A 105532-nucleotide genomic window follows, 5' to 3' on the forward strand; every position below is an offset into this window, starting at 1 on the left:
ACTTTTTTACCAATAAAGACATTCCACTAACTGACAATTGCATATCCCCTCTCAACATTGTCAACACACGTTAGTCTCTTTCTTTGTTTCTCTTTTGTTTCAACATCAACTATTCTTACATTCTAGCTAATGAAAAGACTACATTAAAGTTATGATATTCTCCAAAGGAGATTTAAGTAATTATACTATTAGAGTACTTGTATATTTCCACCTTAGATAGATAGGCTCATGGCATATCCACCTTAGTGATGTGTGCATAGTTATATATATAATTTTTTTTTTGCTGATAAAGTAGTAATTTGTAATCTGTAGTTAGATTGAAACTTGAAAGGGTTTTATATATCTTTCTGTGACATCGTCTCCAACTCTCCACGAGGAAAAGGAATCATTTTCAACAAAAAATATACTGCAACGATTTGATGTATATAGGGTAAAAAGTAATTAAAAAAAATGTTCATGAAAAATGTAAACATTTTTAAGAAAAATAGCTTTTCGAACATGGCCATGAAAAAAACTATTATTTGCCTAGTCTTGGCAATTGGTGGGTGGATAGGTTGATTGTTAAGGGGGTTATTTTGCAGGTTGGAAAGAATTTGGGGGCCATGTAGTAGTTTTTAGTCCAAATCCAAAACAATCTCGGGGCTAAATGTAATTAATACTTACAATTAAAGGGCAAAAAAAAAAGCCCCCAAAAGGGAAAAAAAAAAGGAAAAGAATTTAAAAATAAAATTTTTGCTGATTGGGTGGTTTTAATGACCTTGAATTCAAAGGACGGCGGGACTGCAGGCGTCTCTCTCGTTCACCTGACAGCAATCTCTGTCTCTGGGCAATTCGATGCTTAGACCTTTAAAGACCTCCTCCGTGTGATACTTTCTTAGTCTGGAGAAGGTTGCCGAAGGAAGTGTCATATGTCCTCTCTTCTCCGAAATGCACGTGAACTGTTCGTGAAAATTCCCAAAAGGATTTCTCTTTTCCGAACCTCAACACGCGCCTTACTTCACAACTCGTCATGGCAAAACCACTCTTCTCTTCAAGAACTAGATGTTTCTGTGGAAGACGAAAATGTGGTGTCGTGGACGGCGCAAATATCCCATTTGGAGAGGGAAAACCAGCCAGAGCAAGCAATTGGGCTCTTCAAAACAATGCTTATGAGGGATCAAAAACCAAATTTTGTCACGGTTTTGAGCGTTATACGAGCAATTGGTCAATTGGGTTCCAAAAACATGGCTAGTATGATTCATGGTTTCGCCATAAAATTGGGATGTGATTCAGAACTACCCTTAGTAACGGGACTCCTCGGGGCTTACTCTTCTGGTTGGGATATTGGAGCTGTTAGGATACTGTTTGCTCTGACCCCAAACAAAGATGTAATTTTATGGAGTGCAATGGTTTCGGCGTGTGTAAAGAATGAGGAGTATGTGGAGGCCTTGAATATTTTTAGAAAAATGCAAAGTTGCGGTGTGCAACCAAACCGTGTGAGCATTGTTACTGTGCTTCCCGCATGCGCTAATCTTGGTACTTTGTGGTTAGGGAAAGAAATTCATGGTTTTTCTATTAAAAGAGACTTCTATTCTCATATTAATCTGCAGAATTCACTTGTCGATATGTACGCAAAGTGCAGACTTTGGAGTTACTCAGTGCAAGTTTCCAGCAGCATGCAAACAAAGGATGTTGTTTCTTGGAGGAGTATGATATGCGGATCTATCACGAATGAAAGTCCAGCAAGGACTTTGATTTTGTTCTCGCAGATGCGATCTTCTTGTGTTGAAGTTGATGTCAATACTGTTCGTGTAATAATAGTAGCATCTTCACAGTTGGAGGAGATTAAAGTTGGACTTGGACTACATGGACTTGCTCTGAAGATGGGATACGTGGAAGACATATCGCTCATGACTGCAATTCTTCAAATGTATGCTAACTTTGGGGAAATTGGGTCAGCAAAGACCTTGTTTGATTACCTAGACAATAAAGATCTTATTGCTTGGAGTGCGATGATCGCAGCTTATGTCCAAAATGAACAACCTTTTGATGCTTTCAAAGTGTATAGACAGATGCAATCAGCTGGTGAGAAGCCTAATGAGGTCACTTTTCTTAGTTTACTGCAATCTTGCTCCTCCATGACAGCTCAGGAAATTGGAGAAAGTATACATGCATATCTCTTAAAGGCTGGATATATGTTGAATGCATTTGTGACATCTGCATTAATCGACATGTATTGTAAGTTTGGAAGAACAAGGCAAGGAGTGGCTCTTTTTGATGAAAATCATAGCAGAGATCTTGTATGTTGGAGCTCGATGATCAATGGATATGGGATTAATGGATTGGGAGAGGAGGCTCTTCATTGCTTTTCAAACATGTTGCATTGTGGAGTAAAGCCCAATGATGTGGTTTTCATTTCTCTTCTGGCTGCTTGTAGCCATTGTGGCCTTGAATATGAGGGTTGGAGCTGGTTTTATGCAATGGGAGAGAAATTTGGCATAACTCCAAAACTTGCACATTATGCCTGCATGGTGGATATGCTTAGTCGTCAAGGGAACGTTGAAGAAGCTTTTGAATTCGTGAAGAAGATGCCCATCAATCCTGATAAACGGATATGGGGAGCAATTCTTGCTGGCTGTAGAGAAACTTGTGGATCTTCTGAAGTATCAGAAATAGCAGCCAGGCAACTTCTTAGTTTGGACCCGGAGAATGCCAGTTATCATGTATTTCTATCGAACTTATATGCAGAACAAGGCAGGTGGAAAGAGGCAGCAAAGTTGAGAGAATTGGTGGATTCAAGGGGATTGAAGAAAGAGATCGGTCATAGTATGATTTAATGCACATACATACTGATGGAGGTGATCAAGTCCAGACCTCTGAATTGCACAGGATACATATACATTATAGGTTATTAGCTGGCAATAAAAACTTTTAACATATCGTCTTATCCTTAGTAACTGGCAATAATAATCTTTAACAAATTATCTTATCCTTAGTTAATCTTGAATGTCCCTTAGTTTATTCATTTCGGTTTCCAAAATGCTTCATAACTTATAAGCCCTCCACCATTATGATTTCCAACAGCTAGCTCCTCTGACAATTTTATCACACACACTGTGCATCAATGGAGCAAAGTAACTGACCAACAAATTTATTTGCTCATTAAAGCTTGATTCAACATGAAATGTGACTCATCTAGTAATTAATACTACAATATGTCATAAATTCATCTATTCTCTGCATGAGATAGAGAGAGGGAGAACGTTAATTTTAGCCTCGAAACGTGAATTAAGTTTCAACATCCCAGCATAAATTGTCATAATGCATGCAACAGAAACTGATGTCCAGCCTCCTTTGCATAAGAAGCAGGGATGGCAGAACAATTCTTTTTTCTCTTCTGTAATGGGAGGAACACTTGAAGTACTTCTTGTTAGTGCTGAAGGCATTAGGCACACTAACATAGTAGGTAATCTTTTTTAGGAGACATGAACATAAAAGTTTAATAGTTCTGATTAACTTTTTTTCTTGATAATATTGAGCTTTACAACAATAGTGGAGTTTTGAACCTTTTGAGCTTATGATTCTTGGACAGGGAAACCAACCTACTATGTAATTCTTGAGTGCAGAGATCAAGTTCACCAAAGTAAAACATCTAGAGGTACAATTTTCTGGTAGGTTTTTCCAGATTTTTAGCCTTCCATTCCACAGAGACGATGTTTCTTGATTTGTCCTGATGTAGAAGTTCAGTGCTGCAGGTCACGAAGAAGTTTTCTGGAACGAAAAATTTACATTTGACTTGCCAGAGCGGGGAACGGACGACGAGATCTACCTCAAACTTAAAATCATGGATGAAGAATTTTTCTCACGTGGTGCATTTGTAGGCCAAACAACGTACAGAAAATTCAACTGCCTGGAAAACAATTTCCTAAAATTTTGCACTCTACCCCATGATTCTCATTAGTTCTTCTTTTTAAGCTTCTCTTGTTTCAACAATGACCAAGTTAAATCAATATAACTTTCCAAGTCTATGTTATATTGCACCATGAGGAAAAAATGATTATACCATCAGAAACTACTAAATTATATGTATTACTAAGTCATCCTATTTTGCATACCACATGTAGTGACCTGTTAATTATATGTGCTAATTTGCTGTTCTTTAGTATCTTCCTCAAAGGTATAATCGTGGAGGGGAAAGACAAAGGAATCATAGAAGTGAAACCAGCTCCATACAATGTTGTTCTTGATGATGACACTTTTAAAGGGCAGATAAGTATCGGACTCAAATACTCTGCAAATGCTGCAAATGTAAGTAATAAATACATGCATGCACTCGTATTATATGTATATGTATCTATCTTCATTTGCATGAAAATCTACCTAGTGAATTCAGCATTTACACTACCTGAATCACCTGGGATTCACTCTAAGTACTGCTATTACTGGTACATTTTTCAGCCTAAAATACAACAAATAGAGAGAAGGCAAGGTGAAGCGGATGAGAATGGAGAGAAGGGATCAGTTGGCCTCTCCATATGCAGTTCTATAGCAACTTTCTGGCGAAATCCCTGGTGGAGGTTCTTGTTTCGCTCTAAGAAGTCAAAATCCAGAGAGAAACAGAAGCGAAACTAATTAGGGCGTTGCCATGCTTTGGAATCCAGCTTAATCATGTGATGCACCAAGTCAAGGAGAAAATTATACACGCTAAACTCCTAAAGGATCTGATTTTGTGTCCATGTTTTAGATCCATTAACAATCAGATCAGCTAATGCTTTCCTCAGGAGGGGAAAAAATTTGCTAAGGCTTTAAATGTCTGTTTATTATTCCGAAAAGGGAAAATAACCTGTTTCATCCTTCACATTTCGCAAAAATATTCTTTTCGTCCCTCACTTTTAAAATGAAGCAAATTCGTCCCTGACATTTAAAAATTAAAGCTATTACACCGCAACGGATCTTCTGTACCACACCCTGTCTCACATCCTGTCCCACTCCTTAAAATCTCACCAAGTGTCCCTTAATAAACCAAACCCTCAAACAACTCAACTCAGACCATATTAAGTTAATTAATCGATTAACCGGACAAAGAAATTTAATCTCTTTAACCAATATAACCAAAACCAAGAAAAATAAAAACTCTTTAACCAAAATCACAATTTTTCAACGGAAAAAAACCCTAAAATATTAAAAAACCTCTGTCCGAGTTCATCATCTTCACCATTCAGCTTTGACGAAATATTCACGGATAAAACTTCGAAGCTCTTCCCAGAGGTGAGAAACAAGTTATTTCTTAAAAACCTTGGTGGGGTTCTTCGAAGCTCTTCGCAGGCCAATTTGATGTGACTTGCTAAGCTTAGGCACTTGATCTAGTTTTCAGCTTCAAATTGGTCTGTTGATACACACCTTTGAATTAGTTTTGCTATATCCTCAATTGCAGGGAAGAAGTAAGAAATTGGTTATATTCTCTAGTGTCTCTGTTTTAGTGTTTTGGAACTTAGGTGTAGATGATTTTGGGAGGGTAACAAGTTTGCGTTTATCTTTTGCTGATTGAGGGAATTTTTCTTCTAATTTGCAGCTTCCAGTCTGAATGTTTCATCTGTTAAATTGTCTGAAAATTCGGTATCCAAGTAAGGAAAACCTTGATTAATTATTTAATCTTATATATATTAGTTTGATAATTTACAATTATAATTCAATATATTTGCTAACTTTGGGTCTGTTTTTGTAGGCGCAAGAACTTGAAAATAATGATGATTCTGATCAACAAGTTGTTGAAAATGGGAAAATTGAATGAAGATGCTTATGAAGAAATGGAGGACAAGACTGTGGGATTGCGCTCATGGATTAATTAGACCTTTAAGTGGAATAATACTTTGTGCTTATACTTATTGATTTTGATATTTTTGTTCAAATATCTGTTAATAAACGTTCTTCTGACGAAACTGTAGAACATGAGATATATTAGTTGAGCTGCCCTGGATTCTTGATGCATACAAGAAATCGTCTTTTGAATGTTCCTCAGCTTTGCATTTGTTTAACCATACAATAAGAAAACCCAGATTTTTGTTTGGCTTTTAGATTAATTTTGTAACTTGAGTAGACAGAAATTAGAGAAAACCAGCAAAATAAAGCTGCATTTTCGTTCCTTTTTTTTTTCTTCTTCTTTAATGTTTGAGCTACCACGCTATTTTTTCAATGTCAGTAAGATTTTGCATCGGACTTTATTCTGCAGGAGAGAGGCTTGTCTTAAGATTGATCCTTAGACTCACAAGTCAAACAACTAAAGCTTATAACCTTACCAAGGTACTCCGAAAACTTGTTCTCTGATTCTAAACAACTCGGGACCAATCTCGTATTTGACTGTTGACACCAAATTGTATATATAATCCGTATAACAATGCTGAAATTCCCGAAACATGTCCATAAACCAGGCCCTGTACACCTTTGCACCCTTCTCTTTAGCACATTGAGCCATCCAACTCACAGACTGGCTCTCATGGTCAAACATATTCAACAGCCTCTTGTTCGAATGGGAAGGATAAGATTCAGCAACAATTTAAATGCAGATCCTCTACTAATAGTAAAAACAAGTACAAACTCATTCTCAAGAATGTTCAAGTAATCCATAATTTTGGTTTTAATATCATGCTCCACAGTACCTTCCTCTGCACCCCAATGAAGTACATGATTGCTCAAATTTGCAGTAATTTCCTTTAAGCTAAATATAGATGAATCCCAATACTGTAGCGTTTGAAAACAAGAAAACAACCCGTACAAAGTCAATTCTCAAATGGTCAATTGTTTCTCAACATTGGAACTTTGGGTACAAAGTCAAGAACCAACAAGAAGGCTTCATTAAAGCCAGGAATGGATTCTTCAATGCAAAATGTCCTTTCAGACAAAAGAGTAGTTGCCCTCAAGAATTCCTTCTGGGCATTAAGCCTTGCAAGAGATATTGACCTTCCCAAGCAGCCATCTTGATTCAAAGACTCAGAGTGAATTTCATGTGTTTTTACGAAGTGACCCATCTTCAGAAGCCTCCTCGAGAGCCTCCCTTAGTTTGTTCTCCGGCGAATTCTTGAGAGTTGATGGCTCTGCCTTACCCCACTCCTCCTCCTCCTCCACGCAAGAACCTTTTCCTCTCCTGCTCTTCTTGTCCATCATCAAGGTTGCACAGAATGATATAGGCTTCCATAGTCTCAGATGCAGTAACACGAATCAGTTCCAGTTGACTGCAAAAACCTATCATCATATCAGATACCCCTGCAGTATTAGGGAAAAAGTTACAAGCTTTACATGATTGAAGCTTCATTATGCATAACATTCTGCAAATAAGAGATTACAATTATCTAAGTTACATAATTTTCATAAACATTGAACTTTGTAAACAGTAACAATGAAGTGAATGAATACATAAACCCTGTAACTAGTCACACTAATGCATGTCAAGATGGCACCTCTATCCATATAGACCAAAACCAGAAAACCATTTGAGAAAACAGTGATCACACATGTTTCTTGGCTTTAATTCATAGTTACAGAATAAAAAAAAGGGCTTTTTTTTTAATCAAGATTATGAATCAAAGACCATCCATTCATTGTTGACCAATAATAACTTGTTTCTCACCTCTGGGAAGAGCTTCGAAGTTTTATCCGTGAATATTTCGTCAAAGCTGAATGGTGAAGATGATGAACTCGGACAGAGGTTTTTTAATATTTTAGGGTTTTTTTCCGTTGAAAAATTGTGATTTTGGTTAAAGAGTTTTTATTTTTCTTGGTTTTGGTTATATTGGTTAAAGAGATTAAATTTCTTTGTCCGGTTAATCGATTAATTAACTTAATATGGTCTGAGTTGAGTTGTTTGAGGGTTTGGTTTATTAAGGGACACTTGGCGAGATTTTAAGGAGTGGGACAGGATGTGAGACAGGGTGTGGTACAGAAGATCCGTTGCGCTATTACACCCCTGAACCTAATTTTCAATCTGAATCAAACCATTCAATAACCCAGTAATAAATTTCGAAAATAGAATTGATAGATAACTCGATCAATTTCATCATATTCACAGGACATTTATTAAATCAAAAAAAATAAAAATTATAACATGAAAGACCATTCTTTGTCTTGGAATAGTAGAGTTTTTTTTTGGGTAAATCTTTTCATACACTGTTAGTATATCGACTTGCGAATCTAGATGTGTATCATAAATACAAAATTTGATATTTAAATTTAAATTGAAATGATATGCGATACATAAGACCGTCAGTGTATACAATGATAATATAGGAAAGATTAATCTTTCTTTTTTATGTTATAATTTTTACTTTTTATTTTTGGGTTCACTAAATTTTACATGAATATCAAGTTGAGTTAACTAAGTAATTTATCAATTAGACCCCTAAATTTTGTAATCAGGTTGATTGGTGGTTTGATTCAGATTGAAATTTGGGGATGTAAGAACTTCAGTTTTTAAATGTCAAGGACGAAATTGCTTCCTTTTAAAAGTGAAGGATGAAAAAAATATTTTTGTGAAATGTGAAGGATGAAACCGATCATTTTCCCTTCCGAAAAATAGTGTCATAATTACTTGGACAAGTTCTTCTTGCTTTCGGTCAACTGTGTTGCAGCATATTCAATCTAGTAGTGAATAGAAGTTTCTAATGCTCCCTCTTTTTGGTCTACTCCTTTCTCTTTTTTTTTTTTTTTTTTTTTTTTTTTTTTTTTAATTTTTGGTTAGAAGTTCACAATCGATAATATCTTAAATTGAGGCCTTGTTGGATAACTCTAATTAATGCTGAAAATTAACTCTTTGAATTCAGCATGTCTGTTGTCTCACCACTTAATGTGTTAAATGCTGCTTAATTTGTGTACAACTTTTCAATCGAAAATTTTTCACTGAATTTTCTAAATTGACTACATATATTACTATAACTCTCGCACATATAGCACGCTCTCATGCATGCTCTTGCACAAAAAAACACATTTGTATTCTTTCTATTTAACACACGCGCTCGCGCAGACAAATATGCATTCTCACGCACAAGTATGCATCACTTCTGAATTGTTTTATTATTTTTTCTCTTTTTCACATACACGCATTTTTCTTCCTCTCTAAACACACAAATAAAGGCAATTTTTTTAAAAGATAAAATATAATAATATTTTTGCAATACTTTAATTCAGTATTATAATTCTTATTAAACTTAATCAATGGGGATTTAGCAAGTCAGAAATCTGGTAACTGGTAAGATTCCAGATGAGATTGCAAGATTAGCAACATAGTAATGGGCCTAAAAGGCCACTGGCCCATCATATGGTTGTTCAGGGAAAGCATGGGCTTCCTTCCCCAAGAAATGGAAACGCACCTAAACCGAATGGGAGACCCCCACATCGTCGTCAGGACTTTATAGCAGTCTTGATGAAGCTAGAGTTTCAGAACTGTTCCCGCTTTCTTTAGAACCTAAATCAAGAAATTCAGAGGAAAAAATTACTGAAAAAAGAAATATGAGCGTTATAGAATATCTAACAGAACATATTTGTAAAATAAAATGAGTGACTCTGAAGATAACTTCACCTGTCTCTCAGATTTTGAAATAGAAAAAATAAGTAATAAACTTGACTAAATGTGTCAAATTTCTGAATCGTTAAAAGCTTTAATTATGATTAGCCCTTTGTTCATCTCCTTAACTACGTCCATTGAGATCAAATTATTTATTTAAATTCATTAACTATTTGTTCTATATTTAGATTTTGTTAAATTCATCCGATCAAGGATAAACTCTATGAGTATTTTATACCTTACATTGAGAATTAAAACCCGAAAGAACCCAAATATTATTTTCCTTCGTGGCAACCCCTGTCAAACGAAAGGAGGGGGGAAAAAAAACCCCAGTAAACAGCAATGGGTAGTTGACTTGATCTCAATAATCAAAATGAGTTTTCTTGTTAAATTTCCTTCTTCTTCTTCTTGTTCTTGCCTTCCTCTTTTCATATGGTTTCCCCATTTCCTTTCTCCAGCCCCTGTCTTGCTTTGATTTGCAGTCCATGAGAAGATGCATGCATTTGCTTCTAAAGAACCATTATTCATTTGACCTCAATGATTTGGATGTATAAAAATAATTAAGCATCATATAATTCACACGTTCACGAATTTGTTGAAGTGCCATGCACGTCTACTATCATGACGGACCAGTTTGACACTTTTTTTTTTTCTTCTTCTTTTTGGTAGGTAAACATCATTATTGCCTAATGGGTGTTTACTATTACTATTACTGATTTTACTCAGCCAGGTGACAGTGTTTAACCACCACAGGCACAGTACTAGGGATTCATCATTCATGGGCTAAACTTCTAACAACTCTCAGCTTCTTTTCTTTTTTTTTTTTGGTTTCTGTTTCTTTTCTTGGTTATAGTATTCAGTATAGGATTTTCTGGTTAATGCATTAACAATTTACTTGAGGCTTGTTAAGATGCATCTTCTAAGTGAGACTCACAAATGGTTTGAAAAGGGACTAAATCAATGCAAGAATCGACCAATTTGCAACATGCATGCACCTACTCTACTCTTAGGAGTGCGTTTGATAAAATTGAAATATGAAATCTGAATCTATTAAGTTATTAAATTGTAAATACTGTAATTCTAACATTTGAATGCATTCACTTATCACTTATTTTTTGGAATAAGTTTTGCCTACGCAATTCAGACGTGTTTAATCAATGTACATAATTAATTAAGATGTTCTATTTTTTATTATTATCAGATACGTTCGAACATGTTAAGATCTGAATTTCATTAAGTGTTAAATTGGGTTGGTTATCAACCAGTATCTAACAAATGTGATGAACAATTTATAAAGGTCTAACAAATTCGACGAATAAATGATTAGTAAAAGTTAGAAGTCTTGACGTGAAAAAAAAAAAGGTTAGAAGTCTTGTTGGTTTAGTTACTGCTCTGCACTTCGATGTAGCACAAATGTGAAAGTATAGTTGGCTTTTGTATACATTATTCTACAATAAGTTTGCAGATTAGTCCAAGTATTTTGATGTTTCTCGAGTACATGATAACAGCAGAATATGTGGTTTCCACTTATATATAACACAGTTCAGTGAGAATAGTTACATTTTAAACATTCTCTTGAAATGTTTAACAGTAGAAGCACAAGGCATAGGAGTCTAGCCAGTGGGCCTAATCACGGTCGATAAAAACTTTAAAAGATGCACAGTACTGCTCCACAACTCCTTGTTGATTGTTCCTTAATCATTACCTAATTATGGGCGGCCAACCGCAAAGGGTCCCTGACAGGCCGCCTTTATGTATTATGCCCGTCAAAATTTGGATTATCATAATCCACATTCTTCTATCTAAGGTGATAAAATAATGTGATATTCTCTATTTTAAGTCTATTTCAATCTACCATATAACTATATCCCAACATCCCTTGATTAGTGATGTAGTCCTGAGCTCTTGGTTCAGGTCCTAATCCTGATGAGTACTACATTTTTAAACTCCGGATGAGTCCTTATCGAGTCATCTATGTTATAACTAGAGGTAACTCTATAGAAACAGCAATCTTCTGGGCTGTTTGAGACAGCTTTGATTTATTCCTCAACTTCACATATCTTCATCAATGACCCAGATATATGTATATATATCTGGTTTTTCTCATGAATGAAGTTGATGAAATTGGCCTTTTTGCTTGAGGTAAATGAGATGTTTCTTTTCTTTTTCTTTTTTTGTTTGTGGGGTGGGGGGGAAGAAATAAAGGTTGGGACTTTGGACTTGGGAGGGAACTGTTTCAAAACGGCATTCACTCAGCAAAGCCAACAGCTATAGCCATCGTTTTCAAAGCAGCATCAATTCTTCAAATTCAAATCATCAGCCAAACCATTAAAGGTAGCATAAAAGAATGGTTTTACCGTTGCTTTTTTCTCTTCCAGCCGTTATCTTCAAAATTTTTAAACCACCAGTATGTTGGCTTCTGTTTCTCCCAAGTCATGCTTGGTCTCCTTGGATGACTTGCTACTTTGTCAAGAAAGTTGCTGCATGTTCAGTGTGATCAGTGAATAATTTCAAAGTTAAGCTAAGAAAAAGACACAGCAGATTCTTTTTTTTTTTCCTTTTTCTTTTTCTGGAAAGCAATATATGAAATGCTTTTGTCTTGGAACTCAAGAATTCTAACATTTTGAAGTCAGTTCCCGGTAGATTTAGTTTCATAAAAAATGCATCCTCTCTTCAAGTACTTTTGCCTGAAATTGAGTTTACAACCTTGACATCTGCAGCAGCAGTCTAGATAAAGGGGGAAGACAAGGGATCAAATGGATAGCGCGGGTAATTCGGATGAAACTTGTGATCTGGGATATCAACCTTCACAATCTTCTTTAGATCAGAATGATCAATCATCGTCAACCGAAGCCACCAGCTTTTCGTTGCAGAGTGGCTATTCTTTCTGCAGAACTAACTCAGACGTCTCAGCCTTCTCTGAACCTACAGATGACAACAGCAGCACCTTTTCGGAGACCCCCTCTCCCTTATGTTGGCCAGGAATGAAATCTCCCAAAACTCCTGTGCTTTCAAAACTAGTAATGCAGCAACAAAACCCTGCTGCAGATGATGAGACAGAGACTGAAGATTTAGGTGGGTTCTGCAAGATTGATTCTTTTCCGTCCCTTTTCTTTTTGGTTTCCCTAGTTTCCTAACGGTGTTCGAAATACTTGTAGAGCTTGACATGATGAAGGAAAGATTTTCGAAGCTGCTATTAGGCCAAGACATGTCCGGAAGTGGGAAAGGTGTCAGCACTGCTGTGGCAGTATCAAATTCCATAACAAATCTTTATGGTACTGCTATGTTAAACGCTCCTGTAGTTGGGCCAGATTGTACTTCTATTACTTCAATTCTGATGCATGTTTTATTTTTCTGATTTAGTATCTCAATTTTGTTTACACCGTGCAGCTTCTATATTTGGTCACCATCTACGATTAGAACCATTACATCCTGATAAGAAATTGATGTGGAAGAGAGAAATGAATTGCTTTTTATCCATCTGTGACCACATAGTAGAATTTGTTCCAGCATTACATGATTTACAAGATGGGACTGCTGTTGAGGTGACGTCTCTGTTCTTTTAGTTTTTATTTTTTGTTTCATTTATTTATTTATTTATTTTTGGTATTGGTTACTGGGCAAAGGTTAGGCAGAACAGGGGCTGATGATCTTTGTTCCTCCAGGCTAGTATAGGCATTGAAGGTTGGCACTACCATTACCATTAGGCCAAGACCTTTGGCCTCAATAATGTCATCTATGGATTCCCCTCTTTTACGCTAACCAATCTGGTTCTTTGCATGTTTAATTAATTAACATGATGGGTATATGATCAACTTTCAGGTGATGACTAGTAGACCGAGGTCAGACATCAGCGTCAACCTTCCTGCACTGAGAAAACTTGATGCATTGCTCCTGGTAAAGACTGCTACTGTCTGTCTGCTGTTATAATCAACATTGATCTTTGAAAAATGACCCAAATTTTCTGTTTTGTGTCAAATCTGATAGCTGAATTGATGTTGCGTGACAGGAAGTATTGGACAGCTTTGAGGAAACTGAATTTTGGTATGCTGAACAGGGAAGCATGTCAGGAAAGTCGCGGTCTGGGTCATTTAGGAGGATTCCTGCTCCTCAGCGCAAAGAAGAAAAATGGTGGCTACCAGTCCCATGTGTTCCTTCTGGAGGCCTCTCTGAGAAGTCAAGGAAGCACCTGCGCCACAAGCGTGATTGTGCCAACCAAATACACAAAGCTGCCAAGGCTCTTAATAATAGCATTCTTGCTGAAATGGAGATCCCTGATTCCTACATGGCATCACTTCCTAAGGTAGTCATATTATAAATCAGATGAAGCTACTGCAATTCTTTAACGGTAATATGACAATAATAGTCAGCTGTCTAACTGTATTTTCTGTGTATCAATGCTCTACTCAGAGTGGAAAAGCAATTGTTGGAGATGCAGTTTACCGCTATATGTGCAATGGGGAGAAATTTACACCTGACTTGCTTCTGAACTGCCTTAATCTGGGCTCTGAACATGAAGCACTCGAGTTCGCAGATAAGATTGAAGCTTCAATGTACACATGGAGGCGTAAAGCATGCAGCATGACACACTCGAAATCATCATGGGACCTGGTTAAAGACTTCATGTCTGATATCGATCGGACGGACAAGAATCATATCCTAGCAGAACGAGCTGAGAGTCTGTTGTTCTGCTTAAAGCAAAGATATCCTGAGCTTTCCCAAACATCATTGGACGCAAGCAAGATTCAGCACAACAGAGTATGTATCTCCAAAATCCACATTTGTCCTTCCCAAAACATTATACCAGTTTCTTGTTTTTTATAATGATCTTGTTTACATTCAGGATGTAGGGAAAGCTATCCTGGAGAGTTACTCTAGAGTATTGGAAGGTTTGGCCTTCAACGTTGTTGCTTGGATTGAGGATGTCCTATTTGTGGACAAAACCACACGAAACCAAGATCAGTAGGATCATATTGACGGGGTGTTATCAAAAGCCGAACTCAGTTTCTGTCAAGCTGCACATTTGCGAACAGCAAGAAAGGATCTTTTTGACTGACAGCTACAATAGGAGAAAATCAGTTCATTATATCAATAACTAGCTAGTAATGCTAAGATGTCAATCACTCTTAAATGCAGTCTCGATTCTGATTTATGACCCAAGATTTATTACCAATCCCAGCAGTCTATGATTTGTGCTCTTCAGAATTTACTTTCATTTTGTGATTATACTGCTACGACTTTAGGGAATGGAACTCGCTAGCTAATTAGATATCCTCTAAAATGAGGATGGCAGAAAGAAGCAAAATCCATTTGGTTAAGACCATGAAAATGTTCATTGCCATTTTTTAGATACTTGGACCAATTGGAACAATGCTTATTTCTGTAGAGGCCATAAGGCAGTTCCTCTCTTTGATTCGACATTCGAGGAGAAAAATTTACAGCAAAAGCATTCAAGTTGCTCTTACGTATCACCCTCCAACCCAGCAGATTGAGCAGTTGAGCTGCTTCTTCCCTTGTCCTCTTTACCCAGAAGAAAAAATGATTTTGTTCCATAATCCACAGTAAAACGGTGGATCAACTATGTTACTGACACCAATCTACAGCCCTCACAACTGGCCCTATAAGAAAAATAAAGAATGGAGAGTATTTGCCTCTCAATTAAGTATCATTTGAAGTCCTGTCTTAGCCTAAACCTGTATTACCAGACCAAAAACATACCTCAAGTCTCCTGAGTACAGTGCTGGACTGCCGGGAGGACGAAACAATTCTCTATTAATTTCCTTAAGTGAAAATCAGTACATACTAAAGGTCAACGGCAATGTCTATGCATATCACCAAATCCAGCACAAACTGACCAGTCCTAGACAAAAGATAATGAGACATTTCTCCTCTGGTACATGCATCAGACAATTAGGCACTTTAGAAAATAATAACTGGCCAACAAGGCACAGGACAAGCGTGTGTAAGAAATACATGATGCGTTCATTTGAGGTGCCCAAAAGGGGCTTTGGATGGTAGCAAAGGATGGATATTTGCTCTTGGTGGTGACAGCCCGTCACTGCATTTTGCTCCACTGCTGCATACATTATTTTTGCAGGCATTGTTCACATAGAAGCTTCTACTAAGATTAGATTATAAGCATCTTGACAGACTTTTGTGTCTTTCTTTGGAATTCGAACAAAACAAGTAGTCACACTCTTCATAAATATAATGACCAAGACCATACACATCTTTGCATTTCATTAAAAATATGAAAGTCTCTGGTGTTATTTTTGAAGAATTTTATGCCTTTTTGTGCTTGGTGAAGTATGGACAAGCCATGACAAGCACAATAGCGGAAGTCTGGCAGAGTTGAAAGTACCACAGTTTATACTATAGGCCACTGCTGTACAAGTCCGATAATGCTCTAGGCAGTTAATTGGAAGTTATTAATGACAAATGTGGACAAATAATAACTGAGTATCATCTCAGATATGAAAGCTTCAAGCACGAGAGTAAGATACCAGTAAAGTTCTTAATATAAATTGAAGATCTCAAACTCAAGACCTATTACCTAATATTCTCTCTTCCGTACCACCTAACCCATCCCTTTCCCCATTGAGCTTTTCAGTTGTTATACTTCCTCTTTAACTCAAATCAGATGCATTTGCTTTTGTCCCTTTGGGGTCATCAAAAAAATTGGAATGATATTAGAGAAGATTAGCGTGGCCCCTGCACAAGGATGACTCGCACAGAAGCATTCGTTTGCTCTAATATTAAGTTTTTCGACAGCTGGGGGGTGTTGCCACGCCTGAGGGAATACATAAGCCCTTTTATAATCTGTACGTTGTTGCATGGATTTCTCAAATCTTAGGCTTATCTATGTAACTAATTACATTGTAAGAGCTGAGACAACTTCACAACTGAAACGTGAAATTGCCAAATTATAGCAAATCCATGCTACTTAAGGGTACATATCCGCATACAGCAGATCTTGCAACAAGACAGAGTAGCACAACCATATGCATAAAGAGAAGACCAAAACTAAAGCAGCCATAATGTTGAGGCCTGTTTAAGGGTATCTAAGAATCAAAGGAGCAAAGACAAAAGGAAAGAAAACAAGAGATCCCAAAACAACTAGGTTTTGATTCACCATGTACGAATGAAAATTTTCAAAAATATGTTTGTATTAGCCTGTTTGGACAGAAGAACATACTGAAAATTTCAAATCCCCCCTTTTCTCCTCCTTGTAAGATCAGTCTCTCTTGAACCACAAAAAAATTATAATCCAAGAGAAAAAGTTAGAGCTGGAGAGCTGGTCAAAGATGTACCGTTCATTTAGGATGGAGAAGCCTAAAACCACAACTTAAAAAGTAATACAGATGATGGCGAATAAAGTCGTTCCACCAATCAGAGTCCCTTCTGCTCCAAAGTAAACAGGACATAAACGCAAGTAAACAGCAATAGAGAGGAACCAGCACATTTGACCTGGCTTGAGCAGCCAGTCGGAGAATAGACCTTAAGAAAAACTAGCCAAAATTGTTAAGACAATTGTATCAATACGTCTAGTTTGTGATGCCAGGCTGTTACAAATCCTAAACTAAAGAAGTCTTTGTTACAAATATGCGCTAATACTGTTCGCACGTAAAAACTAGGAAATCGGAAAGTAAACCCGAAACTTTTGTTACTTGGCCAGGCTTCATGCAAAATCTGCAAAATCAGAAACAAGTAACATTTTTACCAAAAATGACAGGCAAAGCATGAGAGAGAGAGAGAGAAAATAGAAAAGCTACAACATTCTTAAGATACTTTACTCAATTTGCAAGATGTAACAACAAGCGCTGAGCATGAAAGAGCAGAAAATCATTTCTGAGACATTCTACTCATCCCAAAAGGGGGAAGTAGTTATCCCTATATGTACAACAAGTTCTGAACTGCGCCAAGAATTGTGCTGTCCAGAAGGGAGTGATCAAAGGGTTAGTTGTCAATCAGGGCTGCGAGGTAAAATGAACAGGCCGCCAAAGAATGTCGTCCATGACTCCACGTGACCCAGTCAGAACCCCGTGCACCCAAAAAGAATGTGCCTTTAAGCAGATGCCTTTGCTGCCAAAGGCAATTAGAGCAACCCCGATGGCCACTTTCCCGTCACGGATGAGCGAGGACGCTTTCCTGCTGGGTGCTCCCTTTGTATATAAATTCAAAATTGAAGTACTACTCATATCAGCTGTCCTCGTCTATTGCACCAATGTAGGTGAGGTCAGTCCTCCTCACCCTAATGGCCCCCTTGAGCCAGTTTGATGCTCTCAAATTAGCATGGTCACTACCACCAATAGCAGCAGAGTTACTCGAAGATTGCACACCCGTTCCATCCTCCAATAGGGTCCAAGGGTCAATTTCCAAGTCCAGATCTTGCAGTGGCAGTTGCTTAGCCTTCCCTGCCATATTAGCGACAGTTCGAACCAAAGAAACTGGATTTCTCTGGGATAGGATTGAATTGTGAGGCTGTAAAACTGATATCTGATTGCTGGACTGGAGAGCAGCAATCGAAGCCGGTGATATAGATGGAGGTTGACAAGAGATTGAGCACCGAACAGATGGAAGAAGAATTGGCATTGCAGTTTGAATGCGCCACCGGATATGGTCCGGCATATGCATGCGGTTCAGATCATTCTGCATTGATTAAAATTGTCAGAAAGAAAAAATATAAGTATCCTTGATAATTCTCCACTTACTATCACATTTTTCGAAGTCCATACCCTAGAGTCAATTTAGCCTTCAAAAATAAAAGAAATTGACGTGTCAACCATGGAGCAGAAGTCCACGAGAATATGATGTTCAAACCAAAAAATTTGAAACTTCAACACATTAATCGCAAGGACTTTTATTCTTTATATGAAGGAGAACTTTCCATTTTTTGGAAGAAAAGCATAAGCATTCGTGGTGTAAATGTAGTCCTCATAAACTGCGTGCATCGATGATGCAGCTTATAAAAATGGAATAGTACTGAATGAACTAAAGAACTCCTCAATAAAAAGCTAATCACAACTCATATAGCATGCCAAAGCAATTTGAAAAGGAGGTCCTTTGACATGCATTCCCTCAGGTCATGTTATAACATTTTGAACATGAAGCAAAACGCAAATCTGATAATGGATTGCTTATCTTGTACAAGTACTCCATCAGATAAATCTTCTGGTTTTCTGTGTTTATCTAATATATGTGTTTTTGGGACTAATACTTTTGCAATAAAAGGTAAATACAAAAGAAAATCAAATAATAAGCTGCGTCCAGTAAATGAATTTCAGATTGTATGCAGTCAACCAAACCTGCAGATTCTCCGCCACCTCACGACCAAAAACACTAAAGTCCTTGCCGCACTCGGAGGCGGACTTGGAGTTAGATTTCAACTTCAGCCAGCTAGGTCGATAGCTGCTCAGCAGTCCATGTAGCAGCAATAACAAACAATCGAAAAGACTTTCCCCAGATAAAAGTACAGATGTAGCAGAAGCCTCTGTAAGCGACTCGACATCTCTCTTGGATAAATTCAAAGTTGAACTTGTGGTATGGCCTGCAGCTTCATGGACAACTCTACATCCTAGAAGGCGTAATATAACAGCAGCAAGCATCTGTCTCATACTCTTTCCTGGCTCCCTGACAAGTCCAAAATGAAGCTTATATTAACAATAAGCAATATAGCTAGAGATGATTAGTTTCATCACAGACATGGATGCATTCAGCATAACCAAGATATATGGTAAATCAACGCGCTCAACATTAAAGAATGGGGGACATAGTACATGCACAAGTTATTGGCAGAAAAAATCCTTCCTAGAGTTAGAAAACTTGCACAATACCTTCTACCATTGACCAGTAATTGAAATTTCCCTTCCGTAAACTGTCCTTTATCCATGTGACATATTAACTTCATCATCAATCAAAACTATTTTTAACCTTAAAGTTTCAAATAAATAACGCCCTGGCATTTGCTTCATATTAGTAAAATCTGGATAGGAGAACATGCATGGAAAGATTCCGTCTTAAACAAAATTCAGCTGGAGCATGCAAAAGCAATTCAGGACTTTTATATTGAGAATGGTCTCCAAGAAGGGGTAATATGCCCTCATGAACAAATTGTGTAATCAGTTTACAGAATTACCCATCAGTGCACATAGTAGGAAGTAGTCTTAGGAGAAACTGCAAGCGCAATGACATGGAAGCTCGCAACCCCGCAGGGGAAGATGGTACTCCATCAGCTGGTCCCGCAGGTCGTCTGGAATTGGATAATCCAGGACTCCCACCTCTCATACCTTTTCGGCTATTGCCCTTGCTTGCTGGGCTTTCTGCTCCAGATGCAACTGATCCAACAGATTTAGCTGCTCCATGAGAAAGTACATTTATCTGCTGCTCAATGTTATTCATCTGTTTGATCATGTCGTTTGCAAAGGTGTTTCTTGAGGCATCAGAGCCTTGATCCACACAAGGGAGAACTAATTCAATAAATGCTCTCTCTGTCACATGCTGCTGACTCACCAAGAAACCTTCAACATCCACAACTTGAGTGGATCCTCTTCCAGGAAATCTCACATCTGAACCTTCATCAACCACCTCACCTTCTTCAAGAGAGGCGACTTCAAACTTCCTCTTGCTTCCCCTTGTTTTCCGCGAATCAGAGTTTGAATCACACCACCCCCATGGCTTCCAGAACTGCAGTTTAGTTGATAGATGTTCTTTTTCAGCATTAATGATAAGCCGTTGCCGAATTGATTTCCTTCCATAAAGAACATCAGTGCCCCCAAGAAGCCATTTAGTTTGCATTAGCATTTGGTCCTCAAGTGACCTTCCAAAAAGGTGCACAACCTCAGAAAAGAGTGAAGCAGCATCTGGTCTGGCAAGTAACCTCATTACAACGAGTTCAACAAAGCTGCTCTCTTTCTCAGAAACTGCAACCTTGTCAGCATTCGGTGAAACTGATTTAATAGCCTCAGCCAAAGGGGCTTCATTTTTCAGTTTATCAATGACTGTTTGTTCATTCAAAAGAAGCCTAAGCTCAACCCACTGCCAGTGAAATTTTGCAGGTTGTAATGTATCCAAAACATGCACAAGCTTATCTCTGAAATTTGCATCCTTCTCCTGATAATAGTTCTTTTGGCCACCTTGCCCTTGCATCCTATTACCGTCCTCTGGTTTAAGCAATGACTGTGGCATTCTACAGTCAATAAGGGCATTTAAGAAAAGCCGTGCCCTGAGAGGAACAAAGGCCATGGATTTGTAAAGAACGTCTGCACTATGTGATTCCAGTAAGGCTGCAAACTCAGAATCAATGGCATCTGCAGCTATGAGATCATAAAGGCCATGAGTGTCTCGCAGACACACATCACGGAACGGAAGGTGCTTTAATGCATCACCTATCGCCAATGCTAAGGACTGATACAATTGTTGGAGGTCATCACGCAAGCCAACACCAGTATTAAAAATTAATCCTTTCCATATGACAAATGCAAATATAGAATAGGCAGGCGGAAAGACCAAGTTCAGAGGAAGTGCTCTCTGCATTCTAGAGAGACCTACAACTGACGCTTCACCCAAGAGCTCCACAATAAATCCATCAGAAACAGTTCTGCAATTACCTACAAGCACTCGAAACCAGTGGGTGGAAACTTCAACCAAATTATCCAGCTTCGGAGCCCCAATGGAACGAGCACTCCCGTTTGAGTTGGATTTCAAACTCCTGAAAAAGTGAATTGGATCAAGCCCTTCCCTTAATCTGAAGAGAGTAACCATTCTCTCAAGGCTAGTAACTCCCTGAAGAAGTGCCCCAACAAGAAGCGCAGAAATAGCTCCAGCAATTTTTGCCCCTCGTCCAAGTACACTTTTAACAGAACTATTCAAGGTTTCATAGGAGTTTGAACTAGAATCATGGGATTCAGGAGATGGATGAAATTGAGTGCGAGGAGCCTTTCCTGGCACAAACACTTGAGCAAGGGCAGTAGAAGCTTCAACTGCAAGAGCAACCTCAAAGACACGACTCTGACGCTCACCAAGTGCATCCTTCAGCAGGCACAAGCAAGTTGTATGGATGCGTAAAATGCGTCGAGCAAAATGCATTGAACTGGATGTGGACTGGAAATTTAGGTGATTGCCAGCAGTTAAGTCAGGAATTTTAGCAATAACCAGTCCAACATTACTGACAATTGCAGAAATAGCAGAGGATACCAAAGTAGGATCACCTTCCTGAGCAGCACCACCAGTTTGCCTCATGCACTCCATTAATCCCATTACTATTTGTTGAGCTATTTGATAACCATCATCCAAGTTTTCCAAGACAGGGCTTTTTACTGTACCAGGCCCAAAAAGCTTTCTTTCTTTGCCACAAAAGTATTGAAAAACTTCAACAACTTGCCTTTGTACTATATCTCTCATTGTCAAAGCAACTCTGGACACCCGTACACCACTTATCTTGTGACGGAAAAAATCATCAAGATCTTCAACTCCTGCAGGAACTCCAAGTGGGAAGCCAAACTCCGCATCAGGCAATCTTCCAGATTCAAGCTCAGAAATGAGTCTTTTATCATAAGATGATTTAAGGTTTTTCTCCCAATCAACAACACTAGCCACGTTTCCGTACTTCTTCACCAAATTTCTTGCATAAACCAAAGCTGAAGAACCTGAAACCCTTCCGGTAGAGGCCATTGTGGCTGCAACTCGATGCATTGCAGCTTTCAAGGTTTCAGGAACAAGATCTGCGGCTACGATTATATTTTCATACCTAAAACAGAACAGTATAAATAGTTCACTTCATCACCCTCACGCATTATATATCTTCATTGAAAGATGTATACCAACCAGAAACTCAAGTTTTATCATAGTTTTGAGAAAGGATGGACTTTATTATCTATAAATCAGAACTATGAAATTTGGTATTGGAAGCAGACAATGCAACAGGGAGTACAATGCTTGAGCTTATATTCAATGGCTTCAAATGTCAAATGCTTCCACAAAATAAAAAGAATAAAAATCACCAAAGTTTTAAGAAAAAATACTACTACCCAGGTCTTAAGAATTATTTATCACATGAAGATGTCCTGATATATTTTAACACCAAATGAAGCCACAGTTAAAACTTTTCGCAAGAGCAAACTTAGACATCACAATCTCCAACAACTTTCTCATTCCCTAAAATCAACTTCAAAGTTTTCATATGCTTTCTAAACCACTAAATCCAAAAATCAAGATGAAAATGGAAAAATGTAGGGCCCAATAACACAAACTGTCTCAGGGAATCTAATATATATGTTCAATATGAAAACAAAAGTTTTTCAAATTTTGTCACAAATAGAGAGATCCTGCCAAAACATGATTCAAAAGAGAGGCGTGTTGGAAAATGCATGGATAGTTGTTTGTACATAAGTAGAAGCTGCAGTAGTCCAGAAGGAGAAGCAGAAAAGCACAAAGCATAGACAACAACTCGTCAAAGAAATGCAATTCAAAATCAATATCAACTAACAATCTACAGTAACAAAACCTTCATAACCCAAATTCTGTTTGAAAATACTTGAATGGCTAGTTTGAGAGTTTATGATATAAAAAAGGAGTTTGGGGGGGACCTAATGTATCAGAGAAAAGAAAAGAAGAGAAGAGATCATAATGTTGTTTGGGGATTTAAGAAAGAAATGGAATGATTTTGGATACACATGTCATTAAAATTTTGTTTAGTAGTCATCCAAGGACAGAACTGATCCTTTAAAAGATTTACAAGGCTTTCCCCAACTTTCCATCCAAATCAGCCCATAAATGGGTGGAAAAATTTTTAAACTGTACCAAAAAAATTCATCCGTCTCAATCCAGCTAAATCCGTTCTTTTCTGTCTTTGAAGAAACTGGCAAGTGAATGAAAAGTTTCCATTTCTCTCACTTTCTTTTCTTCTCTCATCCAATCCTACCTCACAAAACAAACTGTAAACGAGAGGCCCATTTGGATTGGGTGTTCTTTGGGGTGTTACTATAAACCTTTACTGTTAATAACGTTACTTAAAAACATACTGGAATAGGTGTTGTTAGGGAGTTTTTTAAGGTGTTTTATGCACCGCCAGATCCCATCTCCACAACCCTGCCACCTCCCCCTTCTCCGCTTCCTCCTCCCTCCTCCCTACCTGCAAAACTCGTCCTCCCCCTGGCCCTCCCCTCCCCCTTCCCCCACCCCAACAAAACAAAAACTGCCTCCTGCCCCTCCCCGTTCTCACCTCCCCTCCCCAGCAACCACTACCAGACCAGATCTGGTCATTAAAGAAGCAGGCCTGAAGGAAGGGGATACCCCCCCCCGGGGTGGGGTGGGGGTGGAAGAAAGGGGAAGGGTAGCAGTGGGTGGCAGGGGTTGGTGGCAGACAGATAATGGGTGATGAGTGTGTGCAAGTGTCACTCTTTGGGTTATTTTTTGTGCATTTTTTAGTTTTTTTTTTAAGTGTCTTTTGGGGGTATTACTGTTGGTTCTTTTTTTTCTTTTAATCTTGTTTGGGGGTATTCTGAAATATGCTAATGTAAAAGGTTAGTTAATCACATTATCCAAATCCCTTCAGAAATGGTAACTCATAAGTAGTTTATCTATCTAGGACCAGAAAGAAAATTTTGTGAAAAAGTCAAATTATTAGATGGTGCAAAGTGGTCAATGTCACAACGTTGTCCAAGACCTTCACTACTATAGGTCAATAAAGAAGAATCAAGCTAACAATAAAGCCTACTAGGAAACAGCCCTAACAACTTGAGAGACCTTGATAAATTTTAATAGAAACAAAGACCGATGTCTAATTTTAACTTTATTTGGGAAAATGAAAAGTTCAAGTGGTGCCTCTGTAGTTGGATTTTCAACCTTTGAACCATCCTTGAGTAATAGATTGAAGATAATTTTATCAGAAGTGAGTATACCCAAGGATACTGGATAGTTAAGAACCAGGGGCTTCACAAATTAGGTAGGAACCTGTTAGGTTATTTACACAATCACAAAAACCACACAGGGTCACTTGACTAGTATAAACACTGCAAACCATTTTCTAGAAGGTAAGGATAGGGAAATCTAATGATATTCAAACATAAAACACTAATGCAGGAGGCAATATAGCAAGCAATGCACACAAAAAATCACAACAGTCAGCAAAATAATTCAAAGCCAAGCTGACAAAATGACTTGAGAAAACCAAGAGCACACCTCCTAATAGATGATACAAGAAATGCCTCCCCGACTTCACAAACAACATTCTCCGTATTTCTTGGAAGCATTAAGATGTTCCGACCAGCGTGGATGGAAGCAGCAGGGCTGCTAAGAGCTTTTGGCAGCAACCAGAGAAGAAACCTGGCAGCAGATACTAATTCATTAGAAACATCCATCAGATACAAAATCATAGATAATTCATCTTCACCAAGCTTCCATCGCACAGAGTTTGCATCATCAACAGCAGAATATGGTCTGCCATATTGACCAACTTTTGCTGCAGTCTTTTCAGCTTCTTCAACAAGATGCTTTACAACACTTATCAACCATAACATCACAGTTCTCTTCTCCACAAGTCGCATCTTTTTCAGAACTTTTCCAATTGAAACAATGTCACTACCATATGCCATTCTGATCCCATCCCCAGATTTTGGAGCATCACCTTCAACACCAGTTCTATGGTGTGGGCAGTTCACCCTATTATCACAAACATGACTTGTGGAAGCCCCTTGGCTACCTTCAATTCTAGCAGCTGCTAACTGTGCAAGGCTTTGTGTTTTACGAACACCCTTTTGCCTCCCCCTTCCAGATTGCTTGGCTTGCTTAGGAGGTGGATCCATTTTGTCGAGAGACTTCGGGCCCCTCCTCAGCCACCATATATCTTCATCATCCAATGCATTGGATAAAAATCCCTGTGGGTATGAGCTCCTATCTTCACTCAACTTTTGTCTCTTCACCCTTCTACACTCTTCACATCCAGGTGTTCCTTCACCAATATCGATCTTGGTAATAGAAGATCCCGTAGATCTCTTAAAACCCCCAACAAAATTTTCTAGTCCACTGTCACTTGACAGTGATGAACTAGGAAGCTGCAGCAACATTACTATTGAAGCCTTTAGATCTTCAAGCTCAACAACTTGATCAACATTTTTGGTAGTTAAACTGGATATCCCCTGAAGAGATCTCCACTGATCAACAGAAGAAGGAGATGCACTGCCACCTCCTGAGTTATAATAATGCTTTTGTTTCTGCCAAGAGCTGCCAGAACTCTTATGGCAATCAAGCAGGCCACGAAGTACCAAGCGACGCTCATTTGCATATGTATTAATCACCTCCAAAAGCATTGCTCCTTCAAGAACCTGTGCTTCTTCGAGAGCATCATGTACATAGGAACTAGGAAGCTGCTTCAAAATTCTATGATGTCTCTTCCGTCTCTCCAGGTCAACTGAAATCCCATTCCCATCCATGATTCCACTAACAATTAATTGCCTCACATATGCCTGGGGATAGAAGATACCAGCCCTCACAAGTTCCATTATGAGTAGTTGAAGCCGCTTGACGCCTTCTCCACTGTGTACTTCATGTTGATCAATCCAGCAGACAATAATGTCATGTAAAGGGCTCGGGCTTTCAAAAATATTTGACAAATTTCTAGTTTTCCCACTCTTTAAACTGTATTTATTTTGTTCACAAGCATTGCCAACAGGAAACCTGCCTGGATAATTATTCTGCAAATCAGGATCTTTGGCTAGAGTATCAGGAGCAAGGCTACTCTCGTTCTTGCCCTGAGACAAGCTTTGCATCTCTCTCCTCTTGAGCTGCAAAATCCGTATAGCAATATATATCTGAGAGAGGTCTTTTTTCCCAGTGAACTTCTGGCCTGATGGTGGGCCAGTGCGAAAATCCCTAAAATCACAAGTTGCCCACTCACAAATGAAAAAGATAGAGGAAATAAATGACAAGGTCACTGCTCCAATATACTTGAGCGATGACCGTAGACACAAACTCACTTCAGCAATCCAACGTTCATCAACAGCTCCATCACAAAGATTTTCAAAAAGAAGTTTATATGCCACTGACACATCTCCGTGAATAAGAGATTTATCTAATGCCAGTAAAGCTTTAGCTACATTTTGACTTGGATGTCCCGGTCTGGCAGCCTTTGCAAGGTTTTCTGCACGTTTCTGAATAGATGAAACAATACAGTTTATGGTCAAAGAGTCAGGGTGAACCTCAACACCCTTGTCTCTCTGCAAGCAGGCTACTTCAAGGGGACCAGTTTTCATGTTGCTTTCATCTTCAGCTATCTTCAACAAAAAACTCCCATCATTGACCACATTAGTTACCAAACACAATGGTAAGGGAAAGCAATCCAAAGCAACAAAAGTATCAGGAACAGCAATTATCAAATAATGAAGCATCTCAACAAGAGCAGACATGGTATAAGCCCTTCGGGAATTATCTACAAGATCAGACCCACCAGGAGAAGGTTCTTGAATAAAACGCATAGCTATGCCAACCAGAGTTCGCACGTAGGTCTGACATAATACGACGGCTTCGATTACACCATATATTACAGGCAGTAACAACTGCAAAATCCCAAGACGCTCTTTTTCCTGGGAAGGCAAAAAAATGAAATTACCAACAAAAGTATTACCAGTTGATGAATTTAATCAAAGTACAAAATATTCAAAATCATATGTAGAATACCTGCAGTTGATTAAAAACCCAATCAATAATGAGAGATGGAACAATCAGTCCTTCTGCATGGTGCCATTGTAAGAGCCTAACCACATACCACCACTTAAAATGCAAAGAAGGCTCATCAGCATCAGTAGAAGTAGAAGCAGCATCATTTCGATGTTGTAGGGTCCCAGGATAAACCATTTGTGGTGATCGATCCCTAATATGCAGAGTGGAATGAAAATTATTTTTCGAAACAAACTCATCCAAGAGCGCCTGGAGGTAATCTATGATATCTTTTGTCCACTGCTCTGATCGGGAAAACTGCGTTTTGTCAGGCACACCACCAGACAAATTGGAAGAGCCAGGCCGTACCTGCAAGGTTAAACCATAATCTGCTAAGTTCAACAGTATATAATAAAAAAATAATAATTCCATAACAATATTGCATGGAGGGATACTCAATACCTGATTAAGATAAGTCACTTTCACAAACCAAGTAGCTCTGAGTAGTGGAACATTATTCCTAATGAGAACTTCAAGAAGAGATTTCCTCCGGTAACCATGAGGAACATGATCAGCCAAAGAACACAATCTTTTATGCGGTTGAGATAATCCCTGGGAAAATGTTCAAATAATGAGCTAGCAGACACTAGGGTTACAAAAGAAAAGAGCTTTAACACAAGAAACTCATGCATCTGCATAGGATATACAGTTGCTCAAGTTAGAGTTTTAACCTCAAAAACATGCCAATGAATAGCGTATTTTGTTTACTAGTCAAGTAAATCCCTTCCCCTTCTGTATAACCCTACAGGTCACCCCAAAGCTTCATTATGCATTTCATCTTCTCCATAGGGAATGAAATATGGAGGAAGCATTTAACAGTGGCAACAGATGTATCAAAGCAGGTCTCCAGGACCGTTCAAATATGGACCTAAGTACACTAGAAAGGCCTAAACATGGCTTTTGGACACAAGACTCTACATATCCTTTACAGTCAGTTTCAATGTTGCCCTTGCAAATGCATATCCAATTTTTCAATGTAAAAAATACTACAATCATATATTTTCCAAATGTATATCATATTTTACTCATGTAACACTACCTTTTTTTAGTGTGCATCTGTGTGTGTTTTATAGTTTATAAACAACATGTCCACCATCTACTTTTACAACAGACACAGGAGGATAATTAAAGACAACAATGGGAATGAATCTTTTGTCACTGTGGTATCATCCACATAAGGAACTAACATTCAACCAAAATGTTAGTAGCTAAGCTCTTTTCAAAAGTTTTAAAATTGTCTGTGCCTCCTTCAGTCCTTGATTGATTTATTAAGCTCATTTTCAATAAATTCCCAGTGGTTCTGCTTATAACAATGGGATAGCCATCATGAATTAAAACTTTAAACTTGGAGGGTTTGCACCCAATATTCTTTTCATTCAATATACAAAAATTCAGGTTATTCAATCCCCTAAAATAGCAAGCCAATGAGCAACACTGATTTTGTGGTACGGCCATATACCCTATAGGATCTGAGTGACAGGCATAAATAGAAGAACTTCCAACATGTTTCAGGTTTGCATAGAATAAAAACACAAGTGTCGGCCCTGTTTACATCCATATAAACAACTAACATGCATAGGTAATGACTGACAGAATAAATTGTTAGAGTATAAGCAATATTAATTCCAGCTAACTAGGACACTGCACGTCAAATTTAATTCCAGCTAACTAGCACACTTTAACATGCATAGGGCATAAATGTTTGTTCATAATCTATGACAATTCAGACTCAAATGATTGAAATATATCAACGTCAACTAGAATTACACTTTTATTAGTTCTACAGGAGCCATATGCACAATAGTCATCTTCAACAATATTTTCTGTTACTTATTCTTAAGAATAAACTCCTACTAACTGTCATAAACCACAATGTAAAACTACGAATGTCTAGAACATGATAACACCAATCCAACACCCAGCTCATCCTGTAGACTTCAGTACTAAAAGGAAATAAACACATTCTCGCACTAGCATATGCAAGAAAGCCATATCCATGAACACACAAACCCAGATGCAGAAAAATACTTAGTGGAGACTAACCTCAATCCATTTCTTTCGAAACTCTTCACCACATGGTTTTTGCTCAGGAAAGGGGCCAGGTTTACTTAAAAGTGAACCTGAAAGAGGCACACCATAAACTTGGCCCGCCTGCAAAAATAGGAGCATTTATCCATTTTATGCTTTCAAAATACTTTATTACAACAATCACAACAATTTCCATAATCGTCCTGATAAGTAATAAGTAGACAGGCTAAACCACCAACAAGTAAACATTAATTCAAAAAAGATAGAGATGGACAATTTTCCCACATTTCAGGAGACATGCAGGACAGGTTTTTATTTTAGCCAAGATCAATATAATCAGCTCATCCATCAAAAAGTCAGGAGGAAAAACAGCATCACCTTTCGTTTTTGTGCACGGGACTCATTAATAGCCCTGTGACATTTTCTTATTGACTGCAAAAGAGCACAGAAACAAAGAGAGACGGTATCAGGCAAGCATTACTTCCAAGTCTAATGAATACCAAGCCTACAAATGTGTAGCTCGTTGAAAATAAAAGGGGAGACCGGTGACACCATTAAACACAGAACAATTACCTCCTTGCACTTGAGGATGACTGGCTTTGTAAAAGTCTGAATTTGTGATAATGAAGTCTCTCTATTTTCCTGGAAACATTAGTGAAGACATATCCCTACTGAGGTACCAACTCCAATAAAAGAAAAAATAAAGATTGCAATAATCATATCCATACAACCATAAAATTCTAAATAGAAGACACCCAAAAAGTTACCTCAATCCCTTCAACCGTCTCCCTATAACCAGACTGCACATAGTCCCTGGTCAACGTCTCCTCAGGACAAGTAGGAGTCTGGAGGTGAAAGTCAGGCAGCCCGAGTCTGTCAAATGGTACCCAATTAATAAATTAACACTGGTTGTCATTGATGATGATGGTACATATAGAAACAATCTCAGATGAAAGGACAAAAGATCTACAGTGGGCAATCATAATTTCAACAGAAATTACCTGGAATTCAATGGTTCTTTATCACACCTCAGTTTATATGGAGTTAAAGGTAACGGTCGCCTGAAGGAGCAATATTAAAATCATTAAGCATGTCAGCAGTATTTTAATTGGAAAAACTAACCCATTTATCTCTTAGGAGCAAAATAAATAGGGGAAACTAAAAACCCTAATTCAGTTACAGTATAATTGAAATAGCAGAATGAAGCTAAACAATTAGAGAATAAAATATATTATCTTGAAATCTGTTTTAACATTGAGAGAGATGGGTTCTCTAGATATGTGCCAAATGCAACCACTTGAAAAAAGTTAATCAGACACATTACCCCAAGTCAATGACTACAGAAGAGTAAGTCAGCAAGACTAATCTGGAAATTATACAGGATTTTGCACACTAACATCCAACTAAAGGCATTTCCCATACAAGAAAGCGAGCTGCTAACTTATATAGAGAATTATTAATATGCTATGACTATGAAGCCAATTTCTGCAGATATGAAAGAACCATAGGACAAGATGCCTCGAGTTAAGAAGACAAAAGAGCAAGGGAGCAAGATTTTTAAAGAAATAGTCGTGGACCAAAATAATTCCAACTAGAGGCTACTTGCCATACCCGCAACCATCATCAAAATTTTATACACTTCTTTTAAAGGAATCAAAAAGAAAGAAAACATCACCACGATAACAGTAACATGATTAAGATATTTGAACAGCTCAATCACAAGCAATAATGAGTTCCAAAGCACTACAAACTGAAACTTCTTATCATCACGTTACCAGCAGACAACAATGTTGATTCATCAGGACTCCGAGATAACAACGTTGATTCATCAGTTCTTTACAAATCATAGTAGCAATCTATTCAAATCGGTGCAATTTTAATTTTAAACCAAGCCTAAAATTTTTTTAATTACCCCATTTTAAAAAAAGGCTAAGTACAGTAAATATCCTTAAACCAGGTGTATGTGATATAATTAGTTTTCACTTATGTGACTGCTTCTACCTCTCCTTTGCTTTAATCACCATACAATTAAATAAAGAAATTTCAAGCACCCTTACAAGATACATTTTTCTAAGCGAAACCCTTTCCTTTTGTTTCTCATCCCTCTTGAAACAGAACATTAGACTTTCATTTCCATTCTAAGTCAAAACACAACGAGTGAGTATTACAATCTTCTCTTTTCCATTGCTTTCTTTCCAGTGAGTGGAATTTTGTCCTCTCCTTTCTTTTTTCTTAAACCCAGACATACCCCAAAGGAAATCCCATAAAATATGACTACATTAAAATTCCAATTGCAGATTTAACATGAATAACCACTGCAACAGCTGGATACTCATAATCGTTTTCACTTTAATTAATCCTCCAAAAGTACATTTTGATCAGATCTGAACTAGTGAATTGAATACCCAAAGTCATGCCTCAAATAGGATAAATTATAGCATTTCTTAACCATCCAAGTTAACATGAACTATTGATTCAGAAATCTTTGGTCGTAAATATCTTTCCAGTTCCAGCTTCTCATTGTTTCCATCTAAAAATCACTAAAGCTCAAAATCATCCTAACCAGAAGATGATAGAAAACCATTATTGATCAAACAGCAACAAATTCTTTACTGAGAATGAAATGATAAACTGGATATCAGAACATTTCGACATAGTAGCATGCACTACTGCATGTTGGACATAACTACATGATAATATAATATGTAATGATCCCAAAAGTTTTAAAAGAAAAGAAAAATTATCATTGGTTAAGCTTCTATATGCTTTGTGTGTATCAAGCATTTGCAATGAAGCAAGTATAAACAAGCATGAATTGCATTTAACATGCTTGAGCAAAAAATTAAGAGCCCGTTTGGATTGCTATTTGTTGGAATTTTTGTTAAAAAAATATATCGTACCGATTTGATGCATGTGAGGTAAAAAGGTGATTGAAAACTGTGTTCACAAAAAATGTAAAAATCTTTCAGGAAAAAATGGCAATCCAAACAAGACATAAGATTCTTGTACCTAGAATTCAAAGAAAAGTTTGACGGAATGGAAGATGACTCAGCTCGGGAAACATCCCTAGCAGATCCTCCAATGGCAGTGTTATTGACTGCACTAGTGCAGCTGGCAGCATGATACCTTTGCATGTCTCCCAGCTATCATCTGCATGCTGCCTTCAGCATTGAACCTCAGCAGGGTTTATGCTGGTCAAACTGCAATAAAGAGCATGAAGGATAAAAAAAAATTATAAACAATCATAATTATATTAGCCATAGAATTTAGCATTAAAGAGCAGTTATAAATGACACAAAATGTATTTTAGGGCACAGAAGTCAGAAGAACAGCCAGACCGAAAAGACAATTCAACAGAAGTTCCATCTCAACAATTTAAACAACATAGGGTCAAATTTGTCGGTTGCGATAAGTATTAGCACTTTAGACATTAAATAGTGCAATACAGAATTGATTTTTCTAAGACTGAAGAATTTGATTTCCCATGGTAAGAGGTCATCAAAGAAAGGAAAAAAGGAATTGCAAATAACTGATTAAGAGAAAATTAGAGGCTAAACAATTAGAAATTGTCATTAATTGCTTAGACGGACATGACAACAATTTGTAACTACGCGACAATTTAAAACTAATGCAAATTTCTCCAGAACCTTAAAGCCACTATTCTTCGTTGCAAAAAGTATGGTAAAGCTTGAACACAATATAGGAGGATAAATACAACAGTGTTCAAGATTAAAAGCCGGATTTGAAACCCTAGAGAACCTCGCACAAGTGACAGAATAACTTTGGACACTGAGAATGATAGGTCAATCACACAATGAAGCTACTCCAATTAATCTTTGGGTGTCATTGACATATGACACCCAAAGAAATGTACGAATTGATTCTTTACCCACACTCAGAAGTTGAGCGCTTTAACATTTAAATGACATTACTACTATTGTGTCTCAGAGTCATTTATTGATCCTAGCAACTGAGCCACTATAAAATTGCATTGTACCATCACAAAACGTTCAAGTTTTAATCACGTAATGAATCCAACAAGACCTTTGCAAGAAGTGAGCCCACAACATTTCATAACCATCTAAAACAAAAAAGAACAGCCCCACCCTCGACCCCACCCACGAGGAAGTAGAACAACTCACGAACCTGACCTTCCTTTAGCATAAAAATCAAGGCTTCCTTTCACTTTTAAAGAGAAGACCACGTGGAGTTCAAGCTAACTAGGGCATACAAAAGTCCTCTACTTAAAAATCACACAGATTCATCGGATGAGTGAGTGCCATAGTCCAGCTTTCCACCCTATAATAAACTCTTAAACGCACCCAAAACTAGCTAGAAAAACAAATTCACCCTTCTTCACAGTCGAAGACAACGTATCGAAAACTCCAATGCAGGTCCAATCGCTTCCACTGGCAAAGCAAAACACACATTTTTCTATAAAGACTCTCCATCTGTTTAGTTGGCACAAAGTTCCAAAACTAAATCCCATCTACGGCTAAACAGCTACACTACCACATATACTACTCAAAAGCATTCTGATCCAAGAAAATTCAAGAAAAGAAAAAAGACCCAAAAAAAAGAATTCCGGGCAACCACAGCTGAAATGTGTAAGAACCAATCTAAACCCCCCCCCCCAAATCAAATCAACCACATTCAATTTTGCAAATTTCCAAATCCCACTGAATCCAATTATACACAACTGCATAAACTGAAAGGAACAGACGGAAAAGCAGAAAACGTAAGAACAACTTAACCTAAATTTCTTAGATTACCTCAGAAAGTACATTAAGAAAAAAATAGAAACTACCGAATATCTCAAGCCGAATGGTTGTTTCGATTGTAAAGTTGAAACGAGCTGAAACAAATTCCAATCACTAGGGTTCAAGAGGAGGTTTTTCAAGATTAGGGTTTTCACTAATTGAAGAAAGAAAGAGAAAGAAACTGGTAGAATGGGAGAGGAGAGAGAAAATAAGTAGAAATTCAATGGAAATCAGAAGGCGATTGGGAGATTTACTGAATTAGGATTGAAATATCGAGCGATGGGCACGTACATACAAGTGCCTGTATCTATATATGAAAATGTATATTTAGCCTATTTTTTTGACTGTTTGTATAGGTCGATGTATAGATAGAGAGAGAGAGAGAGAAGGCTCTGGGGAGTGGGGGTTGATGGTTTGACTCTTCTTTCCTTGCTGCTTTTGCAGATGATGACGATGAGTGCTAGGGAAAAAAAATTAAAATACGAAAACATAATAGAAATGGAGAAAACTTCTTTTTCTTTTTGAATATATATACTCTTAATATTTCTTGAGTTTTTAGGGGGGGAACAAGAAGTGGAAAATTTTTAATATTTGGGATTGTCTCAAAAATAGAAAAGAGGGTTTCTATTTTTTTAAAAAAATTAATTTAGGTGTTTTGTAGTCTGTTGAATAAGAATATGTTACCACAAGATTCACAGCCTGTGAGAGTTCTTTAAATCCATGAGATTTTTCAGTAAATTAAATGGAAATAGCATTAGTAGTTCCTTTGCAATCGAATGGTCAAATTGAGAGGTCATCGTACTTCTATCATTCTTTTAATTTGATGTTTGTCATCTTCAGCCTTGCCACCCATATTTGTACACAGTCTATTCTGATTTGTCCTATAAATCAATTTTGTATTCTCTGACTTCATGGAATTAGAGGGCTAATTTGATTGTTTATCGACTTAATTCTATATTAAATGTTGGATTATTTTTTCTATACGCCTGTATAAATTTCATTACCTCAGCTAGCAAATTTAGATGTCTGTCACATAATTTTTGTTTACATTTTTAAATTTGTTTTTTTACACATTCGGCGTGCATTTAAATGTATCAGCGTAGAGAAATTTTCTACGTTGAAAGTGCATAAAATATGAATTCTTTTATGTTTAGGTTTTATTTGATGCGTTGGACATTCACCCAAAGAGGTTTCCTTTTGATGTTTGAAGGAGTGAAGGAATTTTGATTTAAGCAAGCTGAAAAACTTTAGGCAAATTAACACTTTATGTTTTCCTGCAATGGATAAAATGGTAAAATGTAAAGTTTTTTTTTTTTTTTTTGCATAAATTTCCAATACTAACGCAAGCAGTCCAAGATTATTGTAATTTACTATAGAAATTCTAGAAAAACTTTTGTGTATTTGAGGATTTGGAGAACAAATTTGTTCTTTCCTTTTTACGTAAATTGCCAATACTAATGCATGCAGCCCATGCTAATAAAATTTATGTCGTCTCGTCTTCTAATGCCCAAACCAAGCCAAGGCCCATTTTGAAGTGTGTTTTTGGGAGTTTGTATAAAATTTTATGAGAAAATTATTTAAAACGTTCGTCATATATTCGTCAAATGAATTTTTTAAGTTCTTTCACTTTTAAAATAGTAAATTTATGTTCTTTACAAAAATAAGCTGATAAAATTTGATTCCGATATAAATTTTTTACTACTTTTTATTTTGAATTTATCACAGGACTCATACATAATCCATTTTTTAAGGACAAAAAAAATTAGATTCCATTTATAATTAAACAAATTACATGATCCATATTCATTTTTATTCATCAAAAAAGTAGAATTTGAACTGAATCATATTTATTTTTCTTCTAAAAAAGCAGGATCCGAGCCATTTTTGCCACTTAAAAAGTGAGATATGACCTTTTTGTACATAAAAAATGATTGAATGCTGGTCACCTGATAAAATGATTGAATAGTGGTCACATGATAAAAAATGATTGAATGTTGGGTATGCATATGACTATGAAAAATGCAAATGAAGTTTTATTTGAATATTTTGAGATACAGTAAAAATCTATAAACTAGTATTTGATAAATTAATAACTTCTATCAAATAATAAAATTTTTCGATCCTGACTTGGGCTAACGAGCTAAATTGATAATTTTGATAAAATAATAAGATAATTTTTTTTTGAAAACCTTACATAACCATTTAGTATCATTCATATCATAAATTAATAAAATTACATATCATATTTTCCTAAACTACGAGTTAAAATATGAGTCTATTGTTGTTTTTTTCCCCTTAAAATTTAAATCTAAATTTTTCTAAACTTGAGACCTTTGAACTTTAGCCTACTTTTATTAATAGAATAATTCATATTTTTATAAAAATAAAATTAAATGAGGTATTTTTTTAAAATTGTAAGTGCACTAATTTATCAATTAATTAATATCTCTTTAAATTAATAAAATTTGTATCGTTCTAAAATTATTAACCTATAGAGGTTTTAAATTTGACTCTCCTTTGGAATATTGGTGCCTCAATTTTATTTTATTTTCTAAAATTTGGCCCATAGTTATTCCAATCACAGTTGGGAATTAATAATAATGTTTGGTGTTCTCTGAGGGCATTGCATTTATGAATATGTTGGCAATGGCAGATTGCGGTGGTACAGATTGGGGTGGCTAATTGATTAGAATATAGGTGAAAAAAAAAATATTCAGACACTTACGGGTCTGACAGGGGTTCTGTATATATCTATGGGTGCTGGGCTGTGTCAGCCCGGCACCTGACACAAAAAATTTTTTTTTTTTTTATAAAAGACACATGGGTGCCGGGCTGACACACCTGACAAAGACTGCAAAAGCTGGCTGCCGGGCACTCTCTGCCCGGCAGCCAGTCAAATTGTTAAAAAAAAAAATCGGCAGGCTTCAATGCAATTCAGACAAAGTAGATCTCGTGAATTTTTCACACTTTTTTGCTTCAGATTTGCCCCTTTTGGCAGGCTTGTGGACAAAACAAAAAATGTCTGGCAGCTCCCGTGAAGCAAAAAAGCTGAACCAAAAGAAAAATTTACGTACGATTGGACAAAAAAACTATGCTCCATTAGACTTTAGCAGGTCGTGAAACAATAACTGCTTACATATTATTCAATCGACTTAACGTTATATAGTTACTTATAATATAATAGAATATTTAATTAATTATTTTAATATACCAAATAAAGTATTGAACATTAAATAATGAATAAATTTTTAAAAGGACTTTTATTATAATTTTAATATATATAATATTTTTCATCCATGCATAATTCGTTTTTTCGAGTGTCCAATATACTTCTTTATGCATCTCCACATTTGCATTGCTTCTGCTTATTGTGCGCAGAAAAGTGAACTTTCCACCATAGAAATGTAACCAATGTTTAATTCTTACCTCCACTTTAATTCCGTGGATGGAAGAATATTGTCAGAAATGCATTCTTCTGTGGCTAATTGATTAGAATATAGGTGTAAAAAAAAAATCAGACAGGTTTAAAAACAACAGATATGTTCCTTTTTTTAAAAAAAGATATCAGCCTGGCACCTGACAGATTCCCTATTTTTAAAAAAGATATCAGGTGCCTTTTTTTAAAAAAAAAAAAGATGTCAGGTGCCGGACTGGGTCAGCCCAGCACCTTAATTAAATACATTTAATCAAATCTCTTTAAATTAATTCATTCAATTAATTAAACTAATTAATCCACTAAAATAATTAAAATAATTGTATACTAAAAAACGTAAACTAATTATCAACTATCTTAACAAATAAAGTGAATCGCATTAAACTAATATCACTAGTTTCGAAATTAAGCTATGCGAATTATATTAATTTTATGTATTTATTTTATTAGCATGGATATTATTTCAAATACTTAAATTGCCCCGACTAAATGGCTATCTTAATCAAAACTCAATTGCACAAATTCGTTCAATTAATCCATTCAATTAATTAACCTCGCCAAATACATCTAAATTCATTTAATCAGACCTCTTAAAATTAATTCATTCAATTAATTAAACTAATTAATCCACTAAACTAATTAAAATAATTGTATACTACATAACGTAAACTAATTATCAACTATCTTAACAAAAAATGAATTGCATTAAACTAATATCACTAGTTTCGAAATTAAGCTATGCTAATTACATTAATTTTATATATTTATTTTATTAGCATAGGTATTATTTCAAATATTTAAATTACCCGGACTAAATGGCTAACAGTTATCGTACGTAAATTTTTCTTTTGGTTCAGCTTTTTTGCTTCACAGGAGCTGCCTTCTTTTCACTTAACAAATTGCTGAGCTTCTTTTCACTTAACAGGAGCTTTCTTTCCTCCGCAATTTAGCTTCCATTCCCAACTCCCTACCGCCTCTACGTATATCCAACAGTGCCCCTGTAACCCCTCCTCTTTCTTCCCCAACAAAAAGAAGGCTCTATAGTTTAGTACCTTGTTTCGCATTTTTTTTTTCTAAACAATTTCACTGGCAGCCAGCTTTGTTTTTCAGCCTGCCGAATTTTTTTTTTTAACAATTTGACTGGCTGCCGGGCAGAGAGTGCCCGGCAGCCAGCTTTTGCAGACTTTGTCAGGTGCTCTGCCCGGCAGCCAGCTTTTGCAGACTTTGTCAGGTGCCGGGCTGTGTCAGCCCGGCACCCATGTGTCAACTATAAAAAAAAAAAAAATTTTTGGTGTCAGGTGCCGGGCTGACACGGCCCGGCACCCATAGATTTATACCACACCCCTGTCAGACCCGCAAGTGTCTGACTTTTCTTTTATACACCAATATTCTAATCAATTAGCCGATTGGGGTGTGGTCTCAGTTATTTATCTAATTGTTGTTGAATTTGTTAATTTTCAAGGGTAAAATAATAATAATAAAAAAAATTGTTTGGCAAAACTCAGGGGAGGTAAATACAATTAATCCATAAAACGCCCCGACCTCTGAGCAACCTGCAGAAAGGGCTTCCTTTCTTTCCCCAGATTCGTCATCTGAGCAACCTGCAGTTCAGCAGAACCCTGACCTCTGGTGTTCCGGTGCCCTTTTTGGAGGAACACTGAGAACTAAGGTAAGAGTTTTAAAAGTATTTTTTCTTGTACATGCTGTTACGGACTAGTGAATTCAAGAGACGAAATAAAACCATTTACCTTTTGATTGTTTGATTTTATGTCTTTTTGGGTCGTTTGCAAAGGTTGCTATTGAATATAAAAACCATTGAATATGTTTTCCAGCCGTGCTCGTTTGCTTGTTATGATCAGCTTATTTGTTTGCTTCTGATTATAGCTTATTTGTAAACTAAAAGCTGTTTTGGGGTGTTGTAATTTTGCTTTTGATTTCTCCTTTTCGTTTATTAAGTTGAAAACATAAAAGCTTAAACTTTTTTGTTTAAATAGCTTGTCTTTTCGTGAATTAGGCATTTTAATGGATTAAGCAAACAATAGCCTGCCCGGTGTTCTGATAACTCCATTTTGTTTTATAATCCTGTAAGCAGCAGATACGTGCATTGACATCACGAGTTTCTCACCACAAATAGACTTTTACGGTAAAAATTTTCAAGAGAATATGTATCTCTAAAGTTTCAGTACCATTTAATCTGCAATCAGTTATTTGATATCATCGTTGTGAAGAATGCACAAATCACTGACTTAGAGCCTGTTCTTGAAAAATTTTGAAAAGCTAAAACTATTTACATCATCACCTTCGTGACTGGTTTCTGGAGTCAGCCTCAAGTACAGTAAAAGCAGATATTCTGTAGAGTGTGTAATGTGCATGTGGTGGTTGGAGTGCAAAAGTTGTGTTTGTTGTCCAAAAATTTGCTAAATACTGATACTTTCTGTTTGGTGGTTAATAGTGGTGACAAATATTTACAAGGTGGTGGCGTTGTATATTCTATTTAGTGGTTATTTTGTGTGGTAAAGCATCCAGCTCCCGGTCTTGTGGAAGGTAGTGTCATGCTCAAGTATGTGGTGCTTTATGGCAGAGCCTCCAATTCTTTCTCATATTGTGTTGCTGTGAAGTTTGAACATGGAAATTCTGTATTTATTTGATGGTTACATAGGACCATGTATGGTCATAAACCAGTTTTGTGGTTAGCTGCCAGCATTGAACATTGGAATATTTTATGAGTTAGTATTGTATTTGAGAGTTTCTTTTGAAGTATGAAAGTTGTAGCTTTCAATAATCCTTTAAGTAGCCTATACATTTCGTGTTTACTTATTGAGATAATGCACTAAATCACCAAATTTGATAGTTAAGTTGATAGAATGTTGTAGATAGGTTTAATGAATAGATGACTGCATAGTCAAGGTGGTATCCATTATAGTTATGAGCTCCTTTATTGAATCCATGAGTTTTTCCTGTCATCGAAATTTGTCCATTACTTTGATCCATTCCCAAACCATTCATATTTTTGTAGCCTATGCCTTTTTAATCCTTTCTTCCTATTGAGCTCTAGAAGTAATATTTTTATGTTAGACATGAAACATAGCTGTTTGTAGTCATAAACTCCCTTATATTTCAAGGTTTTATACTCTTGATGTGTTTGATCACTTATTTCCTTGTTATTTTTAATTAGATTGGTGAAGAGGATAGTATGAAGTCAGATGAAGCTTCAAAAAAAGCATCACTCCGTCCGCTGGTGAAGTTTAATAAGGCATTCAAATTGGTAACTTTTTCTCAAACTCTTTAACATTGTTATATGTTAATCGAAATTCGTTGGCATATGTCCTCCATTTGTGACGAGACCTAAGGTAAGGCAATATGGTTGTTCTCACTCCATTTTCATGGGCATTTGAAATTTATGTTGTTTAATTATGCATCAAGGGAAAACATTAAAATGATTGCATCCTGATATTTCTATTGAGCCATGACATTGACAAACGTAATTTTACCAGTTCTGCTCCAAGTTCCTTGTTTGCACTAAAAATCTGTAATTTCTTGATTTAACGCAGTTAGGTGCCAATTTGTGGCTCGCTTATTAGTTATTAACTACTGTGTACTATGTACAGGAATTTTAATACCATGTAGTGATTAATCTATTGCTTACATGCAGGCTGAACAATGGGTTAATAGTATGAGTCAATTGGAGGATGAAAAATTTGCTAAAGTAGAGGTTCGGCCTTCCAGGTGAGTATATCAAACACCACCATTTCTATATCACTTGAGCTGAGAATTTACCATGTTAGGATCCTGTAGGCTTGGGGTTGGTGCAGCAGTTGCCCGTGAATCCAAAGTCGTTCAGTCAAATGACCCGATTGAAAGAAGATTACGTGCTAAATTGGAATCTCATAAGAAGAAAGTTGTCAAGAATGCTGAGGAACCTGGAGGGCCTACACTGAATGGAAATTCTCAAGAAGATAGTGACGACGAGGAACTAGGGAGCAAAACAAAAGCATTTGTGAAAAAGAGGCCTGCTGATTGGACTTTATCTCTACAACAAGGAAAGAAAAAACTTAAGTAACTCTGTGGATACAGTAGGACTGTCTGAATCAGACCTTTAGTTTCCTCACACATATATAGCTAAAAGGGGGTTCTAGGTTTATTCCTGACTTTGGTTATTTTAGTGCACAAGATCCTTTTTCATAGGTTGTGCAAAACTTCAAATCTGTATACGCCTGGGGAACTGCCTTTCAAGCCAACTGCAAGCAAAGAATGCGAGCTTCCTGTTGTAGTAGAGGAGGGAAGCTATAAGCTGGTCATCTTTTTAAGTTGATCCTAATCATTCTATGAACTTGAACCGGAACCTGAGGCAGCGTGTCTGCAATTACTGCTGGGAGGTCTATTCTATTTACTGTAGGTCCTTTAGTGGCTAATCTACTTGCCTTTGTTATGTTGCAGCTTCTCTTAAGGAGTCGCTTTTGGTCCTGTTGTTAAAATTAAGAGAGATATGTTGATACTTTTTTCAAGGTTTGACCATCTTTGTTAATCTTCGAAAGAACTTATTAAAGATTTTAGTGTCAAAAAATTTCAAGTGTGATCATGTGTTTGGGTGATTTAGAGACGTTCATCTCAGTTGTAAGGCAGGTGATTAGAATCTAGAATACGTTTGGAAACCATTGTCAGCAGGGTGAAACTTGTTTCCTGAATCCTGCGTAATGAGACAAAGGAAAAGGAAAAGTTGAATGTAATACATCGGTTGATTTATTATTTCACAAGAGATTATGAGCATTGTTGTGCGTTCTTCATTTAGTTGAGGAGACTCTCCTTTATGGAATCCTCATTTGACCATTATGATTTCAACTTTTGCTTCTGTTGGAGGGACAGAGTGCAGTAGGTGGTTGATGCTTGAGGGAAACTGCTTCGGAGTCTCACATGGTGTCTGAGCTGAATACTTGCCTAGTGGCTATGTAATTGAGAAGGTTAAGTGGGGAAATTATTGGAACAACTTTCCCTACCTTCTTCTGTTTTGATAAATAGAAATGCATGGATGCATAAATCAAAAGGAGTTAACACTTACGAGTCATCCTAGGAAAGAAACACCACCATGATCTCTTCTAAGAGGAGTGGGGGCAGAGCATGATGAATAAATAACAAAAGGTTCCATTTCCACTGCACTCAGCAAACCGAAGATCAAGTTCCAGCTGAGTAAAGTAAACTACTTAGCTCCATGAAGAGTTTGAATTAAATGATGACTGATGGATTTCTGTGCAGTACTTCATTCGCTAAAGCAAGCAAACAAACATTATTGTCATATACATGTACACTCAGCTAAACCCTGTATTTCCAACTTGCACTTGGAAGCGCAATGGGTAGAGAAGTGTTCTCATTATCTTATGTAAGCTGGTAACCTGAAATACAGCATCATGCAAGTAAATCTAGACATTTCTAGATTGAATTGGAATCAAAGAGGCTTTCCAAAACTGGCATGCAGCCAATAATATGTTGAGAACAACGGTGCCAAGAAGTAATAATAGCATCAAGTTGTACGAGTCCTCAAAGGAAGTTTGTCCAGAGCGCAAGGATGTATTCAGAATCTGTCGTACTTTTTTTTTTTTTTTGTTTAAATCATTGTTTATTTCTTAGTATGAGTTATTACATCCTCAAGTCAAAAGTTTGTGACAGCAAGAATGGCAATTCAACAAGAGTAAGCTATTTGCAGAGACAGAGAGAGTTAAAGACAGAAATTTTCACACAGCTAGATACAGCACGCCTATCAAAAGCACACCAACCTCTACAACTCTACACTTTCTAGAGAATGTCGTATTAATAAAGTCAGATCCAATGATCACCATATCAACTCTCCAACCCAATTCTGCCATAATCCACTAGCCCTTTTGCCTTCTCATGAGCTTGCATCAAAAGATGTTTCACATAAGAGATCCTCTATTTCTGTACATCTTCTGCCACAGAAGGCTTCCATGCTAGTCTCTTAGCAGAATATAGGCTGAGCATAATCCTTTAGGTCTCGGAAATTTAGCATGAGGTAAAAGATCACCAAATGTGAACCTTCATTAGACCACCAATCAGAGCTAGAGGCAGCATAACTGGAAATGTGGGTTAACCGGAAAAAAAGGACATTTTACTGCCTCAGCAGACTGAAGATCAGCTTCTTTTGCATTAGCTCAGTAATAACGTCAATTATACTTTACAGGTCAACTTTACGAACTTCAATCAAATCAGCTGAAGATGATAGAGAACCATTTTTCAAATCATCATAGATGAAGCTTGAAACCGTGTCCTCTACCAATTTGTCAAGAATGGCCTCTTCCATTTCCGTACCAATGTGTTGGATATCTAATCGAACATCTATCCATTTTCTGGACTTAGCCATGTCCTTGTTGAGAAGCTGATCCAAAGATTGAGGCGACGGGTCTTGCTGGAGGTGCCACTCAACTCCTTCCCATATCTCCTGAATAAGTGTCATCCTAGTTGGGACAGGCCGAATGCTCTGTTTATTACTCGACATCGACAGGAAACACCCAAAATAGCGGTCACATACCTCCTCCAGTACTTCGTTAATACAATCAAAAAGTAGCTTTTGCTCATGATGAGACCGGCTGGAAAACAGCTCCACTTCATCATACAATGTCGAATCAAGAATTGGAGATGAAGAAAGCCACTTTAATAGATATTCATCCCAGACCAATCCTGAACCTAGTAACACCGCTTCTACATATTCAAATGCAGATTCTTCATCATTCAAAGAAGTCTGCATACACATCCCTTGGTCACTGGAAGACCTCCACTCCTCAAAATGAATTTGCCGTGGTTGAATTTCTTGTTCAACTAAGAAATCAAAACATCCTTATATCAAATATGATATGGAAGTACAACTGACCATAAATCAAATAAATCTGTAGTTCATAAAATCTAATTAAGTGACCTAACCTGGCCTACGTATGGTCCTTGCTGGACTGATATCATCTTCAATAAACAGTGGTTCGAGAACAGAAACAGGACTGGGTCTGTCTGTTCTATCAATTGCACCCTCAAAATCTTCAACTTTTATGGTGACTGAGCAGTGTGAAGGTGATGCTGAAGGAGAAGGCAACATTTGACACTGCTCAAACGATTCCTGCAAAACAGAACAAGCATTTAGGCCTGTATAACACGCACAGCAGGGACACTACAAGAGTAATAAGATATTATGGCCAATTGTCATCAGATGTAAATTACGATTCTCATTTCAAGAAGACATCATCAAGAACCAGGAGATTACCATCTCCATTGACTGTGTCAACCCTTCTTGATGATATTGTACAGCAATATCACAGTTTTGATCATCTTCTGTACTGTAAGAGCTACTTGATTCATGAGCAGCATTTGAATTCTCATAGCATTCACGGTCGCCTTTAGTTGTTTCTTCAAATCCTGTAGCTCCTGCATAGGATTTATCTACCACATGATGAAATGAAGACTACGAATTGCTCATATCCAATCTCAGGAAAAAAAAATTAGAGGCAAAATACCTTCAGATACCATTACATCTCCACCTGAAGACAGCGCTTCGCCATCCAAATCAGTATGATGGTGCACACAAGACAAACTCCTACTTGCTTCTGGAGTTTCTACTTTCTGATCAAGACTGGCATTACTGGTGCTAGGTTCAATCTCTGAGCAGTACTTTAATGAACTTGAGGGTTTCCTAAGATTTTCTTCATCAACCTGATCTGTGGTCTCATTAGCAATCTCAATACCACCATGAGAAAACAGTGTGCTTTCAGTTGTTACAGAGCTGTCCTCAGTGCCCTTCCTAGGGCTGCTGTTGGCAGAAGAATTGTATTCTGAAAAAGAAAGAATCCTACCCAAGGATTTTGGTAGCTGCTGACTGATTAGCTCTGTATCATTATGCCCACTGCTAAGCATCTCCAAGAGGTGCTTCTTGGCCTCGAGGTAGATGTTAGCAACTCCCGACTTGGTATGCACAGAGGTATCTTTCACTGTATATGGGTCAGCATCGTTTGGTTTGCCGATTTTATCATCCCGATTTAGATTGATGGAAGGTTTGGCAAACCTTTCAGTATAGAAGTGGTTTCTGTTTGGAGACCGCCACCCTAAATTTTCTCCTCCAATTCCCTTCTCAAAATCATGTCTCTTTTGATGCTCTGATAGAGTTCTATGAGTGATTCCATCAGGAGAGGTCCCCTGCCTTTCTTTTCTGATAGCATGCTTTAGTTTCCGTTTGATTTCAGTGAAAGAGAACTGGCTTCTTTCTCCCTGGATCTTAACTCCCTCAGGATTGTGAGATTGCATGGAAGTGCTAACATGTATCTCTGTGTTTTGTTGTTGCAAGGTCGCTGGTCCAGGTTTTAAAATAACAATCTTACTAGAGGACTGACATTTGTCACTTCCCATTGAGGGGAAACTTTCCTGTGATTTGCTCCTCCTCCGGAAAAAGTTTCTGTGTTGTTTGTGGTTGATGAGGTCGTCTGTTTTTGAATGACTTAGTTTGTCTTCTACGAAGCCAGATCTTGGCAATGAATTGGAATGCAGCAGGCCTTTCTCTAAATGGGCGCTCTCCAAACCTTTAATTTGCTTTACCAAAAGAGAGTTCGGGTCTTGCAGGAGCTTTAACAGCAAGTCCTTTTCTAAACTCAATCTATTCAAAGCATCCATGGATTCTGTGGACTCCTGGACCTGCCCATTATCTCTAGAATGCTTAATATTGGATGAGTTCTGATCAATGAAGATCTTAATGGCTGCACTTAAATTTCCCTCGTCAACTGCACTTGCCTGATCTGATGGCACATCAAAATGATCATGCAACAAATGCATAATAATTTCAAAATCAATTTTATCTGAAGTTTTTTGACCGTCAACCTGATCACCAGACTTATCAGTCCCTAAATCTTTCATGACATCCAAATCACAAATGTTGATATCATTAGACCTCTTGCTGGCTTTCTTTCTATGTTGGCGATCTTTTCTTGTATGACATCCATGTTCTGGATGGCCCATCTCGGAATCACTGCTCTGCTTGTTTGGATCTTGCTCATTGACCATCTCTTCTTCCATGAGTTTCTTCACACTTGTTTTAAGAGTATCAACGGAGGCTATTCCACTCTCCCTGCCATCCTTTTTTGACATAAAACGGAATTCAATATTTCAATTTATATATGCTATTACACCAGTAATTGAGCATCACTTTGATCAATATGGCAAAAGACTTCCATTTTCACTCCACATCCCACAATAAAATGACTATTTGCAACTTTTGATACCAGATACTCTTCAAGATTAGTAAATGGAGGCAATAACTTACCTCACTATCCTGACAGTTTCCATCGGAATCAGGTGACACTAGTCCAGTTTGCGAGGATCCAGCACCTGTAGCAAATTTGAAGTAGCTATAGTCTGTAGAAATAGTGCTACATAGAATTCAAGTAATTGAAGCAATACAAATCATGAAAATATGACATGAACTGCATTTATATTGCTTATCAAAGAGGTTCCTTACCGGCAGCTTTCCTGCTCCCCTTTCTTCTATCTGGAAGGAGCTTTTTAGTGGAACGGCCATGGCGAAAATCAAAGATGCTGATCAATCCCGATATACAACCTGTTTGATCCTTTTCATACCGCAGACGCCGTCTTTGTGACCTCTTTGCCATTATCTCTGGCAACTCTCAGCTGTCAAGTTGTTGCTTTCATGTATATTTTCTTGCAAATGGGAACGCAAAAAGCCTGATTAAGAAGTGAACAAAGAGTGAGATGAGAAAACAGTATAGGTAATTCAATCCAAAAGATGACATTGATGCAACAAAGTTTTCAGATGATGAATGCACTGAGAAAAGGAGAGAAATGTACAATGACAGGAGAAGTAGAATCATTAAAACTCTGACACGTCTTATATAAGCCTGGAATTTCAATCAATTCATCGCATCAATCAACAAAAGAATAGGAGGTTTGTCATATGCCATGATCGTAGTTCATTCTGCAATTGATATAAACGAGCCTTTGAAAGAAAGTTTCGCAATTTTTTTTAAAAATTTAGAAAAGAGAGAAGATTCTAAACTTGCTCTCAAGCAAAATCTACATTCTTTTCTTTCTGTAATCTTTACAATTTTGGCAGGGGGAAGTTTCTTTTAAGTAATCTAGTGAGCATGTGATCATGTATTTTCTTGTAGATCGCCATGATCCCTCGTATAAGCATCAGAAACGTTGCAAAAGTCTTGTATTGACAAAAGGGGGGGGGGGGGGGGGGGGGGGGGGGGGGGGGGGGGAAGGAGGGGGAATAGCAGTCCGATCCTCCATAAACCCACAAGTACGAGATTGTTTTGCACCAAAAAATAAAAAGGTACAAGTAACATACAAATACAAACGCAAGGCAGATGATTTACCTGCAATTTCAGGCTCTCAGAAACACTAGGACTAACAAAAACAAGCATGCATCCAGATAAAACTTTGCCGAGATCCAAAACAGAGTAATTTCAGCTGCTCAAGGAAAGTAGTGCTCTCTAGTAGGAAAGCAAGTCTTAACCTTCTTTGTCGGTGATAAACCTACACAGTATTTCCGATGGTACCAGTAGAACCTTCCTTTCAAACCAGCTTTTTCAGACAAGGACAACTACTCCTAAACTTCGAAATACAGGCAGAAGATCCACTTACTGGATTGTAGTCACAATTTCCACTGGCATTAATCAATCTCACACACTCTGATGCATTGTCACTTCTTAATGAACTCCAAAATTAAAACTTTCTGCTTCGTTTTTTGCTTTTGATCAGGAAGAGAGGGATCAAACTCCTCAGAAACCCAAAATTCACACTAGTTCAAATTCAACAGAAATCTATATAATACTTTCTCAAGAAAAAAAAAAAAAAGATTCCAAATTTACACCTGTCCTGATTGCTATATATGCAAAAGGGCATCCGAAAGTAATATAAAATTTCAATCTTGACAAAGCTGGCCGAAAGCAATCCAAAGTAGTCCAGATATGAAGGAAGCAAAAAATCCAGAAAAAAAAAAGAGAACCCCCCACGAAAACCCAAAAATTGGTCTTCTTTTCTTCTTCTATCCGTGATGAAGCGTTGCTTGAGGGAATTTTCTATGCACAGCGGACAAAAAGAGGGGGAGAAAAAACACCGCCCCACGTAATAAAATGGAGAAAATGTGCGTGGGGTGCAGCCATTAAAGACTAAGGAGGAAGAGGGAAAGTGGGAAAAGATAGGAGAGATGTAGAGAAGAAGGGGAGAAAAAAGGGGGAAAGGTTGGAAAGTAAAAGTATGGGGAAACCTTTAATAATTAAATTTCTCTTGGAGATGCAATTGAGGAAAAGGGATTAAATTGGAGAGGAAACTGAAGAAGGAGAAATTGGAATTGGGAATGAAAAGGTGGGACCAATCAACCAGAACGAGGAGACCAAAGTTGATGGAGCTTTCCAGTGAAGAAAAGTGATGGTATGGTTGGTGTATTTGAGTTGGGAATGATTTTGCCATTTTCTCATGCTCTTTCCCTCTCTTCTTCTTGCCCAAATCCATTTCTTCCACGTTCAGCTATCATCATCAGTCTCACCACCCAATTCCACACCTGTGTCTCTATCTTTTAAGACTTTTATCTGTCTCTCTTTTTTCTCTGTCTACTGCATGTACATTACATCATGTCCATTTCAATCTGTTTCGGTGGGCATCCTTGGGATAGTCAGACAAAAGTTCCTGGTAGCGTTGGATGCATACGCATTGAAAGGGAGAGAGAGTTAACCAAATTGCTTATATATGCACGTTGGCGTTATCTGTTACGAAAGTGCTTCTACACCGCGTATGTGCGGTCTGGACTTTCAAAACACAGCAATTCAGTGGGCAAATTACATGTCACCACCCTTCTGTAGTTTTATTATATAATGTCACCTAATTCTTCTAAAGTTTCAAAATAGTCACGTAACTTTTTTATAATTTTATGTAAAATAGAAAAATAAAGGAAATGCATAATTCATTAGAGTGATTAAATTACACGCATTTTACAAGAACATGTAAGAACGTGGTGTTTCAAGTAACAATAATATTACAAAAGCTATTTTTCATTAAATTTCCAGTTTACATGAAACCAGAAAAGGGATTAAGTGGACATTTTAAAATATTTAAGAGGTTATGTGGCAATAAATGAAACAATAATGGGATGATTAATAATTTACCCTAACTCGGTAAAAATTGAATGGATTTGGCTCGGCAAATTTCTTTATAAAATTACAACGAACCCATAAATGGTATGGAAATAATATGAATAATTTACTGTCCAAACTAACCCATAAATAGTGAAAATCACAATCCAATACTACACGATTCATATTCAATGAGAGCTGAACCTAAAACCTCTAAATCCCGAGACTTTTGATTCAGCTCGATAATTGATCACATTGATTTGCTCTCCGATCAATTAAATTTCGAACCGATATAGATTGATTCATACTTGAACAAAATGGCAATGACTTGATTGGGTTTGTGTAAGGATAAAAGGGTATGAGTGGATAAATTTTAACTCTAAGTCTTTATACTCGTTTCGAGCTTATTATTATTTTCTTTTAAGGCAAAAAACCTCAGCAATCACTAAATTATTGAGCGGGTTAAGTTATGGCCATTAAATAATTTTTTGTTACAAGTTGACCGCTAAACTAACTAATCAGTACACTCGTAACCATTGCGTCGATTAATGCTCTTAATATATGAAATAAACAGAGCACATGGCATAGTTTTGTTCTTAATCGAGTAAGTGGTGGACAAAATTACCTCTACACTTTGCCACGCATTTTTAGACAAAAATATGAAATTAGTGGCAGCAATTTGGATAATGATACAAACATCACATTTTGCCAACAGTACGTGGCCTATGGCCAACAAGAAGTAACTACCTTCTTATACTTTATTATTCTTTAATTAGCTCGATAAAAGATAGCAATTTGTCATGATGCACGTCTCACAATTAACAAATTGTTGGACAGTTGACAAAGATTTATGTTCCTATAATCCTATTTGAGTTTTATAATCGCTCATGCACATCTCTTTCTAGATTCACAATCAAACAATTCGAAGAAATTTTTTTTTTTTTTTTTTGTGGGAGGCTATTCCTAAGATTCAGATCGTTACAACATATTTCCACGCCAAATTTACAAGCTATAATTTTGAGGGAGGATCAAAATTTTTCTCTTTCGTTTCTTTTTCTTTGTTGATTTTTGTTAAGCTTAATTGGAAATTTACTTTACTTTTCTAATTTATCTTTATTTTGTGCACTCTTAACTTGTCGATGGCTTAGATGCTAATTGCTAATAGCTTAATGATATATGATACTACACAAAAAGAGCAGATATACACATCGTAATGTAGATATCTCTTACGGAGGTCTTAAATTAGTTTCAAACCCTTGCATAATTCTACCAAATCCGTCATATTTTTATTAGGAAAAAAAAAGTTAGAAAAAAGAAAGGGAGTAATATTCTTTCCTTTCATCTTCAAACTCCAAATGCCCACACAAAAGAAAGGGTGCTTACCATAATCTGATTGTTTTTTATATATAGAAAGGGTGTTTTTTATATATAGAAGTTGACATTTGACAACAAAAAGAAAAAAATAATCTATTTGTTTTTAATATTATTTGAACTCGTCGCTTCGAGAGAAAAAACATAGGGTGTGCCCAAAGAATCTACAGTTTTTTTTTAAAAAAAACTTAAGACATGAAAGATTAAACAAATGGAGAGGAGCACAATTTTTACAATTTTTTGTTCATCTGGTTAATATAATTCTTACAATTTTTTGAGTGAATTTGTGCAATTTTTATTACAATTTAATTGTATGAATTGATAAATTCACACTTACAGTAAAATTATAGTACTAATTTATTTCAAATATTATTATCAAATGTTTTGAGAAATTTTATAATTGGTCCAAATTCAATAAAAACTCAACTGGAGAGGACCTGATCCGAATTTTTGACCGAGTTCAGTGCTAAAACCAAAAGTCCCCCCATTAAAAGTCCCGGTAAGCAGTCGTGTCATCTTTCAACATCAATGACACTGATGCCTTGTTTCACTTGTGGACAAGTCTACCGCAAAGTTGTCCTCCGTATATACATATACATACATGAGAATATATATACATTGAAAAATACCGCAAAAGTTGTCCTCTCAAAAAAAAAATATATATATATATTGAAAAATATTGTTAATTAACAACAATTTTAGGAAATTTATGACATACATTGAGTGTGTGTCTACGTGTGCATGCGCGCATACACACATATATATATTTGTTTTCTATAAAAGAGATAATTAAAGTATTAAATAATTGATCCGCAGAAGTAACCATCTCACTCTTTTTTGTTTTTTTTTTTCATTTTTGCCAGACAAGGCCTTGCCCACTTGGATTGCTGCAAGTGTAAGAATGTTGTTCCCTTCCCCCTAATTACTTCACAAGAGGGGAAGGTATTCTCATGGACAAATAAATTAATAAATACAGTAGATGATAGCAAAGAAAGGAACAGAGAGCTGGTGTGAAATGGTATATTTGAACCAGATTGAGAAAGTCTCTTAGTTTGTGTCTAATTTTCTTCACCCGGAAACATATTCTTGTCATTAAATATGCAAAACGATAATGGACAAACGATCGAATATGCAAATGGAATTGCCGATTCAAGCCAGCATTGACAGCAATATCATTTCATAAGTATTAGATATGCAATTTCTGTAGAAGCATATCTACAATGATATGTCTATAACAAAATTTGCCTAAAACGATGCATTGATTTAAACGCATACGTAGTGCTATTTCAAATTGCCATACTTTTGCTCATATTTCTCAAATCTTGATCCCATCATGCACTTTAATTCTTTTCATTCGTGTGAGAGAGAGAGAGAGAGAGAGAGAGAGAGTATATATGCATACGTACGAGACTGTTGAGTGCTTGTTCTCTTAATTTCTTTCCCCTTCAAGTAACAATAATGACAACCATGTAATTAACGGTATCAAAAGAGTCTTTAAAAGCAAAGGTTGGTGAAGCAAGTTTACTCGCGGTGAGGACCATGTCTAGTATTATCATCATTTAAATCCAGGACCAACTTACCTTTGCATGCAACACATGTTGGTGGACACAAATACTAATGCATGCATTTTCAGCTTGTGAAGAACGCAAAACATCATTGATGAAGATGCATGGAGTCCTGAGTTTTAACTACTTTGGCGAATTATCATGCAGGTATTGTTTGGTTAAACTTAAACACCTCCCCTGCTCTAGCTACCAAGTTTGTTGAGAGTAATGATTAGATAATACTTGCATGTCAATCTGAAACACATTTGATCAGTTTGATAATGGACGGTTGGATTCAAACTTTCACTTTTGGTGCATAAATGATTCTTAATCGTTTAAATTATTTGAGATTATATCATGCGCAATTCCACCTCATCCAGTGCATATACAATTGATTGCGTTTGATCCCTAACTTTATTCTCACTTTTGGTGATGGAGGACATGACCTAATAAATTGTCTTCGTGTTAGTTTGCTATGATTAGATAATCAGATTAGGTTAAACTTAATTAAGAAGCATTTATCTGACGATGATAATTCATTCTCAGTGGTGAGCAGTTGTTGGCTTCTGCCATAGGAGAATAACTAAGGCGCACAGCAAAGTAGATAACACTAAAGAAACTCGTAAAGAGAAAAGTGCCAGTTTCAGATCTCATCCACTTTTCGGAAGGCAAGCGACATTTCTCCCATTAAGAGGTTTGAACTACTTATAATCCTGTTGCAAACTAAATATTCTAATCACTCCTAAGACAAAGAATAAGAATACTTTTATTTCCTTCCCTATTCAAACAAAAGAATAAACAAAGATATATGTTTCCTCTTTACGAAGCCATGTAAATTATAGCAGCATTATATGCATCAATGGGCAGATCAAAGATCAAAGAACTCTGAGTGGAAGACGGACAATGTGTACATAATCAGCAAGGCATTCATACTAGAGGTGGCAAAATGGGCGGGATGGGCGGGATTTGCTTGGGTTTGTGATGGAACCGAGTCATATGGGTTTGGACCCAACCTTACCCATATGTGTTTTGGGACTAACTTGGGCGGGATCACTTTGGGATGGGTTTAGATTGATCCCGCCCAATACCCAAATCTATTTTCTACATATTTTTTTTCCTTTAATTCATTTTTATTTTTTATATAAATTTAATATTTTTGATTTATTAATTTTTTTTAGTTTTATTAAATAAACATGCAAGTGCTTTATACTCAGGATTCCCATAAAAAATTGGATTAACAAATAAAGGAAAAAATAGATATACAGTCATATTCCAACATATATCAAGATGACCAAGATACTTAAGGTGTTGAATATTTATTCTCATCATTGTCCAAAGATGACAGGTCTAAATTGACTGAAATGTTGAAAATTCTTGTGGATAATGACTAGGAAAACTACTAGATTATATTCTCTAGTATGACTATAAAAATTGTTAAAGATAATTTTTTAATCTAAGACTCCGTTTGGATTGGCTATTTTTTCAAAAAATAAGTTTTTCAAATACAATGTTACAGTAATATACAATAACTCAAAAAACATCCCATCCATATTAGTATATCAAATATTTCAAAAAAATTTTATAGTAAAAATTTTTCATATACACTGCTATAATAAAATATTTCAAAAATACCCCCCAAAAATAGCTAAACCAAACAGAGCCCTTGTTATTTGAGCCCAATGGGTACCCAAGTATTTCCCAAGTATTCCCATCAATTAATGGGTACAATTGGGATTTGTCCCATTTTAAACCCAATATCAAAATCCAATACCCATCCCGCCCAAAGTCCCCTTGGGCATGGGTAACCCATTGGGACTTGGGACAAATTGCCACCTCTAATTCATACCATTATACTAGAAATGTGGGCTGTTAGTTCTAATTCCTTTTCAGGGAAAAAGTTTATCTGCAAGCATCTGTGAAAGTTACGTCTGACAAAATCAAGCCTAACAAGGAACGTATATTTTTATACGTAGCTGAAAATTTCTTAGACTTTTGACAGTGGATGTTAGTGGGCTAATTTCTCAGCAGAAGGGTTTTGCATATGCTTTTCTAGGGCATCGGATGCTTCTGCTTTTGGACACAGTTTTGTCCTCGAAGTATTCTTTTAAGGCATCCCCATTTTAAGAAAAGACAATTTAGCTCTATCATCATTTGCATACTAAACTAATGGGAGATTTGTGATGCAATCCTCTTCACAAGATCTGTGAAATTTAGCACTATGAGTTGGAAATTAAGGTAGCAATGGAATGATGGATCATACCAAAGTCGCGCTTGCTTGGGCGGGAATATGATAGATCAACCATCATTGCCCGACAACTGAAACCTCGCAAAGTTGTGCATCCCTCCCTTGGTCCTAGTTGCAGTCACAATCCTCAATTGTCGGTACAATCGCATGATGTCCTCAATTGGCTGACAGGGGAATAGAAAACAATTTTTGAACTAAAACATTTGGTCATTGTATATTAGTCTATTACTGCAAACAATTGGGCGACACCACAGATTACACCAAGATGTATAAAGTTTTGAGGCCAGAATGATACTCTACTAAATTATGGGTTGGTTAATCATTGAACTTGGAGGTCTTAATAGTCTTTTTTTGCTAGATAGGACAAGATTGCAGTATGATTCTAGCGGATTATGCTAAACAAGCACTCTATTTTTATCAGATTCAACGAAGGTGATCATTAATCATCCAAATCATGAAGAATGATGAGTGCATTATCTTAGTGGACTCGGAATGATAAAGCCTTTATCCAAGAAATGGTTAGATTAATCCAGAAAAGAAAAAGGAAAGCAAGACGAAGGCTGTAAAAGTTTGTCGTAGAGAGGGCCCAAAGTCTTTTAAATCATATTCTTTTGCGTACTTTCCAGCTAAAGATCAATGCGCAAATTCGCTTTTTACTAACTCTTTACGTTCGTTGCAACAACTAATTTACTCATAAGTTGTTCTTTCCTTTTAACTAAGCAACAAAGCCAAAATCAACGACCTGCTAAGAAGATGATGATTTCTACAGCAATTAAAAAGAGCAGCTCAGCCTTCTTTGGTACTTCATCACATACAAAATCTATCTCAACTTACCAGTTACGTCAACTAAAAGATCAAGTAGGGATGTTGAATCAGTAGTTCACTAGGCAGGCTCAGAGCTAACTTTTGTTGGATCACATAGCTATAGATGATCCTATCTAAATGCCACTGCAGCTAACTTTTGTTGTCTCGCGTTCTTCTTGTTCACATACATGAAAATTAAATTGTTCAATTCCGAAAAGTGAGTTAGAGTTTGAAGTCTAAGTATCACTTCTCGGGACTCTGCAAATAAATATAGGATGTACAAATCAATGTTTGCCTGGTTATGACATATTCGTCTACAAGTGTTTGACATCAGGAATGGTGCTACTTAGTTCACTTATGTGGTCAATTACGTAATTTTGAAGTCTGGACACTTCTCAAGATTTTGCATTCAGTCCACTGATTCTTGATTACTCAAAAGAGGACAAAGGAAAACTATGAATTTGAAGAATTAGAGCTGCACACTATAAAATGTCAAAAGGATTGTTTTGTTAATGTATTGTCTTTGGTTGATCAATGTAAGGCATGATGTTTTACAGCTAATTGATCCCAAAAAGACTGGGTATTGTAAAATTATCACGGTTCTCTTGAAAAGAGTTACCAAGTAAGAACTTAAAGCAGAATCACACTTTGCATGGTGGCAAGGGTTAATATCTATAGTTTTATGGTAATCCATGGTTTTATAGCTTTGGTTGTGACTGTTAGTCTTCCGAGATTCTCAACTTGATACACCAACAATAACGACTAATCAAACTGCACGGTTTATGATCTTAGTCCGGTCTGATTAAAAAATGCCGTACACGAAGTAAGGTTTCCTATATGATCTTTTCTAACCAGTAAATTTCTATGGGGACAGACAGTATATCTCGCAAAAGTAAATATCAAAAAAAGCAATTGTAGAAAAATAACATATCTGAGTGATGTGAAGCAGATCTGAATATATATTACATATTTTTTACCTCTTTTACGTGATGTAACTGTGTACAATGACAACAAATTCTAATTAAACAACTACTTTTCTTCGTTACAGGAAGAGGGTATTGCAGAGATTTATTTGCAGTTCCATGTGTAGATTTTGGCACAAAGCTTGAAACAAGAAGGTTTTCAAGGGTCATTTCACCTTTAGTCTATAACAATGGGGTTACAGCGTTTTCTCTTTTGCCTTCTCGCTTTTCTCAGTATGCGTTCAGTCTCTTCATTTGCTTCCTGAGTGGAGTTGTTCCCTACATGTTCCCACAAAGAAGACATCTTTACAGCAGCGAGGGTAAACAACTAAACATCATAAATATCTATTGGCAAACTGCCGCAACAAGAAAATTATGAAGGTCCCAAATAGTTAAAGTACGCAATCTGCCTTTTAGAGAGAAATGGATTGAGAAAATATTTTACGACACTTGTTATTAAATTTCCATAAATGAAGTCCTTTTCAATAATAGGAAAATACGCACTTTATGTTCAAGTATCACTATTGGGATTGCACCGTAGTCAAATTGCTCTCAGTTACGGAAATTTAAGAAGAAAAAGAGTCGCGAAACATTGATTTTTCAAATCATTTCTTTCTAAAATGCAGATTGTGTATTTTCCCAAAAGAATGTATAAGAACGTGTATCTGATCACTCTCCGAAAAGTGATGAAAAGTTTTATGAATTTTTTGCAATAAAAAGAAAACGCCACCTCCTCAGCTACAAGAAAAAAGGTAACTTTGGTCCTCTGTAATATTAAAAAAAATCAACTGTAAGTCCAGCGTACTTAATTGCAGAAGAAAATCATACAGATACAAGAAGTACTTCAGAAGATAAGCCTAGAAGTTCATGCAGATGATGGACAATGATTTTGCACATCTCATTCAGGAATTAGGAAAAAGTGATTTGAGGCAATCATATAATGTGAATATTTAATTATCCTGCAAGACTGTTACCTGTTTGCATTTCTTTGAACAAGCAGAAAATTCCGCCATCAGTATCCTCATCTGATTCGACCACAACTTTGCACTTCCTTTCCTGCACCGGTATCAAAAACTTAGTATAAAAAGACACTTTTTATGTTTTCGTTATCTTATTCTTCAGCTTCAAAAATAAAACAACACAATGCATAATGATTTGCACCATTTCCTGAAATTGTGAGAACCAGTCCCATTATATGATCCTGCACCATTTACTAATCAGAAGATGTGCCCCCCATGGACATTCATGGAGTGCACAAGATTTAGACGTGCAGAGTGAGAGGAAGAGAACACTAACACGAAGAAGCAACAGAAACTACAATTAACAGCTACCTGCTTGATCGAGGGGATTCCTCCCTGGTGGGAACTCTTATTAGGATTTCTGTCTTTAAAAGGAGCTTCTTGGTGCTTTACTGACTTCCACCCTCCACATTCAGTCTTTGGAACCAAAATTTCTTGAGAAACCTTGGGATGCAGTTGCGCACTAGAACGAAAAGAAAAAGAGAATCTTACTGGGCTAGAGAATACAATGATTAACACATGTACGCAGAAACAGAAATTTGTCCTCATTCTATGCATATATATGCGAGTAATACCACTCCATATAGAGATAATGGAATACTTAAGGCCTGATTATTTAAAGAAAATACTCATACATACAAAGTTTGCCTAAGCAAACCTGAGTGCTACGATAATAAACAGAGAAGGATCTAGATTAGGCAATAGAGGTCATAGATTCTAATCAGTCACACTAGCTTAGAAAAATCTTAGGCATGTCCAGGATTATGTTCAATGTTTTCCTTCTTGTGAGACTTTCTTTATTACCCTCCCCACCCAATAAACAGGATGATGTAGAGATATTCCTTCTTGAACTCAATTCACTTCTAAGGAAATGAATTTGATATGTCCATGATTCATCCTCCTAAAGTTCAATTATCAGAATTATCAATTTTTAACAAAAAGCCGATTCAATCAGATGATTGGCTCATGCCAGTGGAGTCAGCAAGTGAGAGGAGAAAAGGAAGACTAGAAAAGAAGTACTAAATTGATACCTTTTACGAGACTGCATTTCCTGTAAAGTAGCACGATGATTAACACCCTGCAGATAATGTAGATACATGAGGCTTCAGGAAAATATCTACAAACACTTAGCATCTAAAAAATGAAACTGTCAGCTTTTTTGGGGATAGAACAAGTACCTTTGGAGGAGGGATGACAGGAGTTCCACATTTTTGGTTAGCAACTGGTACTCTGCTTGCAATTGTCTGTAAATGTCAAACCATGAATTCGGAAAAAACCTTCCAGGCCACATATAGCAGTATAAAAGATAGAGTTGCGCACTTATTGACTTCATTAGTTGAACACAAAATGTTTTCATGCCTGTATTTCTTTCGTGAAAGTCTTCATGAGATCTTTTTGAAATTTCAGCATAGAAGCCTGAATCTTTTCTGGCAAAGCTGAAACTGTTGAAGATATTTCCCTTGAACTCTCTCGAAAAATGTTCTGTGAAAACTGCCCAGACAAAGCTTTGAAGCCCCCATTCAAACTTGATTTGATATCTTCCTGTCCCTTGTTCTGGTTGTCCAATGGATTAGAAGACGAAGTTCACCGACATATGAGACACACATTTTATTCAAATAAAAATGCTTGAAGGACTGGATGTATTATCTGATACCATTAACTGAAGCAGATCATCATGAACTGCCATCTTCTGCCGAATGCTTTCCACTGCAAAAGAGATCAGAGAAAATAATGACAAACTAGCTTTTGCACAAGTTTCAATTTCTGAATGCCTTTTCACTTCCCAATACTTAGAAGTATATATGCCCAAATTGTTTAATGTTCATAAAATACTGAAGCTTGATTGTGCAGGTTGATAACATATTTCTTGAAATATGTGCAATAGCTATTAGCAAGAAGCTGCCTGGTCTGGACCACAAGCAAATTGCAAAATACTTTTAAGTGATTCGGTTCATCAAAACTGCCGAAGCTGGCAGGTGTTGCATGCATGAGCCTTTGAAATTTCACAAATATTTATATCAAATGCATAATGTTTTAGCTAAATTTTTACTGCTCTTTGTTCTAGTACTTTGCCAACAAAAATTGAATACTTACCCTCAAGCACTAATTCTTTTGTTCCTTTGTTGACTTGCATGATGTCACTCTGAACAGAATCCAAGATCATTCCAAACCTGCTTAACGAAGTTTCCATCATTCCTATCCTATGTTCAAGTTCTTCATTGATCTGGCCTGCTCAAGCAAGTAAACTACTGGAAACTTAGAAGAAAACCTTGTATATCCTAGAAAACAAGCTTGTTTAAACAACTTGCAATACAAAGTTACATTCTTGTATCCAATTGAAAGTCCAAGGGGGAAGTCAGAATCTTCAAAACAAAGTTGTTCATTCAAACTACAAAGTTGATGACACTATTTAGCTGATAATTGTAAACTTACACTTGTGTTCAGGAAGGGACCATTTGCGCATTTGATTGGCAGAAGATCTAGAAATTTGCATTTGACTCTCTTCCCTTGGGCAATTGATAGGAGCCAAGAAAGAATTCCTCTTTGCAGAAGTCTCCCTTTCTTGTGAACTCAATCTCTAAGGTATTTTGGTAACATGCAAATGAAAATTCTGGTTCAATGTAAAGTGATACTAACACCAAATAGATTATTTATATGGCAATTGCAGTTCCCTTTCTATTACTTCCTTCTTTATTTCCGCTTATTTAAAAATTTTAATTAATGAAAGTGGACAACATTCATTGAGTTCAAAAAGAGTAGCTCTATCCATGCATGACAACAACATCCATAAAAGTTGCATGCTTTTACAAGTATACCAAACAAGAACTCTGATGATTGCAATTCTTTTGACAACAAACTTTTCGCATTATCTTCTTCTGTAAGTAGTTAAATGCACCATACTTTTGCAAAGGAAAAAAAAAAATTAACGACACTTAAGGGCTACTTCGGCGTGCTTCTAATAGTTTGCCTATTCTAAAGCTACCACTGTCATCCACTTGCGATATTATACCTAGTTGATTCAGACAAACACCTCAAGTTTCTACTTTCATATAGTTCAAAGGCAATCCTTTCAAAAATAGAATTAATACAGAATTTATTCCAGTTTATCTTTTCCGAACCAGTTTCACTATACTAATAATCCAAACTAGTAAAATAAATTAGAATATAGAAATAATTATCAGTTACTTGCCACAGAAAGCAGCTGCATTACTGAAATCTACTACATACTAGTTCAAACTCTGCTGAAAATTAATAAAATATTCTGAATGAAATAAAACAGGACTGTACTTGATCTCCTACGCTTATTTTGCCACTGCTTAATCTTTACTTTCTTTTGAACAAACTTTTGATTATATATCTGCTGAGCTCCATTTATGTTTAGAGAGAGAGAGAGAGATTTTACTTGCTCGTGAGTGATGACGTCTTCGAGAGAGTTCTGAGATATCTGAGAGAAGAGGCCATGCTGAGATGAAACTCCTTGAGAAAACGCCGACTGCTGGGAAATCGGTGCTTGTGATCGGAACTGCAACACCGTTGCCGACGCTTGGCTTTTTCCAAAAATCGAAGTCTCTGCTCCAGTCGCAACCGCACTCGGTCTCCTTCTCACATCATCACAAATATCAAAAAAAAAATCAAAAAGAAAAAACACACACACAGAGACAATAAATTAACTGAGCTAAAAATTGAAAAACAAAAATACAAGTGCGTATGGAACAAAATGATGGTAGAATTGAACCTGGAATGAGGAGGAAGAACGGAGATGGAGCTGAGATCGGAGGCTTTGTTGATTTTTAGCTTCATTTGTCGGAAAAACCTTAAGGTTCAGACTTCAACTTCGATATTCTGCTAGAAATTTATCAGCGAGTGAGAGAAACCCTAAGGAATTAAAATTGAATCAATCGAAGAAACATGGAGGAAGTAGCAAGGTTTCAAACTGCGGATGGAAATCCGTGCTGAAGCAACGGCACTGACTACTTATATACTGGAACTTTGGGCGCGATTCCTAATCTGACGGCAGTTTAAACGAGAAAGCGTTGTGTGATTCCCACGTCTTCTTAAGTACTCTGGGCTTCATCGCACGACTGTGGCTTTCTCTTCTATTAGTAATTTGGGTTCGTTTGGGAGTGGATGATTTGGAGAGAAAAGAAGGGGAAAGAAGAGAAAGTGAACATTTCCTTCGTTTGTTAGTTTTTATTAGGAAAGAAAAGAAGAGAAATGGAAGGATTTAAGAGGATAAATAGTAAGGGGGCGCTTGGTTCAAGCCTAGGAATTGGAATTGTAATTGGAATCATACAAAAAAACTTAGTATGGGTTTTGGACAAAGATATAATTACAAATGGGGGTGCTTGGTAAATATTGGTAAGGAATGGGTATCAAATTTAATAATCAATTTTTTACCTTTAATTTCTTTTTTCTTTTCATATCTTTTTTCTTCCTCGTTCAAATGCTTATCCCGCATACCCATCCACCATATATATATTCATATATAAATATTAAATTTCTGTTTAAAATATATTTATAAATATTTATAAATATATTTATTTATATAAATTTATAAATATATTTATTTCAATTTTGTTTTATAATATGTATATTATATATATAAATTATTAATATGTATATTTCAATTATGTATATTATATATATTATATCAATTGAAATAAATAATATATATTTATATATAAATATTTTTGTTTAAAATATATTTATATATATTTATATTTATATAAATATATAAATATATTTTTTAAATAAATTTATATAAATATATTTATTTCAATTAATATTTATATTTTATTATATATAAATTATATTAATATTAATATGTGTATTTCAATTATGTATATTAATATGTATATGTCTATTAGATATATTATATCAATTGAAATAAATAAATATATATTTATATATATTTATAAATATATATAAATATATATTTCAATTTTTTTATAATATGTATATTAATATATATTTATATATGTATATTAAATATATATTAATATACATATTATAAAATAAAATTGAAATAAAAAATATTATATATATAAATAAATAAATATTAATATATAGAAACAGAGCCTGTATATATTTTTAAAAAATCCCAAAAATAATTTTTTTTTAAAGATTTTGGAATCAAATGTGGGATTCATCAAAACCCTCCAATCTACTTGGGTATTGAGAGTGGCTGATTTTTCACGAATCATTCTAAGATTTTAAAACCTATACCCATTAGGCAAGCAACAATTTTGGGGTTCAATCCAATTCTTGATTCCTGTACCCTCCAACCAAGCACCCCCTAAGTAAAAGTTTTCCTCCCAAATTGGAGAGAAAGTTGGAGGAAGCTTATGAAAATTTTTTAAAATACCTATTTTATCCTTAAAAATATCTTGAACAAATATTTAATGACTTTTATATCCAAAATCATTCTACTAATTCTCAAAACTCCCAAACAACACAACAATCACTTCTCTTCTCTCATAACTTAAGTTTTCTCTTCTTCTCTTTTCTATCCTAAACTCCCAAACTTAGCCAAGCACGACTGGAGTCTTTTTTCCTCTTGCCCTTCCCAAGGCATCCTTTCTTTCTTTTCTTTTTCCCCTTAAAAGTATATTATTCCCGTGCTTGTTAAAAAGAAAAAACAAAAAAAAGAACTTTTAAGGCCTCCTCCCCCCGGGCGCCCAAAAGAAAAAGACAAAATTGCTCATGCCTCATGGGATTGAAGTTGTACTTTCGATCAAAGGATAAATTGGTTTCGACGGGGTTTTCATCTTTTTCTTTTTTGGATCAATTTTTACTAGATTAGATGAGTCAGAGGTACAAACGATTGTCAGGTCAATCATTGTTATCTATTTTGTGTAATTTCACAAGATATACATTCATTCTTCAAGATGTAACTCGCTTTGAATACAAAATAAACATAAATTAAATTTTCATGAGCCTTGTACACAGTATTAAAAATTTTCATGTATACGAAGTGATTTAAACCTTATAAATTTTTTTGACCAATCATGGCTATGCCCCCAAGTTCTTGGATTGGAATGGAGGCATTTAGGACGTCTGGACCTCTTTCTTCCTTGTCTACACATTTTGGGCTCCTAAATCTTTATGTTGGGCTGCAGTCTGCAGGGCATTCGAACTTTGGCAAAAAGATAAATAGAAAGAAGTTGGGCTGTTGTTCACTGTCGGAGTTGAGGTCCAGGTACAGGCTATGAAATTCCTCCCGCAGTCATGTATTAGGGAGTAGCAGACGGAAGGATTATGCCTTCGCAAAATCAGCTTTTGACTTCACTTGCGCAGATTTTTTTTAAGTGTATGATATACCATTTTGCTTTTGTCTGGTGCACCAAGTATGTGAACTCCTGGCATTTTCTTCTATCAGACAGGTAAAGTATTTTTATAATGGGGAAGTGTTCAAAAAGTGGTACTTTTACACCATGGAACTAGTTAAGTTGGTCACTGAAAATATTGAAAATTCTGGGAAGCATAATTGATTTGTTAAGAGTAGCTTAATGTGAGCTGATGGTGTGGTTGGTGGTTTTGTATGGTTTGGTCTGATTGTTGTACTTTTTATATTATTTGATGTACAATCACATTAATTTCTTATACTTATAAAAAAAAAAGTAGTGTACATGTATAAAATATTTTACATATATTTAATACAATATTATAATATGGTTATACGTAAAAAATTTTAAAATGTATAATAATTGAATCAAATCGCATGTGCGAGTTTGTTTGGATAGAGTATTATTTAGAATAATTACTGTTGCACTTTTTATAATGTGATGTATGTGAGTTAAAAAGGTGGTTAAACATATAAAAATACGGATTGAAAAATGTGTTTATGATGCAAGCGAAATATTATTATTTGGGATAATTTTACTATTCAAACAAACCCAATTGCCCAGTCCCACTCAATGCATACGAGTAGATCCAATCCCCAGGATGGCCACCTAGAAAGGTCACCTAGAAGGTTATATGGACTGATGGAACAGGAATGGCCATTGACTTTTAGCACTACTTCCAGCAAATTCAGTTGCTTTCTTTGCCAGCTCAAGGGACAATCCTTTTCCAAGTTTGCTCATCATATCGTGTCTCCTATTCAAGCACGAACCAATTGAAAGATGATCATGCCCTTATTCATGCTTTTTCATGTCTTTTTAAAAGATTCAACTTGAACAAATTAGAGGAAAAAAAAGGCACCCCAAAACAAAGAATTTAACGTCAGTCATATGTAGCAAATAGTCACGATGTGATGCCTCTACAAGGATTAACATTCTTGATTGCTTCCTTGCGGGGCTAAACGCAAGTGACTTGATCACGTTAATCTAATGTTTCAAGCCAAGAGTGTTGCTTCCCTATTGATTGAAAGGAGGGGATAATATTAGACAATTGATTATCCTTTAAACAACGTCTAAATACCCCATTAAATGTTTTATCCAAGACGTGGGTCTCTAACTAACTAAAAAGGTAGATACTTGAGCTTGAGAAGCTAATGACCCCAGTGAGTTCGTAAAACTCACTAGGATAGGCGGTATTTTTGAACCAAATAAAATAACAAGCAATGAAACCAGGGACGAAGATGAATAAAGCCCCTAAATTATGAGGCTGTATTTGATAAACTTGAAATCTGAAATCTAAAGTTTGAATCTGTTGAATTACTAAATTGTTAAGTACTAATTTGATATATTTAAGTGTATTTTATATTAAGTAATAAGTACATAACTTATCGCTTATTTTTTTTGAGTAAGGTTTGTTTAGAAAATTTAATGCCACTTAATTAATTCAGATGTTCTATATTTGGTTATCAAACGCGTCAGCACATATTAAAATCTGAATCGATTAAATTTAAATGTTAAATTAAATTATTAAACAGGACTTGAAATAAGGAAGCCTATCTAGACCCTACAAGTGCGCACCGATTCCATGCAAAGAGTTTGATTAAGACATAGCAAATTCCATCAAATACACAAATCAAAGCAAACCATCCATGTCGGTGGATTATATCTTCTAAATCCCCACACCAACAATCCAACCCTCCTCCTCAAAAAGGGATTTTGGTAGACAACTACGTTAAATATCTCACTTCATGAGAATAAGTTTGGGATCTACACACATATTCTTCTGGCCCGAGTTATATAATATAAAAGCAGTCTTCAATTTAATGATGAAGCTTAATTCTTACTTATTGCCCGTTGCCCGAGTCCCAAGTAAAAACCTACCAGCGGCCAAGAACCTCATGGTTATGGTCGCCCCAAGGGATTAAAAGGTTTCTTTTCCGTATGTAAACTTCTTGCATATATGAAGAGAAGTGATTGATCCCAAAAATTCTAACAAAACGTTGTACAAAAATGGGAAATATATTGGAGAAGCATTTGTAATTTATCCTCTTCTTTCTTCGTAAATATAATACATTATCTAAATGACTGTTTAGGCCTACCAAATTAGAATTCAATCCTGTCACTGTTTTGTGCTCATAATCTTTATCTTATTTTTGCTTTTTAACCACCTAACCCACCCTCACAAGCAAGATTCGGAAGAAAGATTTGGGTCATTCTTTGATCAATAATTTGCTTATTGATAATCAGTAACCAAAGTTGACGCGAGGTGTTTGTTTGTACAGTTAAAAGGGGAAAAAGGAAAGGAATAAAAACAGTCGAATTAAAATTTTACGAGTTGAATTTTGAAATCAATTTTGTATCTCCTTTGCCATCAATCCCATCGAATAAACAATGAAAATTTCTGGATAAAAATAAATAGAAAAACAAGAGTCATAGAATATCAAGTATTGCCCCACACGGTTTACAGTCTTTTAAAAGGGAAAATTAATTAACAAAGACTTTAGCAACTCTCCGCGACCGGAAGTCGACCTCACCATGTTGAAATATGAGAGTCACATTGATTTAGACCCTAACTGGTTCAGAACAGTGTATTGAATTGGAAATTCAGGGTGTGACGGGCTGGGAAATTTAAAATAGGTTGGCAGCAACTAGCAAGAGGCAATGGCGACGGGGACCCAAAACCAAAGAATTCGCGACGGGCATATAATATCGCGGTCAGTCTACTACTGAGCATTAAATACTGAGGGAGAATTCAGCAGAGTTTTAAAACAGATGATTTCGGAGTTCGACAGCACTCCAGATCCGTAAGTGGACGATTGATTCAAGAAAGGATCAACCTAGGAATCTGGATATTCCTCCATCTCTCTCTGAGCCCCCGGCTAAATTATCCGTACATCTTGGCCGGCCTTAATTCCCAATAATAAACTTGCACTAATGTGACCTTTTTTTTTAATCCTTAATGTGACATTTATTTTTGGGCTTGTCTTCTACTACCTTTCTTTTTCTCTCTTTTTCTTTCCCTTTTTTTTTTTTAAAAAAAATTTGGTTGGCTTAGGACTGCTGTCGAATCAAGTCGAGCTCGATAATGTACTACTTAAACTCTGCTTGAGCAAAAATATTTGAATTCGAACTCGTTGAGTTCTTCAAAATTAAACTCGAGTTTGAGCTCGAACTTATTTTTCCTTACTCAAACTCGAGTTCGAATTTGAATTTGACCAAATCAAGTTCAATTGAGTTTTCAAGGTTTTTTTTTTAGTAAATTTCATAATTTTGTAATAAATAATTAAAAATTATATTATAAATACATTGCTCGAGAATGCTCGATGAATACTCAAGTTTTAATTTTCTATTCGAAATCGACTCAATTACCTTATCAAGTAACTCGAACTTGACTTGAACTTGGTTAACATTAATAAAAGTGTTTGGATAGCACAAATATGTCAAATAATATTTCGCTTGCATCATAAACACATTTCCCAACTCACCTTTTTATATTCCCAATTACCTTTTTATCTCACATACATCACATCACAAAAAGTGCTACAGTAATTATTCCAAATAATATTTCAAAGAATACTCTATCCAAACAAAAACAACTAACTATTTTGACCAATATTTTGAATTATTCAGCTTCGAACTTGTTAGTTGTTAGTAACTCGGTCAAAATAGAGTATTATTTTGAAATATTGGTTAATTGGTTGCTAATTGGATAGAGTATTATTTGAAATATTATTTGGAATAATTACTGTAGCACTTTTTATGATGTGATGTATGTGAGATAAAAAGGTGATTGAGAATATAAAAAGATGGGTTGAGAAATGTGTTTATAATGCAAGCGAAATAATATTTGGGATATAAGCACTCCATTCTCCAAAATTGATCTTGTGCACTCCAATGAAAAAGTACTCGAGGAGAGTACAATGCTAAACTACAAAATTGTAGTCATTGAAGTCCATGTTTTATTTGTCATTTATAGATTACTACTTCTCACAGACTTGGTAGATCGAATATTTAGAGACTCCACTAAAAGCCCTTCATGCCTCGAAAATCAAATGACAGAACAAACGCTGAAAATTATGAAATACATACGAGTAAACATGATCTATTCCTCTCAAATTCACCTTCACCAGTAGCATTATTACCAATATCAAACAAATTGGTCCGAATATTTCATATGCCCCATTATGTACTATACTCATTTTGTTAGTATTAAATTCTTGAATTTTCTCTAATGGATTGGGCCATGGTTACTCAGTTTAAGGATGTGAAGCCATATTACCCCACATCGAATTCTAGAAAAGACCATTATCTTATCTTCATTTAAGTCTTTCTTCTTTTTTTTTTTTTTTTGAAAAAAAAAAAGCTACCAGACAACATTAGAAACGTGTAAAATGTTAGGACCATGAAGGAAATTTTCCCTTCAATTCAGAAAGGATGGAAATTTGGCCGAAACCATGAAGGAAAAGCAAGCCAAACGCAAGACGTCTAACGTTTTCAGCCATGCGAAAGCAACGGTTGAAAATCCTAGCCAAGGGACGTACTAGTCAAATTTCATTATCGTCTTGTTCGCAATTTTCCAGACATGAAAATCCTAACGAATTTTAATGGTCCGTTGATCCCTTTTGCAACCCCTCTGCGTGTGTGTGTTTTTCGTTGTACGATCTCTTAAATGCCGAAGAAAATACAGAAGGAAGCCAGCCAGAAAATTTTAAGTCTTATTGTGAGAAATAAATTATGCATCTCGATTTGAAAAGCTGAGGACCAACTCCAAAGCAAAAGGATGGGGTACTTCAGTACTATTGTAACCTTGCCAGTCAATTCTTTGAAAAATGATTGTTGGAACATGCTGAACTTTTCTGTTTTTGCTAAAAAAGAAATCATACGGCAAATCTTATATAAAATTTGAACTCTGTTTTCTTCTGGATTGTTGCTTATTAGTATATAAATTACCCTAGATTTGATTATTTTCATCACTTCACTGTGAAATGACGAAAAGGATGAGAAGAAACCGTTAATAATGAATTGTCCATTTTGACATAATGAAGAGTCCTTTCATGTTGAAATTCCTGGCTCCTAATTTGCTTAGCTTCTTGTGGTCGAGTCTTAGCTCTCTCTCTCTGCAGTCAGGTTCAGGGTTCGAATCTTGGCCTAGCAGTTGGAGGATGGTCTCGTGAAAACGCGTGGAGAGCAATGGGAGATAAAAAAAAATGAGTTAAAAAAAAGTCTTAACTTTTTTTTTGTGGGGGGGGGGGGGGTAAAAATCATTACCCATACAAATGTTCAAAGTTCAAACAAAGAGAAATATTGTTGACAGCAGCAATTTTTTTCAGTGTCACAGCCCATTTTGACATAAATTGGCGAATGTACCCTCTGTAGTCAATTAGAAGAGCCAAATGAGTGGTGGTAAATTTGTCATTTAATTAGAATGTGCTGTGGCAGTAACATTTCCGCTGTGCCAATATCAGCAGCCGAACGAAATGTTACGTTATAGGAATTTAGCTTCACTGATATTGATATTAAAATTCAATTGCATAGTACTACTTCTTATAAGAATTTCAGTTTTATTATAAGAATTATAGTTATTCTATCCAAAAAAGGAAAAAAAATTACATGACTAATATTTGTTGCGGATATAGAGGATAAAGGCGCAGCATAATTGTGTTCCGATTTGTAAAAGCAAAAACTTTTTATTCTTTTGAAAAGGGAAAATGATAGGTTGTATTTTTTTTCCCACAAACGTTAACAGTTATATATATGATAATCACTTGATAATACAAGATTTAATTACAAAAAGGGGTTACTACCCTCATATCCTTCCTCACTAATTCCTTGTTCCCATTCAATATCGTGCACTAACTTGACAGCAAATTGAGCTAGAGCATGGCTGATTTCATTTCCAGTTCTAGGTATGAACACAAACCTACAACTTTCAAAATGTGTTCTAAGATCCTGCACATCCTTCATAATAGTTGCAATTCTGACATCATAGTCATTGCAGAATGATAGGTTGTATTTGAATTGATATTTTTCAGAGTTTCTATAAAAATATATACAATAATAATTTAATATTTTAAAGGTAAAATAGTGATCGTAAAATGCGATCACAAGAAACGTAAAATTTTTTCTTCCAAAAACTTTTTGATTCATTTCCTTTCTAAGAGAAGAGAACTACAAACCTTGGGTGCTTACCATACATGCTACTGTACTGGTAGTAGTACTCACAAGGTGAAACGGTGATCCAGGACTCTCAAAGCTTTGCCAACATACGCTTGATTGTTTCTACATTAAACTCTCCCGGTAAAGAATCAGTTACCATATTAATTGACTATAAAAACAGGTTTTCGCCAATCTGGCTTTGTACTTTCGCTTTCGGTGATTGGCTAGCTACATGCAACTCCCTGAAGTTCTGACTTTCATAAAATATACTACCAAAGCACCTTGGCTTAACTACCAATTTTATTCATTAAACCATTTCTTTGTGGTTTACTTGTTCAACCTCAGCTCTGGTTTCGGTGGGCCTACTCCTGCAATTCCTTGGAACCTTCGTACCTAAGTAAGACTGTGCAAGCTTACCCCAATTGCCAAGTACGAGAAGTTACAAGAGTTAGTAGACCTAAGAATGGTAGTAGAATACAGATGCCGCCCTCCTCAAGAAACTACTCCTAATTAATGCAATTTTCACACAATTTCACTATTACATCGAATCCATTGACCAAGAAGTAACTTTAATAAGTATTATACCGACAATTGTATCAATAAAAAAGACCTGATAAATAGCTTCAGACAAGTAAACCCTTTTAGGAGCATCATTACGTTGTGCAATCTTCCCAAACTTTCCTCAATTTCATCACCTCGAAAAAATCCCAACTTTTCTGTCAATTTTCAAACCCTTTTGTTCAAAAAATCAAGGGCTTTTCTTCATTTTTGTCAAGAATACTGAATGCTGGTAGTAATAATCCACATGGGTTCAGAGTTGCAATAAGGTTGCTTGCTTTGCTACAGTAAAGAAGGAACCTAGAAGAAAAAGGACGGGGAATATATTGTTCATGTAAATGGCTTTGCTGACTTCTGTAACAGAAATTCCACAAAGGATAGAGAGAATAAGGTATCCAGCGGTTGATTTAAGAGGGCTGAGTATGAGTTCATCCAGCAGCGAGTTTGTTGAAGAGAGGAGCAGTTCAACTTCTTCTTCAACCACAAGCCCAAATTTTGCTCCACCATCTCGAGCTTTGACAGATAGTGATGATGCAGTGTATGTTGCTTTGGGGAAAGAAGTCAAAGAGGCAGAGTTGACATTATCGTGGGCATTGCATAATTGTGGAGGGAGGAAAACTATCATTCTTCATGTTCATCAGCCTGCCCAGAAAATTTCCATGAGTAATGAATTATGATATTATTATTTTCTTTGAATTGATTACAAAAATTGCCTTTGCCGGTATTTGTTTTTCTGGGATTGCTTGATTATGGTTTGAATTTTGGTGGGGTTTTGAGTTAAGTTTTATTTGGTCAAATATAAACTGGAAATTTAAAAGTTTTTTGGTTTGCTTGCTTAATTGTATTAGGAGGAACTTGATCATCATTGGTTCATGTTGTTTGTTTGTTTTCTGTTTGAAAACTTGACGAGAGATTGTACTTTAGTCCTTTTTGGATTAGGGAATTGGGACAGCAGTGGAAATCAATTCCTTTTTTTTTCTTGCTTATGTATGTGTGGAAGATGTTCTGAAGCCATTGATCTTGCTTCCCCTGCTGCTGATAAAGAACAGAAATTAACTGAATGTGGTCTAAACCTCTGAATCCTCCTTAAAAATGGGTTTCTAATCCGCTTGACATAAAATTTCTGTGTTCTTCATGAGGAACTGAAGACATGTTTTAGCAGATAGAAATGTGCTTTAATTTTTCTTTTGATGTGTATTCTTTATGATCAAATCAACTCATTTTGGTATTTCATATTTTGCAAGAGTTTACAGTACGTAATGTTTTGGGGAAAAAAAAAAATATTTACAGAGAGTCTTTGTATTCCTATTTTGTTAGCTGTTCTCTACATTAAGCCTTGTCTGGTTGGCTGCCTTGTCTCTCATCCTTCACCTGATTTATAATGTAATAAGGGAACTATTCCATATCAAGATGACAGTTATTTAACACCCAGAGAGAGAGGGAGGGAGAGAGAGAGTAACTTGGATAGCTTCTTGATTAGCTTATTAACTAACCATTCCTAATTCAAACTTGAAAGAAGAATGTCTTTGCAGTAAGTGATGGTTCAGAAAGAATCGCCTATGCATTGCTCGCATTGCTCATGTGGTGCATAATTTAGCACAACTTGGTTAAATGTGTCAGCTGTCAATCGTGAAATCAAGGTTCTTGTTGAGTGATGAACGACATTATCATGTGTCAGATATGTCAATCTAAGTGTATCTAAAATGTCATTCTTGGTTTGTAGTGGGTGCAAATGTTCCCATTAGTAGGCTGGAGGAATATCGAGTTAGAGCACATCATGAAGCCGAGAGGCAAGATATGCAAAAGCTCCTTGACAAGTACATGTTGATTTGCAAGAAAGCAGGGGTATTGTCCTTCATTCTCTTTCTGTAGGTTTTGTTCATTGAACTCTTTTTGTTCTTTGACTGACTATATGTAATTATTAAAATCCTAATTCTGTTTTTCCACTGAGTAGATGGAAAACTAAAATTGTTGTGTTACTATAGCACCAACAGCCAATTAGGACGCTCAGTACTCTGTTTTCTTTTTTTTTAATAAAGGTGCAAGTGGATAAACTATACATTGAGATGGACTCCATTGAAAAGGGCATTGTAGAGCTAATTTTACTGCATTGTATCAAGAAGCTTGTAATGGGAGGTGCAGCTAAAGGACATTATTCAAGGTAAAAACCTTATATTTATCTTATATTCTTTTGGTGACATTTTAAACTCATCTTAGCCACCGGGCCTCCATTTCTTCCTTAGAAGTTTTATGAAACAGTAAAGTAAATCCTAGTTGGCATAGAATTACCAAGAACACTTTAGTCTCAGGAGAGTTGAAGAAGAATACCTCTATAAGCTCAGCTGGCTGGGACCTTATTTGGGTACCATAAGGCTTCTGGTTCGACCATCAAGCCCTCCCCTTCCCCTTTCCTCTTGTAAGGATAAGGTTTACAGTCTCTGTTGAACCAAAGGAAAAGAAGGGCAACTTGAACACTAGAAAATTTATTAATGACAGGTTCACAGAAAAATTCCTTTGCTTCCTGAAAGTCAAACCTCTTTGCCTTTTCCATCAATTAACTGATCAGCTGCAGTCTTTTCACTTTTCTTTATATTTCTCCTCTTTTGGGGTGCTGGGTGGAAGGAGGCTGTTAGGAAAATAAATTATGAAACAGAAATGCTACATAAAGAAATTACATGGTGTGCAAAGGAATATTTGTGATGCCCTTGTGGAGCTTCTCCACCATTTTGGAGCACCCATTGCTTATTCTCGACTGGGTGAGTTGACTCAATTCTTTAGTGCGGTATATCTTTTTTAGTGTGCATGTTGAAAAATTCAACAAATATGCTTTCAAATGATTCATTGGTGTGATTACAATCTCATTTCTGCTTGCAGTTATCATAGAAATAAATGAATACACTAGCTACATCTTTTGTTAACAAGATTACAGTTGATATGTGCTATCATATTATATAAGCATTATGTTACTTGTAATGATGATGTGAATACATCTGTTTCTAATGTTAAGCAATTGATTCAGGAAGATGATGGAGCCTAGGTCTAAGAAAGCCATCTATGTGCGGCAACAAGCACCTAGTTTCTGTCAAATTCGGTTTATATGCAAAGGGCACCTGATTCATACAAGGTATTTCTTCTGATAGTCTTCCTCATGTCTTCTAGTGAGCTTTCATCCAGAGAAGTAAATAAGGGTGTATAACATGACTAATAGATGGACCACCTGCTTGTGATCATTTCCTAAAAAACAGATATAGCCTGGAAGTTTTGAGAATTCTTAACTTAATTTGCTGAAATTTTAGCTGGCAGCAAGTTTCGGAATAACTATCTCTTTGGTTTTGCTTGATGATTAGTAGTTCAAGTTCTGATCTATGCAGGGAAGGTACACCAAGTGGGGTCAACATGGAGGGTATGTCTCCATTACTTCAGCCTTGTCCAAGTGGAGACAACTTGGAGGTTATGTCTCAATCATTTCAGGCTAGTCTGAGTGATGAAACTGGACAATCTCATTCCTTAAGATCCAGATCTGTTCCCCAGGGGGAGAATGGCCAATTACTCTCATCATTGTCAGTTCCTGACCATCGTAGGGTAGTGTCTGACAATCATGCCCTGAAATTCACAGGAGTTTCTCCCCGTGACGGCCTTGGAGGTGTATCACCTCATAGTAGGTCAAGTGTCCAACAGAGCTCTGATGGTTGGGACGGGAGACCACAGAGAAGTCATTCACTGGCTTCACGTTTTTCTTCTTCTTCATCAAGTGAAATAATTGAAGATTTAGCCTCACTCTCCATTCCTCGGATGGTGGGGAGTGGAAATGAGTTGGATGCCCCACTTCATTCTGATGAGGATTACTGCAGTTTGTCTCCTTCTCCCCTAGTCACAGTAAGTAAAAAGAAGATCATTCTGTCATGGTCGTTGATAACATGTATGGAGTTATCACTATCTAATATTTGCATGTGATGAGAAAGTGCTAAAAGTTATACAAGTGTATATCTAATTGTTGGGACATCCATACTGTTTTATTCCTTGTGACATGAGTTTTTCTTTCTGATATTCGTGAACTTAAGTTATCCATTTGAGTCGTTCTGTCCTTTTCCAGGAAGGGAATATGCATGATGAACTCTACAACAGACTCCAACAATCTATGGAGGATGCGGACATTTCTAGGCGAGAAGCATATGAAGAATCAATGAAGCATAGGAAAGCTGTAAAAGAGGCTATTGAGGCTGCCAGATGGGTAAGCTTCTATTTGCAATCATCTTTTGCAACGGTAACAGTTAATTTTGTATGTTGTCATTCAAATGACGTTAAGTCCTCTTACTTGGACACTTATAATTTTGGTGAACAATGCTAGCTGGTGAAATTGTTTCTCTCATTCTAACCTTTATGCAAATTTTATAAGGTATCTCATTGTTACTTGGACGGATTTTAATTCAGCAGAGATTAGATAAGTGATTACAAACTGTTCCTTTTTTTTTTTCCTATTTTGGGGGCAAAATTTTGGTATTTGAATTTCTATTTGAAGTAAAAAAATATATTAAAGAGAACATTATACTCTGAGAATCAGTTTTGTATAGAGCTCAGATTAAAAAATTCTATTAACAATCATGACTCCTAAAGTGAAGCAGTCTTCAATTTTAATTCTTTTAACAGGCTAGAGCATCAGAAGCTAGGTATTCAGAGGAATTCAGACTGAGAAAAGAAGTTGAGGAAGCGCTAGTAAAGCACAAGGAAGAAATTGAAAACATGCAATATCAACTAGATGAAATCAAGAATAAGCTCCAAGTTGCTATGGAACAGAAATCCTCTCTGGAGTCCCAAATTGCAACTTCTGATAAGACAGTAGAGGATTTGAAACAGAAAATGTTCGCTGCCATTGACCTATTGCAAAAATTCAAGATTGAAAAAGATAATTTACAGGTTGAGCGTGACAACGCAGTCAGGGAAGCTGAGGAGCTGAAAATAAAGCAAGCTGAGGAGGCCTCAAGCGCATCCATATCTTGTTTCTTTTCTGAATATTCCATCTGCGAAATTAACGAAGCAACTCACAATTTTGATCAGGAATTGAAGATAGGTGAAGGGGGTTATGGAAATGTCTATAAGGGTCATCTTCATCACACTCAAGTAGCTATAAAAGTTCTGCACCAGCATAGCTCACAGGGTCCCTTGGAGTTTCAACAGGAGGTTTGTAACTTAAACTCCTTTCTTTTTTGAAATCAGAGATAACTCACATTCTTTTCTGAAATCAGAGATAACTCACATTCTTTTTTGGTAATGAAGATTGGTTTTACTCTCGTAGGTAGAGTTGTAAGACAACCATCTCTAGTTATACTCGTAATATTTTAAATTGAACTTCATCCTTTGGTTTCTACGAAAGGATTGGCTTAGTCTTGAGAACATTTATTAGGACCGCGGAAACTGTCTGTCTTTCTTTGAATTTTTAAAAGAGGAAGCATGTTGCCTACTGGCCAGTAGTCCTATACATTTCTTAGTCTTGATTGCCCTCAACCTGGGACTGTCTGGTTTTCTGAAAGATTGAACATTCAATTGAAATCTGGTGACAATTAAGATTTTCTTCGTGCAAGTGGCGTTTTTAGGAAGCAGAGCATTGAAACAGGCCTAGGCTATAAAGGCTGTTTTTATTATCTATACAACAAATAAAGTGGGAGCCTTGGGTTCAGTGTAAACAATTTTTTGTCACCTTTTTAACTTCATTTTTACCCTCACAAAAACTAATTGTTACCCTAACCACAACCAATTTTCATTCTAACTACCAAAGCACATGTTCCCATATAACCACCCATAAGCACTTTATTATGGCTAATTATTGTTGAATTCCAGCCCTGCTTCTTTTCCTTTTCATTGTTCTATGTGATACCATTTTATGTGGTTCCTTAACTTGATTGGCAGCCCAGAAACATCATAAGCAACCCCATTCCATTAGCTTTGATGTGTGCTGGATCCAATCATAGTACTTTCTACTACATGAACCCTTTGTTTATGGTCTTGTAGAGGTGAAGTCTGTGCCGCTCAAGTAAGTGAGCTCTTTGTTTATTTTCATGTAATGGCTAAATGCATTGTATAGACACTTCTGTGAGTTGATCTCATTTTAGGCAATCAAGTGCATAGGGAGTCTACTGTAGTGTTATTGCAGGGATGATGGTGAACCTTTAATGCACATGAACTGGATGTATTGAACATGGAGCTGCAGACGATCTTTTTACTCTTCTTTTAGTCATCCTTCTTAATCAAATGTATTGGACAACATGATTGGTTGAAGTATTCTGTTCAGTGGAATCTAGAAAGAGCTAATTCCCCTTTTTTTTTTTTTTTCTAAATCTTGTTAGGTAGGCATTTTGAGTACATTGAGGCATCCGAACATTGTCACGCTTATAGGAGCTTGCCCAGAAACTTGTTCCCTCATCTATGAGTATCTTCCCAATGGAAGCCTTGAAGATAGACTCAGCTGCAAGGATAATACACCCCCGCTATCATGGCAAACTCGAATTCGTATTGCTTCAGAGCTCTGTTCTGCTCTCATCTTCTTGCATTCTTGTAGCCCTAGAGGCATTATCCATGGTGATCTAAAACCGGCAAATATTTTGCTTGACAACAATTTTGTTAGCAAGCTCTGTGACTTTGGAATGTGTCGTGTTCTTGGGGAAGATAAATTTTCAGACAACAACACTTCACTGTGCTGCAGAACGGACCACCCAAAAGGCACTCTTGCATACATAGACCCTGAATATCTTGCGACTGGAGAGCTAACTACAAAGTCAGATGTCTATTCATTTGGAATCATTTTATTGAGGCTGTTAACTGGGAAGCCTGTACTGGGGATATATAAGGAAGTTGAGTCTGCGTTGAATAAAGGAAACTTGAAAGATATCTTGGACTCAACTGCCGGTGACTGGCCATTTGTGCAAGCGCAACAGTTGGTTCACTTAGCAATGAGGAGTTGTGAGATGAGTCGAAAGACTCGTCCTGAACTTGCTTCAGAGATCTGGAGGGTGCTCGAACCAATGAGAGCATCTTGTGGGGCATGTTGTTCTAGGTTGATATTCGAGGAGCAGTCTCAGATGCCATCTTACTTCATTTGTCCCATCTTTCAGGTATGTATAGCTTGTTTTGATCTTTGAAATTCCCTAACCATGCGCTCCAATTTTGTCTTTTCCTTCTTGATATAACAATAGAAGATTATAGAACCCATGTACTGCATCTTGTCTAGCCATCACTAATCTGTACATGTCAGATTGAGAGAGTTAGCTTGCTAAACTATACTCTATTTTCTATCCATCTGTTTATAGTTTCTAGGAACTTTTCATTAGTAGTTGGTCGTTTTAATGGGTGAGATATAATTTTCTTGGCTTGGCTCACACTTGTAGGAGGTTATGCAAGATCCTGTAGTTGCAGCTGATGGGTATACATATGAAGCAGAGGCTTTAAAAGGATGGTTGGACAGCGATCATGACACTTCACCCATGACAAACCTCAAACTGGCGCATCGCAATCTTGTGCAGAACCATGCTCTTCGATCCGCCATTCAGGAGTGGTTACAGAAACGGTAAACCTTAAAATAGTGCAACAACAAATTGTTCTTGCATTTTGTCATACTTCCTTTTTTTTCTAAATTAATATACGTTTCTTTTGAATTTTCTGTAACCATGTATAGTATAGAGAAATATGTAGGCAGCATATGTACTAGCTAGTAGCTACATTATAAAATATTCGGCGGAAGCAGTGCCGAGGAGCCGGAGTTGTTTATTTTGTGAATAAAAATCGTTGTAATTGGATCTTAATTTCTCTTTTAGAAACTAATTTTATTGATCTCAGTTTAGATTAAAATTTATTTCAAACCTTTTCTTTTAGTCTCACAATTATCCTGTTTGAAGTATAAAAGTTACAAGCGATTAAAAACATTCAGAAATTAGTGAATGAGTTTCAAAAAGTCTGTATCTGAAGATGACAAGATTAATCCAACATTGTAGTACAGGTTTTCTTTTATGTGCCAATAATTAGAACTTCCTGCATCATTGGCCCAAGCAATTATTGGTCTTGGCTTTGCCAATGTTGTAAAACAATAATGTACGTTAAGCAATACAGATCACAACGCCAAGTTTTCCTTCTATAACATGGCATGAAACATCGAATAACTCTTTTTTTTAAAAAAAAAAAATTATTTTGTAACAAATTCAGATGAATATGGTAAGAGTACGGTTCATCCTAACAATAAATCTTATAGATACGTCAAATTGGAATTCAACGATATGGATTGTCCCTCTTCTACTCGATACAGATTCTGCCTTCTTGTTTTTCTAAAGGAAAATGAGAGAAAGGAATGGGATAATACTCTGTAATACTTGCCCAACATCATGGATGTAAGGATCATATTGATGGGCGGCGGTAACGACTCCACTTATTGATGCGATGACTGTATTAGTGGCCCCTACAAGCGACTTATGATCCCGATAATGAAAAGCGATTTGTAAAAACTCCCGTAAGCGACCTATATTAATATGAAGGCCGTGGTAGTGGCTCCTGTAAGCGACCTACAGTCTCAAAAAATATGTTCTAAGTGGTGGTGATTGGAGTCGAATCTATCCAAACTTTTATTTAAAAAAAAAAAAAAAAAAACTCTATGATACTTCACCATCCTATATCCTTGCTCTTTTGAATCTGGGGAAAGGTAAGGTTCCTCTGGAAAAGGAACGTTCATGATCTAGGAAAAAAAATGTTTTCATGATCTAGAAATAATTGTTGAGATTAAACACCGAGGAAGGATTTGATTATCGAACATAATGTGTTTGGATAGCCAATTATTTGGTCAAATATATTTGCTGACATCACCATTACAATTTCCAATACACCTTTTTATCTTCCCAATTACTACTTTTTTATCTCACATACATCACATCACAAAAAGTGCTACAGTAAAAATATTTCAAATAACTTACCATCCAAACACACTATTATTAGTCCTTTACGCACTTCCAAAAATAGGAATGTCACTAACACGATGTTTTGGGATGTTTTAGGCCCACAATCCCGTCTTTGACAGGGCTCAGTCTGCTCTTGATATCAAATTCATGACTCTTCAGTCTTGGAACTTTACTTTCATGGTTAAGCATGAATATTAGTATACTAAAGATTACTTGCCAGCCTGAGACACGCTTTACTATACACGCTCAATAATTTCCGCCCATCAAACATTTGTCTATTGAAACTTCCCATACTGTAATTTGACTAGCATGCAATTTATGGTCCTGTAAACGGAATGTTGAAGTGGACCGTCGTCTCCGATTTGGCTGGAACATGCATATACGAGAATCCAGCAGACAAAAAACGCGGGTTTGTTCCAGTCATTTGCGGACGTTTTTACATGTTTTCTCTTTTTTTGGTTAACGCTGAGGAGGGTTTGTGCGTGGAAAAATGGAACTTTTGATGATCGATCACTCAGCACCAGCAGTCCAGCTCAGTTCACCAGTCAATTTCTTGAAACCTCATTATGCATGACCAGTTTCAGTCTCCGCCTTGAGACGTAATTCTTATAACTTTTGGTATAAATGCATACAATTTGAGTGTAAACTTAAATTTAAGTTTCCATGAAACTGATGAGTTTGTACAATACCATCAAATATATACTGGATGGAAAAAATGGCGATCCAGTGCTGCCAGGTGGAAATCTGAAATCATCAAATACTACTTTAAAGTTAGAGCTGTACACAGAACAATTATGTTACTATGATAGTTCTTCCAAAGATGCAATGTCATCAGTTGAAGTGAGGCCTAAATTCTGATTACGTGATAACAGTACTAGTGCTTTTAAATGTTTCATCCTGCAAAATGATTGAATAGATAAATCCAATTTAGATTTCTGGACTTAGAACTGCAATTTTTCAGTAACATGAGTTAGCCCAAGTGGTTAAATTAGAACAGTTATTTTCCTTATTTTGTATTATATATATATATAATATTATATATAAAAAATATAAAAGGTGTTTTGACTTTTCTAATATGACAATTATTTTGGGACATTCTAAAATGAAAAGTATGACACTTTCAATGGGACGGAGGGAGTAATAATTTACTGTTTTCCCAGATTGATGTAAGCTTTTTGGGATGTGATGGAAATTAAAGAGAATTTAAAGTCGTATAAAAAGATTTTCGCTCATGATTTGCTTGTTAATCATTCTTCAATTAGAAATGGTCAAAGCCGCAGGCGCTTAGCTAGTTAAGATGAAACTTCACTTGTGGGGTTTGTGTTGTCAGAAATTGACATGAAGTTTTCCTTCCATTAAGATATATGGTTGATGTAAATGGTTGTTTTCACTCCCTATACGAAGAAACTATAGCTTATGTAATCCCAACTAGGAAGGTTTATGACTCCTGGACTAGCTAGTTGGGAGCTAAGCAAGACAAAAACGAATGTCGGTGACCAAGAAAATGAGGATGATACACAACTTGTAACGGGAGAAAGTGCCAGGGATGTAATTAAGCCTAATTCGCGATACTAGAGTTCGACTCGACATGCAAGAAGGATGCTCGAACTCGAGTTCAATGATTGCTCATAGAACTTGAGCTTGATTTGCATTAACTCGAGTCAATGCGAGTCTTATCGATCTCGAATAAGAAAATTTTATTTTCTTGACAATTTTTGAACGAAAAGATATTATTACCCTTTAAAAATTTTATACGATTTGAAATATTTCGTAAATTCAACTACTTTTTTAGGCATAAGGATAATTTCACAATAATAATATATTAAAGAATTAAAATTAAAAAACTCGATAAGGCTCGATGAACTTTCAAACATTGTATCTAGATACTTGAACTCGACTTGCTCAACTTATCGAGCTACTGGAACTCAGTCAATCTGAGTTCGAGTCAAGTTTTTGATTGATCTGCTCACAAACAGGTCGGTTCGATTACAACCCTTGAAAAAACAATCTCAGAATTATATTACAAATGCACAAGAGAATGCTACTTCAAACCTATATAAAAAAAAAACTCGCCATCCCAAGTTTTTATCTCTAATTTTATTAGTAAAACACTTATAATCTAGCAACATAATCATTCACGACACGTTCACACGTAATTACTTTCAAAGACCTGCATTTTGAACAAATCAGATCTTTAGAATTTAATAACCCATGAAAATTAAAAAAAAAAAACTAATACGAGATTTCTCTTTTAGCATGAGTTAAATACCCAGTCAACTTTCGTTTCAAGCTTATTTTCACAACTTTACTCTTAAACATCGTAATAAACAATGATATCCTTATTACCTGACCATTTTAGATACTCCTTTCTGATCTCCTATAAATAGATCCTCCAAGGTTGCTTTTCTTTCATGCACATCGACTTCTAACGTTAATTGCTTCTCAAATTCATCACAAGCTATGGCCTACCCAAGATTTCCTTCATTGCTTTCATGCTTTCTACTAACATTTATTTCTTTCATCTTACAAACTCATTCCCAAGGTGACAGAATGAACGCCATAGATTCTTGCTGGCGTTCAGACCCTAACTGGGCCGCCAATCGCCAGGCTTTAGCTGATTGTGCAAGAGGCTTTGGCGCCGATGCAACGGGTGGAAAAAATGGTAGAGTTTATACTGTTACCGACTCATCCGACAACCCCTCCAATCCCAAGCCAGGGACATTACGCTATGGTGCAATCCAGAGGGAACCTCTTTGGATTTTATTCGCCAAGGACATGATAATTTCTTTGAAAGCAGTTCTATCTGTGAGTAGTTACAAGACCATAGATGGGAGAGGAGTCAAGGTAGAAATTGCCAATGGACCATGCATGGAGGTCAGAAGTGCTAGCCATGTTATAATACATGGAATCAGCATTCATGATTGTGAAGCCCAGAGGCCGGGCTTGGGTGATGCCATAACCATAACTGGATCTTCTGATGCATGGACTGATCATTGCTTTTTCTCTAGCTGTGTAGATGGCCTCGGAGACATCATTCGTGGTTCCACTGCGATCACCATCTCCAACAATTTCTTCACGAAACAAGATAAAGTAAGCATGTACAAGGCCATCAATAATCCAGTACAAGCTAAAAGTTACATGCATGTGTCTACATATATAATTTAGGATTTTATTTTAACTTAGTTCTATCATCCCTAGAAATTAATCATAAATTAAGCTCTTGCACCATCATTTTTATTTTTTGGATATTAATATGAGTAATAACTTTGTGCCCTCATGCACTAGGTCATGTTGCTTGGACACGATGATGATCATGACGAGGACAAGAGCATGAGGATTACTGTTGCATTCAATTACTTTGGCCCGGGTCTACTCCAAAGGATGCCAAGGTGAGAGTTATTTTGTAGCATTGTATAGGTCAATCAGTACACTTGAAAGGTTTTTGAAACTTTACTAATACGAGCAAGAACTACAGAGTTAGGCACGGCTATGCCCATGTTGCAAACAACAGGTATGAAAGATGGACAAGTTATGCCATTGGTGGGAGTGCGAACCCCACCATACTAAGTGAAGGCAACCAATACACTGCTTCAGACAATCCTCGAGCCAAGGAGGTATAATTTCTCATCAAAATTGTATTGAAATTGATCTAGACGGTAATTTTCATACTAACCTATATGCAAGCGAGATAGACTTTCTATAGTGACAGAGGGAAAAGTGGCTGCGATTGTGGTCAGATATAACTGTTCCAAACGATTTATTGTCATGATTTAGCCAACAATACAATTTTTTTTTTTTGAAAATGTACGACTTAAATCATCACACATAACTTTGACATAACTGATATCTACGATCTCATATAAATATAGAAGGGATCATTTCAAATACCTCCCTCAAGGTTTCTAACAATTATACTTGAATAGCCTCTAAAATTAAAAATTACACTTACCTCCCCTCTGTGATGGATGTGACAACATGTCTGCACCAAATGCCTTCTAATGACCAACTTGCCCTCAAAATGTTGTGCCTAATATTATTGCAAAAATGTGAGAAAAAAATTGCCTACAACAATAATATTTTTTTATTTGCTTCTTGGCACGATCATCTACAAAAGAAAAATTGATTTTGTCATTTCTCAACTGTTATCTTCAAAATTGATTTTATTATTCCTCAAATGCCATAGAGAGGAAGAATGCTAAGAGTTGAAAATAGTATTCATCTTTTACATTTTATCCAACTTATATGCTGCCAAGATATAACTGTTAGATATAGCTGTTGCAACCTATCCAACTCTTCTTGCTTCTAATGATCAAAAGTGCAAAATTGTACATGTACTCTATGTTGTACTGAGAGGATCCCTACTGCTTTCATATCTTTTTTCTCTTTTTAATTAATTTTTATAAATAAAGTGGCAAATGTTTCGTTCAGAATATAAAGAAGGTAAAGTTGGCAAAAAATTGTGTGTAAGTACCTTTTCCCACTTTTTAACTTTCTTTTAGTGACAGAGGCTGCAATATTTATTAAATGTGTCCATCAAAGGGAGGTGAGTGTAATTTTTAATTTTAGAGGGTATTTAAGTGCAACTGTCAGAAACATCGTGGGAGGTATCTCAAATTATCCCAATATAGAATATAGAAGAAAATATAACTTGACTGTTGAAAAAAAATTTATATGGTCTCGACAGTAAAAGGTATAGAATCCAAGTTTCACTTGTACCTTTTAACAGGTTACAATGAGGATTCAAGATGAAGATTGGAAGACCTGGACGTGGAAATCTTCCCGGGATGTATTTAACAATGGAGCTTTTTTCGTTCAGTCGGGATCAGGAAGCTATCTTCCTAATTACTCACCATCTCAATCCTTCACCGTCGCACATGGGGCTGCAGTTCTGACTTTAACCTCTGATGCTGGTCCTCTGGAATGTAACACAAACAAAACATGTTAGATTATCACATCACATTATATGTCGTTCTACAAACAGTAATACGTTTGGACTTGATTAAGAATTTTAGATTGATTAAATATGGGATTATGCATGTGATTAGTGCTGCAACCTAGCTGGTTACTAGCCAGCTAGCCCTTTAAAAACTACTAGATTTTACGGTTTCTTTTTCTTTTTTCTTTTTTCTTTTTTTGTGCTTGCTGGTTGGTTTGGAACCACCTCATTGTAAACCATGTGTCTCTTGAGAAGTACTTTCAATGCTATATGGCCATTAGAGGTTTGATGTTTTGTTTCTTTCTTCCCTTTTCTTTTTTTTTTAAAAAAAAAAGTTTTTTGGATACTTGTTCTGGTTTTAAAACTTCAAATTCCTGAGTTTTGTGCACGCACCATTGTTTGCTAGAAAGACGACCAACAAAGAGAGTTTAATCATAACCAAATTTAATTCATTCTAAATGTGATAGGCCAAAAGCAAAATCCTCAAAATTGTGAGGGTTTGTCTATAAATTTTGTCTTTTTAAATTGCTTCTCTTTGTATAAACATAATAGAGTTTCAAGTCAATCCAGTTAACATTCATGACTTCAACAGACTCACCAAAAAAAAAAATGAATAAATTAGTTAAAAAGGTAGAGAATTAAGCTATAGAAAATACCATGCCCACATATATAATATGTACGAGAGTAAGAAGAAGCAAAGTTAAAGGAAATTAAAACAGGGAAAGACAATAAAAACTAAAGATGTTTTAAAAAAAATGAAGAAAGAGACATGATTCAATCTAATGGGGATTCAAAATATAAAATAGTTTATGGGATAAAATAAAACTAAAGCACCAATACAAGGAGCTAGACGCAATTTAGCCAACATTTATAAGTGGGCTTGTTATTAGGGATTTAAATCAGCTTCGAGTACACAGTCAATAGGTGAAAGTACAAAAAGGTAGGTCATGACTCATGTAGGCAAAGGGAGACCATGGAGCTTACTGCCGGTTAATTTGCCCTGCATTCTTATTGACATAATTATTGTTGGTTTCTTCTAATTTCCTTCACGCGTATTTTGGTAGATGTATTTGACTTTGTATCTTCAAATAGTGATATTATTATGATATAATTAGGGTTTGTTAAGCCCTTTTTCTTATCCTTCCTTTCCTTTCTCTTAAAAGAGAAACGGTCGATTATTTTTCGATGTTTATCATTTTTTTTTTTCACTTTTCTCCTTAACAGTACAATTTGTACTTGTGACCTTCTTAATAGTGAGTTTTCTTTTACTTTCTTAATAATTCGAAATCTGAACTTTTTCAGTGATAAATAAAACGGGTTATCAATTAAAATATATTTTGTTAGTTTTGTACATATAAGCTACCTTGATGATCAATAACAGTTATGCCTACCAAAAAAGTTAGCCCATCAATTAATGCATCTTCCAAGGTGACAGCACGCACTATAAATTGTAAACCGGATCATCCGCATATTAATTTGGAAAGGACTAGGTCAAATTGGCCATGTTCAGTTCACATGAATTGTTCAGGGACTATTGCCACACGAATAGTCAAGCGTCAAGGAGAGGTGACAAAAGTCAATGCGTAGTACAATTTCATTACGTATAGCTTAGAATATGATGTGATGGACCAGAGGGGCAGGAACGGTTGAAGGTTAGAATATGCAACCGTTCCTGAAAGGTTACGTTCATCTATGCAACTGTTTCTGAAAGTTACGTGCATTTTACATACAGGGTAATTTTATTTATACATAATATAATTTATTTTTAATAACGTGTAATTTTAGAATAAAATTTTATAAGTCTCATACATGTTATTAAAAATGAGATACAAGATGAAATTTGGATCGTATAATTTTTTTTAGTCAAATTTTGATCGTAAACTGCTCAGAAGCGGTCCGCCTGATGACCGTCCTGCCCCAAATAATGATGAGATCAAGTCCATATCCATTTTGCTCATGACCAATGAGACTGAAGGTGCAGAGAAATTGAATGACGTCGAGGGCAGAAGATCACAACTAGGTTTCTGAATCTGATTACAAAAGCCAAGATCATTAGTAATTTATGGCGCCGTCTTATCTGTACGGCCTATACGGCCCGTAATAAATCGTTATGCTCCGACAGTCGACGGTGCCACGACTTTTCTGTCACGCGCCATTTCACTTTCTCTTTATCCAATGTGGTTGGTACCTTTTTATTCCCTAAGTATTCTTTTTTTCATATTAATTGATTTTCTGCTCTCTCTCTCTCTCTCTCTCTCGGCAATATTGAGCTTTTGAGTTTTGAGTATAGAAGTATCCAACTTGAAGACATATTATGCAAAATACTATTTATTTAATCAAAACTTGGATAAAAGCTTTATTTAATCATCTTTACATATTATGTGAAAATATATGCAAAATACTATTTATTCACTTTTTTGCATGTTATTTTTTCATTGTATGGCCAACATGTATCTCATATATCTATATATCAGGCTTTATTGTTTGTCCTAAATGACATGATAGCAATCCCAATATAATATACTCATATTATCACCCACCCATGAATTATATATAATTTTATGTTAAAAAATTAAACTTTTGGAGAAGATAAAATTAGGGATGACCACCTTTGTACATGCTCCTTAGTCACAAAATATAAAAACTTTTTATATCATACTAGCAAAACCCAAAGAAATCTTCTATTTAATTATAATTAATTCCATACAATTTGGTTAACGATGCTCAATAAACACTCGTTAAGAGAAGTTTCAAGTATTAGGCCTTGTTTGGAAAGGGATTTTCTACCAAAAATTTTCTATATTTTCCGTAAATACATTTTTCAATCACTTTTTTACCTCATATATATCAAATCGTTATAGTACACTTTTTATAAAAAATTTTAGAAAATTGCAATTTAAACACAACCTTAGTTTTTAAAAAATACGACTAATTTCAAAATGTGCTTAAATATAAGGAGTGCGATGATTGTGATTGCATATATTCATATGATAAGTTAAATATAATTTAGGTGTGCTAATGAGTGTCTATTAAGACTCGTTAAAAAAATCGAAAAACTTTATAGCGTAAAATATTATCATGTCTCATTTAGCACATTTCAAAGATGTCATAGTGTATATCATTCTCAAATAGGATACAAGATAAGTTGAGATTTTGGATAATATATAAATGAAATATTAGTTAGCAACAAATTGGTTTAACCCAAATCATCAAAAATTCTATCGACCCAAATATCAAATCCAAATTTAAGGATAGTATGTACTTTATATACGTTTCAGAAAAAGCCAAAAACGAGTTTGCCATTAATCACTTTGGTAGATTTATTCATTAAATGAAGTAAAAATTTTGCAACTATTTATATATCAAACTTGATTTGGAGTAGCTTTTGAAGTTCAAATATCTACTTGAATCTGTTTGATAATTCATAAAAAAAAATAACTTTCGTACATTCAATGTAACGACAAAAGCTATTTACGCTTAACTTTTATTAGACATGAGTATCACCAAGTTTCAAAATTTTCATTTAACAAATAATGTATCAAACTAATATTGGTTTGCTTATTAAAATGTACTTGGAACAGTTCTATATTTGCTAGCGTGAAAATGTGATGAGAATAATAAGAAACTTGTGAGAAAGAAAGAGGAATTTCATTATAATATCATTTAATGATCTTGGACAGGAACACCACTAAATTAAACAGTGAAACATGGATAGTGTTCATTGGTGTAACTAATTATCTTCTAATTTTAGACTTTAACACGTCAAAAAACAAAAAAGACTTTAGCACGTCACCACCAGGGTCGAGCGTGTGAGTCACGCTCCATTCCAAGCGTTGTTTCAGTGTCATTCTGCGACAGTCCAAGAACTTTGATCAACGGTTATAAGAGGGCTTTCCTGACGTGACCAACGCTAAATCAACAACTTGTCACTTGTCGTAAAGCGAAATTAAAATAAAACTAAAGCCAAACAGCCCCTTAACAGCCCCACTTCTTCTTTCATCCATACCATTCTCCTCTGTTTTCCACTTTACCTCCTACAGTTCACAGTTCACATAACCCCACAACAATAAAATCAGCATTAGTTTTGAACAAAACCCAATTGATCTTCCTCTGGAAAACTTTCTGGTCTTTTTTTTTTTGAGCTGATGAAGTTAAAGATGAGAGCTTTGAGCTGTACTGTTAGTACAGTTGTTCTTGCAGTTGTGTTTTTGAGTAGTTCTTCAGTGTTTGCAGGCGATATAGTTCACCAAGATGATGAGGCACCTAGAAGACCTGGTTGTGACAATAATTTTGTTCTGGTAATAACCCTTTCAGCTGTCCTTTTCTGGTTAATTGGTAAAAAGAAATCTGTTTTTCATTGTTTTATCTTAATTATCTAACTTTTAGTATGCATATTTTGAGTCGTTTCTAAAGGTTTTGCATTGTTTTTCTTATATCAAGTATAGTATACTCTAATATGCTATTTTCCGTGTTCTGATTTTCGTGCTTTTGAAAGTATAGGTTTTGTTTTTTCTTGAATATTTCGGTGTATCAATTTGTTTTACTTTTTGTTCATCAATTAATTTTTAGTTTAAAATGACCATCAGCATAATAGTCCTTGTCCAAAGTATAATTGCTGAATCTTGAAGCTGTCCTTTTGTTGTTTTTGTAGCTATTAGTTGCTGTTGTTGATTCTCTTGCTACTCTGGCTAAGATGTTTGTTTTTCCTTTTGTACTTCATTGAATTATACGAGATCTTTCACGAAGGGGAGTTGTATAACGAATGTTCACCTTTTGCAGTGTGCTTCACTCTAGGAATTTAGTGATTGATTTCCAAAATTCTTGTCGAGCAAACCGGAAAAGATAGATAGTTGGAATTTTTGTTGAAAGTCGTGTATCTATATTAATCAATCAGCAATCAGGGTCCCCAAATTTAAATCTTAAGGTTTCCTTAAGGAGAACAATTTCAATTACTTGTTTATATACTTTATCCGGACTTTCTTGGCTAACAACAATTTGTGATAGCTCTGACATATAGCTTTTAGCACATGTTGTGTAAATGTACATTTCAATGTGGTAAGAAGCAGTATAACTCTAATATTCTGATGTTTTCTTGGTGACACCTATTGGTGCCAAAATTCCTACTAAGACATTTGAATGACCGCAAATTTATCAAGAATGCACAAAGACAAAGGGCTCAATGGTGATTATGCTAGAAAAAAGAAGATAATGTGACAACAAAAATAACATGAGATAATTTTGTCTATGTCTTTTTTCTTTTCTTTTTTTCCCAGTGGATATCACTGGTATGATGTCTGCTATGAATTTCAGTTGCTGGTTGCGGTATTAATTGGGACTTTCTGTCATTAAACAAAGCTGTCATAAAACCCAACTAATTTTCTTAGAGTGCTCTAGTTTTGGTTTTTTATCCCCCTTTTTCACTGAGCAGAATCCTTGTATGTCTGGGTTGATTCTGCATTTTATTCCAGATTTTAGATGGTAGGGTGCTTCAGAAGACTACCCCACTTAATTCTCTTCAACTTCTGATTGCAGTTTTTTGTCTGATGCCTAAGTCACTTCTATTTAATAGGTGAAAGTTGCAACTTGGATTGATGGCAATGAGGAAATGGAATTTGTTGGTGTTGGTGCTCGATTTGGCCAAACCTTGGAATCCAAAGAGAAGCGTGCCGACCAAACAAGACTTGCCCTTGCTGACCCCCCTGATTGTTGTAGTAAACCAAAAAATAAGGTATGCTTTGCTTTTCCCCCAACTGGTGCTCGATCTTTAAGAGTTCCTGTTCATATCACAAGCCCAACTCTAAGAGTACTTAATGTTTGGTAGCTTACCGGTGAGGTCATCTTGGTGTACCGAGGTAATTGTAGTTTCACAACTAAAGCAAATGTTGCAGAGGAAGCAGGTGCTTCTGCAGTCCTCATCATTAACAACCAGACAGGTTGGTGTTCTAAACATCCCGTTTTTAATGGTTTAAATCACCCATATACAGTCCTTGAGGATGTTGACATAATATGCTTGTGCATTTTTGTGCAATTCTCCGTCGTTTTATAAGTGTAAGGAGATGCTAGATAGAGACACATTCTGTACCTCTTCTTTTTACAAAATCACGTGACAGTTGAAGATTGTTTATTTATGTGTTGGCCTGGAATGTAAAATGCAGAATAAGCAACTTGTATCTTCCATATTAATTATGTGAAAGTTTGTCTATGAAATTGCTGTAGATTGAGTGTGCTGAATCCTTATATTCAATTTTGTTCAACATTAAGCAATATGAATCTTCATTCTTTCTCTAGAGTTTATTTCAAGTTTGTCAGTGGAGTTTTTTTTTTTTTCTAAGCGTTTGCTTTCTGACAACTATTTTATTATTTTGCTTTTGGGTGCCTTGCCTCCTCAGAACTCTTCAAGATGGTTTGTGAACCCAACGAGACTGATATAGATATTCAGATACCTGCTGTGATGCTTCCTATTGATGCTGGTCAGAAGTTGGAGGCCGTTATGAAAAACAAGTCTGCTGGTAAGTTTATTCTGTGTGATTATCTTTCTCCCTCTGTGTTTTTCCAAATAATGTTGTGTTTGAAGAAGGGTAACAACATGGAGTAGTTTTTACTCAGTTTCTGTCCATAAATTTTAATTGCTATATATGGTTCAGGCATATACAGTGCTTGATGTTATTTTCAGTGTGATTAACAAATTCACTTCCTGCCTCAGTTATGGCGCAACTATATTCTCCGCACCGTCCACTTGTTGATGTAGCTGAAGTGTTTTTATGGCTTATGGCTGTTGGCGCAATCTTATGTGCATCGTACTGGTCTGCATGGACTGCTAGAGAAGCAGCAATTGAGATGGACAAGCTTTTAAAGGTAATGCTATACCTTTTAATGTTGTCCACAAATTAGCGAGGAACTTTGTTACTTAAAGACAGCTCTTCTCCTATGGGCTTGATGTGCTTTCTCACTCTTGCAGGATGGCTCAGATGACTATCTTAATTTGGAGAGTAGTAATTTAAGAGGAGTGGTGGACATCAACACAACTTCTGCAGTTCTCTTTGTTGTAGTTGCTTCTGGTTTCTTGGTTATGCTTTACAAATTGATGTCATTCTGGTTCATTGAGGTGCTGGTGGTTCTATTTTGCATTGGCGGCATAGAGGTTAGTCGCTTCTGGATTACTTAAATCTCATAGCTGAAGATTGGAGATTTTGCACGGGAACCAAGTTATGTTGTCCTTTGTGACTCCATACCAGCTTACTGAAGGATATTTTATGTTTATGGAAAAGAAATAAGAGATTTTTTATACCACTCTTAATTGACCATTTATCCATATAGAGAAGTCATGTAATAACAAGTAATCCTTGCCTATGCCTGCTTGTAAAAATTGTTCATAAAAGATAACCGTGGCATGATTTTTTTTTGTCTTCCTTTTCGGATTACAAGATTGTATCTGATTCTCTGGACTGAGCCCGATCTTCTTTGTGTATTTGCTCAAAGCTACTGTTAACGTTTTAATGATTGTGTTAATGTTGCAAACTTTGTTGGGTGTCGAAATTAAGGTTCTCTTTTGAATTGAATTCTGAACCTTTTGTCTTTTCTTTCTCATAGGGACTGCAAACCTGTTTGGTGGCATTGTTATCATGGTATGTACTGTATATATTTCTTTAATGTTTAATTGTAGTGCTAATGTTATCTCTGTTATATGCCATCTTTGGAAAGCTGGAAAAAGGGTGAGTGATGTGGAAACGTGGATTTTTCTGATTAGCTGATGTATGGAAAGTAGCTGTGGAGAAATTATTTTTTCTGATTTAGTAGGCGGACAAGGAGGAGGATTTTCCACAAAACTGGTGCCAAAGAAAGGAAGGAATTTTTTGTAGCTTGAGTTTTGACTCCATTGAAACAAAATTTGTTTTGCCTCTTGCCTACTCATATACATTCACCAATTTAGGAATACAGCTGGAGAGGAGGAAATATCTTTTCTAGTCATCAAAAACTTTAATTTTTTGAAGCTGTGGTAGTAATTGTAGAGTATGATCTAAATTTCTTTCTTCCTGTCCTTTACATTTCACTGTGAACAAGGAAAAATATGTCTCTTCCATACCTCCATGCTACTTGAACGGAAATTGCAAGTCTTTTTTCATAATGATTGACTTTATGACTGCTATTGCTTTTCTGCTTCTCTTACCAGTATGAGTTTAAGAAATGCATCTCCTCCGTAAATGGAAATTGTAGTGACCAGTTTACCTGTAAGCCATTAAGGGAGCATTTTTTCTAAGCAAGAATGGAAATGCTTATGTAATTTACCCATACAAGTGAGAATGTAACTATATCACTGTGTCATTACCGCAATATTGCTATATTCTTATGTACTATTTATGTTAAGCAATTACCAATCAGGTTTGGCATCACTGTGTTTGTTACTCCTAATGGCCGGTTAATTTTTTTCTTTTTTGAATCTGATACTTTTCTTTGCAATTGAACATTGACGTAACCTGCTCCAAAATGTAATTTGTTTGCATGTCATTATTGCCGACTAATTCTACATCGTCCTGTTGGGTATTAGCATGTCCATCTTATGCATGTTTTCGTCTTCTTGAAAACAACTAGCCTGTTTTACCATTGCTGATGGGGAGCAAACTAGGTCTGTCTTTTCTCTTTCACTTTTATGCTGCTTGAAAATTAGGAAGATTAAATGCAATCCACCGTCCACATATCGTCTACTAAATGTTTTCTCTTGAATAAGGATAACAATAGAAAATAAGATCTTAGGCTAAGTGCTTAAGGGCCCAATAGTGTCTATCACATCACCAAGCTAAAAAGCATTCCTCTTTCTAGAGCTTTTGGGACCAATATAAATAACTTGTGCTGTTTTCAAGAAATCTTCCTTGTTTCCCCTTCTGATTGATTGGGCCAGATTTCTGCTGACATGATTATCAAGATTACCTGGTTTCTTTTTGTGCTATATGATTTTATGTTATTTTAAGTTTCATTAGGGCATCTTTAAGTCAAGAAATGGAAGTTTTGAATCTTTATGCTTTCTCTTTGCTGATTCCTTGCAAGTACAATCTAACAATGTAGAAATACAGTTTCAGATGTTTTGAACATGCTGGAGAGTCTTTCATAAAGGTCCCCTTTATTGGAGCTGTATCATACCTGACACTGGCTGTTTCTCCATTCTGCATAGCATTTGCTGTTGTATGGGCAGTTTACCGCCGTGTCTCATTTGCTTGGATTGGTCAAGATATCCTTGTAAGCAAACTTTAGCTATTTTCATTAGTAAGTTACTATTTTCTTAGATTATCGTGTGGTTGTTCAATTTTAGATAATTAATTGCTTATAAACAGTGGACCTTCTTGGCAGTCTAAATAACTGCTCTCTGGAATACCCAAGTGAGTAACTCTCTTTATTTCTCTTCACATTAGGTATAATATGGGAGATATGAAGACAAACAATTAAAGATATGTATCTAGTTTGCATTATTCTAGTTCATTGTGCCATCAATAACGCATCTTTTAGATCTTGGGATTGTCATGCTAGGCCTGTCACAGTTGCAGACATTTTGATTTCTAATTACCTTTCTGATTGTTTTCATTGGATAAAGTCATGCCTGATAAAGGCTTTGATGCTTTGTTTATTGTGGAAATGCTGGACTGTTTTTATTTGGTCCAGTATGAAATTTTTATTTTTTGTGCTCCATAATTAAACTTCAAATAATATATGCCAGTAAACTAAGCTTGACCTCAGAGTCATCTTCTGGCTCTATTAAAATGCTTGAGATATGACAACTGAGTTAGACGTTTTCAGGTTCCATCTAAAGACAAAATCCTTCTTGTGTACACTTCTCTTTTAATTGGAAATGGAAATGCAAATAGTACAGGCACCTTAAGTTAGCTGGCTTTTTGTTGAATCTATTGCAGCTTCATGTTGCCATGGTGTGTATCTTACCATTCTGTCAGATTTAGCTCAGAATTACAATTTTCCTCTTTCAGAAACCAAATGTGTGTGAAATTTGGTTGTTAATTTATAGTCTGCTTTTCTGAGGCAGGATTTATGTGGCATGGTTGTGTCTGCTGATCTTGTTATACGCTAACATTGTTTATTTGCTTTACTTGACTTATCTTTTGTGAGGACAGGCCTTCCGCAAAGAATGGATAATAATATTAATGTCGAAGAAATTAATGTTTTTTTTTCTTTACCTAGGGTATTGCTTTGATAGTCACAGTTCTCCAGATCATACGAGTTCCAAATTTGAAGGTATTTAAGTTTCTTCTTCTCCTGTCAAGAGTCATGTTTTTCATTACTTCATGTATTTGAACTCTATATTTGGTCCCTATATGCTCCAAGTAGTTCTATTCAAACAGAGAATGACATCATGATGGTGTCACCCTGCAATATTTCACATTTTTCTCTTCTTTTCCTTGATATGGTCAGGTTGGAACAGTTCTACTAAGTTGTGCATTCCTATATGACATTTTCTGGGTGTTTGTTTCAAAGTGGTGGTTTAAGGAGAGTGTGATGATAGTGGTACGCATTCTTCATGATCTTCTTTCAGGCATATGAGTGTTGATTCTTCATGAATAAATGCAAAAAGTTCTTTGGCTGATGAATGCCAAAAGTTGTTTTCTGACACAGGTTGCTCGTGGTGATAGAAGTGGAGAAGATGGTATACCAATGCTACTCAAGATCCCTCGGATGTTTGATCCATGGGGTGGCTACAGTATAATTGGATTTGGCGACATCATCTTGCCTGGATTGCTGGTGGCCTTTTCACTAAGGTAGTGGAGATGAGCGCTCAAAGATATCAAGAAATATTGTCCTCTTTGAATTGAATTCTAGCTTTGCTAGAATGTCTTAATGTACTCAATCTCTGGCAATTCCCCTTGGAAGAGGGTGTAAACTATTGGCCATGTAGCAGCTAAGTTTGCTTATCTCAATTAGATGCCCTTAGAGAGCCATGTTCGGAAATTTCATAATGTAGTAGTGCTGGATATAGCATACTCTTTATTCTGGTTGGCAATTCAGTTTGAAAATTTCACCAATCTTTCAACTGTCCTTGCAGGTATGATTGGCTGTCCAAGAAGAATCTTCGAGAAGGATACTTTCTGTGGGCAATGATTGCGTATGGATTAGGTATAACCAAAACTGATGTGGAATTTCTTCCTTCTCATGTTTTTTCATGATATACATACATCTAAATGTATGTGCATGTGCTGTTTATTTGTCCTTTTTATCCTTCTGCCCTTTGTTTAATTAGAAAGAAAAATAGTTCAACATAAATTGGAACTTTTCGCTTTTCCCTTTCTTTTGGGATTTGGGAATTGTTGGGATGTCATTATGCGAGATTCAATTGGGTGACTGGAGAGGCACCACCATAATGCAAGTTGCTGTATAGTGAGTATCTTTAGATACATGAAGCAGGTTATCAAAAGAGCGGCTTTTGGAAATGGAGAAATTTAGGGATGATATGCTCACCCACCATTGAGCAGACTTATTTGTCTCATGTACAGCTGAAGACTTGTCTAGAAGCCTTAATAAGATTTTCTTGAAATAAGGATCAATCTATGATCCTATTGGTTTTGCTCAGATGCTTGTACTCATTTACCCGATGGCATACGTGCCACAAGAAGCCAGCTTTTGTGTAACAACACATTTACTCCCTGCAGGTCTCCTCATTACTTACATGGCCCTGAACATGATGGATGGACATGGCCAACCAGCATTACTTTATATTGTTCCTTTCACACTAGGTAAAGAACAAGTTTGTCTCCTTGCTGATAATTGGGGATAGAATTAACATTTTGCATTTCAATTCTAAGGACATATATGCATGCTATTATCTATGATGTAATTCAATTGACTGAGAATGAGCGATCAATCCGCCCTTTAGTTCTAAAATTAGAGCACAATCTCACTTGGATCTCTATTTGGGACAACCTTCTTGTTGCAATTTACTTTGTACTGAGCTGGAAGGAGAATAGGTTGTAAAGGCATAACAAAGTGTGGGTAATTGAAATCCCATATATGCATGCTATTATCCCATATATCCATTTCAATTCTAAAGACATATATGCATGCTATTATCCGTGACGTAATTCAATTGACTGAGAATGAGCGGTCAATCCGCCCTTTAGTTCTAAAATTAGAGCACAATCTCACTTGGATCTCTATTTGGGACAACCTTCTTGTTGCAATTTACTTTGTACTGAGCTGGAAGGAGAATAGGTTGTAAAGGCATAACAAAGTGTGGGTAATTGAAATCCCACACAGACACACAAATTACCGTTTAAACCTCTACTACCTTTTGGTTTGATATGTTACTTTCTAATGTTATTAGTGAGTCCTTGAACTGCATTGTTGATGGACTAGGGTAATTGAGACTTGACTTTTCAGATCTGTAAACTGTGACTAATTTGGCCTTTAAGATCCTAGCAACCATGGTTCTGGTAGCGTGTGGACTAAATCAATTATTAAATCCATTCTCTGAAGTCAGGCAACAAACAACTTGCTGAGACAATAGCCAGATCAGTTGTAGTGGAAGTCATTGGTAAAAAAGTTCCTCTTTCAAATATATATAGCAGGATTATCAAATGCTTTCTTTGGGCTTAAAGTAATCGTAGCAAGAATAGAGGCTTTTAGCTTAAGACATAGTGGACCCTAGGGGAGCAGGGCGGCTGCTAAGCCTATTCTGAGTCAAAATCAGTATAAATTTATTTTGATTGTAGTGTGTAAGCAATTCGTTTGCTTGGTAATGACCCTGCTGTTAGAACGAGCTATTGCTTACATCTTTGTTCCATTGCATCTGACATGCAATGGCTGATGTTGGTTATATGTCGATGACTTAGTTTTGACCAGTTCTATTGACCGAAAGATTAAGGTGTAGAGAAATTCCATTGCCTTCAGATCATCTCAGCACACAGATCATAGTTGCTGTAACTATGCAAGTTACAATGCAATGCAAAAATTAAGATAGTCAAGAAGTAAGGAAAATTAATTTTAAAAAAAATAGCATGTGTTGTGTTTGCGCTTGATATGGTGTTACTCGTGATGATGGAATTTTGATTGCCTGTGATGGATTCTGTAATATGCATTTTGCAGTTGGGTTTTGCAACTTAGAAGGGGTTTGTTGAACCAACCACATATCAACCTCTTTTATAATGCTTGAAGTGTAACATTAGAATTAGGTAAAAGCATACTGGTGGAAAAAGTACCAAGTCAGTGAGAGGTGAGAGTTTCATAATTGAATGAAGATTAAGTAAAACTAAAATAGATTTTAATGGGAAACATGGATGGGTACCTGTTGTTTCTACTCTCGTGCATCTTTAACAGATAAATCTGTATCAGACATCTTTAAAAAGGAAAGCGTGCGTTCCAATATATGTAAATGTTCTTGAACATATGCTTTCATATCCTAGTTAGTCTGTTAACTTATTATCTTCCAGTGCATGTATTTTTCCATGTCTTGGAATTATGGAACAATTGATACATAAAGGTAAGGTTATGGTGATAGCCATGCCTGGTCATCACCAACTGGAAGTTTGATTGAGGCCAGAGCTGTGTGTCTCCATTTTTATGGGAATGACTGTCATTGCAGGTACATTCTTGACATTAGGGAAGAAGAGAGGTGATCTTAAGAATCTATGGACAAGAGGAGAGCCAGAGAGACCTTGCTCCCATGTCGAACTCCAACAGACTGAATGATTGGGATCTCATTGTTCAGGCCGGTTAACTGCATGTAGGTATTACACTGGAGATGCCTAATTGGATAGCAAGCAGAGAGCTAGAATGTGGGTAATGTGGAAAATTGCAGGTTATGCGTGCATTGCGTTTGTTTCTGTTCCTGCTCGAGGACAGATTCACAGTGGATTAATAACAAGCAGAGGGTAGTGACCATACTAATTGTGTGCTAGTAGTTTGCAGGACTATGTTGTATCATATTGGCAAGCTCAGTTTATTTGCATATAGATACTAGGCTACATGCACTCTAGCAGCTAACAACCTTGTTTGTACTTTGAGGGAAAAGCTGTTGGCAAGGCGTTATGCTTTTGCCAAAGGATAAGTGATAAATCTCTCGAGGCATTTTGAGTAAGAGAGTTCCTTTTTGTAGTTTTTGCTACTTTAATGAATCCACGCATTTGTGTTGTTCCATACGTGAAACTATATGGATCTTGGATCCCCCACAATAAGGTTGGGCATTCCAAATCTCGTTTGATTGGATGTTTAAAGCCAGGAATCCGTCGCAGTAAGGGTATGTTTGGTTTCCATGGAATTGGGGTTTAGAAATGGAATTGGGGCTCCAATTACATTTCTATTGTTTGGATTCTGTTCCACTCAAAGAATTAGAATTGAATCTGAATTTTACGGATACAATTTCATAAATTGAATTCTTTACCAGACCAAAAGAATTCTAATTTCAATTCCACAACTAAACCCTAAGAAATGGGACAGATCTAATATGGGTCAAAAATTAAAATTGGGTCAAGCATAAAAATATGAAATACAGGCATCCTTTCTCTATCGTCGATTGCTCCTCCTCTACCATCGTTTCCTCCTCCAACCCTAATATTTTACCTCTCTCACCACCGTCTCCCCTCTTGCCTTCCGTTTCTTTGACCACTTCCTTCATCCTTTGTCATTCCAGTCATCGTAGCACCTATCACTTTGCCAATCACAAGATCTATTCCGTCTAATTTTTGTCACTTCGTCTCCACACTTGTTTTTGCCGCGCTCCTCCATTGCTGCTATAATCACCTTTATTCCTCTTATCATTACTTTTTGGACTCTCTTTTTCAGCTCTTCTGCTTTTCCCAAATTTCAGAGACATTTCAAAAAGAGCTAAAATGATGGTCGTTAGATAGGTTTTTGAAATTGGAAATCTCTCTTTCAACTCTCTCTCAATTTGGGGGCTAAAATGCAAAATTAAAAAAAATTGAAGGCTGATGTTCGGCGCTGGTCATTGGACCGGACATCACTTCAGACATCACTAGAAGTTGGAGTTTGAAGATTGCAAGGTAATGATCGGCGTTGGACGTCAGGCCGGTCATAGCACCAATCATCATCGAATTGCTCGCACCTTTCTTCAGTTCTAACTTCTAAGAAACCTATTCCAACTGAAATTCAATTGTAATGTTTAGTAGCTATAAATAGAAGATCTTTAGGACAATTTTAGGGTTGGAAAACATTAATATAACTTGGTTTAAACATCATTCTTTAACTTTTCTTTAGAGATCAAGATCGAGCTTATGCGAATCAAGGAGCATGCAAGGAGAAGATTGGAATGAGCAACTAAGAAGTTTCTCTCTTATTCTTATCTTTGTATTCGCTCGTTGAATTTGTGGTTTTAAAATTTTCATTATGTTGTACTAAATTGACTTCTAGAGTTGGGGGAAGGAATTTGATTAGTTTTTCTAATTTAATTTCTTGCATTTTATTATGATTTATTTATCTTGATTTTAATTTCGTATTTATGCCTGATTAACATGAACATGATCTTTGGATTGAATTAAACTGAGAAGTGACATGCAACTGTACACTAGATAGATGAACATGTTTAGCCTAATCATGAGAGTAGGTTAGGATTTGTATGATACCATTAGGTTATCTAGGTTTTTGAAGGGTTTAATTAAATTCTTGTGATCTCGAAAGAGATGTGAGATTTAATTAAGCATACTTTAGATATATCGAGAGATAATTTAAAATACTAAAATATGAGATGGTCATAGCCAATCAAGAAAATAATTAATAAATTAATACAAATTCTGGATTAAAACCTAAGACCCTAGGTTCTCATCTATTATTCTTTCAATCACTATTTTATTTGATTTATTTCCTTGTTTTGCCACTTACTCAATAGTTTAATCGTTCAAATTCAAGTCTTATTATTTGTTAGAATTTGTTAAATAATTGAAGTAAAGAGTTAATTCGTCCCTGTGGATTCGACCCCTAAATTACTCCAAGTGACTTCTATTACTACGATCGATTCTATATACTTGCAGGAAATTGTCGATCACCAAGTTAGACTTGTTTCCAAGACTAATTCATTCTTTATTCTCGGATGGTAACATCGATGTTGATATAATGACTCTTACTCATTTCTTGATTTTTCCTGGGCAGTTGTGTTTTGACTTGATGGAGGAATGGATTAGAAAACATCCATTAGCATCCATTTGCACCAGTGAAGGAGTACAAATGTTCAGGGACATAGCCATCTTTCAGGATTATCATGGCTTGATAGAATTCAGAAATGTATGTCATATATTCAAGGCCATCCCTGAGCTAACTTGCTATTGGTTCCCAAATCCTCACAAGAGAGAGAATATGTGCTCTTTTCTTAGCATGATTTCCTTCAATTACTAATGCAGGCTGTTCCTTTTTATTTTATGCAAGTCTTTCCTACCAAAAAAAAAAAAACTAATGCAGGCTGTAGCAAGGTTTATGGGGAAAGTAAGAGGAGATAGAATCACCTTTGAGGCTAATTCCTTAGTTTATAGCTGAAAAAAAAAGTCAGTGAATTGTTGCTCTGACAGAGTTGTGTACCAATTGTGTGCATTTTGCACTGCGCGTAATATCGGTAGCACACGGTGTAACTTTCTTTATACATAGCGTAATTTTAGAACACTTTTTTGTGGGACCCACACATGGTGTGAAAATCGAGTTACCACATGTGATCTGAGCCGCACAAATTTTTGGGCCAAAATCACAGCCGTGAACTCGCAGGAACGGTTGTCTCCCCATTTCCTGTTCCCATACTATATTTGCCATACTGACGAAACGCGGCAGGGAAACCAAAATTTTTTTTAATGGCAAAGGCTGCCGTGCTGACTAACAATTAGTCACCAAGGGCTGCCGTGCTTTTATTTTTCTTCACCACCATCTAAACTTTATTTTCCCTCCTCCCCTCTTTCTCCTCCTCCTCCCACTTTTCGTTTTCTACCTCCCTCTCTACCACCTATTCCCCCTAATGGACCCAGCTTCGGTGGAAGAAACCAAGATGAAAAACCCATCATCTCAAACCACTTCCTTATAGGGCACTTGAACCTCTGTTCAAATGCCCGAAAGTTGACTGCGGGTTTAGGTTTAAAACCCCAAAACAGTTGAAATTGCATTATCAATCTGAACACAAAACCAAATTGAATGACGCCGAGTGTATATGCGACACCTATTCTTCTCCAACGATCTAATGTCGAAGCACAAGGAAAAGCATTGTCCTCTAAAAGGATTCCGGAGCTTAAGGGAATATAAAAAAATTAAGATGGAAACGAGGGAAACAGATAAATACGCTTATTTAAAGAAGGAAAAAGAAGGAATGGTAATGATAATTTTGTTAAATTTACAGATGGTAGAGATTTATTCATTCAAAGTGAGTTATGAGCTCTATTTTGCAGATAAATGTACCGGTGCTGGCAGCAACGCACAAGCAGAGTGAGTGTCCTTTAAAAAGATTCCGCAGCTATAACGAATATAATGCATTTCTGAAGGAAAACAAGGACTATGACAAATACGCTTACCTTCAAAAGAGAGAATAAGGAATGGTAATGGATAATTTTCTAGGTACAAATTTATCCATCCGGTCAAAAAGTGACTTATGCTTGAGCTCCGATTCTAGGGGTAATTTTAGAAAGCGAAAAAAGTCTCAATGGCCCTCCAACTCTTTCCCAAGTAAAGTTTTAGCCCTCCAATAATTAACGATAAAGTTTTGACCCTCGATCTAATAAAATAGCATATTCATGGCCCTTCTGTCAAATCCGTCAATTAGCATTATCTTGTGAGACACAACGCCAAATATCAAGGGAATTATGGTCTCTAAAGGAGTGTTTACCGAGCAAAGAGAGAGTAAAAAGGTAGCTTCTTCCTCTCTACCGGTGTGCAGATGTGACAAAGAGACTAGAGTGATTACTTCGGGACCTCAAAAAATCCTGGGCAAAGGTTTGCTGTGTGCGTGGAAGTTTGCTGTGGATATTGGGCATAGATCGATAAGGAGATGTGCTGACAATTGACGGAAATTATATCTGGCCTTCTTCGAAAGATTAATGCAACTGAAAAGGACAGAGATGAATATAAAGAAATAGCAAAAAGAAATAAAAGAAATGTAACAAAATTGAAGGAAAAAGTTAAAGAATTGGAGAAAGAAATTCGCTGCAAGAAATGGGTTAACAAGTTGTTGGTGAGATTGTTTTTTTTAACATGGATATTGATTTTTTTAATTTTGATGAGTTGGGGCAAAAAAAATGGAAACCTTGTCACTTTTCTACCCTTATAAATTGAAATGACTCAATTTTATGCTCGAGCTCGACCTTAAAATTAAGTAGATTAAGAACCTTAAACCTGCAAATTTAGAAAAGGAGAGTCTTCTAGCTTTTGGCTGGCCCGTCAAGATCGCAGACTTGAATTATAAATTTGAGGCTTGAAGTAGCAGAAGGCAGAACGAGGTTAGAAACGTAAATGCTTCCACTTCTGCAACATCAAGATACTTTGCCACTTCCGCAAGTACTTTGTCAGTTAGCTTGCAATCCGCCAGTTTTTGGACATAAATATTAAACTTGTGGAATGTAGAGGCTTTTCCATCTTTCAATTGCCATATTAGCTTGACACTAAGTTTCTTGGACCCTTCAGAACCTGAACTCCATTTTATGTATTTACCTCCAACAATCCAAGATGCAGATGGTGGGAAATTTGAGTTCTGTGAAGGCGTATAGACATTTAGATGCCCAAGCACTGCAGAATACTTGAATTGACTAAGAGCAAGCGATGAATTGTGACCATTTGGTTCCAGTTGACGCACGGCAATTAGCACTTTCGCTGCAGCATTCGGATCGAATAGCCTGATTTTTTCGCACTAGGGTTTTGGGGCAAAAGGGGTGGAAATTGTTGGAGGGAAAATCAGTGGTGAAAGTGTTTTTACTCTTTCTTTACTCAGAGACTATAATGTCCTTTATATTTGGCCGTGCGTCTCACGAGATGATGCTTCCCGTCAATTTTAACTGCTGAGTTTGATAAAAGGGCCACGAATATGCTATTTAATTAGATTGAGGGCCAAAACTTTACCGTTAATTATTGGAGGGTTAAAACTTTACTTGGAAAAGAGTTAGAGGGCCATTGGAACTTTTTTCCCTTTTAGAAACCTCCGTTGAGGTTTCTAATAATTTTACTTAGTATTTTTAAAGTTTTTAAAAATATCACTTACCTCCAGTATTTTCAAATTTTTGTACCATTTTTAACCCAATTCAAATTATATGATTAAAATACTCATTTTAAGAAAGAACAAGAATTTCCTTCCAACAATGCCCTTTCATTGTCTTAATTTTTTAATTGTAAGTATAATGTTCATATGTTAAAAAATAAGGACAAAAAGCATAAAGATGTTCTTTTTTTCAAAAGGAACAACATATAATAATTGCAACCATAAACAATATGTTTTTTTGAAAGTACAAACAAATAATAAAATTTTATTTAACATGTTTTCAATTGCCAAAGTAATTTTTTTCGTTCAAGGTTTGTCTATTTAGTACTCTAAGGTCACATAGTAAGAAATAAACCTGATATTATTGTTATTATTTTTTTGACAAAAATGTAGATTTCTTCTACAAAAGTGTTGCAATTTAGAAGGCTAGTTATAATTTAAAAACTTTAGTATTTGTCCAACCTTTATTTATCCATATGTTTATTACATGCTCTTAGATTATTAAATGAGAAAAATCTTTCTTTTTATGTAAAATAGTTTGATTGAATTTAATAAATTTTATGAACTATTTAGAATCTTTAATTTTTATTTATTTGAATCAATGGCTTGAAAATTTAGAAAAAGGAAAAAAATTTAAATTATGTTTAGAATTTATTTGAGATGTTTAGAAGATGAAAAAATTATTTTCCATATCTTTACAATATTTCAAATAGTTTTTACATACTTTGTTAACTATTTATGATTTGTCAATTTAAAATTTTGTCTCCAAATTATAGATAAGATTTGTTCAAGCATTTCTCAACTCTAAACTTATAATTTTTTTACTAAAAAATACATCCATAAATTTTTCAAATATGAAAAGATTTTAAATTGATTTGTCATTACAACTAAGAGATCACAATAAAAAGGCAACTTTGGAATGAAATAACTTTCTCTTTCCTAAACATAGTATTAATAATAATATAATTTAAACTATGCTGAGAATGTTATAAAAATTTGAAAATAAGGGGGTAAGTGATATTTTTAAAATTATAAGAGAGCTAAGTGAAATTATCAAAAACCTCAGGAAAGATTTTTGAAATCATCCCTTATTCTATTTTAGAAATGTATCCTCCAGTGCCGCCTGAGGATAATTTGGAATTGAAGGACAGAAAATAGGAAAAATGGCCATTATCGTCCCTAAACTTTTTTTTAGAGTCGATTTAGTCCCTAACTTTTATTTCTGGCCAATTTAATACATGAACTTAATTTTCGGATCCAATTAAGGCCTTCTACGGCGGCGGCGCCACCTAAAAGCAATTTGGCTTCTAATTTAACATTAAACAAGAGCATTTTGGGAACTTTGAATTATCTTCTCTTCACTACCAACCTCCATCACCAGCCACCCACCACCTCCTCCTCCTCCTATCCTTCTCTTTCCATCCACCTTTGAGTTTACAAATTTTTTTTTAAAACAAGGCTATAGCTTTTTTTTTTTTTTTTTTGGAATGGACTGACGGATCATATCAATTCCAAAAAAAAGTTGTCTCCTACCGTGCTTAGTTTGAGAAAAGAATAGTGCCAGATCAGCAATTGTTAGATTTTTTTTTTTATCAAGTCCTTTTAAACATATTCATGATCCAAATACTATTTTTCTCTCTACCTGCGTTTTAATAATATCCCATAGAATATTCACCTTTTAAATACTTGTAACCAAATATCTTTGGGAAATTCGCTATTTTCGTCCTTGAACCTTTTCACTAAATCCAATTTCGCCCTTTAATAATTTTTTTTAACCAATATAATCCTTTAAGTTTTATTTGCTATCCAATCATATCTTTTTGCAGTGGCACCACCACCCATTTCAATTTTCGAACACAAAAATGAGGGGCAATATAGGAACTACAAGTCAACTCTCCTGTAAACAAAAAA

The 105532-nt window shown here is 36.0% G+C and overlaps 10 protein-coding genes, 2 long non-coding RNA genes and 1 other non-coding gene across 29 annotated transcripts; 9 read left to right on the forward strand and 4 right to left on the reverse strand.

Annotated features, from left to right (window-relative positions):
- Positions 1-568: 568 nt before the first annotated feature.
- Positions 569-4089, forward strand: LOC140037101 (pentatricopeptide repeat-containing protein At4g33990-like). Of its 6 annotated transcripts, none has more exons than XM_072081155.1 (3): positions 569-2886; positions 3572-3650; positions 3735-4089. In XM_072081155.1, exon 1 carries the CDS (start codon positions 909-911, stop codon positions 2814-2816), a length of 1908 nt encoding a protein of 635 aa, XP_071937256.1. In that variant the 5' UTR covers positions 569-908; the 3' UTR covers positions 2817-2886; positions 3572-3650; positions 3735-4089. The 6 variants fall into 6 exon arrangements, with proteins under 6 accessions (XP_071937256.1, XP_071937258.1, XP_071937259.1 ...); XM_072081157.1 differs by having other exon boundaries at positions 3572-3637; positions 3727-4089; XM_072081158.1 differs by having other exon boundaries at positions 569-2837; positions 3727-4089.
- On the forward strand, positions 3301-4611 carry LOC113729498 (16 kDa phloem protein 1). The gene is made up of 5 exons (XM_027253789.1): positions 3301-3445; positions 3572-3637; positions 3735-3870; positions 4143-4287; positions 4438-4611. The coding sequence occupies exons 1-5, from the start codon at positions 3301-3303 to the stop codon at positions 4609-4611; spliced, it is 666 nt and encodes a 221-aa protein (XP_027109590.1).
- Positions 4612-5254: 643 nt separating this feature from the next.
- On the forward strand, positions 5255-5984 carry LOC140037102 (uncharacterized). Its single transcript, XR_011841063.1, has 3 exons — positions 5255-5420; positions 5552-5603; positions 5705-5984. It is a non-coding gene; the product is annotated as an uncharacterized lncRNA (long non-coding RNA).
- Positions 5985-6520: 536 nt separating this feature from the next.
- LOC140037103 (uncharacterized) lies at positions 6521-7925 on the reverse strand. Its single transcript, XR_011841064.1, has 2 exons — positions 7604-7925; positions 6521-7239 (listed from the first exon to the last, which is right to left on the reverse strand). It is a non-coding gene; the product is annotated as an uncharacterized lncRNA (long non-coding RNA).
- A 4053-nt stretch (positions 7926-11978) lies between these two features.
- LOC113733181 (rop guanine nucleotide exchange factor 3-like) lies at positions 11979-14737 on the forward strand. The gene is made up of 7 exons (XM_027259393.2): positions 11979-12607; positions 12691-12807; positions 12923-13077; positions 13355-13429; positions 13542-13835; positions 13943-14290; positions 14376-14737. The coding sequence occupies exons 1-7, from the start codon at positions 12289-12291 to the stop codon at positions 14496-14498; spliced, it is 1431 nt and encodes a 476-aa protein (XP_027115194.1). The 5' UTR covers positions 11979-12288; the 3' UTR covers positions 14499-14737.
- A 1449-nt stretch (positions 14738-16186) lies between these two features.
- Positions 16187-16289, forward strand: LOC113733540 (U6 spliceosomal RNA). Its single transcript, XR_003459051.1, has one exon. It is a non-coding gene; the product is annotated as a U6 spliceosomal RNA (small nuclear RNA).
- A 704-nt stretch (positions 16290-16993) lies between these two features.
- LOC113733184 (mediator of RNA polymerase II transcription subunit 12) lies at positions 16994-34448 on the reverse strand. 7 transcript variants are annotated; one of them, XR_011841066.1, is made up of 14 exons: positions 34077-34448; positions 32279-32469; positions 30271-30330; positions 30037-30142; positions 29843-29911; positions 29648-29701; positions 29285-29392; positions 27644-27793; positions 27203-27550; positions 24710-27108; positions 19668-22277; positions 18838-19162; positions 17326-18181; positions 16994-17221 (listed from the first exon to the last, which is right to left on the reverse strand). XR_011841066.1 is itself a non-coding variant. In XM_072081166.1 (14 exons), the coding sequence occupies exons 2-14, from the start codon at positions 32401-32403 to the stop codon at positions 17732-17734; spliced, it is 6627 nt and encodes a 2208-aa protein (XP_071937267.1). In that variant the 5' UTR covers positions 32404-32469; positions 34042-34448; the 3' UTR covers positions 17293-17731. The 7 variants fall into 7 exon arrangements, 5 of the variants coding, with proteins under 5 accessions (XP_071937267.1, XP_071937265.1, XP_071937263.1 ...); XR_011841065.1 differs by having other exon boundaries at positions 34042-34448; XM_072081166.1 differs by lacking the exon at positions 16994-17221 and having other exon boundaries at positions 17293-18181; positions 24710-26795; positions 26973-27108; positions 34042-34448.
- Positions 34449-38959: 4511 nt separating this feature from the next.
- LOC113733187 (uncharacterized) lies at positions 38960-42008 on the forward strand. The gene is made up of 4 exons (XM_027259403.2): positions 38960-39131; positions 40638-40727; positions 41115-41188; positions 41258-42008. Exons 2-4 carry the CDS (start codon positions 40656-40658, stop codon positions 41520-41522), a joined length of 411 nt encoding a protein of 136 aa, XP_027115204.1. The 5' UTR covers positions 38960-39131; positions 40638-40655; the 3' UTR covers positions 41523-42008.
- A 1121-nt stretch (positions 42009-43129) lies between these two features.
- On the reverse strand, positions 43130-49134 carry LOC113733186 (uncharacterized). 2 transcript variants are annotated; one of them, XM_027259402.2, is made up of 7 exons: positions 47839-49134; positions 46959-47182; positions 46764-46828; positions 44971-46576; positions 44721-44881; positions 44390-44576; positions 43130-44287 (listed from the first exon to the last, which is right to left on the reverse strand). In XM_027259402.2, the coding sequence occupies exons 2-7, from the start codon at positions 47107-47109 to the stop codon at positions 43647-43649; spliced, it is 2811 nt and encodes a 936-aa protein (XP_027115203.1). In that variant the 5' UTR covers positions 47110-47182; positions 47839-49134; the 3' UTR covers positions 43130-43646. The 2 variants fall into 2 exon arrangements, with proteins under 2 accessions (XP_027115203.1, XP_071937268.1); XM_072081167.1 differs by having other exon boundaries at positions 44721-44896; positions 47839-49023.
- Positions 49135-54034: 4900 nt separating this feature from the next.
- LOC113733188 (putative recombination initiation defects 3) lies at positions 54035-61649 on the reverse strand. 3 transcript variants are annotated; one of them, XM_072081169.1, is made up of 12 exons: positions 61275-61613; positions 60942-61137; positions 59972-60116; positions 59633-59767; positions 59193-59245; positions 58898-59092; positions 58717-58782; positions 58570-58616; positions 57851-58001; positions 57494-57575; positions 56696-56798; positions 54035-54917 (listed from the first exon to the last, which is right to left on the reverse strand). In XM_072081169.1, exons 1-11 carry the CDS (start codon positions 61337-61339, stop codon positions 56698-56700), a joined length of 1236 nt encoding a protein of 411 aa, XP_071937270.1. In that variant the 5' UTR covers positions 61340-61613; the 3' UTR covers positions 54035-54917; positions 56696-56697. The 3 variants fall into 3 exon arrangements, with proteins under 3 accessions (XP_071937270.1, XP_027115205.1, XP_071937269.1); XM_027259404.2 differs by lacking the exon at positions 54035-54917 and having other exon boundaries at positions 56455-56798; positions 61275-61381; positions 61511-61649; XM_072081168.1 differs by lacking the exon at positions 54035-54917 and having other exon boundaries at positions 56455-56798; positions 61275-61381; positions 61474-61607.
- An 8804-nt stretch (positions 61650-70453) lies between these two features.
- LOC113733190 (U-box domain-containing protein 33) lies at positions 70454-78386 on the forward strand. The gene is made up of 9 exons (XM_027259405.2): positions 70454-71256; positions 72317-72438; positions 72633-72754; positions 73613-73717; positions 73965-74469; positions 74687-74824; positions 75241-75771; positions 76935-77699; positions 77973-78386. Exons 1-9 carry the CDS (start codon positions 70932-70934, stop codon positions 78153-78155), a joined length of 2796 nt encoding a protein of 931 aa, XP_027115206.1. The 5' UTR covers positions 70454-70931; the 3' UTR covers positions 78156-78386.
- A 3690-nt stretch (positions 78387-82076) lies between these two features.
- On the forward strand, positions 82077-84471 carry LOC113729719 (putative pectate lyase 2). Its single transcript, XM_027253969.1, has 4 exons — positions 82077-82616; positions 82812-82915; positions 83002-83140; positions 84253-84471. Exons 1-4 carry the CDS (start codon positions 82077-82079, stop codon positions 84469-84471), a joined length of 1002 nt encoding a protein of 333 aa, XP_027109770.1.
- Positions 84472-88461: 3990 nt separating this feature from the next.
- LOC113733191 (signal peptide peptidase-like 4) lies at positions 88462-98589 on the forward strand. Of its 3 annotated transcripts, none has more exons than XM_027259406.2 (14): positions 88462-88760; positions 90032-90190; positions 90284-90395; positions 90852-90971; positions 91166-91317; positions 91421-91603; positions 92053-92087; positions 93531-93693; positions 94645-94698; positions 94876-94968; positions 95077-95219; positions 95504-95574; positions 96108-96191; positions 98036-98589. In XM_027259406.2, exons 1-14 carry the CDS (start codon positions 88608-88610, stop codon positions 98140-98142), a joined length of 1629 nt encoding a protein of 542 aa, XP_027115207.1. In that variant the 5' UTR covers positions 88462-88607; the 3' UTR covers positions 98143-98589. The 3 variants fall into 3 exon arrangements, with proteins under 3 accessions (XP_027115207.1, XP_071937271.1, XP_071937272.1); XM_072081171.1 differs by having other exon boundaries at positions 88621-88760; positions 90015-90190; XM_072081170.1 differs by lacking the exon at positions 96108-96191 and having other exon boundaries at positions 98036-98245.
- Positions 98590-105532: the final 6943 nt, after the last annotated feature.

This window comes from Coffea arabica, chromosome 2e (assembly GCF_036785885.1).
Source record: "Coffea arabica cultivar ET-39 chromosome 2e, Coffea Arabica ET-39 HiFi, whole genome shotgun sequence".
NCBI lineage: Eukaryota > Viridiplantae > Streptophyta > Magnoliopsida > Gentianales > Rubiaceae > Coffea > Coffea arabica.

What these genes read in the sequence shown, in the direction of transcription:
- LOC140037101 (XM_072081155.1), top strand. Translation starts at nt 909, where the DNA reads ATGTCCTCTCTTCTCCGAAATGCACGTGAACTGTTCGTGAAAATTCCC.
- LOC113729498 (XM_027253789.1), top strand. Translation starts at nt 3,301, where the DNA reads ATGCATGCAACAGAAACTGATGTCCAGCCTCCTTTGCATAAGAAGCAG. An exon ending in TAGGCACACTAACATAGTAG is followed by an intron (nt 3,446 to 3,571) that starts GTAATCTTTTTT and finishes ATTCTTGGACAG; the next exon opens with GGAAACCAACCTACTATGTA. An exon ending in CCAAAGTAAAACATCTAGAG is followed by an intron (nt 3,638 to 3,734) that starts GTACAATTTTCT and finishes TCAGTGCTGCAG; the next exon opens with GTCACGAAGAAGTTTTCTGG.
- LOC113733181 (XM_027259393.2), top strand. Translation starts at nt 12,289, where the DNA reads ATGGATAGCGCGGGTAATTCGGATGAAACTTGTGATCTGGGATATCAA. An exon ending in ACATGGCATCACTTCCTAAG is followed by an intron (nt 13,836 to 13,942) that starts GTAGTCATATTA and finishes TGCTCTACTCAG; the next exon opens with AGTGGAAAAGCAATTGTTGG. An exon ending in GCAAGATTCAGCACAACAGA is followed by an intron (nt 14,291 to 14,375) that starts GTATGTATCTCC and finishes GTTTACATTCAG; the next exon opens with GATGTAGGGAAAGCTATCCT.
- LOC113733184 (XM_072081162.1), bottom strand. Translation starts at nt 32,403, where the DNA reads ATGCAAAGGTATCATGCTGCCAGCTGCACTAGTGCAGTCAATAACACT. An exon ending in GGGTTTTTAATCAACTGCAG is followed by an intron (nt 27,109 to 27,202) that starts GTATTCTACATA and finishes TTGCCTTCCCAG; the next exon opens with GAAAAAGAGCGTCTTGGGAT. An exon ending in CCTACTATGTGCACTGATGG is followed by an intron (nt 19,163 to 19,667) that starts GTAATTCTGTAA and finishes TGGACTTGTCAG; the next exon opens with GGAGCCAGGAAAGAGTATGA.
- LOC113733187 (XM_027259403.2), top strand. Translation starts at nt 40,656, where the DNA reads ATGAAGTCAGATGAAGCTTCAAAAAAAGCATCACTCCGTCCGCTGGTG. An exon ending in TTAATAAGGCATTCAAATTG is followed by an intron (nt 40,728 to 41,114) that starts GTAACTTTTTCT and finishes GCTTACATGCAG; the next exon opens with GCTGAACAATGGGTTAATAG. An exon ending in GTAGAGGTTCGGCCTTCCAG is followed by an intron (nt 41,189 to 41,257) that starts GTGAGTATATCA and finishes AGGATCCTGTAG; the next exon opens with GCTTGGGGTTGGTGCAGCAG.
- LOC113733186 (XM_072081167.1), bottom strand. Translation starts at nt 47,109, where the DNA reads ATGGCAAAGAGGTCACAAAGACGGCGTCTGCGGTATGAAAAGGATCAA. An exon ending in TGACACAGTCAATGGAGATG is followed by an intron (nt 44,577 to 44,720) that starts GTAATCTCCTGG and finishes TCTGTTTTGCAG; the next exon opens with GAATCGTTTGAGCAGTGTCA. An exon ending in AAGGACCATACGTAGGCCAG is followed by an intron (nt 44,288 to 44,389) that starts GTTAGGTCACTT and finishes TTGATTTCTTAG; the next exon opens with TTGAACAAGAAATTCAACCA.
- LOC113733188 (XM_072081169.1), bottom strand. Translation starts at nt 61,339, where the DNA reads ATGAAGCTAAAAATCAACAAAGCCTCCGATCTCAGCTCCATCTCCGTT. An exon ending in ACGTCATCACTCACGAGCAA is followed by an intron (nt 60,117 to 60,941) that starts GTAAAATCTCTC and finishes AAAATACCTTAG; the next exon opens with AGATTGAGTTCACAAGAAAG. An exon ending in GTTCAAAGAAATGCAAACAG is followed by an intron (nt 56,799 to 57,493) that starts GTAACAGTCTTG and finishes GGGAACATGTAG; the next exon opens with GGAACAACTCCACTCAGGAA.
- LOC113733190 (XM_027259405.2), top strand. Translation starts at nt 70,932, where the DNA reads ATGGCTTTGCTGACTTCTGTAACAGAAATTCCACAAAGGATAGAGAGA. An exon ending in GCTAAAGGACATTATTCAAG is followed by an intron (nt 72,755 to 73,612) that starts GTAAAAACCTTA and finishes CAATTGATTCAG; the next exon opens with GAAGATGATGGAGCCTAGGT. An exon ending in CCTTGGAGTTTCAACAGGAG is followed by an intron (nt 75,772 to 76,934) that starts GTTTGTAACTTA and finishes AAATCTTGTTAG; the next exon opens with GTAGGCATTTTGAGTACATT.
- LOC113729719 (XM_027253969.1), top strand. Translation starts at nt 82,077, where the DNA reads ATGAACGCCATAGATTCTTGCTGGCGTTCAGACCCTAACTGGGCCGCC. An exon ending in TCTTCACGAAACAAGATAAA is followed by an intron (nt 82,617 to 82,811) that starts GTAAGCATGTAC and finishes CTCATGCACTAG; the next exon opens with GTCATGTTGCTTGGACACGA. An exon ending in CTACTCCAAAGGATGCCAAG is followed by an intron (nt 82,916 to 83,001) that starts GTGAGAGTTATT and finishes CAAGAACTACAG; the next exon opens with AGTTAGGCACGGCTATGCCC.
- LOC113733191 (XM_027259406.2), top strand. Translation starts at nt 88,608, where the DNA reads ATGAAGTTAAAGATGAGAGCTTTGAGCTGTACTGTTAGTACAGTTGTT. An exon ending in CTGGTGGCCTTTTCACTAAG is followed by an intron (nt 95,220 to 95,503) that starts GTAGTGGAGATG and finishes CTGTCCTTGCAG; the next exon opens with GTATGATTGGCTGTCCAAGA. An exon ending in AATGATTGCGTATGGATTAG is followed by an intron (nt 95,575 to 96,107) that starts GTATAACCAAAA and finishes TACTCCCTGCAG; the next exon opens with GTCTCCTCATTACTTACATG.